At 41.0% G+C, this 138,013-nt stretch overlaps 12 protein-coding genes across 17 annotated transcripts; 10 read left to right on the forward strand and 2 right to left on the reverse strand.

Annotated features, from left to right (window-relative positions):
• Positions 1–978: 978 nt before the first annotated feature.
• Positions 979–5,205, reverse strand: gata1a (GATA binding protein 1a). The gene is made up of 6 exons (XM_030052369.1): positions 5,077–5,205; positions 2,985–3,219; positions 2,318–2,827; positions 2,059–2,204; positions 1,788–1,913; positions 979–1,659 (listed from the first exon to the last, which is right to left on the reverse strand). The coding sequence occupies exons 2-6, from the start codon at positions 3,196–3,198 to the stop codon at positions 1,372–1,374; spliced, it is 1,284 nt and encodes a 427-aa protein (XP_029908229.1). The 5' UTR covers positions 3,199–3,219; positions 5,077–5,205; the 3' UTR covers positions 979–1,371.
• Positions 5,206–9,680: 4,475 nt separating this feature from the next.
• On the forward strand, positions 9,681–13,283 carry LOC115358977 (ras-related protein rab7). The gene is made up of 5 exons (XM_030051163.1): positions 9,681–9,736; positions 10,203–10,329; positions 11,169–11,387; positions 12,968–13,093; positions 13,197–13,283. The coding sequence occupies exons 1-5, from the start codon at positions 9,681–9,683 to the stop codon at positions 13,281–13,283; spliced, it is 615 nt and encodes a 204-aa protein (XP_029907023.1).
• Positions 13,143–29,152, reverse strand: hcfc1a (host cell factor C1a). Of its 3 annotated transcripts, none has more exons than XM_030051160.1 (28): positions 29,013–29,152; positions 27,661–27,861; positions 26,790–26,938; positions 25,802–25,962; positions 25,452–25,660; positions 25,211–25,295; positions 24,977–25,083; positions 24,678–24,857; positions 24,291–24,548; positions 23,604–23,752; positions 23,306–23,488; positions 22,992–23,216; positions 22,472–22,576; positions 22,143–22,359; positions 20,991–21,127; positions 20,725–20,872; positions 20,379–20,599; positions 19,316–20,057; positions 18,735–18,880; positions 18,348–18,482; positions 18,022–18,229; positions 17,383–17,658; positions 17,183–17,289; positions 16,947–17,081; positions 16,671–16,856; positions 15,952–16,249; positions 15,794–15,857; positions 13,143–15,690 (listed from the first exon to the last, which is right to left on the reverse strand). In XM_030051160.1, the coding sequence occupies exons 2-28, from the start codon at positions 27,854–27,856 to the stop codon at positions 15,651–15,653; spliced, it is 5,067 nt and encodes a 1,688-aa protein (XP_029907020.1). In that variant the 5' UTR covers positions 27,857–27,861; positions 29,013–29,152; the 3' UTR covers positions 13,143–15,650. The 3 variants fall into 3 exon arrangements, with proteins under 3 accessions (XP_029907020.1, XP_029907021.1, XP_029907022.1); XM_030051161.1 differs by lacking the exon at positions 29,013–29,152 and adding an exon at positions 28,793–28,944; XM_030051162.1 differs by lacking the exon at positions 22,472–22,576.
• An 8,673-nt stretch (positions 29,153–37,825) lies between these two features.
• On the forward strand, positions 37,826–41,955 carry LOC115359917 (blue-sensitive opsin-like). Its single transcript, XM_030052611.1, has 5 exons — positions 37,826–38,359; positions 38,547–38,715; positions 39,808–39,973; positions 40,336–40,575; positions 41,688–41,955. Exons 1-5 carry the CDS (start codon positions 37,981–37,983, stop codon positions 41,787–41,789), a joined length of 1,056 nt encoding a protein of 351 aa, XP_029908471.1. The 5' UTR covers positions 37,826–37,980; the 3' UTR covers positions 41,790–41,955.
• A 1,291-nt stretch (positions 41,956–43,246) lies between these two features.
• Positions 43,247–47,707, forward strand: LOC115359954 (blue-sensitive opsin). The gene is made up of 5 exons (XM_030052662.1): positions 43,247–43,732; positions 45,137–45,305; positions 45,885–46,050; positions 46,765–47,004; positions 47,558–47,707. The coding sequence occupies exons 1-5, from the start codon at positions 43,354–43,356 to the stop codon at positions 47,660–47,662; spliced, it is 1,059 nt and encodes a 352-aa protein (XP_029908522.1). The 5' UTR covers positions 43,247–43,353; the 3' UTR covers positions 47,663–47,707.
• Positions 47,708–53,665: 5,958 nt separating this feature from the next.
• Positions 53,666–55,817, forward strand: LOC115359784 (red-sensitive opsin-1). The gene is made up of 6 exons (XM_030052411.1): positions 53,666–53,768; positions 54,322–54,618; positions 54,740–54,908; positions 55,001–55,166; positions 55,277–55,516; positions 55,612–55,817. The coding sequence occupies exons 1-6, from the start codon at positions 53,666–53,668 to the stop codon at positions 55,708–55,710; spliced, it is 1,074 nt and encodes a 357-aa protein (XP_029908271.1). The 3' UTR covers positions 55,711–55,817.
• Positions 55,818–57,717: 1,900 nt separating this feature from the next.
• Positions 57,718–67,085, forward strand: gnl3l (G protein nucleolar 3 like). Its single transcript, XM_030052409.1, has 15 exons — positions 57,718–57,730; positions 57,844–57,887; positions 59,398–59,508; positions 59,600–59,716; positions 59,821–59,904; positions 61,092–61,227; positions 61,363–61,466; positions 61,594–61,738; positions 62,945–63,032; positions 63,117–63,294; positions 63,385–63,527; positions 63,621–63,757; positions 64,862–65,028; positions 65,175–65,349; positions 66,984–67,085. Exons 1-15 carry the CDS (start codon positions 57,718–57,720, stop codon positions 67,049–67,051), a joined length of 1,710 nt encoding a protein of 569 aa, XP_029908269.1. The 3' UTR covers positions 67,052–67,085.
• Positions 67,086–69,171: 2,086 nt separating this feature from the next.
• Positions 69,172–79,655, forward strand: tfe3b (transcription factor binding to IGHM enhancer 3b). The gene is made up of 9 exons (XM_030052410.1): positions 69,172–69,323; positions 72,306–72,531; positions 73,115–73,339; positions 73,851–73,946; positions 74,870–74,981; positions 75,079–75,135; positions 75,392–75,467; positions 75,648–75,795; positions 77,101–79,655. The coding sequence occupies exons 2-9, from the start codon at positions 72,340–72,342 to the stop codon at positions 77,557–77,559; spliced, it is 1,365 nt and encodes a 454-aa protein (XP_029908270.1). The 5' UTR covers positions 69,172–69,323; positions 72,306–72,339; the 3' UTR covers positions 77,560–79,655.
• Positions 79,656–83,500: 3,845 nt separating this feature from the next.
• On the forward strand, positions 83,501–93,238 carry cxxc1b (CXXC finger protein 1b). The gene is made up of 14 exons (XM_030052434.1): positions 83,501–83,696; positions 86,375–86,487; positions 86,576–86,676; positions 86,799–86,935; positions 87,339–87,494; positions 88,214–88,360; positions 88,487–88,594; positions 88,746–88,924; positions 90,044–90,251; positions 91,060–91,170; positions 91,297–91,346; positions 91,433–91,529; positions 91,721–91,873; positions 92,829–93,238. Exons 1-14 carry the CDS (start codon positions 83,694–83,696, stop codon positions 92,973–92,975), a joined length of 1,710 nt encoding a protein of 569 aa, XP_029908294.1. The 5' UTR covers positions 83,501–83,693; the 3' UTR covers positions 92,976–93,238.
• Positions 93,239–94,551: 1,313 nt separating this feature from the next.
• On the forward strand, positions 94,552–107,260 carry mbd1b (methyl-CpG binding domain protein 1b). 3 transcript variants are annotated; one of them, XM_030051788.1, is made up of 17 exons: positions 94,552–94,817; positions 95,513–96,129; positions 96,748–96,888; positions 97,077–97,221; positions 97,312–97,589; positions 97,767–97,849; positions 98,033–98,073; positions 99,140–99,280; positions 99,379–99,459; positions 101,941–101,961; positions 102,071–102,163; positions 103,130–103,291; positions 103,480–103,638; positions 103,816–103,890; positions 103,990–104,070; positions 105,960–106,058; positions 106,172–107,260. In XM_030051788.1, the coding sequence occupies exons 2-17, from the start codon at positions 95,717–95,719 to the stop codon at positions 106,643–106,645; spliced, it is 2,487 nt and encodes an 828-aa protein (XP_029907648.1). In that variant the 5' UTR covers positions 94,552–94,817; positions 95,513–95,716; the 3' UTR covers positions 106,646–107,260. The 3 variants fall into 3 exon arrangements, with proteins under 3 accessions (XP_029907648.1, XP_029907646.1, XP_029907647.1); XM_030051786.1 differs by having other exon boundaries at positions 94,553–94,817; positions 103,459–103,638; XM_030051787.1 differs by having other exon boundaries at positions 94,556–94,817; positions 103,459–103,638; positions 105,966–106,058.
• A 2,954-nt stretch (positions 107,261–110,214) lies between these two features.
• On the forward strand, positions 110,215–125,515 carry ccdc120b (coiled-coil domain containing 120b). Of its 2 annotated transcripts, none has more exons than XM_030052567.1 (11): positions 110,215–110,471; positions 117,267–117,425; positions 117,510–117,609; positions 118,088–118,218; positions 118,954–119,055; positions 119,147–119,267; positions 119,477–119,536; positions 120,223–120,379; positions 120,535–120,636; positions 120,941–121,978; positions 122,948–125,515. In XM_030052567.1, exons 3-11 carry the CDS (start codon positions 117,561–117,563, stop codon positions 123,042–123,044), a joined length of 1,857 nt encoding a protein of 618 aa, XP_029908427.1. In that variant the 5' UTR covers positions 110,215–110,471; positions 117,267–117,425; positions 117,510–117,560; the 3' UTR covers positions 123,045–125,515. The 2 variants fall into 2 exon arrangements, with proteins under 2 accessions (XP_029908427.1, XP_029908428.1); XM_030052568.1 differs by having other exon boundaries at positions 120,226–120,379.
• A 2,861-nt stretch (positions 125,516–128,376) lies between these two features.
• Positions 128,377–137,013, forward strand: LOC115359497 (SRSF protein kinase 2-like). Its single transcript, XM_030052012.1, has 14 exons — positions 128,377–128,590; positions 128,671–128,779; positions 128,879–128,966; positions 130,275–130,362; positions 131,700–131,806; positions 131,959–132,124; positions 132,334–132,359; positions 132,528–132,584; positions 133,149–133,515; positions 133,632–133,729; positions 135,613–135,720; positions 135,854–135,923; positions 136,028–136,120; positions 136,708–137,013. The coding sequence occupies exons 1-14, from the start codon at positions 128,377–128,379 to the stop codon at positions 136,890–136,892; spliced, it is 1,776 nt and encodes a 591-aa protein (XP_029907872.1). The 3' UTR covers positions 136,893–137,013.
• The last annotated feature ends 1,000 nt before the right edge of the window (positions 137,014–138,013 follow it).

Below are 138,013 nucleotides of genomic sequence, written 5' to 3' on the forward strand. Positions count from 1 at the left end.
CAATGTAGTTATATCTAGCAGCAGCCGTGTGGGATCACCTGCATATAAACAATCACAATAGCCCCGTTTGCGCTGATCACAAATATCTAAATGACAAAGACGTTTTGATACATCGATCATACAGCTCCAATATTCTCAGGAGAAGATTTCCCTGTAAATATCAAATAAATATTAAATATAGCTCTCATTAAGGTGTTTAGGTCTCTGTAACAATCTCTCCAGCTTCCCACCACTACTTACTGAGTCCTCGGCTCTCTTGGATCTTTATTTTGCCACACTGAGAGGGAATAAAAAGGCCTTGATCTCCTTTTGAAACATCATTCATCATTACTAAGCAAGTTTGGTGAAGCCTCTGACCTTTCTAGCCAAGCATGCCATGAAAGTGGGTGATGTTATGCATGAAAAATCCCCTTTATGAGCATACGCCTCGTGATGACTAATAACGTTGTGTTTGTTGTCCCGATACAGCGATACAAAGAACTTAAATACAAACATTGCCTTGTGTGTGTGTGTGTGTGTGTGTGTGTGTGTCTGTGTGTGTGTGTGCGTGCATACTTCAAGCCAACTTTTTTCATCAACTGACAATGTCGCTCTAAATATGGAACCAAGCACAAGTGCTGCACTTTAGTTGAATGTTTAGTCACCTCTGTGAAATGGAGAATTTGCATACCCGGTGAGACCAATACCATTCCACTGTCAAGTTGAGTGCTGTCTTTACAAAGAGAGCATTATACCTGAGCAAGGGAGTACAATGCCACAACAGAGGAGCCTCCACACCGGCAGCTTCAAATGAGCTGAGAATTCAAATATCATGTGCACATTAAAAAAAAAAAAAAACAGCTCCCGTGACTCTAACTGAATGCCACACATTTTATTATTTTTCTCTGTATAGTCTCAGGGTATATACTAAATAGCAATTTGGCAAATATAAAAACAGATCTTGTATGAAGCCAAAACACATTTTCACATTTTGAAAAGAAGATTTTTTTTTTTTTTTTTTTGAGGGATTGCCATTGCAAAAAACACAATGTCGTTTGTATTTACAGCTGAAACATCTCCCTTAGTGTGTTACACGTGCAACAGTTTCAGCAGAGCGCTTGCATTATTTCAAACAAGTATATCATGATGATAATATCTACAAAATTAGCCTTCCAGCCCCCAAATACAGTGAAAAAAAGAATCGGAAATCCAGCACTTTTGTAAAAACGCGTCTCAACCATGTTACATACAATGCAGAGATATGGACAAATTCACAGAAATAAGTGGCAAGCAAGCAAGTATGGATTCCTACATGTACAAAGCGTTCATTAGACAAGGTTTGTGTCCCTGCGGTCTGATGTAGCCAGGCTCTGCTGAGTCAAAGTACTCATTTCACACAAGTGTGGGCACCATGCCGCTGTTGGGGTGGTGTGTGAAGGGCAAGGTGGCGGAGGGGTGCAGGGGTGGCGGGGCCGGGATCAGGTGTGGCGTGTGGCTGTAGGTCAGAAGAGACCCGTGGCCGAGGGAAAAGGGCCCACCGTTCTCGTCGAGGGGGGGCACCTGGGCTACGTCAGCGTACGGCTCCAACATGGCGTTCTTCTTGCTCTTCTTGTTCTTGCTGGACACTTTCCTGTTCCGCGTCTGAATTCCGTCCTTCTTCATGGTGAGGGGCCTGTTCACCTGTGAAAAAACCAAAACAAAACAGGTAGTTAACCCTCTATGTTTATATTCTCCCGCTGCTTTTGGCTGAGAAACTTTTCACAGGTCAGAACAAGCTGTCAAAGCCGTCATGGTTGCTGTTGACTCACATTGTGCAGCTTGAAGTAGAGTCCACAGGCGTTACACACAGGCTCTCCACTGGCGTTGCGCCTCCACAGTGTCGTCGTGCTTGTGTGACAGTTGGCACATAGTGTACCTGCCCGCTTGCTGACAATCTGAAACAACAAAAAAGCAAATTCAACTGTTTATGGCAATGAGTATTATTAAAATTAATTATTGAATAGCTGTAAAGCCATTATCTTTGGACTCCTAGGTCATAAGCCTGACACACCAACAAAGGGGCATCTCACTGTGCCATACCAGTCTTTTCTTGGGCCGGATTAGGGGTCTGTTTTGGCCGTTCATCTTGTGGTACAGTCCACAGGCGTTACACAGGTAGTGGCCCGTACCATCCCGACGCCACAGAGGGGTAGCTGTGGCTCCACAGTTAACACACTCTCTGGCCTCTGTCCAAGATCAGAAATCGGGACGTTAGTACATTTTGATAATTACCAGCCATCGTCTACCATATGGAAATCATAAAATACAAAATGTGGCTACAGGATAAGTGTGTTTTCACCTGGTGGGGAGAGCCTCATCTTGTTGCGAAGTTTCGGGGAGTAGGATGAGGGGCTTATCCACGCCCCCGGGGTGGAGTAGAGGCTGGCTGCACTGTAATCCTGTGGAGACGCCATGTACGAGCTGTAGGGGCTCAGCATGTGTGACTGGGAGTGGGGAGACGGTGTGTACATACCCCCGGCAGCCGAGGTGAGATTCAGAAAACTGCCCCCACCTACTGAGCCCCCCAGCGGGCTCAAACGCTCGGCCTTCAGGGCCTCCTGAAGCCGCGGGCTTGTCTTGCCCTCCCTGTCTGGGGAGCAATATCCGTCTCTGGAGGTGGTGAAGGAAGACGTGCTGCTGGAGGTGAAAAGGGATGTGGGAGTGTGTGAGTGCTGGGGAGGCTTGGTGAGAGGGCTGCTGCTCCAGGTGCAGGCTGGCGAGTTGTAGGGCGAGCTCAAGGAGTGGGTCCCCGGCCCGTCCAGCCACTGGAGGTTGGTTAGGAGGGATGGTGAGGTGTAAACCTGACGAACTTTAGGAGAAAGAGACAGAATATTGTTTCAAATGCCAGAAACTCACATAATAATGGAGGCTTTCTGAATTCTGGATCATCCATCAGCTTCCTCCTGTCCGCTTGTGGGCAGATTGATAGGCAAAGCTGATGGGAGATAGTGGGTGGTGTTGCTGACCTGAGCTGTGTCGGTAGGCAGACGGGGCCCGGCTGTGGCTGGGGCTGGAGAAGAAGGACGGCAGGCTGGTGTAGTCCGTGTCTGGGTTGGTGAAGAAGGCCTCTCCCTCTTCGCCTGGAGGTAGGAGGCCAGGCTCAGAGGGGAAGCTGCCCAGCGGATCAGAGCTGATCAGAGCTGGGGACACCCAGTGGGACTGCTCTGAGGAATCCTCCATGACGACAGGAAAAACCAAAACCTGTGGGAAGACAGCAAAACAGATGTGGAGAAATCTAACTTCCATTTGAGGCTCATTTCAAATAGATCATGTGAAGGATTTTTAGAGACTGCGATGAGATTTAAAAAGTGCTGCAGCAAGATGACTACATATCATTTTGTGCAGTATCTTTTTACAGCACTAGCCAATGCCATGCAGTGCTGAGTTGTTCTAAGCGATATTGTGCCAGCACCTGAGCAGTGTGATTTACTTTAACTTTGATTGAGTCAGTTGTAATGTTATCACGCCATGCACTTCACAACAACCCCTGTAACTTGAAGTTATCAGGGACAAGATCTCTCGACAGCAGCTTCTTTAAACTTCCTTTTCTAGGATCCTCATTTGACTGTGGCTGAAAGTAAAGGCTAAAAATAAATGGGCCTATAAATGTAAAGGTGCAACCAGTGACCAAACGGTTACCAGTGACCTTTATTCAGAGGTGTGGCAGTGAAGAGAATGCAAAGAGATGCCCTCAGGGGCGCTCGGGGAGGCTGGACACACACACCACAACACTCAGTTTAATAAATACTGAGTCATTTGCAGACAAAGTTTCTCAACCGGTGAGAAAAATACTGGTGATACTGCTGAGGAAATTAGTCTTCGAAATTTGTGTGTGATAAGTTCATCATCTTAAATCTTTTTGTAAAGATTTTCCATCCTAAATTTTTTGACATTCATCCGTGGAAGTGCTAAGGTATTTTTTTTTGAGCTGATGGACAAAAGCAGAAAGGGCTTTGTAACGCTTTCCCCCTTTTTAAAATAACAATCGCAGTCAAGAATATTTATTTTTCTGCAAGAAAAAAAAAACAAGAATTAACTGGAACAATAATGATACCATAAAGCATGTTAAGGCAATGCACTGAGTTGTAAGAGCAGATAACCTCGCTCCATATCTTTAGAGGAAAGAGAAGAGGAAAGACAAGAGCCTGATAGCGTCTGATAAAGTCTGAGAAAATCAGATAGACAACATTATTATAATGCTAAATATATCCAGCTCCACTGATACAACATAACCCTAATCTCATCTGATTAATAGAAATCTGTTAGACTAGAAACATAAATAAAAACACCACCGACTGACACACATTATGTTATAGAGAACTACTAAAATGACATAGCTTTGTAAAAATGAGAAATGAAAATAGTCAGCAGCACTCACATTGCCTTCAGTAATTTCAAATTAAATTGCTTCTCACATAAATTTCAAACAAAAAACATGTTTTAGTGTTTTTTTTAAACAAAGTTTAGTATATTTTTTACAGTTTTAACTCAAAGCTTCATAGATTAGACATTTTCCGAAATTATTTGATACCTCATGTTTACTTGAGCATTCACAGATACACACAGAGCGACATGTGTATATTGTATTGTAAAATTTCCATGACGCATAATCGGATGCAAACAAATTTAATCATAATTTATCTAAAAGCAAAATGGACAAAGATAACCAGCAATAACTAACCCAAACCTGGTCACTTGTTTACAGAGTTGCTGTTACACCGATACACACACACACACACACACACACACACACACCAAAAGTTTCGAACATAATGCAGGTTCAAAAATAAATGAATAAATAAGAAGAAGTTGAATCAAGACAAAATGCCTATTTGATTCAGGAAAAAAAAAAAAAACAGAACCTCAGTCGTATTAAAGCCGGTCCTCACCACTCATATCTTTGTAAGTCACAGTCAATCAAGCAATAAATGGCCTGAGGTGATATTACCCCCCTCACCAGTGCAGGTTTCAAATTTACTCTCATTACACTTTTGCCTTAACAATCCTCTGATCCTTTAGCAGATTACCACTGGTGTGAGACAAAGAGTGGGCACCTACCTGAGGACTTGTCAGAGATCAGTGAGGTGTGACCCGGGGAAAATGGTAGGCAGCCAGGTGGAAGGTGGCACAGCTTCAATAAACTATATCAGCACGGGCCAATGGCTAGATGAATAACTTCTGCCTGGTACCCCTGCAACAAGCAGCAAAGTTTAGGGCTGGGGTGAAGTCCGTGGGAGGGGTTGGGGACAACATTTTGAAAGACACACCTCTTTGGTCCAGACAGAGAGAATTTGTGTCAGGGCAGAGGCAGCGCGCCTGCCACACACACACTAAACACAAGAGCGTGCAACTTTGAGGTACCTGCAGATGCTCAGAAAAAAAAAAGAGAAAAAATTGAATGTTCCTCTTATTTGAGGGTTTTTCCCATTTGAAGCAAAGGTGGAGCAAAGGTGGTCTACCAAACCATTGTTCCACTGCCCTTCCTTTATGTGTGCTGTTTGTGCAGTGATGAATACAATGACATCTGTGGTGATTTCGATAGAGGAAGCACTGCATATTAAAAATATATCTGCATCAAACCAACACCATGATCAATAACAAATAGATATATAGGTGATAGATAGAGATAAACACAATTATGTGCCATGCAAGATAAATTAATTGATATTTAAGGTTTCCGAAGATATGCATATTATTAAGTACTTTATAACTGATTCCACTTGCAGGGCAGTTAGCCTGTGGGATAGATGCTTTTTGTCTGTTGATGAATGTGCATACAGCCTCTGATAAGACCAGGCCCACATGGAAAAGAGTTAGACAGACATTTGAACAAAGCAAATATAAAATGCAAACTCTCAATTTCTTTGTGGTCCCTGCAAAGCTTAGAGTGGAGGACAGTAATGCAAATTGGGAGCGATGCTGCAATCATGGAGAGAGATATGGTCTGGACACGGCCGGGCTCGGCACAAGCCCGACTCTGTGCCAGTCATTTGATAGTCAAAGCAGCTCCCCAACTTTCCTCCCTCTTTGTTCATTTACAGTTTTCAGGGAAATCAGGAAAGAAAAACAGTAGGGAGAAGTGAGGCCTTTTATTTTCAACAGAGGCCATTTTTTCCTCCCACCATTCAACACCTGCAATAGTTAATTCAGAACAATATCTCTTTCAAGTGAGAGATAAACAGAACCAGTTAGGCCAGATGCAATGCATACAAATTTAAGTTTGTAATTTAGTTTCGGCTCAAACACCTAATCTCATCATGTATCTCCCCTGATTGAGGCAGTTGTCACCTTTTCAACAAATATTTAGTAAAAAAAAAAAAAAAAAAAAATCTGTCCTCTGCCAACAGAAACAGACTGTGGAATAGAGTAGAGATGGCTGGCGAGATGAAAGGCGGTTGTCATCCTCGCTGCCAGGTAGCTGCTATCAGGGAAGCCAACATGGACTTTCCTCTTCATCCCCTGTATGGGGAATTTGAGTTTTTTCCCTCAGGCAGAAAGTTTACTCTGCTGTCAGACATGTGTAAGAGAGTGAGAAACTCTTTTTATTGACTGATTGAATTATTTATGAAGTCATTATTTACTATAACGGTCAATAATGGTGTTTATTTTAATGCTTTTCTATGGATTATGATGATTTTAATTGGTTTATGTGGTGCCGGATTCACTTTTTTCATGTTTGTTTTTATGCCTCTTGCAACAGGGAGGTTTTGCCCGCAATAATGAGTTGAGCTCAGCTGAATCAAACGGGATCTTATTGAACTTTACTGGACGTGCCGTGAGCTGTCCATTGGAAAGTGTGTTGACAGCAGCCGTGCAGAAAGTCCGGTGTGTGTGAATGAGAGCAGCGCCATCAGACAGACGGAGACATGGCAGCTGAGCGGGGATGTGGCTGCTGGCGCTGTGCGAGCGAGCTGCTCTGCTCTGATAAGAGGTTATCAAGATGAAAGGAGGAGGCCAGGAATTACAGGCCCGCCTCTGACTGTCATACAGCACCACACACACACACACACACACAGAGAGAGAGAGAGAGAGCCAGGACACTGTAGTACGGCCATGGTTGTGTGTGTGTGTCTACTCAGGGATAGTGTCATACAACTTACACACCCAGTGACACACATGCATGGACTTTCTCCCTCATACACACACACACACACACACACCTACAAGATGCCTGCCCGCTGTGTTAGCTGTGTCTTAACAGGGGCAGTGAGACGTCGTGCTGCACAGCTGGGACGCTGCGTGAGCTGGCTGGCGGACGGTGTGGTGTGTCACGAGTGGACTTTGGGGACGGCTCTCTAATTCCCAAGAAACTGGCTTCTGTGTAGGCGTGTAGTCTTATCTCTGCCATGCAGGGCCTGCAGAGACAGTAGTATACACCCGGGAGTACAAGCACACACACACACACACACACACACACACACACACACACACACACACACACACACACACACACTCTTTCTCTCTACCTTTCCCTTTGTTGCCCTCTGTCCTTCACATCTCTCTCCTGTTCTCTCCCTCTTTCTTGTATCTTAGTATGAATATCTTCAGTCAACTAGTCTGTGCACTTGGGGTTTTGTTATGCACATGACTGTAAACTACAGTGTTACGGTGTGTGTGTGTGTGTGTGTGTGTGTGTGTTATGACTGTGTTTTGGCACAGTGACTCATAACGTTAGGTGACAGAGTGGCCAAGGCCAGGTGTCATCGAGATGTCATGACACTTTATTTTGAAGATTTGTGTGAAGCACCCCCTCTCACTCTGTTTAATTCTCATTTATTTGACTTTAATGCTTGGTTTGATTTATTGATTTTATTTGGTCAGTTAATTGTTGGTCCGACTTTGATGATCAGTCATGGCACTATGTTCTACTACTACTACTACTACTACTACTACAACTACGACTACTATGACTACTATGACTACTATGACTAATAATAATAATAATAATAATAATAATAATATAGCACTTAGCAAAATATTTGTATTAGTGTAATATTTCTGTGATATTCTTACAAGGACTCTTGGTGTCTGTGTGGTACTGTAGTGAGTTTATAGTGATCTAATCCTTTTTTCTTTCCTTTTTTTTTCAATTGTAAATCTCCTTTAGTTATTGCCACAGGATTTTTTTGATATAATAATTATTTGACGCACAGTAGCTGTGATATTTGTGTCATGTTGTTCTGAATACTGGCATTGGCCTTTTTAATGAGGGCAGATGAATTGTTCATTCATTATAAGTTACTATGACCTGCTTTAGACCTGCATTTGAAAATGAGAGAGCATGGCAGTATTTAAACTTTTGATGCTGTGCTTTTAGTTAATATATATATGACTATATATATATGACTCTCTCTCTCTCTCTCTCTCTCTCTCTCTCTCTCTCTCTCTCTCTCTCTATATATATATATATATATAGTCATATATATATATATATATATATAGTCATATATATATATATATATATATATAGTCATATATATATATGTATATATATATATATAGTCTTATATATATATATATATATATACAGTATATATTTTAGCATTGTTTTTGTTTGTTTGTTTTGCTTTGTAACTATGTGGCCTCACATTAAGTCGAGCAGATGAACTGACATGACTCCAGCTGTACTGTGCTTACTGGATGTTTGTGATGTAAACCGACTAGGGCCTGAATAAAGACGAAGCACTCTGACCTGCTGCCCTCTAGTGGCAAAAGAAGAAATTGAAGAAAAAATGGGGAAATTTATTTTTAGAGATTTTTTCTGGGATTCCAATAAATTATCCTCAGTACAACAAAGACATTATCATTCTTTCGAGAGAGAGTGTGAGTTTACAAACCTTTCCTAAAAAGGCGCTTTAGTTATCATACCTCAGAATATGAAGTATATATCTCATATTAATACGTGAGTTAGGAGCCTAGGAATGCTAAAAACGTATTTAGCAAGTATTTTTTTACATGTTTAATATTTATTTAAAATCTATTTGAGATTTTGTTTTCTTCCTAAGTCTTCTTGATCTATTGTATCCTGTCAAAGATATTTTTGCACCATGAGGCTGTTTAATTATTATTATTATTATTAGAATTATTATTATTATTTTTTTTTTTTTACCGTGGGATACATTCATGTTATTTTCTCATACCGACTTAACCTTTAATTAGCAAATCAGTTCCGTTTGTGGATTTGTTATTCATACAAGGCAAATTAGGCAGCGCAGCTCTCCGTCCTCAACAGGCTGTGATGCTGCCTTCAAACGCTGTAATAATAATGTCGTAATATTGTGCTGGCCGCACAACTCAGAGCGTGGTAGCCCATGATGTATTATACATGGTGTTTCTATGTTCACGTTTCATTCAATTTTTGTCACTTATTCTGTTTTTAATAAATTCATTAAGATATCAAGTTACATACATGATTTTATTTCCTCATTCTGCTGCTAGACAAGGATTGTGCAGCTCCATTTCTAAAAAAAAAAAAAAAAAAAAACAGCTAACAAGAGAATAATCTTCTTACAGGGTCTTCTGAGTTTTATTTGCTTACTTGCTTACTTATAACTATTACTGAGAAGAACCATGTGAATGTGTTCCTCCTAAGCTCGGAGGCGGACTCTCCGAGTGGCCCATGAAGGCAGCAGCAGTCCCCTGTGCAGGCTGCAGACTTCATGATGAGCGAGTGGAAAAGCCCAATCTGCCTGAAAGTCATCCTCATTGGAAACGCAGGGTAAGGAACACTGACGTTTCTTTTCTCGAGAAAGCTATATTTAAACATAAACTTTAAAAAAAAAAAAAAAAAAACAACTTTTAAAATAAAAAATGATAGTTTCTCTTTAGGCTGCGGTTTAATTGACAGTTGTTTCACTGTGATTTGCAGGGTTATCTCTGGATTTGACAGGTGACATGTTGTAAACTCAGCAAAGCCTGATTCTTTTCTTAATCGATGAATAGAAAACTTTGGCATGTCACCGTGTCTTGTTCTTTACTTTACTTTACTGATGATAATGATGGATCAAAAGACATTTCCTTAATGTTTAATGTTTTCAGAATGGACCACATTTAAAACTTTTTTTTTTTATTATTATTTATGAATAAATAAGGTGATACAGAGACAGACAGAGAGAGAGAGGCAGAGAAAGAGGGAGAGATTTGGGTGTGTTGTCCCTTTAACACGGTGTGTGGTGTTTACACAGGGTGGGAAAGTCCTCCTTCATGAACAGATATGTCAACTACCGCTTCACCAGCTCCTACCGGGCCACCATCGGGGCTGACTTTCTCTCCAAAGAAGTAAACATCAGCGAGAGGCCGGTCATCCTGCAGGTGACTGAGAAAAACAACAGGAATATTACAGCGGATCAAACTCCACAAGGCCCTGATGACACTCGAGTTCAGTAGTTGTTATAAACTTTATGATTAAGTTTCCAACAACTCCCTATTCAGTCTGACAGGCACACTTCAAGCCCTTCTAGGAATAAGATTTCAGATTTTTCCTCTTAGTGAGCGAGCAAGAGGATCCACTGTGACTCCTCACAGCAGACGGCCCAGTGTCGCCACAGTGTCCCTCAGGGGTTTGGCCACCACAGTTAGCTCCATATGTATTTTGATTAGTGACACAATATTCATAATTTTTCCCTTTTACACCGCCACAGAGGATTTCAAATGGCCTCTGTGGTCCTCCAGGCCTTCTGGTGTTGCTGAGTTTACTACTAGTGCATTCCCTCTTTTTCAGGATTTACCAAACTGTTGACTTGGCTGCTGAAGTTGTTGCTCTCTGTCTGATAGATTTTATTTTGCTTTTGGAGCCTGATGATGGCCTCCTTCACCTGCATAGACACCACTTTGGATCGCATGTTGAGGGTTCTGATAAACAGCCACCAAATGCAAATGCAAACACCGTTGTCTTAATTTGTCATGTAATAATGAGGGAAACTGATTTTGTAAAGTGTCCAGTTTTGAGCCTCTGAAAATGGGATGACAGTGTATAAAACTGGCTGTAAATCCTAAAAGGTTCATGCTGTATTTTTGTTCAGACTCTTAAATAAAGCTAGAAGTCTGCAGGGCAAAATTATGAATATGGTGTCACTGTCCAAGTGCTTATGGACCTAACTGTGTATGGGACTGGCCCCCCTGTCTGTCTGCTGTCTCTCCCTCCCTGTCAGATCTGGGATACGGCGGGCACCGAGCGGTTCCAGTCCCTGGGCACGCCGCTGTACCGAGGCTCCCACTGCTGCATGCTGGTGTTCGACGTCACATCCAAGGCCAGTTTCTCTGCCCTGGAGGTCTGGAGGGAGGAGTTCCTGATCCAGGGAGAGCCTCTGGACTCGTCCAACTTCCCCTTCATCGTAGTGGGGAACAAAACGGACCTGAGCAACCGAGAGGTCAGTGGGAGTCTGCTGTCTGAAGACACTGGGCGTAGGACTGGATGACAGGGACACAACCAAATATTGTAAAATCTTTGAGCAAATACCTCAATATCATGTAGTGGTGATGTTGTAGAGGTGACTGTTTGTGCTTTTATAGGACATTTACACACAGGAGGTTCAGGAAAACAACAAAACAGCTGGAGCACACCAGTAAATTCATTTGCAGTCATTTACTGTGATCAGAATCAGAATCAGAAATACTTTATTGATCCCCGAGGGGAAACTGCGTCATTTGCAGCTGCTCAAATCCACAATAGGAGAATTAAATTACAAGAAATGGAAAGAAATCCAGAATATAAAAATATGTGCATTACAAATTGTAAAAAAGTATGTGAATAATGTATAAGTTTAAAGGCTGCAAATGATGCAGCCTTTAAAACCAGAAGAAGACAGCGCATATGTCACATTATTACAGTATCCAAACATGATCCCAGATGATATCCAGGCTCATATCCTGGTATCAATAAAATATCAATATACGGGTCAGTTTGGCATTTAGCAGATATTTTAGTGCAGCGATATTTGATAATAGTTATGCAAAAACAGCACAAGGATTCAGTGTTTTGTTTTGTTTTTTCAAAACACTGTGAAACATTTAAATACATAAAAAATGTTGGGAAATGTCACTGGAGGATTTGCAGACTTTTTGTTGACATGATCATGGAGTAATCTGCAACATGTCGGCTGTTTGATCTATCTATCTATCTATCTATCTATCTATCTATCTATCTATCTATCTATCTATCTATCTATCTATCTGTCTGTGTGTCTGTCAGTCACAGATCTCAGGTATATGCATAGATATTTGCATTTGTGTGTGTAGATTTTAGTGATGAACAGATGCATTAATCTGACTATGAATTAGATTAACTTTAATATTAATTTTGACACGTGTGTGCCCTTTTATCAGCAAGGCAAGGGAAAATGTCAAGATTACACACAGAAGTAAGATCATTGATCAAAAATGATTGATTTGGAAGAGATCTGATGTTAAGAAGAGGTAGCTTTGCTGTGCTCATAGTGGGTATTACAGGTTTAGTTTAGTATTTAACATAAATTATACAAATTAACAGCTTTGTGTAAACCTTAGTGATTCTAGTTGTACCTCCTATCTAATTAAACTAATTTACATTAATGTTACCTGATCTGCACACCAACCCCTTAAGCCATCCTGCCAAAACTCCACCACCCTAATAAATAAGGATTTGTGAAGCTGAAACTAAGATCAATGATTGTTGGATGTATACAGGGCACATTGCTTGCTCTGCAACTGCTCTCACCTTGATAAACCCTCTGCTAATTTATGTGCATTATAGTGTTACAATAAAAATAGAGTGACAGCACCAGTACTTTATACAGGTGAGCACAAAATAAACTTTATGCACTTGAACCTCCGACCACTGAGCTCACACACCTTGACTTTTTCCAACTTGTGACTGCCGGTGTTGATGTAACCTCACCCTCCACCTGTTGTAATCCCATTAACATAATCTAGCGCTCTACTGCAACAGCAACAGTGTCGGCTTTCTTTGCAGGTGTCTCGGAGGCAGGCGTTGCATTGGTGCGAGCGGATAGGTGCACAGTACTTTGAAGGAAGTGCCAAAGAGGATGTGGATGTTGACAAGGCTTTCCTGAGCGCGGCTCAGGCTGCTTTACAACAGGTGACTCCGTCAAAGTTAACTCTCACAAAGTTAAGAAAGACAACATCCATTTATGTTTAACATGTTTATTTTTTGATGATAAAAGATACATTACTCCCTACAGTACAAAAAACACACATTGGAAAATACAGGACATTTCCAGATAACCTGCAAACAGCCGAGAGAAACTCGCAACAACTGTCAGTGCTGAGACCAGCACCTGTCCCAGTGTGGGAGGAAAAGTTCAGAGAGACCTCGGCACTGCTGATGATGACCTATCTAACAAGGGTGCAAAAATAGTGACCCAGCAAAGGTACTGTGGAAGGAAAGGACACAATTGTATACCACATGGAGAGAGGAACAAACTCATTAAATGTATTTTTTTTTCTTTTGAGAACCTTCAGCTTATGGTCTAACTTAAGGCATCACTACTAAAATACACTGCTTTTGCATGCATGTCTAGTTTTGTTCAACAGACACACTGACACGCACAAAATTATGAATGCATATGAAGAGAAAGTTCATTATAGAAATAAATCAGGAGAAACCACAAACGGAAACCAAGGCGCCAGACTTGCGAGCCGGAGAGAGGCGGCAAGCTGAGCCCTGGCTCTTTTCTCCCTGGCCATTACTACCACAACTTAATCTGCCCTTACAAAATACTGATATACACTCATGTCCAATCAGAAACCTCCTCCTCCTCCCTATACAAGTTTTGTATTGTAATGAACCTAGCAGTGATTCAGACTCCTACAGTGAATCAGCTTGACAGAAGCAAATTAGAACAATCAGGGAGACTGTATATATTTATATATATATTTCTGTTTCTTTTATAAGTAAAGACACAAAAGGCAATCAAGAGATGACCAACATGTAAAAACAGTTTGTTACAGGTAATTATATAAAAGGCCAAGATGTTCTTTTTTTTGTTGTTGTTTTATTCTTGCTATATGAACGAACTAATTTACAAGTGAGTACACTCTGGCTATGTAAGCTTTCTTCCCAAGACATCCCCATTCAAAACATACGGGTATACACGTCACAGTTAGCTTGCACACCATCTGTAATCTGAAATACAGAGCCGTGGAAGGAAAAAAAAATTAAAATTTATTAAATGGATTCACATACATCAATAGGATAGGGCAAATAAAGTCTACTAATATAATTTGCCATTCTAAAAATTAAAGAAAAGGTGGGACAACATTCATGAGCATAAAAAGCATAGGACAGTTGATTGGGATATATGGGGAAGGGTATGAAAAGAACTGATCTTATTTTCCTCACTATACTCCTTGAAATTCCATGTTTGGCAAACACAAAGCAACACAAGCACTGAGTAAGTTGTAGTAAACAAAGTAAAAGCTCTCCTCTCCCTGGGTCCATTTCAAAGTTCCCTTCAGTCCTATAACCTCTGCGATTCTACTTGGAACAAATACAAAAGTCGTTCTCTCTGTCATTACCTTCCGTTACAACAAGAACATACAACCAACTGAATGAACATTTAAAAATATAGTGGCTACCTCAACACAGCCACCCCTCTTCCCACAAACACAAATTATGGGGATGAACAACAGTTAAAAAAAGTGATGTTTTAAAAATGCACACTTGACATACACATACACACAGGAAAAAAAAAGCTTAAAAAATACAAAAATAAACTACACAAAAGATCTTCTGCATCGTTGCTTGCTAATTTTTTGGGAATATTTTGCAAGATTTTTTTTTGTGTGCTGCAAGTCTCAGTCCTAGCAAAGTCTATGTCGTTCATTCTCTACAAATCTCTTCCTTCGCCATTCTTTTTGTCCACTTCATTGTGTCAGCCACCAGTCCTCATCTTGGGGTAAAAAGCGCACAGTGATGACAATACCAGGAAACTGGAGTCCAGTACGATGTCTGTACAGACTTGGTTCTCGATGAAGCAAATTTGTTTTTGAGCAAAAAAAGAAAAAAAAAGGAAAAATAAAAACCAAAAAGATGTCCCCTCTCTTCGAGGACAAGTGCTTTGTTTTCCATACTGATTTTTCCTCTCATCTAAACTAATGCCTCCACTGCTTTTTCAGCACTGTACATCATCTCATGTAGTCTCTCTCTACATCCCCAAGAATCACAAAAGAGAAAAAAAAAAAAAAAAAAAAAAAAAAAAAAAGGTAACAAAACAAAACAAAACATAAAAAAAGGTAACAACACGCTCAGGCTGGCTCCCAGTTTGTGAAAGTTGTAAATGCTTCTCTATACTGCCCAACTACTGAAACAAGCCAAAAATAGATATTAAAGGATGGGAGGGGATGTGACTGAAAAAGGTATAATGTGCTTCTAAGTTTGTGTTGCTCTAAAAAAAACGTACGATCAACAGAACAAGGAAGGAGGAGGGTTTTATATAAAGAAAACATCTCAGATTGACTTTCGTCTTGGCTTCATACTGTTGTTCTGCCTCCATTGCTGGCATGATCTGAGTCAAACTTGAGGATGAAGGATGAGATTAGGATGAGGATGAAGAGGTGGAGGGGTCAGTCTTCCTGGTAAAAGGACAGCGAGTGGAAAGGGGACAAGAAACTGGGAGGGGGGGCTCTGGGCAACCTCACTGGTCCGTCCTTGCTTTCTTTGGACCAGTAGCCTTACTGCAGAGAGCAGACAGAAACCACAACAAGTTTTGCATTGATTATTCATTATTGCTAATCTCTGCCATATTCATGTTTGGCATTTCACGCAAAGGCTACTTACGTATCAGGGGAGGTGCCTGGTCTTTTGGGGGCAGGTTTTGCAGATGTGGCGTCTTTGCCAGATTCTACACATGTATAAGAACATTAACACAAATGAGTGCACAAACTGAAATGTATTGAACTGCCCATTATTTTAAGGATGTTAAAAGGTGTGCTCACCTTGCAGCCATCGGACTTGGGTGGCGGGACCGTAGCCTTTCTCATTGCGGGCAGCAATGCGGAAGATGATGGCCGGCTTGGTGGTGTAGTCAATGTGGGCATTGGAGAGGCTGGACGACTGCACCAGGCAGGAGGGGTTGGGCCCGCAGTACACACGCATGAAGGCTAACTGGGCTGGTGTGGAGGCCTTGGCTTCAGCCGTCTGGTTGCTCTGGATGGCCAAGTACACCGAGTATTCAATTATCTTCCCTGACGTCACGGAAGGCGGCTCCCAGGTCAGGTGGGCTCCATCTGGGCTCTGTGTGGGGACAGTAAAGAAATGTCAAAAACCAAGGACAGCAGCTCTTGTTAAGTTTCCACACTTAAAGAACACATCAAAGCTGAAAACAAGTCAACTATTTCATCTCCCCAAGACTAGGGGGTGGGGGGTGGGGGTTAATTTGGCCATGTGATGCACTCTATCTGAGACATTGCTGCTTGAAGCTTGAGGACCCTTTGGCCTGTTGGGGACACTGTGGTGGTCAAGTCACTTTCACTTTGTAATACTAGATATAAATGTAAAAACACATAATTTGCCTAAAGGTTCATCAAATATGACCTAACACTGTCTGAGATATTAAGTGTGAAACTTAGCGCCGTGCTGCGCCCCACCCCTGGATCTTTGATCGATGTGACAAAAAAAAAAAAAAAAAAAAAAAAAGATTTCAAATTTTGCCAACCTTGCTGATTTTAATGGCACAAGGTGCCCCTGGGAAGCCTGGTAGGCAAGTCTTGAAAGCAGAGATCTCAGAGAAAGCCCCACGACCACAAGCGTTGATTCCAGCAACACGGAACTTGTAAGCCGTGCCAGGCTGTAGTTCCATTTTCTTCATCTGGCTGTAGTCTGGCATGATACCAGAGTCATCCTGTTGTACAAAAGATCAGAGTGTTAGAGACACACTGAGCTCACCAAATTTCATTCACCAAAATGTGAAAGAGCAACAAATGACACTCACATCTCCTTGCGAGTCATCTGCTGGCACATAGAAGTGGGTGACCACCATATTTGTCACTTTAACAATTCCAACATCAAACCACTGGTTCTCTTTCTTTGCAACAGGCTTCACTGGTGTTGGCTGAGGGGTTTGTTTCTAAAGAAATGGAAAGAAAAGTCCATTAAAACTTTACAAATGCCAACTAATTTCTTTTTATCTGAATGAAACTGTGTGTCAGTAAAACTGGTATGACTCACCCCTCCCTCAATGCCATTGGCCACCTCTGCTAGAGCAGCTGCAGCCTGCAGCTTGGCTGGACTGGCGACCGATACGGAGGGAGCAAATGTGCTCGATGGTGCTAAAGCTGTGGTATTCAAAAGGCAAGACAAAATGATTATTATAGCAGATGCACGAACCAAAATCCACTATATCTCTGAGAAATGGAAAAAAGTCTTACTCTCTGCGGTGGTACGTGGCAGCAGTGAAGCCACAGCGCTAGTGACTGCAGCAGCCATCTCATTGTGCCCATTGCTCTCTACAGAGGGATCATTGAGGCTGTCGGCAGGGGCAAGGCCTTCAGTTGGCAAACTTGCATCAACGGTGCCCTGCTGGGCAGCAGCATGAGCTTCCTGGAGCTGCTGCTGCTGCTGGACCAGTGCTGCCAGCTCCTGCTGGGTCAGCATGATGGGGATGTTGGCTGGCTGCTGGCTCTCTCCACTGGAATCACCCTCATCTGTAGTAGACAATGTACAACCTCTTAAGACCGATACAAACCACCAAGGACTTAATTGGAAATGGCAAATACCTTGTTAAAGTGTTTGTAGTCTGATTCAGTGAATGTGGAGACCGTGTCTAATAATTCCCACCACAGCTAGCACACAAAAGTTCTTCTACTAGCCTGTCTGAGTTCAGTGTCTTATGTAAGAGCAACAGAAAGCACTTGCACACAAGCTATCACCCTGCCCAGTTTTCAGTCATAACCTTTCTCCATATGACACACAACCTCAGCAAGATGTTGCTCCTATGCGGACACTGTTCTAAATCAAAGTAAAACAAAAACCAAGTGTAGAGAACATATGGTGACGCAACAACTCACTCATGACAGCTTGCTGCGCTGCCTGGAGGACAGCCTGGATAGCCAAGGCCTGGGCTTCCTCTGTAGCTGCCGCCTGAGCTGCTGCCTCTGCTGCTGCAGTCACAGCCAGCTCCTCGTCAGACAGCCCAGTCACCATGAGGGTGGCTCCCTGGCCCTCAGACATCAGCTCTGAGGGCAGGTTCAAGGCAGTTGCTGCTGCTGCTTCTCCCTGGGGAAACAAACAAACAAACAAGACAGCAATCAGCAAAACTGCATTTTTTGGAGAAAGGCAAAAAAATCTTATTCAGTGTAGAGTTGAAACAGTCTGCCTGAGATATTCTGTTTACCTCTGCTTGTGTCTCCATGGCGGTGCCCCCCTCATCTGCGGCTGCAGCCTCTGCTGATGTCGTCTCATCAGTCTGCATGGGCTCCTCTGTGGAGCTGGCTGCAGCACTTGCTCCTTCTGTGATTGATGAGATAGACTGGGGAGAAAGATGAAACATAAGAATGGGCTTCAGACTGAAAAGAAATGCTCTCAAATCTACACTGAAGGATGCTTCTCTTGCATTATGCCACCATTTACTAACATCAAGCCTCAAGAAAGGAGCCTTGTGAAGATCATTTTTACTTTTGTGATGAGTGGAGATTCTGCCCAAAATAATCATGTTTTGTAAAATTGATAATGGTGTTAAGGCTGTGTGTTTCTGCCATCAGTAAATGAAAGCTGTTCTTACGGGTACAGAGGGTCCTGGGGCTGGTGTAGACTGAGTGACAGTAGTGATGGCCCTGCCCTGGGTGGTGGTAGCTAGGCCTGTTCCTGCGGTGGTGGAAGCGACTTCTGCACTGCTGGTAGCTTCTGTTCCCTCCTCAGTCTGCTGGGCTGCAGATGGATCCAAAAACATACTTAGGTTTCACTTTTAACTAATGAAATCATCTTAGGAACAGAACGCAACATAAGCATCTAATGTGTGAAAAATCAGCACAGAGTGCAAAAAGACCTTATGCCTTCATGGCCAAATGCATGAAATGACAGACAGATATATTAACATAAAAAATGAAGAAACAAGAGCTTGTTGAATGTTGCAAACAAAGTCTTGAGAAATAGTCCAAGATTTTTTCAAGTTTTGCCATATCCTTTTAATGGACCTCTATGGAGGCTGAGCATTTAGACCAGCAGAAACATCAGTGCTAAATCAGCTATAAATAATAAAATAAGCTATCAGAAATAAAAGATTAGAAACCATTTAAAAATCACTTTCAAAGACACTAGTCAAAAATGAGCTGTCAGGAGTAGTGGCTCGCAAAGTTGCATTACCTGCGCCCTCGCCAGTCTCCATGCTGCAGGTGGCAGTGGTGGCCGTATTGGTGGTCCCAGTCTCATGTGTTTCACAGGGCGGGTTGGAGCAAACCCTCTGGACCATTCCTGTCTCTGTGCTGGTCTGGTTGGCTCCCATGCTGGAAGTGGCTGTGGACGGGGTGTTGGTTGTCCCCGTCTCATGGGTTTCGCAGGGTGGGTTAGAGCAGACCCTCTGTACGGTGTTCGTCTGGCCCGCACTCATGTTGGATGATGCTTGGGTGGAGGTGTTGGTGGTACCCGTCACGTGGGTCTCACATGGTGGGTTAGAGCACACCTGCTGCATCCCCCCTCCTATGTTAGCTGAAGCTGTGGTAGCTGTGTTGGTTGTCCCAGTTTCGTGGGTCTCGCAGGGTGGGTTGGAACACACGCGCAGCGCAGACATGTTTGCTGATGCAGTTGTAGCAGTGTTGGTAGTGCCCGTTTCGTGAGTTTCACAAGGGGGGTTGGAGCAGACCTGCCCTGCTCCAATGGTGGCTGAGGAGGTTGTGGCTGTGTTGGTGGTTCCTGTTTCGTGGGTCTCGCAGGGCGGGTTAGAACAGACCAGGGTAACGGTACCGGAGCCCTCTCCAGCTCCTCCGGCCTCAGTTGAGCTGGGTTGCTCAGAGGTTGGAGAGGCCAGGATGGAGACTGGAAGATCTTGCACTGGCTGGGCCTCCACCCCACTGGGGGTCGTGATCAGAGTCACCTGGGTGGGCTGGTTCTGGTGGAAGGGAAGGCAGGAAAACAGTCATTAAAAATGTCATAGTTTTTCACAGCTCACACTGAAAAGGGGAAAAATAAACACCTTTCATTTATTTCACTAGCTTTTGTTCCCATTTCTTTCTATTATCAGAGGAATACTGAGAAGGCAACAAGGCTCTGAACTTTTTTGTTCTTGATGTAGGCTGCTTATTCTTTTGACGATATAGGAATGAACACTTCTTGTACCATATATACTATTCTAAATCTCTCTGGAGTGCCACCTAATTTATTAAAAAGACATAAGTTTGACGGAGGGAGGATCAGGGTTGCTCGCTCTTACCTGCACGGTGATGGTGGAGGAGGGCAGTGTGGAGGCAGAAGTCAGGCTGGTCTGGGCTGCTGACACCGTGATGGCAGTAGGGCTGATGACCTGGCTGGACAGGGTGGCGATTGTGCCCAGCGTGGTGACAGGTGTAGCCAAAGAGGCGTTGGCACTGGCCACACTGCCCCCAGCAAGGCTAGTGGAAACCGTGCCAGTGACCGTCCCCAGAGTGGTGACACCTACACAAGATAAAAATAGTGTTATCGACTGATGATCAAAATTACAGAGAACATATGTGGGACACAATCTGATATTACACCTAAAAATGAATCATCTATTTTTTTTTTGTTGTTGTTGTTCTTACCAGTGGTTCCCTTGACAACCAGGGTGGTGACAGTGGGCTTGACAGCAGACACAGTCACTGGTGTAACAAGTCGGACACCACCCACTGTGCTCATGGGCACAGTGCGCAAAATGGTGCCTGGTTGCCCAGGAGCACCCTTCAATACCACCTAGAGAGACACATCCACAGATAAGTCAGCAGCTAGATACATGAGCAGGGTGGTATCTAATCTACAAAGTCTGGTGCACCACTGGAGTTGTGTTTTCCAGCTCTAAAGGGGTTGGTACCTGGGTCAGTCCCTGCTGGCCAGCTGCAGTGCCAAGTTTTGGCACAGCAGTGATGATTTTTCCAGGAGTGCCAGTGGTCATCATCTTTGTGGTAAGGATTGTGATTGGTGTCTTCATGCCTGCACTGCTTGTAACACCTGCACGGAAATCAGAAGTCAGTATGTATTAAGGCTGTCAAATCTACGTTAAATATTCTAATATTCTTTCACTATGAAAAAAATAATTAACATTCAAACTGCTAAATTAAATTTAATTAACTTTTGACTGTGTAGTATAAATGTGCTGAAAATCTTGACTTGTGCTCTGCTTTCTGCTGTACGCTGGTCTTTTTTCTGCATTCGTGCATAGCCACTACAAGCCAACTGACCACAATAACAACACTGACACATCGGAGCAGCATCACAGTGCTAAAAAATGTCTGAAAAGTCGGAAGAACATGCGGAGAAAACAGCTGTCACTTCAGAATTACAAAAAAGTGCCGTCTGCTGATACTTTGGTGTCTGTTCACTTGAAAGAGAAACACAGTCAAAGTAGAATGTGGTATGAAAAATTTGCAATTCAGAATCAGTGGATCACTCCTACTGCTAGTAATCTGAAATAACATCTGCAAACTACACACCCAACAGAGTTCGCACAGATATGTGACGATTCACCAACTTCAAAACAGCCACACCTGCCTTTTTTCCACAACAACAGAAAGCATGGCATTACTGCTATTCTTTTTTTAAAAAAACAAATATTCAAATATGTTGAATTCTTTTCTTTTTTGAAAAACAATATTTGAATTTGATTTTTTTGGTCCAGCTGACAGCCCAAGCATGTATGACTGACACTGACTTTGTTCTCAACTGCGTCGACATCAATATCAGCCATTAGACACTCAGCTACAGGTCCTGATACAAGACATTTTGTTGAACCTACTGCTAAAATGTTCAGAATATCACAGGGAACTATATTTAAGTCATTCTCTAAGCATGTTAAAACAATTTTACTCAAAGCAAAAAACTGTAAATACCATATAGCTAAGGTCTTATTAATAGTGACAGACCTGTACAGATCAAGTGGTAATGTTGTCAAAATAGAAGTGAAATGTTAGGACAGCTCAGTGATGTGTATTTGTTTTAATGGTTAACTCAGAGAGTGTGTTCAGACCTGTAGCTCCAGGCTGGGTCATGATGGCTGACATGGGGATGGTCTTTATGATGGTGGTGCCTTGCTTAGTGGTGGTAGGAGACATGCCACTGATGTTGAGGATAGTGGGCTTGTTGCCTGTGCCTCCTGCCTGCGAAGTCGTGATGATGGTGGTGGGTTTGCCATCTGTGGAGGTCACCAGCTTCAGGATGGTGCCAGCTGGGAGAGGACCCTTGGTCTGGGGAGAGAAGCACAGGTTATGGGAAAGATCTGGTAAAAGGCATCTGGTGCCTGTCTCAGGAGTTTTAAGCTACCTCCTGTTTTTTCCTGCACTCATGCAGATAGCTGACCTGTATGATCTGTGTGAGAGGGTTAGTGGAAGCCTGGCCTGTGACAGCTGATGTCTGCACTGGCTTGGTTTGTACCACAGACATCATCTTGCCAAGGTTGGAGATCTGCCGACATAGGAGAGAGACTCAAGTTCATGAGTCACCAGAGAACATCGGACAGCATAGGGATTTCAGTGGGGCAGGTGGACCACTGAACTGGTGGGTCTATGCATCAATCCAGCCCTAACTGACTGACAGTCATGCAGACCAATGAACTCATGCTGCTTGTTTTCTTAGTTGAGCTCTCCAACAGTCACTGTAGGCCAACTTTAACTCCCCCACCCCCAATGGTTCAAGGATAAGTATGTTGTCACTGTCCTGTGACAAGATAGATCAACAGAATCACACACTTAAGTGTGCAAAAGCAATTTTACAGACCCCCGATTAACAGCATGCGTGTGAGAGCATCAAAGACTGCTCTCTGTTTGATGTTCCAGTACTGCTAAATGCCACAGCATTCCCTAGAGTCCTGTTCTCTTACCAGAGTGCCGCTGCTGCCCATGGTTAGGGGACTCTTGACCAGGGTGATGGTCTTGGTGACTCCGCCCACCACAGTGGTGACCACCTGGGCCTGCTGGGCCACTGTGACTGTACCAGACTTGTGTACAGTGATGATGGGTCTGGTGGGAGTGGTGGGAGAGGACGCAGTGGCTGTGCCCACCTGGGCTGCAGCAGTCTTCAACATCCGGGTGGCAGGGTTACTCACCTGGAAGCACATTATTTTAAATTACTGACTTGTGTTAAGACAGCACAGCACACAACATTCAAAATGTGAACATTTAATGACATTTGTACCATGACTGGAGAGGCCACTTTGACTGTAGTTGTGCCAGGAGAAACGGCTACTGTTTTGAGAATGGTGGCACCCGCAGGAACATTGAGCACAGTGCCAGCAGAGGAAGGTGGGATCTTTTGTGTTGCTGCTGCTGCTGCAGCTAAAGCTGCCATGCCACTCATCTGAGGGCTACTGCCGATTGGCTGCACAAAGAAAACATGAACAATTATTGAGCAATATTGTTTAAAAACAACAACAACAAAACAGACATCACATCACTTCCTTATCTAATTCATAGATGTATTGTATTGCTCATACCGATCCTTGGGTAGTCTGGGCTGGCACTACCATACGAACACCTGGAGGAAGTGATGTCACGGTGACAGGGGATTTCCCAGCCTGGTTGGGGCGGACAGTGACAATAGAGGTACCAGTGGCAGACTGGGGAGCTGCAACCTTCAAAATAGCTGCAAAAATGACAGAAAATAAGGTCATCTGATTTTTCATACAGAATATCTTGGACCTATCTTTGCCCTAAGTATCTTTATTGCTTCACAGTAAGAAACATTATGTGTATATACATTTCCATTTTCATATTTTTTGTTACCCAGTGCCACTGAACCATAACATACTTCTGTTCAGTACCTGCTGAACAACTGACTGTGCCGGGCCTCTTATTTTTTTTTCTTACCAGAGGCAGGGCATGGTTTCCTGGGGTTGAGGGCGATCGTTTAAAGGATACGGCAACATCAGAAAAGTCACAATCAAACTAGTCTGAATGAGCAACATGGAGAGCATGAACAATAAGCATGATTAGCATCATTTACACTAAATCAATGACCTATTCCTTTGCATCGGTGTCTCTAACTACTGTTGACTTTTCTCTGGTGGAATAAAATATCCCTAATTATTTCTCTTTTTTCCCTTGCGCACTGAAGGATAACCTTTGGCAGCTGCCAGGGCTGGAGGAAGTGAAGGGGGAGGGTGACACCACCAGAGTAATACCTGTCTGTGGGAGGTTCTGAGCAGCAGGTGCTGCTGCGGCAGGTGCTGCAGCAGCAGGTGCAGGACTCTTAGGCGAGTTCCCAGGCAGTGAGGGCGTGGCGCTCAGGACTGGTGAGGTTGCAGCTGTAGCTGCTGGGATGTCATATTTCTGCAGCTGCAGCAGGTAGGTGTCAGCGGTGGACACAGCACCCCAGCTCACCTCCAGTGAGTTGGTGTTGGCACGGACTAACTGCACCCTGGCAGGAGCATGTGGCCGCTCTGAATGGGAGGAAGGAGGAATAGGAGGTGCGGATAAGAAATTTAACATTAACTGTATGAAACAATTTGACAGCCTGAGCTACAGGAGCCACTCCCAATGGCTGAGCAATTGTGTTACGGCACACCTACCAGTTTCCAGGTACCAGAGGTCTTTACAGCAGACTTGGTTGTTCCAAGCTTTACGATAACCATCACGGCCACTCCAGACATAGAGTCTGGAGTTGATGGCCACAGAGCAATGGCCTGCACGGGCCCTGGGGATGTTATCCTCAAGAGTATCCATCAACACTGTCTCCCAACACATGGAGTCTACAGACCAAGAAACAGAGCATACGAAACAAAAATTAAAATCAGTGAATGAAACCTGCTATTACTGTAACTCCATTAAAAAGTATTCCTGAGCAATGAATACAGAGCTGAACACGAACCAAGATTTAAACAGGCAAGAGTGTTTGTACACTTCCACTCCTTCTCGTGCGTGGCCACCTTCACATCATCCATTACCAGAGGAACCCATCCTCCAAAAACATACATCCTGTAAGAGATATTTTGGTTACATTACGGTACTAATATAGCAGACAACATTTTATTACAGCAAAAGCATCAGTATATGAGCACAACATTTAATGCAATAGTTGCTCAAGTGGCAGCGGCTCACTCACTTGTTTGTGATGGTGGTGGCAGAGTGAAGACTTCTGGGAAGTGGCGCTGTGCCGCTTACTGATGGTTTGTTCCAGGTCAGAGTGTCTACAGAAAAGAGACAAAGTGTAAGAAATACATCATCCAAAAGCACCAGTGCATTTTTATGTGTTACAGAATAAATTAAATCCTAAAAAGTAGATGCACATGCACACACCACTGACAACTTTCAGATTTTTATTCAAGGACACTTCAGAAACGTACCAATGTCAAGTGTCCACAGATCTCCAAGACGACAGCCACTCATCCCTCCATAGATAATCAGGCGAGATTTCCGGCTCGTCTTCTCTGTGTACACCACAGCAGTGTGGCTCTCACGGGGAGGAGGCAGAACTCCATATGTGATTGGTATATCCCATCCAACCACACTGGACCCCGCACGAAGCTCAAGAGTGTACAGATCATTCAGGTATCTGGGGACAGTAATGACTCAGATGTCAGCCACACTCATTTTGCAGTTTTCATCACACTAAGCCTATTAGAAGTAACAGAGTCTCCAGCAGTGATGCAACTGAACGCCCCATAAACCCCCGCTGGAAAAAAAACATCTGTACCTGGGAATGTTGTTTTTGGGGTCTTCACTGTCATTGGCTAATCCACCAAACAGATAGCATTTGTTGCCCACCAGAGAAAAGCTGTGGCCAAGGCGAGGACAAGGAGGAGGCCCATTCTTTGGGTTCTTTGCTTTCAATTTTTTCCATTCCCATCTGCTGGCCTGAAACAGACAACAAATTCAAGAACAAGACATATCAACACAGTTAGTCACAGCATATGGCGCAATACAAGTCCACAAAATTTTACCACATTTCTTATTCTTTAACATCCTTAAAATTGATTCTTGGCTAAAACAGTGTGTAAATATAGACTAAGAAAAATACAATTTTTTTTCTACCACATTTACTCCTTTGTCATATGTTTGTGTACTTATATTCAACTTTTCTGCTGAATGCATTACTTTTGCTGATGAAACAAAATTTCTCCTTGGGGGCTAATAATGTGAGTCATAACATGCAACACAGCATGGGTTTCCAAGTCTACAAACCAGTAGTGATGATGGATAAAAGTTGCTATGGTTACAGTTATGCACATATATAGCAAGTTGAAGGTCATAAAGATGAGCTTATTAGTTATATATGACACTTATTGCACTCAGGGCAGACAAAGTTGGCCAAGTCTACCTACTTCCGCCATCTGTTTCCCCCACAGCAACAAGCTCTGATGTAGACATGGCAGTCATGTGATAAGCACAGACAGTAGCCACTTACAACCACACACATCTTGAAATATGTAAACGACACCAGCGTACAAACTATACAGAGCAGCAGAGACAAATAAAACAAAACAAAACAAACAAAACACTTACATTCTGAAAAGTCTTCCTGGTCTAATATTTGTACTTGCATCAACTTTAAAAAGTTACTGAAGGCCAAGCCACACACAACCGCCTACCGGAGTGAACTACTTTTTTGTGACCTGATTATGACTAAAACATGCAACTTCAAAAATACTTTTTAATGGCAACGGAGAGGGGCAGGGTATTACCTGTAGTTCATAGAGATCATTGCTGTATTTTCCATACTCCACCATTCCACCGAACACCAACAGCCTTGTGCCATCACAAACAAAACCGTATGCAGCACAACCAGGGGGAATATCACCACGGACCGCTGGGATAAACCACTGGTTTGTTGCTAGAAATGAAAACACAATGACAATGGTGAATGTTTCAGGATTAATGCACATATTTATACATAATGCACTTTTTAAATAACTGATTTAACAAACACATTTCTATATTTCTAACTTATTTTTCTATTACTTATAATTTCACTTACGCTTATAATTGATTATACTCCTGAGAATGAGAGCAACTGCCCCAATTTCCCCTCAGGGATTAATTATGTTAATTAATCAGTTCATAATAGAGGTGTGTGTTAGGAACCAAGCAGGAAAGGAATAAATTTCTGATTTGTAGACTCTGTGCTTGGGGGACACAGCTGGCGTGCAAAAACTCAAGCCTGTCTTTGAGTATAATTTGTGTTTCCATACTGACGCTTTTGAATGACACCGGGACATACAGCATGTTTAAACCACAGATATCATCCATTTTATTTTAGCGCGCCATTTTTTTGCTTGCATTGAACCCATGCGTCCAGCAGAGGGAGCCAAATATAATCAGGCTGTATCATTGATATGGCCTGCTAAGGCCCGTTGAGTCCTTAAGTTTCTACACAATGCAAATCAGTCAATCAAAATAAAATCAGCAATATTTTGACTCAGTGTCTGCAGCATGAAAAAATTAACAAAAACGCATGTGCAAACAACTTCACCGTTGCTGAAATCTCACGTGCACTTAAAATGATAACGATCCAAGAAGGCGATCCGCAAAGTTGTGCATGCAAAGTAATCTTACCTGTGTTGTATACGTGTAATTCGTCGACGATCCCTTCATTTCCACCGCCAAAGACAACCATGAGCTCTTTTATGGCCACGGCTCTGTGCCCATGTCTGGGCCGAGGGACGGGACCGGACCATCCGAGGACCCGCTTCCATCGCGGCTGCAGAACCGACCCTGTGGTCCCAGAAACCGCGGAACCGGGAGTAGACATGTCCTCTACGGGGTGGAAATAATGGGCATTTGTCTTAAACAAAATGATGACAGTCAACTTTATGACGCCGGTGTCAAAACCACCAGCATCCAGACGTGTTAGTGCAACTTTTCAAACAGTTTGTGTGAGCATAGCTGCCGAAAAGCTTAGCAACTGGGCTCAATCTTTTTTAAAAAACAGGACAAATATCACAATTATTCCTCGCCACCTCCTTGTTTATCATTTACAGCATAAACCGGCAATGGAAATGAGAGCAACAGAATGAAATCAACCCGGCACACAAGTTTTGTTTTGTACCCCTTTAGTTGCCTCCAACCATTGAATTCAATCCATGGAAGCAGCCATCTTGCAACCAAACAAACCCCCGCTACTGCCACTCTGAAAAATGGCGGAAGCGAATGAAAAAGACAAATACATATTATCAACAGTAACTTAAAAAATGGGATACGACAAGAGCGAGTCAAAACTACACAATGTATTGTCTGTGCCACCCAAAACTGAGCGCCATTAGTCCAAACTAGCTGAATGCATATATGATTAGAGCCGTTTGTAGGAGGCAGCTATTTTCATGCTTCTCTGGGAGTCGCCATATTGTAGCTAGCAAGCTTAGCATTCTGTGCACCCCATTTTAACAATTAAAAGCCACAGAAAAACTATTTCGGGCTTACTTTTATGAGTTACGCACTTTGGAAAAACCACGTTTCGAAATTGCTGTCGAACATACTGGCGATAACCGGAAAAATGTGGGTGCAATTTCACAATTTCAAATCGGCTTTCTAGCTACGCTTCGTTAGTGCTAGCGGCTAACGTTAGTCGGTCAACCCAATTTGCCCATGCTAACAATGTTAGCCGAGTAGCTAGCATCTGTCAAAGCGTCGCCAAATTTTACAATTAAATGCAAAATAATTCCCCCGTATTTTGACATGCACTGCATACCTGGTACAATTACAGCTGCAACAATGATCTCACAACACAGCTAAACGGAACTGAACTGCATAAACAGAGTGTTATTATGTTTCATGCCGTCTCTGGAAGCAGCCATCTTTTCGACAATCGGCCTACTTCTAAAGCTCCCACAAGAAAAATGGCCGAGCGGTTTGCCACAACAAAACATAACACTTGCGAAAACGCGCCATCACTCAGGCGTTATACTTACTTATTTCGATACAGTAATTGCAAAAATACGAGTAGGTGGTCTAATCTCGAGGCAATAATCCAAATTCATTCGATTTTTGAAGAAGTATTTCCTCTCATGCCTGCCTGGAAGCTGCCATCTTCTTGACAACCAGAGGCGGAGGAAAATGGAAGGGACTTGGCGTCACCAGGAGTAAACATGGCGACAGCGGCAGACTCCAAAAAAAAAAAAAAAAAAAAAGAAAAGAAAAGAAAAAAAAGAAATAGTTAGGACTTTATCGTGTTTAATGTTCTTCCTCTTTATTTATCGGCATAGCTTGTGCGATGTGGTGAAATTATTCAAGGATCTCTTTAAGTGTGCAGAAGGTGAAAATATTACAAATTGTAAGCACATTACAACAAGTTATCTTATAACACTACATTGTCCCTTACTAAAGATGGCGACATCCGCCTGAGAAATCCTACATTTCATTTTTAAGTGGAACCGAGTTTGTTCCGAATCAAACTGGCTTAAATATATCCCGAAATGTGTCTTAATATCGTTTGTAAGGAGTAACTTAGATTTAGCGCTCACACGTATTGAAGTTGCCACGCCCACCCCCCCGGTGAGTGCGCCCCCTAGCGTGCAATTGAATTAGTAGGTCGAATCAAGCGGCAAGGCGGTCATAATAAACCAAGAGCGATGCAAAACACGGCCGATTTTTTCTGTGTTGTCAATGACTTGGGGGTTCAGGTTTTCAAGTGCTTTGGCTGCAACACAAATCATCAAAACTACCATGTAGGATTTGCAAAATGTGACAAAAGGAGACTAAACTAATCAAATAGTCACAGTCCATTACCTGACAGTGCCTATTTAGCCTATAGCTATTCAATTTGGGGATACATTCCCTTCAGTAGGCAATGTGAGGGAATTGCATCACTTTTCACTAATGCAGGCTTCACTGCCTCTGAAATAGCAAAGGAAAATATAACATGTTCTTTCCATTCTGCATCATACCTGTTTCCACTAGAATTTGCCTTTAGTCATCTTCAAGAGGTTATTTAGTGTAATAAGTGCAACCCTCTTGGTTAAGCTCTACTAACACCACAAGTGGGTTAGAGCATGTCTTCTTCCTTTTAAGATGAAACAAACAAACAAACAAACAAACAAACAAACAAAAAACAACCTCCATGGTCATTCAGAATTCAAAAACTTTACTTGTCTTAGAATGAACTTAAACTGGCCCATGCATGTTATTCAATGGTGTGGCTGTGCAACCCCATCAAAGTGTTTTCATATAAATAACTCTACGAAATTATGTCCATAGTCGCCTGTGCAAGAGCACAAAGGCAACTTTTCATTGAGATATTAAATCAAAGAGCCATTGAAACTGCACTTCATGAAGCAACCATCCATCCACAACACTGAGCTCTGTAAATTCATCTGTATTCTTAAAGGAACATGTTCCAAAGTAAAGCTAATCATCTTGAAGTTTTCTGACATTTGTTGAGTGGATGTGCATTAACTCAATAATTCTATGTAAAGATATTTGGCTTTGTTAATTGTGTAATGTGTATGCATCCCACCTGGTTACCACAGTGTAAATACCTCATTACAGTGTCATTAGATAGATAGATAGATAGATAGATAGATAGATAGATAGATAGATAAATAGATAGATAGATAGATAGATAGATAGATAGATGTACTTTATTGATCCATAATTGGGAAATTCTTGTGTTACAGCAGCAGGTTGTCCAGACATTGCACAGGAATAATAGTAGACTACACAAATACACCTCTCAACACCGGGAGAAATACATCTTTAGAAAAACTGAACACAACATAGGCTACTCATAATTTTAACTCATATATAAGATATAATAATATCTATGTTGTAATTATTGATTATCCTGTGCATTTAGGAAATTGAGGGAATCTGCATGTTTTTGGTGCAGCAGGGTCCCATAGGGAATAATATGAGCGGATGATCTGAGCTCAAGCCCTTTGTTGGCAAAATAAAAGCTGCTACAGTGTCGCTGAGCAAGACTCTTAATTCCTGCAAACCTCTGACCTCACTGTGATTTATAAACCTATAAATTATTATTTATTTTATTTATTTAAATTTATTCTTGTTTAAAGTTATTTAAGCGGGCAAAAGAAAAATTCTGCTATTTATATAGTGGTCTATTATTAATTATTGACTCAGTGATAAACTATTTCCCTCATAAGTATTTGATTTGGCAGTTATCAGTAGTTTGTCAGTTGTTTTGCAGTACATTTTTTGACCATTAGATGGCAGAAGTGCTCTTACTATAAACTAAAAGTGTCACTGTGTAAATATAAAGGAGCACTTTTTCAGAGTTTTAAAATCCATAAGAAAAAAAATTGAGTTCTTAATCATTTTAAAACAACTTCTGATTAAATGTTTAATATGCACTGGTCAGATTTCATTCAGGTGGGAGAAGAGAATAAGCTGTTTAATTGTTGCATTGCTGCATATCGGACTCCCCCTTTTCAGCCAAAAATCACCAAATTTGCCATCACTGTTGCCTCAGTCAAGCTCAAGATTCAACTGTTCTGTGAGCCGGGGAAGAGATCACAATTTGCTACTCCCTCTTGTGGTTTATGAATGTAATCATAATGCAATAAATCATAGAAGTTAGTATGGATTTTATTCTCAGTTCTGGCCAAACCATTCGTGTTTGAATGATTTGAATTGATTACCACAAAAATCCAGGTGAGGGTTAGGCGTATGGTGTCTTTGACTCAAAACTTGATTTAAAATGAGCAAACACTTGTCAACTTGGCATCCATTTAGCCCTGGCTGGCTTGGAGGGGGCTTAAGTCTCTCTGTGGTCCTTCCCAAGATTTCCTCCTTTTTTGGTCTCTGGAGTTTTTTCATGCCTGCTATGAGGGTTTAGGTCAGGGGGTGTCATTGTGTTTTCTAAAAGCTGTGGCTCTGTAAAGCCCTTTGAGACTGTAACTGTGATTAAGGGCTCAAAATAAAGTGGAACTTGAGCTTGAAAAGTAACAACTGGATAAACAGTCCTCTTGCCTTGTTTGACAAGCGCTGACAAATAATGACACACAGGGCAGAGAGCATCCAAAGTAGTCTGTAGTTCATGTGTCATGGTTTTAATCTGCATGTACCTTAGAATAAGAATGCATATGTTAAAATGTTGACATCGATTTGTCTGTATATCGCTGAATTTGTGTTAATTCCTTGCATTGTTGCCTTGTTTGGCATCTTAAACTTAAGCACCAAATACAGATTGGGGTCTTGTTGAATACAGCTGATGAAGTGTTTGGAGTGTAAACAGGAATGGACTGCTTTGTTCATTTAAGTTCAGAGCAGCAGGCCAAGTAAGTCATTAGAAAACAAATGGCTGCATCCTGTCAACAAACTTCTCATGCACGGAAACAGAGGGATTTAATGGGATGTGTTGGATTACTGAATCAAACAGATTAGGGATTTCAATTAGGCCAATAATTGAGATAAGGCACAAAGGTAGCTTTTGGTACGTAAATAGATTGGTTTGATTCAGGTTAGAGACAAAAAAAAGAGCAATTTTATACTAGTTTACGTGCAAAAAGAATAGGATTATTTGCATCTTAATCCCATTCTTCTATCATATCTTGTATATTGCACCTGAGCTGTCCTCATAACAGTTTACACATACACAGATTATTCACTTTATATGCAAATCTTATGAACCGTCCCTCCAACTTCTTGGGATTGGAATGACAAATATACTGTTTTTTCTTTGTCTCATCTGGGGATAATGTCATGCCTTTTCATTCATCAGCCATTATCAGCAATAATGTAATAATGTAGAGCATTAAATAGTTGAGGACTGTCTTAGTTTTCAAGACATAAGAGGGGTGAAGGAGCAGCTCAGTGTAACATTGGAGCAGCTGGTGAACAGTCTACCCCAATTAAGAAACTTAGGAAATGCCTAGAGATGCAATCTGAGAGCCTAAAGAGATCATGATGCGAGGCCACGCGACTGGCACAGATCTGGGACTGTAGGAGGTTTTTCACCCACCATCAGTCAACACAGCAGCTCTGCATGCCGACCCATATGCTGTGATGTTAGAGAGCGTTTCCATACTGGTCATGTATCGCTCTCACATCAACCGGTTTGTTTGGATTCAAGAACATACTAGCAAAGCTTCATTAACTTCCTCATATTTCAACACAAATTTCAAGTTTTGCAATAACTGGCTCATGGTGCCGGTCCATTTGTTTTGATTTGTGTCTTTCTATATGTCCATTGTTATTTTGATTTTGATATTAGGCTAGTTTTTCTTCATCATAGGCCACAACACATGCTTAGGTTTAAGATTTAAGGTATCTGCCATAATATTAACATGAAATCCAATTTTTGTGCTTGGCTCCTGTACCTCTTTGCTCTTCTGTTGAGGATAAACTTTAGACCTACCATTAAATAAATCTAATTTTGGTCAGAAGTAATATTCTAGGCCACAGTGGCAAACTAATTTCCATTAAATATAGCCATGTACCTTTTTTTTTTTCTTAGTAAGTGGGTCAAAATTTGAAAGTGACACTTCTAGGTTGATTGTGTCAGATAAAACACATAAACATGTTATCCTCAGCTTTGGTGCTACTACCTCCTTAGGTCATGACCAACCTTCTCACTAAATTTGGTAGAAATCAGAGCATTTTTTTTTTTTTTAAAGTTAAGAGACAAAGAACATCTGACTGGACACAGACATCAACTATTGATTTAACTTTTTTTTTTCAGCAAATGTGTCAAAACTATGAACACCTAATATCCATGTTCATTTCCCTTTTTAAGCTCATCCACCTGAACATTATGGGAGATGTCTCCAAGAAACTGAATATAGGCAAGAAGCCAAATGTTTTTGAGCTGAGAAAAGTCGCCTCTTATATGTTATGCAAATGCTATGCAAAAAAGAAAGCTTGATAAACCTTCACATTTTGGGGTTTGACCCATAACCAGTGAAGTACCCACAAGTCAGTAATTTATAAATCTTTTTTCAGCCAGTAATTGGTGCGATAGGAGAAAGGTTTTCCAAGTTCTCATTGCTAAATGCCAGTAGCTGTTCAGCTGCTGAAAGTTTCAGATTGATGTGGCGAGATTCATGTCTACTGAAAAATGAAGATTACTGTTACTACATTGAAAATGTAATTGAATTAAAATGTAATTGAAAAATAATTTTAGTCAGATTAATTTTCAGGTTTTCTAGTATACTGTGGAAATGATCTAAGTTGTTTTTCCCTTTTCCTGGCTTTCAGTTTCGTTCATGCCTGATGAAGGTGTCGGGGGTGGTGGATGTGAGGAAGAAGAGTCATCATCACGATCAGTGACTATAGTGACTGTCTTTAAATTTGAATCTGCTTGGGCTGCATATTCATATTTCATTTTTTTCATATTTGCTGCTACTTGTGCGGCTTTCTTCATTTGTGTACTGTCAAGCTGTACACAGGATGATGTTTTATGCAATTAAATTTCATCGATTATAGGGAGTCATAAAAATATTTTTTGCAAACTAAATATCAGGGAAAAAAATGCCCAGGGATACAACATTATTAGTGTCATTTTGTTATATGAGTGCATGTTGCATGTGATGTACTTCCTTATTTCTACATACTATTTCAAAATCATTTTGATGTAAATCTGTTGAAATTTGGTAATATGCGTTCATCATTACTGTGTTACGCATCTCAAACTTCCTCTCAACTTCTAATGCGCCAGTGATGCACAGGAAAGGGGACAAAATGCCAAGACGTGTAACACAAAGCCTGAGTTAAACCATTAGAGTGGATTACAAAGGGCTGCAATGCCTGGGATTAGCAGACTTAATGACATTGGAAACCAGATTAGCACGGAAAGAACTGCTGTGCTCTTATTAAGAAATTGGGATTAACCTTTTGTATCTGGGTTTTGATGTAAAGAACAGCTGCTGTAGGAATGCATATTGTGCACCTGGTTTACATACGCATACAGTGTATATACCTCTGTGTGTGAGCAACATTTCTACAGCGGTCCATGTGCCTTAAATTTCTGACATTTTTAAAGATTTTTTGCGGGGCATTTCTGCTTTCAAAGGGCCTGGGTTAGGATTCAAACCCAGGCCCTTCGGTCATGACCCAGCCCTTACAAGTGGTATGCTCTCTACCAGTGGGCATCCCTAAAATTCTGACTTTTAGCCAAATAGAATGACTCATTCATTCATACATTCATGTTTAACTCTTGGAGGACACTGAGTTACCCTCGTTTACAGTGAGTCAAGATTACAGTTAAAGGGTCGGGTTATAAGGAAGTGAAAAGATAATACACCTGCATTTAAAAATTACATGTACAATATGCAGAGTTATCATTATCATTACATGCACAAATATATGTACATTTATCCTGGATGGAAATCTCTGGCTGCTTCCTAAAGGTTTAAGAGATTTTTTTTATCCTGTCCCTCTCTCTTTGGACTGTTCTCAACTTTTTAAAAATCTAAAACCATTATCTCTATCCCCAAACAACAAAACCTAACCAATCTCAATGACTGACGCCCCATAGCCAGCAAGTGTTTTGAGAGGCTGGTGAAATCCCTCATTTGTCCCGTGTTGCAACCCAACCATTGACCCCTTGCATTTTGCATACCACCCAAATGGAGCCACAGAGGACGCCATCGCCCATCTTGAAGAGAGGGAAACCTATGTGAGACTGCTGCTCATGGACTACAGCTCAGCGTTCAACACCATAGTGCCCTCCAGGCTCATCAGGAAGCTCAGAGATCTGGGTCTGAAGTATTGTGCGACCGGATACTGGATTTTTTGACGGACCGCCCCCAGGTGGTGAAATCAGACAACTGCACCTCTTCACCACTGAGGAGTGCCACAGGGCTTTGTCCTCGGCTCCCTCCTGTATTCCCTTTACTCTTAACATGACTGTGTGGTGGCACAAACTTCAAACACCATAGTGAAGTTTGTGGACAACACAGCTACTGTGGAGCTGAACTCCTGTGGTGAGAAGACGACCTACACAATAGAGGTGACCGCTTTGCAACAGTGGTGCCAGGACGGCCACCTCTCCCTGAATGTCTCCAAGACCAAGGAGGTCATTGGCTTACAGGAAGTGGGGTACAAAGCGTTGTATAAAACGTATTGCACAGGTTTGTATTAGTACAGCTAGAGTGGCAAATAAAACATCTTGAATTTTGAATCATACACACACAGGTTTGGAGGTTTGTACAACTGAAACTAGATTATTGAGTTTGAGAGACCTATGTAGGGAGTCACTGGGGTCTGGAGCACAGTGACTTAAGCCACTTTTACCCAACTCGGTTCTCACAAATGGGACTTGCAAGGACAGCCAATCATTAGAATAGGCTGAGTGTGTACCAGAAAGGGCAGAGATGACCATCACCACAAGACTTTTGATATCAATAGACGGTAAAACATCAGCTACGGCAGCAGAGGAGATGGGACTCAAAGAAAATGAGGTCAAATGAGGGTAGGATTAGTTAAATGCAGATGGGTAATACTCTATCAGTGGGAGGGGCCATGGGAAAATGTTAAAATAGATGCCCAGCATTGACAAAATGTTTCTTGAGGGCTGTTTATTTGTTTTATAGTTTGCTATCTTCTCCAAATTTTGCTGTGTTGCAGTGAGAACAGTGTGTTGCTGTGTTGCAGTGAGAGGTTTGAATAATAAGCCTCTCTTACAGAGTGTGTACATAAGTTCTTGAGTCTTCTGAAAGTTGTTCACTGAAGTGGATCTCCTGAACATCTGGCTTTGGACCATGCCTTGTTTCATTCCTTAAAGAGATGTGAGTTCTGAGGTTATGCATGGGCCATGTCTGTCTTTGATTCTATGATTTTTGAAGGTGATGAATTAAAATCATTCAAAGTTAGGCTAGTGTCATTATTTGTATTACATATGTAGTGTATACCACTATTAGCTAGATCTTTAAGGAAAGATATCTCATGAAATAAAATAAATTAAAAAAAAAAAAACTCGCTTAACAGCACTTTAGGTTAGGATTTGTGTAGCTGAGAGCAGTTGGACAAAGATAAGTAAGACGTAAGTCAAAAACTCCTGAAGTGATCATTTTGTGTTCTCTCTTAGATAAAATGAATCAATAAGTGTAGATGTAGCTCAGAGTGAAGCTCCACTTGTACAAGCTCTCCTTAACTGTCCAGGTCAGGATAAAAACCTGAAAATCATTATCTAATTACTCACCATCAGAAACCTCTTTCCTAATATTTGTTAAGAATGGCAAAATTAGAGTTACATGCACAGGCTTCCCTTAATTTCCAAATGTTGAACCTGTAGCAACAATAAATAAGATGGTATTTGGTGGTTGACTTGCTAACCAGTGACAGAGCAAAGGCATCAATTTGGAAGGACAAAATGAAGGACTGAAAAGGATTTTGGCAAGTTCGTCATATGGAAAATCCCTTTACCATCAGGTCAGAGCTACTTCTTGGCCCAAACACACCAAGCAATTCTGATCAGTGCATGGCAAAAACACAAATACTAATACATGCTTCCCATTTCTTTGGTTGTTTCAGAGTACATCGTATCTCCTATTACAGTTAAAGTGTATAGTTAGTTTACTAGCTGCTGCCTCAGAGCAATTTACCGCACATTGTGAAAACATGACTTGAGGCCAACAGATTTGGCTTCAAGTCAGAGTGCTGGAATACGGGGCAGATGAGGAACTTACAAAATCAGTTAAACCAATTATGTAATAAACAAATTAATCAACCAATCAAACAATTAATTACATTGGTTAATGAGGATAAGAAGGATTCTGGAGCCCTATATAACTGTGGCCTCTCCATGAGAGCTCAAGGAACACTGCAGGTTGATTTTCTGTCATTTGAAACAGCATTGTGTGATATATGTGAGACTTTAGATTGAACAAGGAGCAACAGCAAATGCAAGAAAAATTCAGCAGAGTTAACACCTTTGTGTGAAGTATTTGAATTTTGACCGACGCAAAAAAGACAAACAACAAGATGAGGTCAAATCGTGATGAGGAACTGCCAGAGGACTTCTGGATTCCTGTCCCTCTGGACACCAACAACCTCACGTCACTTAGCCCTTTCTTGGTTCCTCAGGACCACTTGGGGAACACGGGCACCTTTTACGCCATGGCAGCATTCATGTTTTTCTTATTTGTGGTGGGCACAAGCATCAATTTCCTGACCATTGTGTGCACTGCCCAGTATAAGAAACTCCGGTCGCACCTCAACTACATCCTGGTGAATCTGGCCGTGGCCAACCTTCTTGTCTCCTGTGTGGGTTCCTTTACAGCCTTCTGCTCATTCTCCTCCAGATATTTTCTCTTTGGGCCACTAGCATGCAAGATTGAAGGATTTCTGGCTACTCTTGGTGGTAAGGCATAAACTGTTGTTTCAAAATTGTGCATGGATTCAGTTTTACTGGACACCATACATGTAGGCTATAAGTGAAACTGTGTATCTATTCATGGGAGTATCAAGTGTTTTTATTATCATTTGATCATGGTAATACAATGTCAAATATGCTTGCATGATGTTTTTGTCATGCTTTGTCATTCCAGGTATGGTGAGCCTATGGTCTCTTGCAGTAATAGCTTTTGAAAGATGGTTGGTCATCTGCAAACCACTTGGAAACTTTGCCTTCAAGCCTGACCATGCTTTAGCCTGCTGTGCATTCACTTGGGTCTTTAGTTTGATTGCCTCTGTTCCACCACTGGTTGGATGGAGTAGGTCAGTATTACACACCAAACTACATGAGCACACAGTTCTTCACACAACAAATCCACTTCGGTTTGACTTTACTGGTGAGAACATTGTGACGTTCTACTGTCTGAAGTGGTAATTTTATGCTGTAAAACACTTATATTTTTGTCTTACTGGAATTACGCAGTGAAGCCATCCCTACTCTTGGCCCTATCAGAGAGAGCGATCAAAGTCTCACAATTGGTTGTCTGACCAAAGACATCAGCAATGTGTTGGCCACCACCGGCTGGCCATGTCTTGGATTTTTCCTACTAGCTATTGCTGCTTCAGAGGGATTTGGCACACTGGAGCTAATTCCACTTTTGTCAAACCTACAGCAGACAGGGAGAGAGAGACACACACACACACAAAGATACAGAGAGAGAGCAAGAGAGAAATGATAACTGGTGCTGAGAAGCCAAGCTCCTGCACAGCCATGATTCTACGCTTTGTGGTGTGTCTGCAACAAAACCAACTCAAAATAGTTGCTTCACATGAGCAATATTGGTGTTACTAATAGAGTCACTGAAAAAATAATCTTTGACATCATTTCATTGTCAGCTACAACACAGCTTTCACAAGTCTCACCTTCCCATTTCCCAGAGAAAATCCGCAATGATCCTCCTAAATCCAACACTGAGCATGACAGTACCTCGTACCTTTTAGTCACTGTAAGACAGAAAGACACTGGGGCAAGACTAGATGAAGATATTAGGCAAAAATGTAATCGTCAGAACAAGGAAGACGGGAAAACACCATAGCAGCATAACTGTATCATCAAAACAGTGTTTTTCAATTTTCAATTTCAAACAATTTCACAAATGCGTGAAAATGATTAGAATATTTCTGTTCTAATCACTCAAGCCCAGCAAAGAGTGTGTCTTTGACAAATTACATGCCAAAACACATCTGTTCTTCTCTTCCCAATTGTCAGTTTTCATACCAATTTAAGCATTTAAGTAGTTTCAACTTCAGCGTTTTCACTGATGTAATTTTTCAGTTAAAAATGACATTTGACATATTCATCTTTAAGGTGTGTAAAGGCGCTCGGTGAACGTTGTGGTTTTCTGTCCTCTTCAGGTATATCCCAGAAGGCCTGCAGTGCTCCTGTGGACCGGACTGGTACACCACTGACAACAAATACAACAATGAGTCCTACGTGATGTTCCTCTTCTGCTTCTGCTTTGCTGTTCCCTTTGCCACTATACTCTTCTGCTACGGCCAGCTGCTCATTACACTCAAAATGGTGAGTAAAATTCACAAAGTAACACCACATAATCATATAACGAGTATAGTCTAAATCATATATATATAAATATAGGCTTTAATCAATGGCACAACAGAGTGGACGAAATGGACCAAATTGGGCTTAATTTTCAGAGGACTATGGAGTCTTTCAAAAAACAAAAAGCCAAAAATTGTTGCCACCTCTGAGTGACAAAACTGACATTCTAGACGATATGAAATGTTTGAATGGACACACTTAATGATTATAATCACGGCTCATGACATCTCAGGAGAGTTTAGTAAAACCTATTTTAATTGAATGTGAGAGAATAACCTGCACTCTAGACATTATGAGACCCAACTGTTTTCCTTCCTTCACAGGCAGCAAAGGCCCAGGCTGACTCTGCCTCCACCCAGAAGGCAGAGAGGGAGGTGACCAGGATGGTGGTGGTCATGGTGATGGGCTTCCTGGTGTGCTGGATGCCGTACACCTCCTTCGCTCTTTGGGTTGTGAACAACCGCGGACAGACCTTCGATCTGAGAATGGCCACCATACCCTCGTGCTTTTCAAAGGCGTCCACAGTCTACAACCCAGTTATCTACGTGCTCCTCAATAAACAGGTTTGCTCACTGTAGTTCTGAACAATTATTTTGTGGTTGTATGTTTTCCTAAGTTTTTTTTTTTTTTTTTTTTTTTTTTGTAAAGCATTTAGATGAACAATTAACAAAGGCTTGGCTAAATTCCCATGTTATGGTTGGAAAAACATTCAAATATTTGCCCACCTTATCCATTATCTGACAAGAGGATAGACACTAAAATAATCTCTCCTCCCAGTAGCTCAGTCTAATGTGCATCCTAGCACTTAAACATAAAATATGCTTTGCCAAAAACAGAGTAACACAAAGATTGCCTTGTTTTGCTGAAGCATGATCTCAGTTCAACCCTGGGTCTTTGGCATGTACAACTCCACCTGCATCTGTTTGGGGGGCATTCTGGGGAACTGGATTGTAATCAGCCATGACAAACATCACTTTGCAAGGCAACTTGTGACCATGAATCCAGCTGTGGCTTAAGCCAGGAGCCAGTTTTAGCTGAGGAAAACATCGCAGCACACTTGCCTTTTCGAACCCATAAAGCATTCCCATGGAATAATCCTCACTAAAACCTTGACCTTAGCAGATAATGAGCCATTTAGAGCATGCTCAAGGCTGTCAAAATGATATATTTTTTTTAATATGCAGAAAAGCACAGCAGTATTATGCTGATGGTGTGGCAGTATGCATATTTAAGGTTCTGCTGCAGCATGGGGAGCACCACATCAGTACAGACCAGGGCTTATTATGGCAAGGCAGAGTCAGTGTGGTCAGCATTAAACTGGAAGGACAACCTAACCAACACCTCAGCTTAAACATCAGCTGCTTGAAACAGCCACTACAATATATCAGTGAATGCATCCATGCAGAGACATAACAAGAATTACAGACATCACATCTCAAGGCATGTTCATTGGCTTCAGTCTCCCTTCAAAATACAGTGATACACGTTAAAACTTTCATTTGAAACCCAGGAGCATTATTCATTTCAGATGTTTGGGTAAAACCCTACAGTAAATTCTTTGTATCAGAGTGAAAAACAACCACCATCTGAAGATAAAAAGAGTTTATCCATTTCTTCATCCTCTCTGCGAGCACTGTGATGTAAATTAATGGTGTGATGTGTGTCTTTGTTTCAGTTCCGCTCCTGCATGCTGAAGATGTTGGGAATGGGTGGAGGAGACGACGAGGAGTCATCAGCCAGTCAAGTAACTGAAGTCTCCAAAGTCGGACCTGCTTAGATTGGACTAATTCTTTTTCAATTGTAAATACCATTTAATGCACATGAGAGCCGTTTGTCATATTGTAAAATATATATGGAATGATGTAATTCTAATGAGAAAAACATAACCAGTGTGCAAGATGAAAAATAACAAAAAAAAATCAAATACATTGTTGGCAAAACTGGGATGTGACTCATTCATTGACTTGGATATTTTCTGTTCCTTATATAATGATTTCATTTGGCACATACATTTAGTTGTGCAGCAATCATAAGGCAGTTGCATGGGATCTGTTGTGGGCTCTGAATTTAACTATTAAGAGCAGTTGGCAGCCACTGTGCGACTCCAGCTCCAAACTGGTGCCTTGGTGAAAGGCACTGACAGGAGCTTTAATCTAGCTTACTTGTTTCTGATGGTGAAGGAACCCACAGGAATCCCAAACAAACATTGGTGGTGAACATGCAAACTCCATACAGTTTCATTCAGAGGAAACAAAAGACGATGGCCCTCCTGAGATTTTGCAACCATTAGTTTTAAAATTTGCTTTTCAGTTTCACCAAGATACGATTTACTTTGCAAATGTATTATTAACATTTTAGACAAATTATTTTGAACTTCCTTCTTGTAACTTTGATGTTGCATGAGGAGCATGAAAATCCAAATCTGCCTGTAGTCCAGTTCAAATCTGCATCTGCGGTCATTATACAGTCAAATCTTCACTTTGTAGTAATTCCATGATTACGATAAAAGTATATTTACTAGCAGACTGGCACGCTCATATGCATTTCCTGTGGAAAACCATACTTTTCTTTTTTTTTTATCAAAGCTTTCTTGTAATTGAGGTAGGCATGATGGTAAGTATTTTAAGGCAATGGAAATAGGTTCTAAAGACTATCCTTTAAGCTGCCAGGGCAGGTTTCTCACCATACATCCGTCACCTATAGCTCCCCTAATACAATGCCTCTCAAGGAACAAGCTGAGAGGAAACACCCAAAGAAGCATGGCAAAGTGCCAAGAGGCATGCCATAAAGCTTGACTTAAACTGGCACAGAGAGGATTACTAATTTGCTTACGGCCAAAACCATGTGATTAGCTGCCCCAACAGCCCTGGTGAGCAGATTAAGTTTTTCAAAAACACACAGCTCCTCTCTTAGCAGATTAGATCATTCCCTCTGCAGCTCTGGCACTAAGATACTTATCTTTTTATTAGCTCAAGATGACACATTGAGGAATTGTATGACGTGTGTGTGTGTGTGTGTGTGGGTGGGTGGGTAGGTGTGTGTGCCTGTGCGCATATACTGTATGTGTGTGTACCTGTTTGTGTGATGCCACTGCCTTAAAATATCTTCTTTGAGCCAATTAAGTTAAAGCTCAGTGATAATCAAAGCTCCTATAAATGTGCATTCACTTCTCTGCCAGGAGGGGAGAAAGGTTAGATCTGTGTAAGCATCGCCTCTGTTAAAATTTCAGAGGATTCTCTAGCTAGTGGTAGATGTAAATTTTTTGCCACCAAGGAAGCATAATATATATGTGATCTTTTTGGAAGTTGGTTAAATTTTGACACAGATACAAACAGAGCAAAATGAGGGGAAATCGTCCCGTGGAGCTCCCAGAAGACTTCTGGATTCCCATCCCTCTTGACACTAACAACATCACCTCTCTCAGCCCTTTCTTGGTTCCCCAGGACCATCTAGGGACCACAGGCATCTTTTATGGCATGTCAGCGTTTATGTTTTTCTTATTTGTGGCAGGCACCGCCATCAATACCCTCACTATTGCATGTACTGTCCAATATAAGAAGCTCCGCTCCCACCTCAACTACATCCTGGTGAACTTGGCCGTGGCAAACCTGCTTGTCTCCTCTGTGGGTTCCTTCACTTGCTTCTACTGCTTTGCCTTCAGATACATGATCTTTGGTCCACTGGGATGCAAGATTGAAGGATTTACAGCTACTCTTGGTGGTAAGGAGCACACAGAAAGGCACACATTCTCGAAAAAGAACTTGTGCATGTGTTGTATGTGTATCTGGATGCTGAAATGTTGGAATGAGTAAATAAAGGCATTATTATCACAGTGACAGCCTGAGTATGAAAGTATGAATCTGTAATGTTTACAATAAGTCAAACTGGGGCCTAAAACAGGGACTTATTTTTCCCATATTTATGCTTATATATCCCTCGATGTGATGATGATAAAACATCTTCACCCAGGTTAGGTTCTTTTTTGTGCTTTATTTAAATGACAGCTTGTTGAATATTTAAAAATAAATAAATAAAAAATAACTAAATTCAATGGTGCTTCTTGCAATATCACATTACCTCTGTTGTCCAATCTACATATCTTAGGGTCCGAGTGGGTAGCAGTCTTTGATAACCATTAATTAATAAATTAAATAAACACGTTAAATTGAAAGTGGAAATAGTGGAAATTACTGACTGGAAATAACTAAGGGAATAACTTCATCATCTTCACCACCTCAAAGTAGATCAACCCATCAACGGGGAAGCTGCTGGAAGTCAGGCCTCAGTGCTCTGATGCTGTAAATTACCCAGTTTGAAGTGAATGCCGTAAGCACTAACTAGGTTTCAGTGGCTCTGCTCTGGACTGGTTTATCTCTTGCTGTTCCACTCAGACCTTCTCCATCACCAACCGTAGCTAACGTCAAGCTGTGGGGTGCCTCAAGGCTCAATTCTTGGTCCAGCACTCTTTTCATTGTACAGGCTGCAACTCTGTAAATAATCCCTGAGTGCTTTTTATTCTTTTATTGTATACTTAAACTTTAACTTTAATGACGCCCAGCTATATCTCACATCCCCTTTCTTCTTTCTCCTTTTTTTTTTTTTTTTTTTTTTTTTTTTTTTTAGCATTTTTACAGTCAGGTCTAGCACAGTCTGGCCCTTAACTAGGTTGCTGGCCTGTTGACCCTTTACAAACCCGTAACCTGAGATCCTTTGACAGAGTGCAAGGACCACTTGGCACTGTTCCTCGGTCTGGACTAAAGATCAAAGGCAACAGGTGTTTGCCATTAGACCCTCTAGTTTAGAACAACTCAGGTTAACCAAATAACCTGATAGTAATCATCTTTTAAATTCTCCTCTTGCGACTAAATACTTTTAATCAATCCCCTATTGTTTTTAACTCATTGTCTTTTCCATGTAAATTATTTTTTAAAGCCTCGGAATTCCTCCTTTTTATTTTTTATTCCTTTTATTCCAGTCAAAAAAAATGCTTTCAGATAAGTGCATCTTGTATTGTCATGATAAATATTATTATATGACTAAGAAAACCATCTGTATCATGTTGTTGGTTATAATACAAATCTCAGTCTTACAGGATGCACTCTGGATCCCTCTGTCTCGTTGCAGGTATGGTGAGCCTATGGTCTCTTGCAGTGGTAGCTTTTGAGAGATGGCTGGTCATTTGCAAGCCACTTGGTAACTTTGCATTCAAGCCCCACCATGCTTTAGCCTGCTGTGCAATCACTTGGGTCTTTGCTCTGGCTGCTGCACTTCCGCCACTGTTTGGGTGGAGTAGGTGAGTATTTTACACTGATCGCCTCTACCACTTACTCCACACACATTCTATCATTGTATGTCGTTGCATATTATCTATATTTATATATAGCATTGGTGCAGGTTTTATATTTGTATTGTCAGTTAATTTACGTGGAGGTAACATGTCTACAGAAACACTTGTTCTCCTGATAAATGCTGTTTACTCACCTCATACAGTTGACTGTAACTTGTAGAGTAAGCATGTTATCTTTTGCAGTACAAGATTATTTGTTTCTGCTGAGTTCATTTCAAGCTTGATTCAAGTATAATCAACACACCCATGGCTCATTCATATGGCTTTTTTTTTTTTTTTTTAATTAGCTAGTTCAAAACTCCTTGTACCCAGCTCACTCTTCTGACCTTGTGGGGATAATAAACATTATTTTCTTATAAGCTGCAAAAACAGGAAAAGATTATTTGTACCTCATGCAACACAAATCAGAACTTTCATATGTTTTTATTTTCTTTTTCTTTTACTCTCCCCACCTCAAACACACAGATGTGCATTAATGATGCATACACACAGTACAGATTCAGTGTGGCTGTCTGTCCTCCCCAGGTACATCCCGGAGGGCATGCAGTGCTCCTGTGGACCAGACTGGTACACCACAGACAACAAGTTCAACAACGAGTCCTACGTGATGTTCCTCTTCTGTTTCTGCTTTGCTGTTCCCTTCTCTACCATCGTCTTCTGCTACTCCCAGCTGCTTTTCACACTGAAATCGGTGGGTAAAAAAATCATAGAACAGAATCAGTCCAATGATAGGTTTGAAACTTGAGTTGATTGCACATACCTTTGAATGCATATTTTAAAGGAGTAGGAAATTATAAGCATGGACATGAGTTGGTGAAGGGACTGGAATTGTAGAAGAAATCTGAGGCACTCAAGAGGAGATGGATTTAAAAAGACTTTAATATGCGTATCAAGGCCTCAGTGGCTGAAACATGATATTAAAGGCTTTTTAAATTCATCTCCCTTTTGAGTGCCTCAGATTTCTTCCACAACTGTAAACTAACAGGATCCCCTAACTGAGAAGCACCAGAAGGACATTTTTTCACTCCACGCATATCAGTTTCTGGCGAAGAGACTGTTCTACACAATTCAGATGATCCCTGTAGTTCATAGAAATGTTAAGCCACAGAAATAGAATTAAACATTTTTCTTTGAATTCTTCTTGAATGGAAAAAAAGATTAACTGGGTTACTGTGAAGGAGGTGCAACACATTAGTCTGGCAAGAAATAAAGCATTACATATGAAAGTGCGGGAAAGAGAAAACTCAATTCTATTTTGCAGTCTTTTCCGTGCCAATTCTGATTTCCAACTTGACAGTGTGACTCATATTCAAAGCATAATCACATTCAGTCATTTTATATTAAAGTGTTACATTTCATTCAGACTACCTGCTGGACCCACTGCCTCTCTTCTCTCTCTCCACAGGCAGCAAAGGCCCAGGCCGACTCCGTCTCCACCCAGAAGGCAGAGAGGGAGGTGACCCGGATGGTGGTGGTCATGGTGCTGGGCTTCCTGGTGTGCTGGATGCCCTACGCCTCCTTCGCTCTCTGGGTCGTGAACAACCGCGGGCAGACCTTTGATCTGAGACTGGCCACCATACCCTCCTGCCTGTCCAAGGCGTCCACAGTCTACAACCCGGTTATCTACATCCTCCTCAACAAACAGGTTCGCTCACTGTGGGTTAAAATCACTGATTAGAAACCTGTTGCCTGGCATTATTTTTTCCTCTTCAGGATCTGGACATGAGTTTGAACATTTGGGCAGAAAGTGAATGCCAGTATAAATGCATTTTCATTTCCATCACTGGCATGGAGAACATTGCCCTCTATGGGTTGACTTGGGAACTTTCACAAAGCTTATAACAGTTTATATGAATTTTTTTTAAAAAATCTCTTAATTTGCTTCATCATGCACTCACAGATAAAAGGTCATGATGACTTTATCTAAATAATAATCTTGTTCCAGTTCAATTTCCTCTTAATTTATTTGGATTATCTGGGCTGCCAAAAAAATCATTAATCTAGATCTGTGACATGTTTGTTTGTTTTATTAAATAAACTAGGTCATAATTCATAGATAACTAACAATGTTTTTTTTTTTTCCTAAAAGAAATTTTTCTGCAGAGCTCATGCCATTATTAATTCACATGTACACAAAGATAATAATAATAATAACAATTAATAAGTAAATCAATGTGTTTTCCAATTTTCCCCATCAGTTCCGTTCATGTATGAGGATGATGCTGGGGATGAGTAGCGGCGAGGAAGAGGAATCATCAACAACTCAGTCGGTCACTGAAGTCTCCAAAGTTGGACCTGCTTGAGCTGCAACACCCAGATTTTGTCATTGCTGCCACACCGCTGACTTGGATGACTTGTGTATTGTAAATAACTTTGAGTGTGCTGTTTAAATGTCATGACAAATGCAATTACATTATTCTTATTATGACACATATGAAGATACATGCAAAGTAAAAAAAAGGCAAAAAATAAATAAATGCTACTGAGACTGAGGGATGGGACTATTGCTGGCTTGTGTTTAGGTTACATCCTCTACCAGCTGCAGAGCTACACTGCAAATATGCTCATCCTGACAAGTCTTTCAGTTATATTTAGTTATAAAATATTATTTTTACCAAAAGAAGGGGAAATTCTGCCAATGAGGTGAGATAATTAGCTCGTTTGCATTGCAATTTCACTTATCTGAGGAATTTTCTACAAGCAGGTGTCAAAGGCTTGAAACAGACCAGCAGGCAGTTCAAGAAAATGTCACTGATTTAACACAGAAATATCCTTTAATCAAGTCAATTTACAGTGGAAACAAGTGACCCCTTTGTAGATTTATTTATATCTGTTTTGCCCTTAAGGTTTGAGATTTTTTTTTTTTTAATAGATTTAAGATTTTTCTGAAGATTTTATGAGTTAACCAATACACCAATAGACTTTAAGACTGATGTTTGTACAGTGTGTACAGCTCAGCTCCCAGGTCACTCCAAACCCATATTAGTTCTAACTCTGAACTTTTTCAGAAATGAGCCTGTAGTGTGGTGAAAATCTTTGTGCTGTCCAGGAAGAGCAGCTGAGCGAAATGTGTTGAGGGATGTATTGATTGTACCTGGCTCAATTAAACAGAGATTGTGTGTATACAAAAACTGCAGTGTAATTATTGTAGAATGAATAAAACAGCTTGGCTCACAGATCTAAAGCTCATAAACTCTGCTTGACCAGAATGTCATCTAACTCATGGGCAGCTCAGACTGAACATGTGTGAAAACAGGAGTGTTAAAAAAAAAAAAATCAGCTGGACCATCCACCATCAGTCTGTGATCAAAACACAAGATAGTCTGACTTGTGAGGTTATGAACATGCAGGTTTTAATACTTTGCAGATGTACTGAAGTGCAAAAACACAATTCAGTTCAGTTCACAATTGAAGCCACAAATTATTTTCAAATAACATTTGCAGAACCATCAATATTGCAAACAGTGCAGTATTTATAGATTCAGAACAGCTAAAAATCCCTGCAGCAGATATAATTCTGTCTTGGTGTCAAAAATATACCTGACTGAATCAGCCATTAACACTGAGAAACTGGAGCCCAAGAAACTGAATGTTGCTTTTGGCTCTTTTCAGAGTTCGACCATGATCAATTTAGCTCATGACAGCCTTTTGATAATCCAGTCCATTCAGGTTTTTTATGAGCTGTGGATAAAACAGGTCTGCTGGTTAAAGCGCTATTTATGACTGAGGCACTATTTGTACAGACACACACTGAGAGGCTGTCAGAGCTGCTGGCTGGAAAATGCACCAAAGCAAAACAAAAGTAATACCTTGCTTTAAATGATGGGTTATGTCTTATGATTAACCAGAATGCAACAGGTTTGTATTTCTTGTAGCGTCACACTGCGGGATTCCTTGATCAGAGGAAATTACAGGCAGTTTGGAGTGGAAGTTGAAATGGACCAGAATATGAGCTTGTTACTTTCAACAATGGTGAGACAATGGGGAGAAAATTATCATTTATTTTCTAACCATTCTGACAAAGAAGCTCATGTCATATCCACATGCTGCCTCAAAACAAAACAAAACAAAAAACAGTAGTGCTCAAGTGAAGCATTTTGAGGATTATTAGCAGGCCTTGGCATCTGACTTAATCCTGAAATTATCTCTGTCTGATGGACATGTGTATGCCTACAGCATGTCGACCAAATGAGATTAACTTTGACTTTTCCTGTAAAAAAAAAAAAAAAAAAAATACAATTTTTACATTTAGATTTCACACTTTTTCATTATACTTTTACTAAAAAACAGAAATGGTTCCTTACCTGCCCTAAAGCAAACACACTAATCCAGCTCTTAAGATGAGCTCGACTCCACGGCATTGCAGGCACACAGTATGTGCCCTGGTTCACTCACCCAGAAGGAGGGAATATTTTGGTGGATGGACACACATATTAAAATGATACATTCCAGCCTCGAGACAAATAAAAAGATATGACATAGAACATGTAAATAATAACAGGAACATCCTGTTGCATGTGAGAATACCCTGACTTTATTTATTTCACCTTTATTTAAGTCTCACTGAGATGATCTGTTTTGCAGGAAGAAGCAGCCATTCAGTATGAAATGGAATTACAGATAACACACTCAAACACTCAAAATATACCCACAGAGGGAGGGAGGGAAGGAGGGAGGGAGAGAGAGAGAGAGAGAGAGAGAGAGAGAGAGAGAGAGAGAGAGAGAGAGAGAGGGAGATAAAGGGAGGGAGGGAGGGGGTGCATGATGTCTAATATGACTTTTTAGAAAATGATCAGTAAAACTGTAATATAGGGGTAGTGCACAGTCTCACACAGATTTCTAGTACTGACAAAATGATAATACCCACAGATAATTTTCATCATGCAAAAGACATACAGGCATGCATACGGTGGACACAAAACTAAACCGATGAACCCTGCCACATTATAGAAACACACACTGTTTTGAAGCCGCTGAAGGGTAAAATGAAGACAGTTAAGTCGTTCCACTCTGAATATTCAAATACAGCCACATGTCATTACATGTTGGATACTTGTCATAAGGTGCAAAATTATGTTTGCTTAAACGAATGACACAAACCACAGAATAAAGAACTTTCAGTTACTCAAACTAATTATATAACTACTTGCACATACCTCATGTAGTATTATTTCTGTACTTGTGGTCATTGTTGGGTATCTCTCTCTCAGGGGAAATCAGCTTAACATTGAAAACCATGTGATTAATTTACTAAACACTCCTAATAAAAAAGGTGAATTTCTGTCAAACACTTGGTAAATCAAATGTTTTACACTTTACCAACACAGATGCACCATTCTCCCTCTGAAGTTTGAGGACAAGAATATTCTGGCCAAGCAAACACACATAACAACCTGTGATTATGACTGAATCATTACCAGTTGCATACTTTTTCCCCGCAGCACGGTGACAGAAGATTGAGTTGACTTTCCCTGATCTTAACCGTGGCGCTAACCCTAATCTTAACCAGAGAGACAAAATGACCACTCAAAATGTGAAAAACTGGGAGAAAAAAAATGTTTTACCTGGTGTGAAGAGAACATAAGACCAGAGAAGTAAAGGTGGACTCTGTTCACTTCACACCAGTGTAATCACCTCAGGTCCTTCTGTCCGTCCTCATGCGGACCATCTGCTGATCGAACAGTCAGAATGAGGCCGGATTTTTGCATCTACACAGAGCGGTCTTTAACTTTCCCGTCGGCAGTCGGGGGCAAATCCGAGTTCTGCTAGTAGTGAACTTTTACCAAGCATGAATAGTTCAGAACTAGCGGAATTCCAGACATACCCCCGAAACATCACAGCATCTCACGGCAATGGGAGTCAAGATGGCCCTAGGAGTCAAAATCTATCATCACCGCTTCTCTTTGATGACACGGAGTACCTTTCAAGTATAGGAAGTGAAATCAAAACATCATAATTCATTTTAATCTATAGCCAGTTAAAAAAAAACATAAGCATTGAGGCTGTTTGATTTAAGAGTGCATTGCAGTGTCTAATCCAGAAATGATGCTATTCTAGTAGAAAATATAAGAAATGTTTACAGACTTCTTTTGTTTTGGGGTCCATCCTCTTCTTCATATGGAGTCCTACTTACACATGAAGTCCTGGACAAATCTGTGAGCCTGCTATCTTTACAAGAACTGCATTTTTGGAAGGGGTGGTGATGGTGGTTGTGGTTGTGGTGGTGGCGGTTTGGGGGGGAAGGGTCAGTCGGAAACAGATTAAGCCCAACCAGTATGGCAGCTTTAGTTAAACTGTGCTTACTCTCAAGGTGAACCATCAATCCGGAGAGCTTAAACTGTTACGGAGAGAGTAATGTCAGGAGTAATTACTCTGTGTTAATCAGTTTTGCGGCGGAACCTCAGTTGTCCGTATAATCTGCTTTAGACAAGTGGGACATGAGAAATCTTCACCCACAAAGAGGCACCAGCTGCTTGTAATAACAACTTACCCCTCCCTCACATGCCTCACACACATATTCTGATGAAACTGTGACAAGTCATGGAACAAGTTGAATATAGCATTAAATAAAAAATACATAGGCAACATGAAAAGTGGTGGTGCGTGACAGAAAAACGATAAGGTGAAAATAACAAAAAGGTATCTTAAACATGACTGTTCAAACTGCCTCAAACTGAATCTAGGGTCCCAACAAAAACACTTTAAGTACAACTTTTTTGACTATTAAGACCCTGCCATAATCCACTGAAGCCTGTGTTTTAGAGTGAGAAATCAAAATTTTGAATGGCAGTAAGCTGAAACAGGTCACCCTGTTTCAGCTTTATGGACACTAGCACTCCAAATCAGACAGCATTAAAAAACGGTGACAAAATAAATCACGTTTCTTCTTAGGTTGTCCTTAACCACTCCAAGTTTTCAATTTTCATGACTGGATGTGCCTGATGGGAGAACAATAAGATAAGCTTAAGATTAAGCACATCTCCCTCACTAACAGCTGAACTAGCAGAGATTAATAGTCGTATTCTCAAGTAACTTTCACTTTAGTGTCTTGTATTGTGTTAAAATGACAACTTCAAACTGTTTAGTTTTTTAATTTGATGTAAGATCATTTCTCCAGTCCTAAGGCTGCTCAAAAGTGATCACTCCAACATACCAATCATGCTTATTGGCTACATCTTTCTTTTGAAGTAATATTTTCTTTTGGGTCATTCCTATATAGGTCAGGATGTTTCGCTCTCCAATTTGCTCAAAGCTTGAAGGTTAAAACGTGTCTGGAAGGATCAAGACACTGACGTAAAACGCTGCTCACTCGTGAGTGAGATAACCTGATAGACTTTAGGCCGGAGCATCCTCCAACTTTGGCTTTCCCCCGGGTGACCCCTCAACCTGGAGGGATTACGGATTTGTTACTTCCGTAAGATCTCAATTAGACTGTCACAGTGACAGTTCTGTGGAAGCCCACTTGTCAAAATAAGCTGCTTTAAGAACTGACTGCCATCTCGTGCCTATCAGAGTTCATTTTCTTATTCAACAATACCTCAACAACACAAAACTAAAGTGGAATCATATCGATGCAGGTCCATAGTTCTTCAGCAGTGAGTCTGCATTTCCAAGAACACACTTCATATCATGCATGCATTGCACACAGCAGTGATGTGCTGCACTATTCATGCACAATGACAAATAAATGTTTCAAGAATTAAATGTTTACTTTTTGCTTTTTTTTTTTTTTTTTTTTTTTTTTTTTCAACAATTGCGGTAAGAAGTTCTGTGTTGCTGTCCCATTTGTACATGAACCCAGCTGAAGAGCAGCCAGTGACACTTGTTACTGCAGTACTATTAGAGTGTAAATGAGTGTATAAAATGAGTGGACCTCTCTTGTCAAAAATATTAACCTGTTTTGTTTTGCTTTGTGTCACATTTTGTCGAGCCTGTGAAATAAACAACCTAGCTTTAACATTTTGTTCCACCACCAGTAGCGATTAGGTCCGCATCAAAGGTCTGATAAATAATCCCCATTTAAAGCATTAGCTGGCAGAAATCCTCTCTCAAACAAGATTATTCTGGTGTTTTGTGTCTTAATCTAATTGGCTGGTGGTTTTAATTACCGTTGGAAAAAAAAAAAAGAAGTCTCTTGCTTTGACACTTGGAATATTGTCATGTGGTACATCTTGGCTCTAATTGGACGGATGCTCTAATCCTATCAAAGCATCTAAAGTATGCGTATAAAAAGCTAATGTCAGATGCATCGTCGGAGGTTGCAAGTGACAAGCAAGGCCGTCTGATTAGGTCCTTATACACTCAAGATGGCAGAGGACTGGGGAAAGGCAGTATTTGCTGCCAGGCGGTATAACGAAGACACAACAAGGGGATCATCCTTCACTTATACAAACAGCAATCATACCAAAGGTACAGTATTATCATGTTTCTTATCACATTTCTTTTTTTTTTTTTTTTTTTTTTTTTTTACCAGTGATGTGTGGATAATTTGTTGAGCACATAAACTGGTCTCAGTAGTAGGGATCATTATGGAATAACAAAGTATGTCAAGACCATGAAAGGAAAAGCAGCAAAATTTTTGAATCATAACTCACTAAACTCACAAAGTGTTGTGTGTTTATAAGTGCAATTGTATAGCATCTTACATTCAAGTGTAACAGATTTTTTTGTATTTAGAGAATTGCTTTTAAAAATGTTGTGCAGCATCATGTAACTTAAATTAAGTATCGGACAGTTCTTTGTCTCGTTTTAGTACAGAGAACAGCCTTGCGTGTTCATACATCGCAAAATGAACTGACATCAATAATATTTAGTATTGTTTTTGGTTTTTTACCAATGGATTTTTCCTTTTTGTAATTCTAAAATTAAAAATAAAGATATTTCTTTCACACCTTCACAGATCAAAGCTATCTGTGCTTGAAAGTTACAGGATTTCATGTGAGATTCTGCTTCTTTCTTTCAGATCCCTTCGAGGGTCCCAACTACCACATTGCTCCCCGATGGGTTTACAACATCTCAACACTGTGGATGATCTTTGTGGTCATTGCATCAGTCTTCACCAATGGTCTCGTCCTGGTGGCCACAGCAAAGTTCAAGAAACTCCGTCACCCTCTCAACTGGATCTTGGTCAATCTTGCAATTGCTGATCTTGGAGAGACACTTTTTGCCAGCACCATCAGCGTTTGCAACCAGATGTTTGGCTACTTCATCCTGGGGCACCCCATGTGCATCTTTGAGGGCTATACCGTCTCTGTTTGTGGTAAGAAACCTCAAAATATTATTTTCCTTTGTTGGACAGTTGTCTTGTCTCTGTTCATGCATTCACATGTATTAATTTGTGATTTCATTTCCTTTGTTGACTGTTTTCTTCCTTTATGCAGGTATTGCTGCTCTGTGGTCCCTGGCTATCATCTCCTGGGAGAGATGGGTGGTTGTGTGCAAGCCTTTTGGAAATGTCAAGTTTGATGGCAAATGGGCCACAGCTGGAATCGTCTTCTCCTGGGTTTGGTCAGCAGCTTGGTGTGCTCCCCCCATATTTGGATGGAGCAGGTACAGTATCCAAGTGTTTTATCGTATTTATTACAGAAGAACTTGAGTGTTTGAATTTATTGGCTGAAACTAATTTTTTTTTCTTCCATCAGATACTGGCCTCATGGACTGAAGACCTCCTGCGGACCTGATGTGTTCAGTGGAAGTGAAGACCCTGGAGTCCAGTCCTACATGATTGTTCTTATGATTACATGTTGCTTCATCCCCCTGGGCATCATCATCCTCTGCTACATTGCAGTCTACATGGCTATCCGTGCTGTAAGTTATCTTACCCGTAGTTTTACTGGCCAATCTATTTATTTTTCATAGACATTTTTTTAATTTCTCTTTTGGCAGAACCTTACTATTTACTTATGCCACTATCACAGGTTGCAAAGCAGCAGAAGGACTCTGAGTCAACCCAGAAGGCTGAGAAAGAAGTGTCCAGAATGGTTGTTGTGATGATCCTGGCCTACTGTTTCTGCTGGGGACCTTACACGTTCTTTGCCTGCTTTGCTGCGGCCAACCCTGGATATGCCTTCCACCCTCTAGCTGCTGCTATGCCTGCCTACTTTGCCAAGAGCGCCACCATCTATAACCCAATTATCTATGTCTTCATGAACAGACAGGTTGGTGCAAAAATCTCATTGCTACACTGTCCAGATATATGTGTCTAAGTCTAATATGTTTAACATGCTCTATTTTTTTTTTTATTCCCCATCAGTTCCGTGTATGCATCATGCAGCTCTTTGGCAAAACAGTGGATGAAGGCTCTGAAGTGTCCACATCAAAGACAGAGGTCTCCTCAGTGGCTCCTGCATAAACCCTCACATCTTACCTTTGTGGGGGAAAAAACTGAGAACCAATGTGACTTGTACAGTAACTCTTCTTTGTTTCTTAATTTTTACATTCCCAACACCTGTTTTGAATATTTCTGCGCTGTTCTACACATTTTTACAAATGCAAAAAAAAAAATTAAGAAAACCGGCAGAAATTCATTATGAAGCACTCACACGCTATAGCTGGGAATGTGGAAAATGAGAGCGGTCATGTTTGTATGTATCTAATGTAAAGACAGTTTCAGTTGCTTGACCATGGCTCATGCAGCCTTTGCTAAAGAAAATGAGAGTCATCAGAAAATGATTCTGCTGTCAGTGACACGGGCTATTGTCAATTCTGTGAATGCATCATTTTGCCCTTGTCTTCTTCTTCTTTTTTTTTTTTTTTAGCACATCTAGATTTGTCGCAAATAAAAAAAAGAGAAAAAATATAGAACAAATAAAGCATCATACACACTGTTATATCACTGTTCCTTTTTTTTTTAGATGTAAATAAAATGCGAAGCAATCTGAAAATGTTGCTAAGTCTTCCATTCAGTTCTTTTTAATTCTACAAATCACTGACTGCCTGGAGAAAAAAAAATGTACAGCTTTGCAATGCTGATGAGCTATTAACTCTTAGGTAATTCCCTTTCCTTGCGGTTTGCTTGTCATTGTTAATGTCATTTTCGTTAATCACATCAGAGGTCACCTTGCATACCGTCAGGGTCAAACCAGATCAAAGATCAAGTCACTTCACCCAAAGCTCAGAAACACTACAAACATTGCCTATTTCATCATTCAAACTACAGTGTGGAATTGCTTTCGGGTTTCACTGGTTGTATCTCTTTGTTGGGCTGTTTGAATGAAAAGACCTTGCTTTTGCTGGTGTGAACGTACCATGAACAAATTTAAAAATATAACCTTCCAGGCAGGGGTAATAAGAAAGGCACAGATGGATTGGTGGCAGCATGAATATGTGTGCTTGCATAATGTGTTTAAGCTTGTTGTGGCTTGTTAGTGCAGTGAAAATGGCATGTCCTTCTTTACATGGTTCATAATGGTGGTGCAAAACACTAAATACTGGCAGGTGGGTCTATTTGTAGCCCGAGAACTCGTGCAAAACACGCCCACATCAGTACAAGAAACACCCACGCAAGTACAAGACACGTCCACTTATGTGATTACAGGACAAGCTCACACCACTGGATGGGGGATGCAGTGGGAGGAGACATATAATCCGTTTTCTTCACTGTGGCACTGGTCAGGAGTAAACAGAAGACATCTGACAGAAGACCAAACACAAGTTTATATGGCATGAGCTTGATTGACGTATTATGATTTTGTTTGCAAAATTGTTGAGAAAAGCCTCCCACTAAGATGGAAATAAGATGATTTTAGCATTGGAGACAATGGAATTAATCTCTCATTGGTAGATTCCCCCCCCCCCCCCACAAAGTTTTTCTACAATTCCCTGCTTTCTGAAGAAGTAGCTATGGCTGCTTCATCAGGGGTGGAAAACTCTCCGATGTACTCAGATCCAGCTGCGTGTTCCTCTTGTGAAACTGTGATACCAACAATAATTCAGCTCCAAGGGCCATTTTTAGATATATAGAGAATATTAGTCCTTATTTAATCCCATAGTAAGCTTTACAGGTTGTAAGGTAACAAAAATGGATAAGTGTCTCCTTTAAAAATTTAACTGCAAAAACAATGGCATCCAGTCTCATGCATTTGCCAATTAAGTCTGTCTGTCTGTCTGTCTGTCTGTCTGTCTGTTTGTCTGTCTGTTTGTCTGTCTGTTTGTCTGTCTGGCTGGCTTTATTTATTTATTTCGTGTACTCAAGCAGACACGCCAAACCTCTTGGTCGCTTGGATCGCCTCTGGCTTTGGCCAGTCTTTTATTTTGAAGCACAGCCGGATGTTGTGTGTATCTGTGACGTCATCTTCTCGCCACTCTTCCATGCTCGCCACACGCCTGAAGTCGGAGATCCGGACGTGAGGCTGAAGTCATGTCGAAGTCCAGTATGTAGCTAAATACAGATAAACACAGTTTTTTTAAAGGCTGACTAAATACACTCAGTTAACTCAACTGTTTTTATTCCATAATGGACGCTGTTGTCTCTTTCGTTTCACAGAGCAAAAACGAGCGAAGCGCCTCCGCCTGCTTGGAAATTTTAAGGTGAGTGTCGATGCGGCTGTTATATAATATTTAACATTAGCTCTGTTAGTGAAGTGTTGGGGTTTCAAGCTGCCATGTGAGCTGGCACCTCTATGTCGTTGGACTAATGGACTAATCCCAGACAGTGTTAGTCTGTAACTGTGCCACTGTGGCCAAAACAACGCCTGCCAGCCACGTTGTCAGCAAAGAGCCTCTGATATAAACAGGCATGGAGATGTATGTTACTATTTAAAATACCTCTGCTGGACTTCTAGCCTTCTTAATTCATGATATCCCTCACGCTGCTCTCCTGGCTGGCCTTGCATTGGAGCTGCGTGATCCAGGAGCACATGATCAAGCTGTTACTAAATATTTCCAACACCTTAAAGGTTATCCTATTTAATTGAAATTAATTAAAAGCAGTTGTTTCTTCACTAATAGTCAGTAGGAATGGATGCAGGGGAGGGTTAGGATACTGCAGCATGGCATCTCTGTATGTCCTGACTCAGTATCACTCCTCCCTCCTCCCTGCTGATGCACAATACACAACAGGGGTACATGGGTGTGACATTAAATTTAGTCTGCCAACTGAAAATTATGGCTTTTTGATGGCTAATGATGGAGCAGTGTTGTCATAATTAACACATTTGCCAGTGTTTTAACAAGTGTGTTAGGATAGCATAGGGAGCAACACTCATCAAACACTTTTTATTAACGAAAGTAAGACTAAGGAGCTGGTGATTAAGAGTCACCACAGTGCCTGCCATTACCTTCCACCTGTTTTGACTAATGATCAGCCTGTTGGAGCAGTAGAGGACTTTAAACATTTAGGAAGCTTTTTAACACAGAGTACATCTTTATAAAAGCAATGCAGTGCTTGTACCTAATCGGGACATTGGATTCATGCGATATAAGCAAGGAAATTTTAGAGATTGTTTACAGAGGTCGGAAGTGTTTTAACTTTTAATATGTGGATATGGTATGGGCACCTGGGGTCTAAGAGCAAAAATAGACTTATACCAGAATTATAAAAATGGCCAGTAAAATTATTGGGAAAGAGCAGAGACAGTTAGGATGCATATTTGAAATGCAGGTGAAACCAAAAGCCGGACAAATTTTGTCTGATCCTGCTCATCCCCTCTTTAAAGAATCATAAAACTGCCCTCGGGAAGACGCTATAGAGCCGCTGCAGCAACCAACAAGATTCACAAAAAGTCCTTCATACTAAATGCAATAACCAAAATCTTATAAACCATTCACACTGGAACCATGTCTGTTATCGCTGCCTTTTCTCTGGATGTTGTTTTTTTAATATTGTATGTAATGTGGTTTACTGCGATGTGTTTTAACCAACTTGTGGACACTAAAGATTATCTCTCTATCTACTGAAGCTGTCTTAGGAAGGGCCTTCTGTGGTCAATGCTCGCCTGCTATTTATTTACTGGGTCATGTTATGCAGATTTTTAGTGCTTTTAAGTCTTTTCTTGCCATTTGGACAGAGTTTTCATGTTGCTTGCTCTCCTCTCTGAAGGCTAAAGCTGGACAAAAGAGCGATGCCTCGGGACGGACAAAAAACACAGAGCAGTCATCTGTGCAAAGCGTCAAGGCCCACAGAAAGCCGGAGGAAATAAGGAAGCAAAGGGTAATTCATTGAAATTATTGAACGTCACAGTGTAGAATATTGTTTTTTGTCTAAGTAATCCACCTTTTCAATCCAAAATGTTCACAATCAGCTTCAGGACCTCCAAGAGAAGCAGCGGCTGTCAAGAGAACGAGAGCTGATGAAGAGGAGGAATCTGCTCAGCTTTCAGAATGACATCCTGCAGCGGCAGAGAGAGTTTGAACTGAGGGTAAGTAAGAGCCCGGTAAATGGAAATGGACCGAAAATGAATCGGCGTAAACTATCCACTGTGCCGATATGGTGACCTCTGTGTTTTCTTGTCTTTGTTCACAGGAGGCAGAGATGCAGAGTTTAGAGAAGCACGTCAATTTTGAAAATGAGAACTCAAGAAAAGCGTATTACAGGGAATTCAAAAAGGTGGGCAATAACTGCGTGTACCTCTTTTTTTCCATGTAGGAGACACAAAGCACTGGCCTAGAAATATATGTAGGCGTGTTTACAGTCTCTGTTAACATAATAGATGACATGATGCTTCAGATCTTGGTGAGTTAAGCACTGAACACCATGTGGAGGCCCGTGTTGGTCCTGAAATACTGCAAACACTGGCTCAGACAAAAAGGTGGATACACACACTGTAGGGCCCAGATTGTCCCAGTAGTTTTGGTGAGGGGCCACATTTGGGAAGTGTTTGCATATATTTTAATTGCAAATGCATGTAATTTAAATTATCATTTAATTATTCCAATACTAATTATACCGGATGGGGATTTATATACCGACTTCTGAAGTGTCACTTGAGTTAGAAAAAGTGACAGTCATTCTCAAAAAGTGTACTGTCATTAAATTATGCATAGTTTATATATCACAGCTTCTTTTACGAAACAAGTGTCATGCGTCACCTCTGAACAAGGAAAATATTGTCAGTGCTGTTACACAGTGTGCACACACAGAACAAACATTACATGAAGCATTCTTAAAGAAATACACTACTGTTTTTCCATTTTTTTCCAGCTTACCCAGACTAAGGCAGGACGTTTGATACCAATTTCACCTCTGTGTTCACTGGTTCGGTTCCTATGAGTAGCATTTTGTGTTAGCTTAGCATAATGACTTGAAGTCTATAGGAGTCATTAGCCTTGCTCTGCCAGAGTGAAAAAATGAACTTTACAGCAACTCTGAAGCTGTCATATTTATACAATGTATTGTGTGTATTTGAAATACAAAATTGAAATACAGACTGAAATCATGTAATAGTTAAATTGTTATGTACAGCAGCAGAAAAGTATGGAAGCTGTCAGAGGACATTCCATGTTTTACCATCTGTCTCATAAGCGTGACAACTAATTGCTTTCTGGATATTTGTTTTTCCAAGACATTATTGTACTCATGATCGCATCTTGAAAACAGTTGTTATATTGGCATAACAATTATTGCATCACCCTGAGTATTTTTTCAGAGGACAGTTTGTTTTGTCGATATAACAAATGTTTTGTTGAAAGAACAAAAGTGAGAAGGGTTATGGCTGCATAGCCATGACCAGCTGCATCATGGATGAACAAACCTCAATTTGGGAATTATCTAACAAGAGTAAAAATCTCTTCCAGGTTGTTGAGGCCTCAGATGTGATTCTGGAGGTTTTGGACGCACGCGACCCTCTCGGCTGCAGATGTCCTCAGGTGGAGCAGGCGGTCATCCAGAGTGGAACCAACAAGAAGATCATTTTAGTGCTCAACAAAATTGGTAGGTTGAAGAAATTCAAAATCAGATGTGTGCGTTTGTGAATTCTAAGTCTTCAGTCTGAATTTGCACAACAAAGATGTTATATGTGAAAGTTTGATTCATCACTTCAAATGATTGATTTCCGCCTCTTTATAGATCTGGTGTCAAAGGAGATTGTGGAGAAATGGATCAAGTATCTGCGCAACGAGTTTCCTACTGTGGCTTTTAAAGCTTCGACTCAGCAACAGAACAAAAATTTGGTATGCAGTTAATCATAATTTACATCATCTGACCCTGAGATTAAAGCTGTGGAACAGTATCAATACTGTAAAGGTGCATGCCACACAAACTGTAACGAACATGATGTGTGTCCCCCGCTGTGAGCAGAAACGCAGTAACGTCCCGGTGACCCAGGCCACTGCAGAGCTCCTCAGCAGCAGCGCTTGTGTGGGAGCAGATTGTCTGATGAAGCTGCTCGGCAACTACTGTCGCAACCTGGACATAAAGACCGCCATCACTGTAGGAGTTGTGGGTAAGCACCCCGTCCAGTCATGTAATCACATTATTGCTCTGTATCAGTGGTTCTCAACTGGTGAGCTTTGGTCCAAAAGCAGACCGCAGGTTGATTTTGAGTGGGCTGCGAGTGTGCAGGTTCACATTGTCAAAAATGAAGAAGAGAAAAACAGTGCTTTTGAAGTACAGCTATCTGGTCTGGTGCTTTTATTTTGAACTATAGTTTCCTAGTGCAGATTCTTGTCTAAAAAAAGAGAAGAAAAGTTAAGAACATGATAGATTGAGAAATATAAGAAAAAATAAAAGTATATGAAATAAAATTATAGAAATATGAAAAACATAAAAGCTTTAAATATATATGAAAATACACTGAGTGGGCACTTTATTAGGTCCACCTGCTCAATCTAACACAATCCAATCCAACTGTTCTGCCATAACGTTTCCTTTTCTGCTGCCTGTAATGCTCAGATTTTCTTTTTGTCACAGTAATAGAGGTGTTCATGCAATTATATATTTGGCATTGAACTCATAGTTAGTGGTGCTGTTGGACGGGACTGTATTTTACTGAGAGCTGTTTCCACTATTATGTCCCGCTCATGGATATATAAATAGGGAGGACAAAAAATTAGAAACACCTCTCAATATAATGTAGTCCAGTACAAGACCTCTGCAATCTACAACCTCAATAATAAACACAGAATTAAATTTACACATTCTCCACAACATCAACAAAAACAAATTATAAACTTTATTAAAAGGTAGAATTTATGGCAGAGCTGTTGCACTGGACCGCATTAGACTGTACAGGTGGAAATAATTAAGTGGTCACTGAGTGTATTTAAAACTGTAAGGGACTGTAGCTACTTTGCCTTTTTTTCTGTAGTGAAGAAAGTGTTTGAATGCATATACTTGTTTAGACAGGAGTCTCTACTTTCCAACACACCCACAACCAAAAAGCATCTTCATTGGCCAAAAAAAACAAAATCAATTTTTGAAATCTTTTTGAACAATAACAGGAAAATATTGAAGCTTTCTGATGGTTAACAGTGCATGAAAGCTTTGTGGATTACTGCACGTCTCATTTTGTAACATCAAATCGATCGGCTCTTCGGTTTGTCTCTGTGTTGGACCGTGACTTGACGACTAAGGACAAATGTGAAACCTGAGGCTCGACTGTAAGCCAGGGCGATCCACAGTGTAATCACAGGCTGCTCTTGTTTTGTAGGTTTCCCCAATGTAGGAAAGAGCAGTTTGATCAACAGTCTGAAACGGGCACGAGCATGCAACGTAGGAGCCACTCCAGGTGTTACAAAGCAAGTATAAATTGTTGGCACTGTACAGTTGTGAATGCCTGCTTAATTGGCCCCTGCACTGCTAATGTGTCTGCTGGGTTTCAGGTGCCTTCAGGAGGTGCAGCTAGACAAACACATAAAGCTTCTCGACTGCCCCGGCATCGTTATGGCAACTTCAACGACCGATGCAGCCATGATCCTTCGTAACTGTGTGAAAATCGAGCAGCTTGTGGATCCTCTGCCTCCTGTTGAAGCCATTCTCCGACGCTGCAATAAAGCACAGGTACGTTAACGCCTTCTTTCTGATTTTTAGGCGCATGGCCCGATCCGGTGATGTGACATTTTCAAGATCCCGTTTTCGCTCCTCATGCAGATCATGGAGCACTACGGAGTTGCAGATTTCCACACAGCTCTGGAGTTCCTGGCGTTGCTTGCTCGTCGCCAAGGCAAACTACGTAAAGGAGGATTACCTGATACTGACAAAGCAGCAAAGAGTGTCTTAATGGACTGGACGGGGTTCGTGAAATGCAGGAATTTGTAAAGTTTGGAAATGACAATTCATCGTGGACGTCCTTCGCAATCTAATTCCATGCATGTTTGATCATCTAGGGGACGGATCAGCTACTTCACACACCCTCCAGAGACACACACACTGCCCACTCATGTCAGTGCTGAGATTGTCACGGAGATGGGCAAAGCTTTTGACTGGGATGAGCTGGAGAAGGGAAATCAGGAGGTTCTTGCAGGTAGGTTGGCACTTGTTTTTTTTTTCTGTTGAGGTTTCGATTTGAGCTCATCAGGCTGTGAATGTTGTGTGTATTAATCTTTTAAGCCTGATGATTTTGTGATTTCCACTACACTGCAAAAAAAAAAATCCATCTTGGCAAATGATTTAGTCTCATATTTAGTGTTAAAAATCTTGTTTGTCTTAAAACAAGTGAAAGTATCTGCTAGTGGGAGGAGATAATCCTGTTTGTTTTCCAGTGCTAATCATTTCGCTTCCAGAATTTTCTTGAACCGAGTGTCAATTTCCTGATACTACAGGGCTGATCTGCCTTATTTTGCCGTGTCCCAATATATTTGTGTGTATATATTTAGCTTGTTTTAACAAAACAGTGAAAATTAGACTAAAATTACTTGTTAAGGTGGAGATTTTTTTTTGCAGTGTATAATTAAATTATTTAGCCACCCCTCTCTGATTTGAGGCATATTTCACTCCTTTCTACGGAAGCCCTAAAGGGCCATACATACAGAAAACGGAGGAAAATATCTCGTTATCACGAGAAAACGGATGAAAATTATCTCGTTATCACGAGAAAACGGATGGAAATTATCTCGTTATCACGGGAAAACGGAGGAAAATTATCTCGTTATCACGAGAAAACGGAGGAAATTTATCTCGTTATCACGGGAAAACGGAGGAAAATTATCTCGTTATCACGAGAAAACAGAGGAATTATCTCGTTATCACGAGAAAACGGAGGAAATAAAATATATTTATGTATGGCCCTTTAGGGCTTCCGTACCTTTCAACTTTGAAGGGTTATCTTTAAATTTCTTTGTATTAGTGCCGTCAGTAAACTCAAAAGTCAATCTCTATTAATTGTAATGTTGATTGCTTTGCTGACGTGCCCATAGTATTTATCAAAGCACCACTGGCAGGTATAAATGCAATAAAAGAAGTAAATATGACTGCATTTGGCCGGGGAAGATGTTTCCGCTGTACATTGCTTCAGATCCTACAAGAACTTGATTAATTTGCGGTCTACGCTGGTGTTCAAGACACACAAAAAAGTTGTTGTAGCAAGAGAATTGGGTTCAGTAGATTCTTATGGCCGTGTCTGTTTCAGAGTCATCGTGTCCTGATGTCCAAATGGGATTTTGCATGGAAACCACTGGGATGACACAAGGGGGGCAGAGTGAACCCCCTTGTGGCTTGGAAATGGAAGGAGGTTTCCTAGAAGAGCCAGAGCTGAAAGATGAAACTGAGTCTATGGAGGATGAGCAGGACCAGGAGGTATGAGAGAACACAGTCCCTGCAACTTCAGTGATCATGAAAAAAAACCTGTGCTCTTAACTTTTCTTCCTTGCATTTACTTTTGTAAGACTCTCTGCATACAACTGTGTTCATTTATGTCTGATTTTCTGTCCTGCACAAAAAAGTTTGGACCAATGACAGTGGAGATAAAGTCTCAGAAGTCCAAGACTAACGCGTCTGCAGATGTTGCCGCGCCCGTGACTCCAGACTTGAAGGATATCCTGAGTGTAGACCCCCTGCAGCAGGGACAGGCTCTCCTGGCAGCCAACAAGAAAAGGAAAAAGCAACAGAAAAGAGCAGGTTTGTTCACAAATCTGTGCCTCAGTCTAACCATAATACATGGTCTGTGACTTTCTTTTCAGTTTTGTTATTTCACATTCTGAATGCAGTGTTTCATTAATTTCATAATGCAGATAAGACAGATGTGGCCTGACATGAAAGAAACACATTAACACACAAATTCAACCATTGCTTTTACTGTGGAATATAGGACATATACACTACTCACAAAAAGTTAGGGATATTTGGCTTTTGGGAGAAATATAAAATGTAAAATGTTCATGCTACAGTGATATTATATCATGAAAGTAGGGCATTTAAGTAGAAGCATGCACTGGTGATTTCCTCATCTCAAACAATTTCTTGAAACAAAAGCCAACAACAGTGGTGGATATACCACAACAAAAAATGTCAGTGTCAATAACTTGTCATGTGCCCTTGAGCATCAATTACAGCTTGAAAACGACGTCTCTTGCTGTTCACAAGTCGAGTTATTGTCTGCTGAGGCATGGCATCCCACTCTTCTTGAAGGGCGGCCCTCAGGACATTGAGGTTCTGGGGTACAGAGCTCCGAGCCTCTACACGGCCCTCAGCTGATCCCACAGGTTTTCTATGGGATTCAGGTCTGAGAAAGTGCAGGTCACTCCATTTGAGGTACCCCAGTCTCCAGCAGCCGTTCCCTAATGATACGACCTCGATGAGCTGGAGCATCAAACACCTGATGTGAATTTTGCCGTTAAACTCCTTGTTAGAGAACAGCAACTTGTGCAAAAAGTACTGAAACACTGAACAGTTGGACATGTGCATTCAAAAGTTTACAGAAGGTCACATTAAGTTCACCTGTAAAGGTTATAATGCATTTTAGGTTCATCCTGAAAATTCACCCGAAAGCCGAATATCCCTAACTTTTTGTGAGTAGTATATGGAATGTTAAGGCCATTGTAGGGAAAAATATGGAGCCAGGAGTGTGGGTGAAATATTTTATGAGAAAAATATCTGAATTTCCAAGATTTAAAGTGCAAATTTACAAGAAAAAAAAAACTCTGATATTCTCTGAGATTGAAGAGGATTTTTTTTCTCTCCCTACAATGGCCCCAACCCCATTGATAAAGGAAGAAATTCCACTAATTAACCCTGATAAGGCACACCTGTGAAGTGAAAACCATTTCAGATGACTATCTCTTGAAGCTCATTGAGAGAATGCCAAGAGTGTGCAAAGCAGTAATCAGAGCAAAGGGTGGTTATTTTGAAGAAACTAGAATATAAAACATGATTTCAGTTATTTCACCTTTTTTTGTTAAGTACATAACTCCACGTGTTCATTCATAGTTTTGATTCCTTCAGTTAGAATCTACAATGTAAATAGTCATGAAAATAAAGAAAACGCATTTAATGAGAAGGTGTGTCCAAACTTTTGGCCTGTACTGTATATATACTGTAGCTTTTGCAGCAATATGTAGCTAATGATCAAAAGTTTGTGTAATCTCACCCACCCATGAAACACACACACATACACATACACAGACACACACACACACGCAGTGCCCACGTCCATTTTCAGTGATGTCTGAATAGTTGTATTAGTTGTTTGAACATCTTATATGTATGTAATTAAAACTGAAAAGGTTTTTTTTTTCTTGTTCTTTCTTTTGCAGATAAAATTGCCACCAAGCTCTCGGACACCTTGACGTCTGCGATGAACTTCACTTTTTCAGACAGCTGATGAACATTAAAGACGTACACAGAACTTTTTTGTACTTTGTCTTTGTTTGATTTATGTTGTATCCTCACAAACAGCTCATTTGGTGCTCTGCATTAATCCCACTTTTTCCTGTGGCCCAAAACAGAGTTACCCACAGTGTCACCTATATCGGCTTGAATAGGAAATAATTTTTATTTTTAATTTAAAAAAAAAAAAAAAAAAATATATATATATATATATATATATATATATATATATATATATATATATATATATATATATATATATATATAAATATAGCTGCAAGTGGCTACTGGGGGTTAAAGCCAACATAGATTGTTAGAGGATGAGATCTTCAACACCTTAAAGATATCCACCACATTTGGTGATGTTTTTGATTTTGTAGCGCCCCCCAGTGGTCGGTTTTGATGACAAGTTTCAGCCACTTGATGAGGACATATCCTGCAAATTTACTGATCGCTGGTCCAGCAGTTGTTGACTTTGGTCTATTTATGTGGTGAGCCGTGCCCTTATGAAGTGCAGTTTTCAATATCTTGAAAATTACATCAACATCAACGAGCTTTATACAACTTTTGATAAGCTTGGTCCAGTAATAATCCATAGAAATCAGACCCACAGATGGCAGCAGATATTACTTGGTCCTATAAATATCCAGATGCAGTATAAATACACCACAGCAGCAACTGTTACTATGTACAATAACATGTTATTGTACATAGTAACAGTTACAGTAACTGTTTGCAACAAAAGTGTGCATGATTTGTCAACATTTGTACATTAGCAGTATAGAGAAATTAGGACTTAGACAAAATGCAAATTCAGGTATTTTTATAGGGTAATTTGAAGTCAAATTTTATTTTTCCATGCAGCACTGCACTTCAGTTTAGGATTTACATTCGGCTGTTTTCTCATGCTCTATGACAGGTTTTCAAAGTTTCTGGTGTACCAAAAGTACACCAGAAACAAGGTTGCAAAAACTGAATCACTGCTAGACCATGGAGCATGTCTGCAAAAAATGCTCCTACATACATCTTCTTGATGCACAGTTCTTCCAAGTGGAAACACCACAGTCTATTATTGTGTGTCACAAAATAGTAAAATCCCAAACCTGAAACTAACCTGCTATTTACAGAATTGAACTTTACTCACTGTATCTACTGGTGACTGTTTTTAAAAAATATGTTTTAGTTTTCTGGGATTAGATGGAGCTTGGGCCACATTATCATCATCTTATATATCATATATCATCATTATCAGGCTTATTCACACAACTATTTTGCCCCTTTATAGCCAAATCTCTGGAGTAAAGTGATTAGTACCAGGGAAAAATGTAATGGTGTAAAAAATAAATAAATAAATAAATAAAATTAAATTAAAAAAAATATATATATATATATACATAGGCGGAGTTTGCGGGGGGGGGGGGGGGGGGGGGGGGGGGGCAGGGGGGGCATTGCCCCCCCCCTAGCGTCTCAAATGTGTCACTACATTGAGTCAAAAATAGGTCCAATATTTTTTTTTTCCTGTATACATATCTATAAACATTTAAGCAATGCAATAAAATAAGATTATTTTCAGAAATAAATCTGAATTACATTATGTTTGGTATTGTAATAAATAAAATAATAATAAAAAAAAAAGTCCCCCCCCCCCCCCCAGCGCAAATTTCAAACTCCGCCTATGAATATATATATACACACACACACACACACATATATATATATATATATATATATATATATGTGTGTGTGTGTGTGTGTATATACATATATACATATATATATACATACATATACATATATATATATACATATATATATATATATATATATACGTATACACACACACACACACACACACACACACACACACACACATATATATATATATATATATATATATATACATATACATATGTATATACATATATATGTATATACATATGTATATGTATATATATATATATATATATGGGAGTTTCTTAACATCTTCCTGAGAATTTGCAGGACACCACTCCGGTTGGTGTTGTTATTAAAAGTCAATCAAGAGTGAGCTTTTATTTTGAAGGGAGGATAACCTCGCAGCTGTGAACAATTTCCGGGTGACAGACGTCAAATGACCTCAGCCTGAAGTAAACAACACTTTGAGAGCGGCAGCTAGCGATGGTTGGACAGTCCCACTTCCCTGAGTAAAAAAAAGACGAAATGGCAAAGAAAATGGACTTCTTCAGAGATTTATGGCTGTGATTAAGTTACACAAAGTCATCGCTACAGTACGTTTCTATCGTTATGTTTTTTTCAACACGGTTAACGTTACTCCACAGCTAGCCAGCTAACTGTAGCGGATGCTAGTTATCTAAACAGCAACTTCCTATTTTCACTTCTCTTAAGCCAGTTAAACAGTGATAACCAGGGGCTAAACACAAGTATTTCGATAACGCATGAGTAGGCTATTCTAACTATAATCGCCGCAGATAAGAAGTAAGTATACTGTTAATGCTAAAGTAGTTTGGTGTGGCTGCTGTGCCGGGCTAGCTGGCTGGGTTAGCATGGCTGCAGGCCCGTTAGCATTATTAACTTGTCATGTCAACGCCGCTAACGCAACATGCTGGCAAAGATTAGGGCTCGCCTGAAATAGCGGTTACGAAAACCACTAAGTAGATAGAGAGAGGGTGGGAAGCCTTTGTCATTATACAAGTACAGCGAAATTAGCAGCGCAACCCCTGACTAGTGCAGTTAATATGGCAATTAAAGCCAGGCGATAAGCGCATACCTATGAAACTAATATAAATGCTATGCAAAATGATTGTGTATTGCACTTCAAATGTTGTCACTGTTTGTACAGCTGGTCAAACTGCAATGAAGTGGTAAGCCCCTTATTAAAATGAACCAAAGTGTTTGTCACTATGAATTACTAGGGGTGGGAGTCACCAGAGGCCCCATGATACGACTGTACTGCGATTTTAAATAGTATTGTGATAACATGCATTGCGATTTATTACATTTTATTTCACCTGCAAGTTATGTTTTCATGGGGCAGCTCTGTCAACATCCGTGTTATCTAATGGGGTAAAGTTTTCATCCTGTTCATCTCACCTCAGTTGTTTTTATTGCAGCGAAATCAAGCGGACAGGCTGACCAACTCTGTCATTGTTTCGTGGTGATACAGTATTGATACTTGGCATCTATGTATTGATACAGTATTGCCACACAAAATTTGGCGATCCCTTCCCCCGATCCCTATAAAGTATTGTCCCTCAGAGATATTTCTTGTAAACCCAAAATCACTGAAATTGTTCAGTTCAGCAGATGCACTGGAAGTATTTTTCTTGCTTTCAGACACATTGACAACTTATTTTCACTAGGGCTAGGCGGTATATCAATATCTCAATATGGTGATATGACACTAGATATCGTGTTGGATTTCAGATGCTGTAATATCATGATATGGCATCTTCCTGGTTTTAAATGCGCCATCACAGCAGAGAAATGCAATTTTCTGAACTTGTTAGACTGTTCTAGCTGTTTTATTATTTGTCTTTACTTGCTTGGTCATCATATCGACATTACTGATGATCTCTTGTGTGTAAATATCTCACATAATCACCAACAATCACTGTACAATGTTGTCAAAATATCGTTATCGAGGTATTTGGTTAAAGATATTGTGATATTTGGTTTTGTCCAGATGGCCCAGCCCTATTTTTCACAGAATTAATTGGCACACACAGATGTTGGAAGACATATATTGGACAACGGGAAATGCATATGTGTACACTTAACGTGTATTACTATAGTTGTCTGCATTTAAGTAGTGTGGTTGCAGCTACTGAGGGAAAACCGGGTGGACTTGTGCCTACTTCTAGCATGAGAAAGTTTTTCTACTGTTCTGAAAATGGGACAAATGGTAATAATTAGTGATTAACACAGCAAAGTTTTACAAACAATTGGATTAGCAGGAAGAATCCACAGATTGAAAGTGGATGCAGGTGTGAGACTTCAGGCTGTGTGAATAAGGAAGTAGCTGTTGAGGTGTCAGGAAGTGTTAATGGACCTGTACCATTTCCCAAAGGCACATTTTGGATCAGGAGGAGCTGCACCAGGTTGTAATAAAAGATGTGAGGATACATATTTCTTAGAATGGACTGAGAATCCTTAAAGATCTTCCTCTAGTAGACCCTCTGGCAGGAGAGGGTCTCATCTCATTTGAGTGCATTTGTGATGGTAACGGTGAAGTGAAGCTGGTTTGAGAATGAGCTACTGATCGGCAGCTGTAGATGAGCAGACAGTTTAAAAGTATTTCAAGTATTAGCCTAGTACTTAAAAAAAACACCAGTGTTTTTGGCATTTATGCTGTTTTAGCCCATCTCATCTGCATCCTGACCCTACTGCTGACCTTTTTCAGCAGTACGGTCAGGCTTTTTTAGATGTGAAATATTTCCTTGTTTAATTCAATTATTCAGGTAATAAACATACCTTATTATATTCCGCTGCTCTGGCTAACATTTGGCCCAGGTTTAGATGTCAGGGATGTATGTCTTAAGCTGTTGAAGCAATGTTTGCTTCAGGGACGATTTTCTTGTGGAGATTTGTAGGTGGGTTGTCTTTTGGCTTTAAATATGTTTGACCAAATTGCATCTGAATGCAGTGCTGGTTGACAGCTGACTTTGAAATCCTAGATGTGGGAGCTTCCCACTGGCATGTGAATGTACTAAAGGACATGCAGATTTTTCAAATCAATGTTGGTATTGAACGGGATTCATGGTCAGTACAGGCAGTGGTGCACAGTGAGTAGAGGAGGTGTGACAGGGCACATTTTTTTGGTGTAGCTTTGCTTACAGAGACAGGGTTTGGCTGGTAAGATTCCAGCTGCACAAAACGTCATTTAGTGTGAGATCCACCTACAGATGGAGGGGGATACGTAAAGTTAAAACACTTTGATGAGTCACATTTCCTGTAAAACGGTATTGAGGATGGAACTAAAGTCAGCAGGATCTTGTCCCCTAGGACAAATGCCCATGCTGCAGAGGGCTGAGGAGCGCATCTGTGAGTTATTTAATGTATCGAGCTCTCAGGTCTCAAAAGTCTGGTAACCTTATCCCTCCTGGAAACAGGAACAATAGTGGATGATTTTAAAGGGCAGATGAGTTTAGGGATGTTTGGTTTGGAGTGATCTGGTCTCACAGTAAATAACATGGTACAGTATAAAATACTTGTATTCGCTATTCACAACAATCATTTATTTTGTTTTCTAGCTCCATCCTTAGATCGGGATCTCTATCTTCAGTCATGTCGTCACGTGTGTTGCTGCGGCAGCAGCTGATGCGAGAACAGGCCCAGGAGCAGGAGAGACGTGAGGCCCAGCAGCAGGCCTCTGCCTCTCAGCTCAGGGCCTCTGACTCCACTCCAGCTATCTCTGTCACATTGCCCCCAAATGCTGCCCGTCCACCTCCAGCACAGGTGCCTGTGGAAGTGCTCAAGGTAAGAAGAACCTCACTTAAAAGCAGCTATCCACAGGAAAACAACACTGTTATTTTACCTTACTACCATTAAAGGTAATTTGTTATGTTACAGTGTTAACTATTGAGAAAAATAATGTCAAAATACCTCAGACTTAATAACAGTAGAGGCTGTTTGCATTGCTTTGTGCATAGTGACCATTCTTAAAAATGTAGTCAATATATTGAATAGCTGGCCTGTAATTAACTCTGCAGGGTAACAACATGAGTGACCAACAGACTTGTGCTTTTCACCTACAAATACAGTGTTAAAGCTGTTTTCCTCTCATTAGTGTTTGCTGGCACCTACGTAGCCGATGCTCAGAGTCAACGGGCAGAGATTTTATTTGATGTATTTATTTATTTTTGTACCGACAAAATGATCAGGGTCATTAATAATGTAAAGAAACAGCTTGTGTATTTGAAAAAGTCACTAACTAAAAACTAAAAGTTATGCCAATTAGTTACCCAGAAAAGTAACTTGAGCACTCTCTAACATGTTTGTAAGTTGTTATCCCCAACACTGGTGGGACATATACCATAAACGACTCTTTTTAAATGATCAGGTGCAGACCCACCTGGAAAACCCCACCAAGTACCACATCCAGCAGGCACAGAGGCAGCAGGTGAAGCAGTACCTGTCCACCACTCTGGGCAACAAGGTGGTTACCCAGACCCTTGGAGTGTCCCCGGTGCCACAGTCCAGCTCTGCCCCTGAGGTCGCCCCTACAGCCAGCAGTGCTCCCAACAGCCCCATGGCTCTGCTTAACATCGGATCCAACAAGGAGGAAGTATGGGAAATCCCTGATTATTTGAAGCAGCGGTTTAAGACTTCAGTTTGCTTATTAAGCAGATTATACTGGTAGCCACTGGTAGCCTCTGCCTTTTTGGAGAAGTTAAATTTCTAACCCTCTGTTCATTTCTTGCTTAATTACTTTTTGTTTGTTCTGTAATGATGTGCCAAAAGGTCCCACTGTGACGATGCATGCCTTCTTTTGTTATCTTACCCTTGTTGGCCTGGTGTCACAATATGATGTTAAATACTGCACCCACATCTTAATGATACCAGCACGTCTCTTGCACACAATCCTCTGCTTTTGAAATCATGCTGCTCCAGAGCAGTGTGCTTAAATGTTTAGTTAGTCATTCTATAAACTGCTGTTTTATTTGTAAGGCTGTGTAATTTAGAAAGCACAATATGTACATATGTGCACACAATCACATTTAAATATTTAATTCAACACAGAGTGCTTTACTTATCCTATATCACGCCTATGTCTCTTATCTGTTTTCTCTTCCCAGATTGACGATGTGATCGACGACATCATTAGTCTTGAATCAAGTTTTAATGACGACATTATGACTTTGATTGACTCAGGCCTTCAGTTACCTAGCACGGTACAGAGATCACCTTTTTTTTTTTTTTTTTTTTAACCAAAAGTACCCCGTTTTGAAAGTTGGTTCTAGATTTTATGTGTTCTTATTTGAATGTACATCCCCACAATAACATGTGGTATTTTAGGATCTTTAATCCTACAAAATTTAAAAACTGATTGTGTGCCTCTTTGAGCGGACTATCTATTCTGTGCGAAATTCTGAAATGGGGATTCAGCGTTGTTGTAGGAGTAAATATGTACTTTTGGCACTTGGTTACTATTCACCATGAAAGTGCTGCCTGGGCGGGGTCGGCTATCAGAGGATACAAGATGGGGAGAAGCATTTGGGTGTTACAACAGGGGACAAAGCAGGCTCTGCTCATAAACCATCATTGTAAAATTGTCTGGTAAACCACTAATCTGTCAGAGAGAAAGGGCTTGCAGAAATTTGACACTAAACAGAAAATGAGGATTATGGTGCTGCTGTTGGATGAAAAGAAAAAGAAGCAAAGTGAGGTAAAAGGAATTTGTGGCTTTTTTTTTATGACATCGGTCATTGTGGTTCAGGTTGCTGGTAAATGTATGACACTGTAATATAAATGGTTTGACTTTGGGAGGATGTGCCTTTTCTTTAAAAGACTTGTAACTGATATGAAGGAATGTCAGACATAGGGGTATAGCAGTATATTATGTGTTGAAGGGTTTCTTTATTTACTCAAAAGATTTTCTTTGAGTAAAAATTTGCAGCAAAATTTGCAGTAAAAATCTGCTGTGACAGAAATCAGCTAAATTCAAAACTTTAAACTGTTTGCTCTAATGGCCAACTTTATGAACAGAAGTTTAGAATTTAGAGAACATCCTTTTTGCAGATTTGATGTTTTCTGCAATTGTTGCAAAGAGTGCCCATATATTACATGTGCTGCACCATATTTTGTTTTGTTGTAGCTCCCAGGAAATCTCTTGGATGTATACCATAGCCCAGCAATGGCAGCACCGACTCTTACTGTCAGCAACTCCTGTCCTGCTGATCTTCCAAACATTAAAAGGGAAATCACTGGTATGGTAAAATATGTACTGATTAATTTATGTTTTTTCTTACTGTATAACATCGTTTTATGCATCAAACAAAATCCAATGAGAGTTTGTCTTTTCAGATGCAGATGCCAAAGCTATTATGAAAGAAAGACAGAAGAAAGACAACCATAACCTCAGTAAGTCAAGCTTTATTTTGGACATTTTTAAGCACTTCTGAAGCCAGATTCACATTCATAAAATTGCAACTACATGGTTTATGCAAGGCAGCTCATCATCCTCCTTATCTGTGGTGTCATTTTGTTGTTCACCAAACATCTGTTGATTGGCTGTTCTGTTCTGCTGTTGTCATCTTGGTGTGGAAGTAAGATTAAATGTCAATTAAATGTCATTTATTTCCCTTTCTGCATTGTTATTTCCACCACCTGTCCACAGTTGAGAGGAGGCGGAGATTCAACATCAACGACCGTATAAAGGAGCTGGGGGCTCTTATACCCAAGTCAAATGACCCGTAGGTGTTTTAACGCCGTTTTTTCCTGAGTAATCACTTTGGTTTGCTGAATCACTCAGTGGATTTTCAGAATACTTTAACTGTAGAATCAAACCTATGTAGTAAATGGTGACTCTGTTTTCTGTTTGTTTTCCTCTCCTCACGTCTCCACAATATTCCCTGTCATCACAACGGCAACAGGGAGATGCGTTGGAATAAAGGGACCATTCTGAAAGCCTCTGTTGACTACATTAGGAAGTTACAGAAGGAGCAACAGAGAACCAAGGAGATAGAGATGCGTCAGAAGAAGCTGGAGCATGCAAACCACAGTCTCATGCTACGCATCCAGGTCAGTATCTGGTCATCAGCTTTGTTAGAGGATTGTCTACCCAATTAAAAAGAAAAAAACATACTGTAGTAACTGAAATTAGTTTGAAATTCACCAACATACAAAAGATTAATGTTCTTTTGTGCTCTTTGCTTAAATAGTTCTTTGAAGATTAAAGATGCATTAGGCAAGGCTTTTTATGTAAACTAACAGCCGTCTGATGAGTCTAAAAACTTGGGTTTGCATAGAGAAGAGCATCCCGTCCCCGGTAATTGAGACACATTTAAGTTGTTAGATACTGACATCGGCTGGGAATCCCCTCTGTGCAGAGGATGTGACAAATTTAAACTAAAGAGCGAATTACAAACTGTTCCTTAAGGTGACAGTGAACAAGCGCTCTGACCAGAGAAACCTGGACTCAGCAGCGGTGGTTGAAGCTCTTCGCTCCTTCCATGTCCCCAGCCTCTCAGAAGAAGATATTTTGGTCAGAGGATTGTGCAGTTTGCCGGCATCATGTTACAAGTCAGGGGTCCCTCAGACTTTCCAGTGGATATCCCTCACTCCCACTGCCATCGTGCAAAGTTTCTTAGTCCAGCTTTAAATCAGTCTTGATTTGGTGAAAAGCTAAATTTATTTTAAGATACTGTTCATCAGAGAGAAATAATTTTGAGTGGCAAACTCACCCAGAACCACTTCATTCTGGAGAACCATGATCCACCCACTGATCTATAACAACTAAATATTTTATAGATCAGTGGTTCTAGGTAGAGATATACTGATTAATCAGTCATGTGAGTAATTGGGCTGTAATCTGGATTTTTTAAGATAGTCGACATTAGCCAATATCTTTGTTCACAAGGCCGATAAACAAAAAGACATGTCTGATATTAGTGCTCCCCCTAATCTGCTGATAAATGCTTAGTACACTACAATTTCAATTAGTTTTCATTCATGTGGTTTTTTTTTCTTGTTTGTTTTTTACAAAGTTTAGTTTTTGGGTTACCTGTGGACATTTATTGAGTTGATACCTTTTTTTTTTTTTAATTTAAAATAAGTGCACTGCAGAGAGTGCAGATCTCCTTAAGCAAACAGAGACAAAGCAGACAATGATAATGGTGTTAAATAAATATGTTTGGCAATATTGTGTTTCATTTCCTCTTACTATTAAATTATCGTGTCAGATCAGATTTTTTTAAAATTATGTCAGCATAATAGATTGGCCATTGGCCAACCTGCTCTCTCAATATCAACTACTGAAAAACCCATATTAGTCGACCACTACTTCTAGGATATGAGGTAATCCACAGCTGCTGCCGTTGTTTTCAGGAGCTGGAGATGCAGGCGCGGCTCCACGGCATCTCCACACCCACCACCATGTCATCTGGCCTGAGCTCAGATCCCTCCCTGCTCCAGCAGCATCCCGCCCCTCAGAGTGGCCAGCCTCTGCCTCCAAGCGCAGCAGGAGCCTCCTCCCAGAACCTCCTCAACATGGGGGCCACAGCCATGGGACAGTCCGTCCCCGCCTCCTTCCTCTCCCCGCCCTCCTCAGACTCCCCGGCAGGCGTCACCATCAGCAGCCCTCTGGACCTGGGCAGCCTGAGCTTCGCCGAGCTGGACGATGCCTCGGCGCTCTACCCAGACGTGGGACTGGGCGACATTCTCATGGACGAGGGATGCACCCTATCTCCAGAGAGGGTGGCTGAGCCCCTGTTTTCTCCTTTGTCACCAGGTGCCTCTAAAAACAGCAGTCGCAGGAGCAGCCTTGATATGGATGAGGACTTGTGACAAGCTCAGTGTGGCGGTCAAACAACCAGAGAGAGACTCGGGGGTTCACCCCTTAGGGACAAGAATGTCAGGGAGAATCCAGGCTGTCCTCACAGAAGCAAGAGCCTCTTCAGAGGACTGTAGAATTTAACTTAGACAACAAGTAGCCAGCAATAGGATCAAACTAACATGAACGCTGCATCAGGAGAAAGCAAATTCCTCTTTTTTTTTTTCCTTGTCATACATAGGCCTAATTGTTATTGTTCCTATTTGGAGCTGCTCAGATGAGTATTGTCTGGGCTAAATGCAATCTTTTTTAAATGGAATGTTGTACAAAAGGGGCATGGGCTTAGCAATAAGAAATTAATAAGTACTTACTAAATCCTTTTCACGTTTTCCAGTAGAGGTTTAAGAGGGATATAAAGTTGGCTTGAATTATTATGACCTTACTTTTAGGGAAGAAAGCTGTGAGCGTTCTTTTTGACAACAACGTTGGCATGACAAACTGGTTCATGGATGCCAAGATTACAGTTTGACGTTTTCTTTTTGTTTTTGTTTGTTTGTTTTTTTTATTATTATTATTTTCAACTGACTGGAATCAGGGTTTTATTAGAACAAGCGCATGCTCATTCTCATAGGGTTTGTCTCACCAGCAGCTACCAAAGGGATATCTATAAAGTGAATTGGCAAATTGTGAAATATTTACTGCATTTTGTACATAAGAATATTTTACTTTGAGCAGTTTTATTGCACCTTATTTTATGGCAGTCTATGCATTTTTATGAAAGCTTTTGTCCATTTTGTTACCATTACAACACAGTCAGCAGCTGACACCCAGGTTGCATGTATATTTAATAAATCTAAAAAAAGATGAAAATCACTTGCTGCTGCAGCTAGGTAGCCAAAGCAGGACTTCTTCCAGAGTAGCCAGAAATATACAAATCAGCGTTTTATTTTTTAATATATTCACCGAGTTAATAAAAATGCAGGAAGATATGACAAATGCAGATTAATGACACCCTTTCATAATAGTACTGTAGTTCATTAGATTTCTTTTTTTTCTTTTTTTTTTTTTTTTTGATACCACAATAATAGTTACCCCTAACTAACCTGTATTGTCAGTGACCGTGTCTGTATATTAACCATGTTGATTGCTGGGTGATTTTCCTGGTTAGCATGTTCTACCAAGATTGTGACTTTTTCTTTTTTTTAAATCTTTGATCAACAGTGATATATATATGAATGGATTATTGCTCATTGTAGTAAGAATTCAGAGGGCTTTGACCTTCTTTTAAAGCAACCACTATCCTCACCTCTTTAATATTAAAGTATAACTGTTTGTTTCGTGAAACCTTATACAATGCAAATATTCTCTACGACAGCCACAAACTTTTAGAATGGCATTGAATTTGTTTGGATGTGCAACTCAACTTTTATGTACAGTTGATTTAATGAATGTGTGTTTCAAAAAGTACTTGCATATTTGTGTGTGTGTGTGTGTGCGTGTGTGTGTGCGTGTGTGTGTGCGCGTGTGTGTTGTTGTTTTAAGCACAGACATACTGTATTTGTATACCAATTAGATTTTATTTCTGCCAACAAGAAAAAAAATCGTTCTGAAGTTGTGGCACGCTTGAAAGTGGATTCTGAGCTGTGGGAAAAAAACAACTGAATCAAGGCAGCCGAGTTTGCTTGTTTTGATGCAGCAACAATGTGCATTAGATGTGAGTTTTGACAGATATTGACCGGGCACTCAAGAAAATCCAACCATTTCAAAGTGTCCCCTTCTATTTATCATCAACTTTGATGCACTTTGCTGATTGCAGTTCTATGCCAGTCGATGCTGCAAGGTATTCCCTACTTTCAACCAACTGTAAAATGGGTTTGTCCCGCTAATTGTTTTTCCTTGTCCCATAAAATTGAGTACCTATGGTCAGCTTTTTCCACTCGCACTGAATTGCACTCCACAATATTAACCATCTCGTATTCTGACATATTTATTGAGTGCTAATGTGGACTGTTCATCATAGGCATCCTTAGGCTTCTTCAGGTAACAGTTTTGTCTTGTCCCTTCAAGTTGGCTTTTAGCAATTTTTAAGAAATAAATGATTAGCTATCTACTCATGTCTGAATATGATTACTTGCTTGTGAGCAGAATTAGTGGTAGAGCATCTGAGAGATCTCCATGGCCAGGTCCAGGCACTCGGTAGCCGGCAGGCAGATGTCGCAGGCGGGACAGTCGCACAGGCAGCAGTGCACGCCCAGACACTCGCAGCGGTCGCAGTGCTGGGTGACTCCCAGCAGAGGCTGAGTGGTGGTGAGCTCGCAGCCACACAGGGAGGTGCACAGCGATGACACACACATGTTACACCCGGTCATCATGGCTGCTAAACAGTCCAGTGGGTGACAGAACAGGCAGGCCAAGAGGATGGAGGCACAGGGGTCTCAGAGAAAGAAAAAGAAATGAATTAATTAATAGTGTAAACGTTAAGCCACTAAGGTTATGAGCACCATAGAGACCTCGGTGTCCTTACCACCTCCGTCTGATGGCTGCAGCTGGACGGTGCTCGTTTTGAGGCTTTGCTGGCTCCTGCTGATGGATGCGCACGACTGGCTCATTTCGTGGACGGTACACTGCCCCGTAGAAGATGGCAGCAACGCAGACAGAGGCTGTGGCTGCTCTTTCTCCACAAGCCATGGGCCAGAGATGGGCAGCACTCCATTCACTCCACCCTTTGGGTTGTTTTGCAAGTCAGCATCAACAGGGGCTTCTGCATGAGACAGACACAGCTAAAGAGAGCCAAACAGTAGGCCTAAATCTTTGCGAAAATTGCTTTGTGGAAAAACAGCCGTTAATGGAGGTGGCCTGTGCTCAAACAGAGAGGATGCACTCAACGAGATGCTTTGAAATATATTATTTCATGAAGCTAGGGACACACTAGAAGGCTTTTCCTAAGATGTTGAGTCTTTGCCTTCATGTGCATAACACTTAAGGAGTTTCCTGAGAAACTTGAGGAACTCACAAGAGAATCTGTCCTCTAGTGCAGTGATTCTCAAACATTTTTCAACGATGTACCCCTTTGGAAATATTTTTTTCAGCCAAGTACCCCCTGATCAGCCTATATGTAAATCAACACAGCGCCATCAGTGTCTGAAACAACAGCCTGATACCGATAATATTGTGCTGTCTCTGTTTTTGCTTCTTTTTCACTTCTTTCACCTTATTGTCGGCTGTATCACTGCTATGCTTCAACCACAAATCCAATTTCTTGCAATTAGGAACCAGAAACACATATCTGACACCATCAGGAAACTTAGAGTAATATAAAATATGATTTATCAAACTTACACTTACATTTTTTGTTGTACTTATTATAGCATAGGCTAAAAAAAAAATTGGGATTATGCATGACTGATGCTTTTCAAATGAACTTCTGTTTTGTTTTTTTTTTAAATCTCATATACCCCCTGCAGTGCTCCTTAATACCCTCATTTGAGAACCACTGTCCTGGTGTGACACCCTGCTGACACAGTTTAGTGTTGCTAGGACTCACAACAACTCTTAAGGGGCAGGGTGAGGACTCATACAAGAAGAAGGAGAAGCGGACAAATCTGTTGCAAGCAGAGTTGTGTAAATTTCCAATAACTGAAACCCTAATCGTCATGTGACAGCCCTCTTTAGGACAGAAACCACAGTGAGATTCTGCAACCTGCAGCTGCTGAGAGTGACACATTCTCTATGAATGCGGGAAAGCTGCCTGGTAGTGTCCATTCACAGATAAGCCATTTAAAAATAACTCACTGTCCTCTTTGGGAATCTGCTCTGATATGATGGTGATTACACTCAGATGCTGTAAAACAGTTCAAAGTGCAGCTTTCAGTTTCATCATGTTTTCTGTGAACGTACGTGCGTGATCCTCTGTGGAGCTGCTGGGTGTCATCACCGGATTCAAGCCCTCAGTGATCGAGTTTTTGAATTTTGTCCCGTCATCACTCCCACCATCATCTACACGGTTCAGCTTGACATCCATGGTGACATGCCCTGATGTATGTGGCCTGCTGGAATCTCTTTAAAAGGGGAGGAAAACCAACTAAGAATGGGAAAGAGGAAAAAAAAGGCACCTATTTGTCTTTTTCTTTGTCAAAATGGGAAAGTAGGATAGCATCACTTCTATTTGCACAAACTGTGAAATACCCCCCCCCCACCCCCTCCTTTTTCTTTAATTATAAAGCAGATGAACATGAACAAGTCACTCCCTGCTTATATATCATACTTTATAGCGGTAACCAAAGACCAAGAGTCATATCTTTAGCTGGGGTTTCTTAGCTGTCAGTGATGAGTGGACCTCTTGGAAAATGCAGAGAAGTTAATCTATTATTAATCTCCATTTTGAAACAGTGTGGATGGGAGCTGATACACAGAAATACTGACTGTATAAGCATGTGAAATATCAGGATTTTGCAATAGTACGATATAAATAGAGACCCACTCATCCTTAATAATCAGTGCCATTGGCCAACACTTTACAGAGGTGCAGCATTGATAGGATGCATGTAAAGATAAGAACAAGGAAAATGCATTTAGTCCAGGCATCCAAATCTGACGTATCAAATGTTATGTTTGGTGGTAATTATTTGGAAGTTTTACAATTACACACACAGATTCAGAAAAATGTAATCAACAGCTCTTGAGATGGTTATTTGAATGTAATACGCTCTTGTTCGATGAGGTTACTGTGATTTGCAGAGATCCAAAAGCCCTCTAACTCGACTTATTGCTCTCTATTTGTGAAGAATTTGTATAAATAAATAAATAAATAAAATAAATTGTACTTACTTTTCATGGCCCAGACTGAGGTAATCTGTGCAGCCTAATCGCACAAGCCAGACGCATTCTCCTCCATTAATATATTCTTCACTATAGCTGCCAGCTGTAACCGCATCAGCCAAGCTCTCTCTCCTTCTTTCTCTGGGTGTGTGTGTGTGTGTGTGTGTGTGTGTGTGTGTGTGTGTGTGTGTGTCAGAAAAGCCCACAGGTTACATTTAACTAGTTATGCCAAATCAATTACTGATATTCTTTGTATGCATTTTTTTTGTATGCAAGTTTTTGCAAAGAGAAGAAGCACCATTAAAAGGTTACTTGTACACATTAATACCATTGGTATCATCATCATCATCATCATCATCATCATCATCATCATTATTCATTGAGTTGGTGATGCTGTGAAAGTGGAGTACCTTAAATTTGCAAGTCTGAGGACTGTGCTGTATGAGATGCTGAGAACTGGTTTTCATCATTTCAGACCTTTACATTAGATTGCATTACATTATATTTACATTAAATTAAATTATGCCATTTAGCAGACACTTTGGTCCAAAGCGACTTACATTTTGTATTAATGGTAAGTCAAACCAACTGTACATCACTGTCCTCATCACCCAATAAGTAGTACTCACCGATGAATAAGTGGTGTGTGTGTGTGTGTGTCATCTTCATTAAGGAAGGGATTCAGTACACAGTGTCAGGTGAAGATAGAGGAGGGCGAGCATGTGATAGTGTAAGTGTTTTTGGTAGGAAGGGAGATGTTGATAATAAACCTCTATCATTTTTGCAATAGACTTTGTGAATAAATTGGGTAGAGAGGTAAAAGAGACCTAACGTGGTTGTGGGGGAGTCATCTCTCTCCCAATTTAAACAGCACTCTGAACATTATAGGCAAGCATCCAACAACGTGAGACAGTAGAGCATGTACTTGAGACAGGTGGCAGAGAGACAGGAGGTGCTAACAGGAAATTAGGATTAGTAAATATAGAGATTAAAGACATCCTACAGTGTGGGCGGGTAGGGGAAAACACACGGATGGCTGAATTTCTGAGGAGAACGGGGAGGCTACAGCGGACATATAACACCAGAAGATGGCAGTAATGTGACAATAAGGATGCCAAGAACCGGAAGAAGAAGAAGAAAAAGACGAAGAATAAGCGGAAGACGAAGAAGAAGTGAGACGACGTTGTATCAACTCAGGAACACAGATCAAGCTAACAAGATGAGAAACACACTTGGTTTATAGTCCCGCCGCTTTTGGTTATGTTTGTTTAATTCGTGTCATATTTGCAGTGCGAACACAAGGACCTTACACACACACGGATCTCACAAAATGGTAATTGCAACCACAACAACAACAACAAAAAACCCGATCATTTTCAGTGTGTCGAAGTTTGATTTGCTAAGGTAAACTATGTTAGCTAAGTTGCTCAGACCAAAGTAAGGTTAACTGGCCACGGCCGTCAGGACCAGCTCTCAGTCGGAAATGATATTTATCAAGTAATAATCGGTTTTGTTAACCCTGAATGATATAGTCTTAAATATTAAAGTCGATTTAGGAAGTTATTAGCGTTAACTGTTGGCCTTTAAAACTAACCAGCCTTGTGTTTTTGTTTGCTAACTGGTGACGTTGTTACGGCAGCTAATGCTAACTGAGTAACCAAGTAACAGAGGCTAGCCGGCTAGCTCAGCTACGTTAGGACATAACAGCTACCAATTTGAATATAAGTTATAAGTTTTATAATAAGTTTTATTACGTTGTAACGTTTAAGTTTGTAGACCAAGTACGTTAGTTGGCATAACATATAGTAGTCAGATTTTTCCCCCCTAATTGCTAACATATAAGCCTGTAATTGGACCAACTGCCAAAAAGTGAACTAGCATTAGGTCGGTACAATTCAGCGGACATTAATGAAGATAAGATAATGAAAGTGCTAGTACAAACAGAGTCAAGTGGGTGTAACAAAAAGGAGAAATGTGAATATGTGTTTTCTCACTGTCAGTGTGGTGTAGTGGGATATTATCACCAAAGTTAGTGCCATCTGTTTTCATTTTCCGAGGTGATATGCGGTGAGTTAGCATGAGGCTGAGGGCTTGTGGAAAGAAAGAGGTAGCCAGTGTACTGATTGTGTCTTATTTGGCTGGTATGGTGCTGTTTGTTTGTTTGTTTGTATTTCCAAGAGGGGAAATGGGCTATATAATGACCAGAGTACGAGCAGTGTCCACTGGATCTGTCTGCATGTTTCCTTTCTTTGTCACAATGCGACCCTGAGAGTCCCATTGTGTCTTAGCCATGATTTACAGTATTTGTACACTAATATGTTAACAACCTCAGTAGCTCAGTAGCCAGTTATGTTATAATCTTTGTATAGAGATGAGCATCTAATGCAGGGGTGTCAAACTGGTGCCATGGAGGGCCGAGAGGTTGCAGGTTTTCATTCCAACCAAAAACTCCACCAGGTGATTTCACTGATTACCTCACCTCCAAGCAGAGAGAAGGAACTAATCAGTGAGTACGTTTACATGCACACCATATTCCGGTTCGGCTCAATATTCCGGCTAAGGTAACTGCGCCGCGGCAACTGGAATATTCCGTTTACATGTTACTTGGCATGCCCCCGTGTTTCGGCGTATTCCACTCTCTGACGTCATGCGACACTCAGCCGCGGGGGGCAGCAGCACGCCTATAGGCGTCTGGTCTGCCGGAAAAACAGACGAAGAAGTCTTCTTCCTCGTCTTATTCTTCTTTTTCTTCTTCTTCTGTCGCTAGTTCTATGTTTTCTCCCATCGATATACTCCGTGATATTTAAGTCTTTCATTAGCTGAAGGTGGACTGCAGTCTCCTGGCTCTTGCTGCTGTTCGCCCTGCCGTTTTCCCCGCTTGCAGGTAACCATAGCAACGAAGACGCCACAGAAGTCCTTGTGAGTCGAGCATGCGCAGTCGTGACTGAATATTCCGGTTCGGGGAGTTTTCCGACTAAGGTGGTTACATGCCCCAATATTCCGGTTGGAACAGGAATATTCCAGGGGGCTTATTCGGAATTCTCTCCAACCGGAATATGACCTTAATCGGGTTCGGTGCGTGTTTACATGACACGTGCGCAACCGGAATATTGCGAATATTCCGGTTAATACAGGAATAAGGTCTGCATGTAAACGTGCTCAGTGAAATCACCTGGTGGAGTTTTCGGTTGGAATGAAAACCTGCAGCCTCTCGGCCCTCCATGGCACCAGTTTGACACCCCTGATCTAATGGCATACACAAAACCATATGGCTCTGTCACAACTAGGGCTGAAGGACATGGCAAAAAAAAAAAAAAAAAAAAAAAAAAATGCAGTTAATTTGACAGATACTGTATTTACATAATGATTCAAGATTTTAATGAGAGTGATCATTTTTGCATAATTTCCACTAGGGAGAGAAAACAAAATATAAAGCAATTACAGTGCTAATCATGTTATTTTGCTGAAGTATGTACCAAACACATTTTTTTTTATGTCTGGAGAATATATTTTGTTGGCCAGGGCATCTTTGTATCACCACAGTACTTGTTATTTTGTCACACATTTCACCTTCATTTAGATTTAGATTGAGATTTTTCTGTGTTGATCCCTCGATGGGGAAATTCAAAGAGACACAGCAGCAGCAGGAGCAGTAATTTAACATGAAAGACAGAAATACAATAAAAAGGTAGACACAGTAAATGAAATAGGAATAGGACACAGTAGATCCATATACATGTGCAGTGTCCGTGTGCATAATATAATATATAATGTGTACATACAAGGGTTGTGTGTATGTGCTGTATGTATAAGCCCAAGAAGCAATGACCCAGCCACAGCAGGTTATTTAACTAGTCGCTGCTCCTGGGTATTGCGCATGGCAATTTTGATAATAGTTCTGTAGATTATTATTGTGACTTGTTAAAACAAGAACCAGCAAGTCAACAACAACACAACAATAAAAGTGAATCAGTTTGTTAAGTGAGAGGTGTCTGTGCGTGTATTTTTCAGGACAGTGAGGTGTCTGACATCGACCCTGTGCCTGGGCTTGAAAACAGCAGCATGGAGGAGAACGCACCGCTGTACTGTATCTGCAGGAAACCAGACATCAACTGCTTCATGATGTGAGTTGACAACACCAGAGCTGTAGTGTGAATCAGTGAGCTCTAATGAATGCTGCGGTGCTCATACGTTTGCTTCTCTCATTGGTAGTGGCTGCGATAACTGCAATGAGTGGTTCCACGGCCACTGCATTGACGTCACCGAGAAGATGGCCAAGGCGATCCGGGAGTGGTACTGCATGAGATGCAGAAGTAATGGCGAAATTTATCAATACCTTATCAAAGTGTTTCAGGGTGGCATGCTTATCCTTGTATGAATTCACAAATCCTTTAAACAAGCCAAATAATGCACCTTAATGTTACCCTATCCCCAGGTAAAAATCCCTCACTGGAAATAAAGTATCGCTCAAAGAAAAGCCGGGACAAGGAATCTGAACCTGACAGAGCTGAAAAGCAGTACAGTGCCCCGAGCACCCCAGATTATAAGAGTGAAAGGCGGCGTGGATCAAAAGTAAGTAGCATTTCATTACATTATTTCAGTAGCATTTTTTTTTTTAATCATTATTAATAAGAGCTTATCTTTGTTGCATCTACATGATGCCTTGTGCTTGTGCCATAGTTGAATGTTTTTGTGAGAAAACATAAAATTACAAAGGTACTTTGTTCATCCTGCCATTGTATTACAGTGGGAGTGTTTTGATTTACTCTTAGTGGTAAATTTTGATTTGTTGCTGTAAAAGAGAAGCTGAAGCTTAGTGGTAATGTGTTCCTGTGCACAAAGCAGCTTTGCTATCATCGCAGCCACAGCCACATTTTATTCCTTGATGTTACTGTATGAACAGGCAGGACGTTAAAGTTTGCAGGCTCAGCAGGAAGTGACAGCTGTCAGTGTCTTGTGTGCAACTTACCTACAGGTAAAGCGCTCAGTCCGTATGTGTGGGGAGTGTGAGCCGTGCAGAAGGACTGAGGACTGCGCTCAGTGCGACTTCTGTAAGGACATGAAGAAGTTTGGGGGTCCCAACAAGATAAGACAGAAGTGCCGATTCAGGCAGTGTGAGGTTCGAGCGAGGGTGAGTCTTCCTCTGACACAATAACTATCTCCGCATTCTCCCTCTCAGATTACACCACCAAGCTCGAGATGAATACCAAAAAATCTGCCTGTTTGCAGGTCACCTTAATGTTTAAAATATAAACATTTAATTTAAGGACATAATAATCCTTTAAATACCATTAAATACACCCCAAATCTTGAAGTCAGCTTTAGAAGATTATCTAGAAATCTTATAATTGGGGAATTGCATATCAGCTTTTGGGTGCAATGTAACGTATTACATTATTATCTCAAATTTTGTCATCTGATTCTGATTGTTTAACAAAATGGTTCCCTCGCAACATCCTCTATTGTTTCTCTCCCTGTTGCTGATATTCCCCTAAAACCCAGAGGATTCTTGGTGCAGTGTTTCTTTAGTAAGAAATAAGCTCAGTTGCACTGATAAATATACAACTCTCACCTTCCTGACCATATTTAATTCTGATGGCATTAAAAAATCTAAAAAATTTGCAGACACTCTGTAATGACCCTTTGATGAAAAATGTTACTTCTGTAATAGTGAGATAAGTGTCATACAGCCTATAATATACCATTTCAGTAGCATAACTAAAGTGTTTTCAGTCAGAAGATTGTCCATCTCTCTTCAATAAATGTATTACTTGGTGATCGCTGATGTACCTGCTCAGTGTTTGAGGTTTCTTGGGAAACATCTGACCTGCTGTTTCTTGTTTTGTTCAGAAAATGCTGCGTGTGAAGGATGAGGAGTTCTCTTTGCGAGAAAGGAGGGATAATTCCTACCACCGCCGGAGATGCTACTCTGATGACTACGACAGCGAGGCTGAGCTCTACCAGCAGTACAAGGCAGCAGGATATGATGACAACATGGTAGGAGAATCATTGACATGATTTTGACTCATTTTAAGTGTGATCAAAGTCTGTCTGTCCACAGGCAGCAGTAACATTTCACAAGTACTGTATGTTGAGCAATTGTCCTTTTCTCCTATTACCCAGCCATGGCTCAGTGATGAGGATGATGAGCCGCCCTTCAGCCCTGTCATGCGCAAGAAAGCTGTGAAGGTGAAACATGTCAAGAGACGAGAGAAAAAGTTTGACAAAAAAGTAAGAAAATGTCATGTTTTTGCTTTGGATATTGTCATTTATTAAGCATGTAATACATTGAATACCAAAAATATGTACTATTTACCATGGTAACACTTGGTACACTACACTGTTTTTTTATTTCTTTTTTTTTTTTAAATCCATCCATCAGAAGGAGTCACGGCGCCACAAACAGAAGCAGAAGCACAAGGACAAAGCCAGACACAGCGAGAGGAATGATGGTCGGGATGTTGGAGGGCTGCGCCAGTGTCTGGGGCCAAGCTGTGTGGAGGCAGCAAGACCCAACTCCAAATACTGCTCTGAGGACTGTGGTATGAAGTTAGCTGCCAAGTAAGCGCTCTCACACTCTCCTCTGTATGAACATGCATTAGTTGTCAGCAAGGCTGGGCAGATACTGTGCCACTGTTGGACTTGAATTAAATATTGGATGTTGGCCAGTCGCCGTCATCGTCTTACACTGTGATGGATATGATGCAGTTTGTTTGATCACATTTTTACTGTATAATTAATAGGGCTTGACCCAACTGCCAGGTAATTCAGTTCAGATATTACACCATTATGTTGAAGACTCGATTCTGAGTGATCAATTAAGGCATTCTGTAGTCTATTTCTAAACAGAGGACTGTTGTCAAACTACGACTGATCACCGACCGTACTGCGTGTCATGAGCTCTTACTGAAGGCTAATGTTAGCAAAACCTAAATATACAGGAATAAACCTGTTCAGTAGCTGACACCTACTGTCAAAAAGAAGTTATGACTTGTTGTAAAGAGCAAAACTTCTGATGTGAAGGAAAGAATACAGCCAAGACAAAGTAAGAGTGACTGATTTATTTTATTTCGTTTTTTTTTTTTTTTTTTTTTTTACTTATTTTGTAAGGTAAAACTGTGTAATAAGCAGGATCTTCTTCTGTCAAAAAAATAATGATCTTTGCCTCCGCATCAGCCAGTATTTTTCAGTTGTCAGTTATCCCTTGCATCTTCATTTTTTTAGGTTAACATTCAAACCAAAATTTGGATTTTGCTTTCTTATCCTTAGCATTACTGTCCTGGGTTTCAGAGAATCTCAAAAAGTTAAGCCATACTCGTCAGTGGATTAGAATTCTCTCTGCATAGTGAGGGGAGGGGATTTTCTTGTCCTTTTTTTCTGGCAGCCTGCATTTTTCCCTCTTGGAGGTGAAATTAGTACTGATGCAGATTTAAAGCTTTGAGCTGTCAAGGCAACAAGACAAAGTACTCATCAGTTCTTATTGTGCTATGAAATACTTTGGTTTGGCCTAATCTTTTTTTTATATTTAATTTCATTGTCATTGTGCAGAATACAAAACCAATGAAATGCAGTTAGTGTCTAACCAGAAATGCAGATAGCTTATTTAAGTTGTTATTGCGCAATAATAGTGTGCAAAATGTTGTAGTGCAAATATGAAAACATGTGCATGTTTGTCACCAGCCGGATCTATGAGATCCTCCCGCAGCGTATCCAGCAGTGGCAGCAGAGTCCCTGCATCGCTGAGGAACACGGCAAGAAGCAGCTGGAGCGAATCCGCCGGGATCAGCAGAACGCCCGGCTGCGCCTCACCGAAATGGAGCGACGCTTCCACGAGTTGGAGGGCATCATCGCCAAGGCCAAGCAGCAGGCTGTTCAGCAGGACGAGGAGGTGAGATGGCAGCGCTGACGTGCATTCACTCACACTGCCTCCCTGTATGAAGTGCTTATCCATCATAATGCTGTGGTTCATCTCCAGACGAGGGCAAAGGTCTTGTACATGCACCAGTATACTGGCAAATTGTCCCAATGGTAATTTATATCAGTGCTTGTCAACTGGTAAGTTGTGATCCAAAAGTGGACAGTAGGTTGATTTTTGCGAGGGCCATGGGCATGTGGCTACCATTTCCCAGCACAGTCATTCATTTACACTCATTTAAAAATTGTTTACCTTTTGATGTATCAATATTGTATGAAATGGCTCTCAAAAACACACAGTGAGTGTGTTGTGTAAGTAAACTTTACACATCACACTCCAACAACAAGGAGACAGAAGACATGGCATTTTCACTCACTACTTTTTGAGGACAGTTTTTATTTCACTTTTTAGCTTTGATTCGTGACTTGCTGTAAGTGAATAAATGACCAGCATTTAATTTGGGTAAATAGGGCCAATCTGTGATGTCTTATGTAAAAGCTTGTCTCATGCAACTTTAATAAAATAACCCAGCTTACTGATCATTTCTATGAGCAGCAAGTCTACTTCTTTATCATCTTTTTATACTTTTTTTCCTTTCATCATCATCTTTGCTAAAAGTGTCTGGAGCTCCTAAACCATCAGTCCTACCAATTTACAACCAATTTATTGCAGTCTTCTTTGGCCCTGTAATGAAAGTGCGGCTGCTCAATCCCGCCCTTAAGTGAAATCACCTTGATTTCTTTTTTCCTTAAAATTAAATTGCTTTTGTCTCTGTTTGCAGGTGAATGAAGGTGACAGCGAGGACACAGACCTGCAGATTTTCTGTGTGTCTTGTAGTCATCCCATCAACCCAAAGGTGGCGCTCAGACATATGGAGCGATGCTACGCAAAGGTGACTTTTAAATTTCTGTTAACTTGTAAGGACGAACAGCATATATGCACAAATAAAAGCATATACTTACAGCATTTCTGTCCCTGATTGATAATTCTTACAAACCTCTCTGTTTTGCATCGACAGTACGAGAGTCAGACCTCTTTTGGCTCCATGTACCCGACAAGAATTGAAGGGTAAGAGAAACAAAATCAACAGTCATATTCTGTGGTTATAATATTTTCCTATGATGATTTTTAAAATTTCTTTATTTCTTTTCCAGAGCAACCAGACTGTTCTGCGATGTATACAATCCCCAGAGCAAGACTTACTGCAAAAGGCTTCAGGTTTTGTGTCCAGAACATTCCAGAGACCCAAAGGTCAGTGGAAACATGCAGGCCTGTCCATTTAATCTACAGTATGATTTCCACGATCCTCCACAAACTGTCCACTTGGTGTAAATCCTTGAAATGTGCTTACTAACAGGCTTACTAAGCATGTTGAGCGTGATGTTTGTGATGAGTGGGCCATTATTTATTTTGTGGTTTTCTCTCTCTGGCCCGGTGACTAGGTCCCAGTGGATGAGGTGTGCGGGTGTCCTCTTGTACGGAATGTGTTTGAGCTGACTGGAGAATACTGCCGGGTCTCCAAACGGAAATGCAACAAACATTACAACTGGGAGAAGCTCAGGAGAGCCGAGGTGGACCTAGAGCGAGTCAGGGTGGTAAGTCCAAACCCGAGTCTGGGGCTTTTTGGTCTTGGGATAGAATTAATGGATGTTAATCTATTTGACATTCTGTAGCATTTCAAGCAAAAGTTGTTCTTTTTAACCTTTCACATGATGATCCTGGGGACGGGCGTTGACTATCACCAGAGACACTGTGATTATGAAAAGAGACTGGCCCGCATCTTCGCCCCTAGCCAGTAGAATTGCAACCCAACAAGTTCAGACCCCTCACACTTGAATGAGGAGTTTCCAATATTTAATGTTTTGTCAAACTGTATGTTGGGTTGCAGCATTGTTTGTTGAGCTCTTTCCACTTTCTTGTTAAATCTGTTTATGCAGCTACACATAATCTTAAAAGTGTAATTGGCTGATAGTGGGTCTTATGTTGATGTGCTGCCATTTTTGTGTTCCTGTTGTAAACTGGTTCACATTGTCACTACTGTAGCCCAGACTGGATTTGTCTGACAGTCCAATGTGACATCAGAAACAATAAGTTAATTAGTTGATAAGTCAGTGGACAGAAAATTAATATCTGTAACCGATTAATCATTGCAGTAATCAATCAAGTAGAAATCCAAATATTTGTGGATCCCAGCTTCAACAAGATCACTAAGATTTGAAGACATCAAAAAGATAATTGACAGATTCATCAGCAATGAAAATGATGATTAGTTTCAGCCCTACTCCCAGCTTTGACATCATTTGGAGGGATAATGTAGTTTGGCAGCATTACAACAATGACTGGGCTGAAGGGGGCGCTGTAATTAAAGGTAAAAATTTGAACTTTGAAAGGACATGACTGCTATATCACAGTTTGATTTTGATGAGAACCGGAGGGATCGCGGTTCTTACTGTTGGCTGATGACGCGTTTGCTTATTTTGAGGTTCCTCCAGTTGGTTAATAAACTGAGCTGGCTGTCCGTGAGTGTTAACCTCCTGTGTTTTCTCACAGTGGTACAAGCTGGACGAGCTGTTCGAGCAAGAGCGTAACGTCAGGACGGCCATGACCAACAGGGCCGGGCTGCTTGCTCTCATGTTGCACCAAACTATTCAGCATGACCCCTTGACCACCGATCTCCGTAGCAACAAGGATAGATAGTCTGCATCTGTTCTGTAAAATGTTCATATTTGTAAATAAGAGAGAATACGAGATTTGAGTGGTTTAAGATTTAAGATTGTTGCCGACAGCCACCATTTTTTTCCTAACTGGATATATATTATTTTAAAAACTTTGTACCATAATGAACTGTCTGAATGGTAAATGGATATATTTTTTCTTGAGTGTGGTAGATGACTTGTTGCTGAATCAACACTGCTGTTTTTCTTATGATTGCTAAAAAATAAATTCAATATGCAAAGTTGTTATAGGTCCTTATTTCTCTCTCTCTCTCTCTCTCTCTCTCTCTCTCTCTCTCTCTCTCTCTCTCTCTCTCTCTCTCTCTCTCTCTCTCTCTCTCTCTCTCTCTCTCTCTCTCTCTCTCTCTCTCTCTCTCTCTCTCTCTCTCTCTCTCTCTCTCTCTCTCTCTCTCTCTCTGTGTGTGTGTGTGTGTGTGTGTGTGTGTGTGTGTGATGAATCTGATACACTTCTTGTTCCATCATTTTGTTGGCTGTTTAGTATGTGATCAATTACCCTGTACATTATGTGATTACTGCAGACTGACCAAATGATCATTTTAATAATTTGGCTCTTACCTCTTAAATGAGGCAGTATTTACAATATTGTGTAATAAAATCTTAATTAGAGATGACTAAAATATTGATCTGAAGCTAACATACACACAAAACAATACATGGGTAAAGTCTGACTGCATTAAACTACCCAAATAACAACATCCCCATCATGACAGTAGGACTCATTTGCCTACCCAAATTTGCAAAACAAATAATTTGTATCTGATCAGGACAATTTTTTTCGAGTGTGTCCTTTAAGAAAAAAAAAAACGAATATGAAGATTAACATCAAGATGAAATTATAAATATCCCTTTAAATGATCTTGGAAAGTGAATTATAGTAGTAAATTCTCTCATTATTTATTTCCCACAGCACGTGAAGTCGGCGGGCACCAAAGATGAAATAAGATATCAAAGAGAAAGAAGGGAAACAGAGGATACACCGCCTCTTGTGTTTCAGGCTGTATTGTTGTAGCAGTCAAACGGAAATGTCCCCTTCTATTTTCCATTATTTCTATTTTATTTATATCCAGTTTCCGAATTTGAGACAAACTGCATCAAACACAAATTAACAAGCGCGTTTTGTTAAAAGATGTGCTCGTAAACATGAGCGTCGTGGAAGTCCAGCGTTATTTATTTCCCCACCCGCATTCCGAATTTCCCAGCTTCCCAACCTTCCAATTGGCGGAATGCCGGTGGAGGGAGAAAAAGGCGGAAATCCATGTTGACCTCTGTTGTTGCATTCAAAGGAAGGCTTTACATTTTAATAAGAAAATATATAGTTTCTGTACGAAAGTACTCTGTATTAATCGGGACATAGATTCCGCTTTCGCTACAATGGCATGTGACTTTTTTATTTTCTGCCACCAACAATACATTATTACACCGAAATGTACTATAGCTGCATTACAACTAATACTTAGATCTATTAAAACCAAATGCTCTGGTCAATTTTACGCCGGAAATGATACTATTGTATTTGTTAGTGGGAAATGAATGTGTGCAGTCCATGAGTGCGCTTGTTGGCACTTTTAAAAATTTGCATACTAACTAGCAGTGGGAGCGGGAGTCGCTTCTTTTGAATTATATTCTCTTCGCTGTCAGATGCGTGCTAGGGGTTAACGCTAGCTGGACTTAGCTGGGTTAGCGTTGCCTTGCTAACTCAAGTGATGTGTGTGTGTATGTGTGTGTGTGAAAGAGGGAGTGTGTGTCTGTGTGTTTTGAGTCAAGTGGCAATCAGTCAAGGAAATATCCCTTAACTGTTAACAAGGTAATTGGTTTTTGTTGATGCACTTCACTGCATACACGGATAGGCTGATAACACATTTCCTCACTCACTGGTGTTTCTAACAGCAGATTGCTACCGAGACGCGTCCACTTCAATGTTAGCTGGCTTTTAAATGGTGCTAACGTTAGCTAGCACGGATGACGGATTCAATTTCGACTGCAGCCCGCTACGCAATATTATTTTACACTGTCGACAACATATTACGTTACCGTGTAAACCACATCATCAGGACTTCAGACAATTCGTGTACTTACTTTGAGCAGAAAGATAGGTTAGCGAGGAGGTTGGCTGCTGTGGTAGCATTAGCCTGCTAACCTGCGCTGCGTCCAACTGACTGCTAATTTTTCCCAGTAAAAAAAGCCACACATCCATATGGAAGCTAACTAGTTAGGTGGCTAATTGTTGATATTCCGCTAGCTAGCACTGTTGGTAGTTTCTAGTTTTCATATTTTGTTATATTATATAGTACTAAGCTCGCCTGCTAAGCCATGACAACATTCATAGTAAATAAATGACCTAATGATAAGCCAAAATAGCATCAGTTTGCCGTTGCGAGCTAACGTCACAGTAAAGTGCTTACTGCCTAGCTAGCCGACCAGCTACTCATGTAGGCTAATGTAGTTTGATGCTCATTACTGAGCTGCGTGATGGGCATTTCATCTCTCCTTTCCTGCTAGGTTCCCTCATGAAAAACTGAGCAGCATCTTGATGGTTCATCTGCCCCAGCCCAGAGACCGATGTCAAGTGTTTTAATGGCCCTCTCACTGTAAAAAACAAAATAAAACACCATCTTCAATGGAACAGCAGAACCATCTCAGAACATAGCCTTCTTTGCACCAAGAGAACATTTTGAGGCGCTTCTGATTGACACAGGTGGAACAATGAATGAGGAACCACCTAAAAGCCCATCATCGGGCGTAGAGCCAAAGGAAGGAGATGCGGAACAAAGCACAGAGAAGAGGAACAGCGAGGCAGAAAGCACCTCCGAGGTTGCATCAACACAGGAGGCCATGGCACCCTCACTGGAACCTGATAAAAAGGAAGATGCCTTCACGGATTCTGTGGAATTGGCCTCAGGAGAGGCAAGTGAGGGAGCTAAGGCACTTGCCGGTGAGCCTCCCATGGACTGGTTCGAGCCCCTCGAGGATGATGATGAGGCAGAAAGCTGGGATTTAGCTGACGCTGACCAGCACTTCAATGGTAAAAAGGACCCGGAGGAAGAGAGCCTGGCTGGAGAGAGTGAAAAGAGTGGGAGTGTGGCGAGCGGCGAGAGAACCTTCAAAAAAATTTACCAGTATGTTTAATCATGGTCATTTATGCCATTCTGTTGTCACCCAATAGTGATATTACCATGCAGTGTCAAATATGCTGTCAGTCAGAGCCCTTTCTCCAGCAGATGTTAAAATAGTCTGCAGAGGCCCGTATTCTCTTGTAAGGGGTTTTCATCCTCTTTGAAATAGATTTTTGTTATTCTCAGGCCATGTGCAAGCAAATTACCCCAAAATAAGTATCCTTATGTCACCATACCATCTAAGAAATATGTAGCATAAATAGAAACATTGAAGCTTTTTTGTCATATTACATCGTCTTTTATTTGTATTAGAGGTTTGACGGTATTTCACTCACTGGTAGTAATCAGGAAAGCATTTAACGTCTTGGTCCAGAATACTTTGTGAGAACATGTTGGTTGATGGACTTATTGAATGTTGCAGGGATCAAAACTATGACTTTTTTTATGCCATATCTCAAACATCAGGGTGCAATTGTGCCATCATCTCTCGAGTTAAAATATGCCCAAAACAGATTAATGTGACTATGTATATTATTTGCTGACATCAAAAAGCTTTATGCCAAAGTTTGTTGTATGCATTTCTAAAACATAGCTTAACCAATATTCTCCCAATATTATCAGGCTGAATGTTCACAGGCGTAAGCGATCACATCCTGATGAAGGTTGGGTTGACTGGCCTGCGCTTGGAGAGGGCTGGAGGCGCAAAGAGGTTGTCCGTCGCTCAGGTTCCAGTGTTGGCCAGAAGGATGTTTATTACCTAAGGTAAATATTATCTATGAGACATACTCTGCCATCTGCCAGACTACATTCTCTTTCTCGTGTTCAGCTGTTCTCAGATCAGGGGCTGGTACATTTTATCATGAACTTATCTGCTGCTTCATTAATGCTAATTTGAATGTTTAACTTTAGGTGGAAGTGTCCATTGTAGCAATTGTACTGGTGTTCTGCAGTCCACAGGGTGACCGAGTGAGAAGCAGAGTTGAATTAGCATCAGTGCTGGAGGGCATTTTAGACTTGTCATTCTTCGAGTACAAGACAGGAAAGTTCTACAATGGTGACGCACCGCTCCCAAGAGGAGTCAGAAACAGAGGGAAGGTATGGACTCGTCTCATCACTGTAGGGACTCCACATTTTTAATGGGTACATCTTATGATTTTTTTAAAATCTCACTTTATGTTCCATTAGAGGAAGATGCGGGAACGTTCCTCCTCAGAGTCCAGCATGATGGAGAGAGGAGAGGGGGCAGACACTCCTGACTCACACCACAGGCTCACCCCGAGTCTGAGCTCCAAAGTCAGTAACACCAACCAGACGCTCATTCCACAAAACTTTCCAGGCACTCCAAACTACGGCCCTCAGGATGAAGATGCGATAAAGGAGGACAAAATAAAACTTCCCCACATTGCATCATCGAGACCGCTACCCTCTATCAATGGAGAAATTGGGTCAGAAGACACCTGTCTGTGAGTCAGTTTTCTCAAGTTACATTTCGCTCATCAGAATTCATTCAGAAATTGACACCAGGGGTCATAGTTCAGAAACGCAGTAGCTGCTATTAGTGTTTGATCAGAGAGGGTTTATTTGCGGTGTTGTTGCTGCAGATGGCTTGCAATCTTATCACATGTTCTCTTTCTCTGCAGCATCTGTGCCAAGTGTGGTATTTCGTTTACAGGGACATGGTATGACAAACAGAGGAAGAAGCCCTGCTGTCCTAGTTGCTGGGGTATGTCAATACATAAGTGTGAAACATAATGATACTGAGGAACCCTGGCTTAAGAAATAGAAACAGAGAATGAAATGGAAGTAAACATGACAGGATGAAAAATACCAGCTTCTTAAGTTGACATTGCTGTTACTCATCCTACATTGTTTGTGTATTTATTTATTTATGTTTAAATTTCAACAGCCACAAAGACGAAGGAACATCCGATGGTTCGTTTCAGAAAGGTAAATCAGTGTCTCTCAATAGGATGTGTGCATGACACTGTCATTTTTTTATACATAGCTATTATTATTAGCTTGCCAAAGCCTGAGCATGTTTATATGTGACTGTGACCTGTAAGCATGATCCAGATTTGCTACAAGATTTCAGTGTTTTGCTAACATATGAGAAAGTTAGATTTTCAGAATTTTGGCTGAACTTGGGCCATGTTCACACCACAGTTTAAGTGACTCAAATCTGATTTTTTTCCCTCTCACCACAGCAGTTTGAACATCAAAAACAAGGAATCAGGATCTAAAAAGTTATCTTTATTATCAGACAGTCACATTTGACTTCAACTGCAAATACTCCTTACAATAAACACTTGTACTGCAATTTTGCTTTCATCATCTTCCATGATTTACTGTCTTGAATGTATGAGTATGGCCTCAAGGTAGAAGTCACATGTCAGATATGGGTCACCGACAATTTAGAGGAAAAAAAAATACATTGGATCAGAATGAACAATCAGAATTGAATATTAAAGGCCTGTAGTGTGAACAATGAAGGAATGAAGTGAATGATATTGAAAGCTGTTTCCTGAGTCTGTTGTAGTTTGGGCTACCGCTCAACACCTTAAAAAACTAAATGGCAGTGAATGCAGTGCCACTTTGAGCTCTTGTTATGCTTGTAATGTAGTGACGAAGCATTGCTGCCGTGATGGGAGGAGTCACCTCCAGGATGTTCATGGTCTTATTGCTGTTTATATGTTAGCATAACACATTGACTTTGCACTTTGGTCAGGTGCAAGAATGCATGGAAATCCAGTTGACTAGACTCAGCTCAAAAGGGCTGAGACAGATGGATGAGGATGTCACAGTGTGCCATCCTCATTGATCACTTCTCTTCCTTTTCTCAATAAATTAGACTAAATACAGTCGTTGATTGTCTGATCTCCTGGCTGTTTGCTCGATGTGCATTTACTTCCCCGGCTTGTGCGTCTGAAATTAGGATGCTGATCGTGGATATTGATGTGCAAACAAACCGTCTTGGCCTTTGTTTATTTTTTTGGTTTGTCTTGGTTTGCTGTAGTGGATTCCTTGTGGGCAGTGTGTAGCTTGCCATAACACAGTGAACTGTGGGCAGTGTGCCAACTGCAAACATGGACTGCAGAGTCCCGAGTCCCGAAAACGCATTTGCAGGAAACGCAAATGTATATGTCCCATCCGCAAGGTAGGTTGAGTTGCATTGTTCATCACTCAGGTATACATATATATTCATAAATGGTTATTGATGCGTTTCTTACCTCTTTGTTCTGTATTTTAAAATAGGGCCCTGGAACTAGAAACTTCATTCAGCAGAGGCCTCTTAATGACGCTCCTGATCTTTTTGAGGACACTATGAGTTTCCAGGTAATTAAGCTTATATCATTCCTTAAACTGTTCTTGTTATTTTGCTTACTAAAAGAGCCAAGTCTTATTATGTCCTGAGACTGTATATTTTCCTGAGGTTCTTGTTCAAAGGTTCATTTTGTAATAATTTACTTGCTTAAATGTTGAAATGCTCATAGCTTAGCAGTGGGGGTTGACAAGTGCTGTTTATCAACACCAGTCAACCCACTGTTACGGTGATGGCTGCAGAAATTTCAGAATAGCCAAGCCAGGCTGGCCATAGTGTTCTGTTCTGGGAAAAATCCCCCTCACTTCACACGTGCAGTGTTAGCCAGGTAGATGCTGACTTTAGCACTAGTCTCTAATGTTTTGAGTTAGTCGCATTAACACACATGCGTTTCAAGCTCTGGAATGCCCATGTTTATACAGTCTAGATTTGGGACTGGTATCGGGCCGATATCGGGTACTGATATTGATATAATTCGCAGATTGGATATTTAACTGACATTACCAATCCATGTACTGATCCAGATTCTATAGTATTTAGATTCTATAGTTTTTTTTTTTATTATTAATTATTAATATATAATAATGCAATTTTAAGCCCATGACCAAAATGTTGTAGCACATAATTAGTAATTAAACAGTTATACAAAGATATCCAGTCTTTCCCATATTTTTTTTTTCTTTTTTTTAAGACTCAGAATTCTTTGAGTTGGATGTACAGGTGGTGCTCACACTTGACCATTAGTCTGCAACTGATTGAGCTAGTAAAGAGTTTTTTATGTTGGTGACGAAAATCGCCTGGTTATCATTCACTTTCAGTGAGAGGTGAGCAGAGGAGCGACATGGGGTGAGTGATGTAGGTGGAGTGGGATGTGAGCTCCGTGTAAATAAATAAATAAATAAATAAATAAATAAATAAATAAATAGGTGGCTCCTCCTGTGCACGTTTGGGAATAGGTAGTACATACTGTCATGAACTTTACTACCACAAATCTCAAATTAGGTGGGCATCTTTAGATCACTTTTGGAAGATCTTTTGGATGTTCTCGAACTCTTCTCCCAGAGCAGAATATTGTGTGATATGATCTGAAGTCTTTTGGCTTTTAAGACTCTCATCCTGGATGAAATTGGTGTATCTTTCTCTAGCTGCCCCTGTCAGTTAGTCTGGGTAATCTGTTTGAAAAACAAGCCAAAGATTTAGAATAGAAATTCCGTCAAAGTCACATTGGTTTGTGTAAATTCTCTAGATCCGACTAAATTGAAATCTGACACTGAGATCTGTAATACGAACAACCATGACAACCATTTGATTGTCACATACTGAACACCGCAATCCTTAACCAGTCATTGACATTGTGAAGTTACAGAAAGGGTTAATTCGGCACCAGTGTGACCCAAACAAAACGTCAGGTGTTTGCTACAGCGCTGGATATTGAAATTAGCGATACATGCTCAATCAACAAATCAAATGAATAAGACCAACTGTGTGTGAGTTATTTTGTGCTTTAAAAAAAAAAAGGCAATTTGGGTCAAACACTGACGTCAACCCCCCCTCTTTTTCTATTATTACAAACTAGTCTTAAATGTATTTTATAGTGGCATTAAAAAGTATTTCAATGTTTTAAATTGACCTTACATGAACTCTGTACTGAGTCTGGGATTATCTCAAATAGCACCAGCTCCAGTCCCACAGTAGAGACAAGCGTGACCTGATTTTCGGTTTGTCTGAGTTTATGAAGTATTTGCCAGTCATATCTGCTGTATTTGCCATCCCAGCAAATGAAAGAAATTTGTGTAAAATGATTTCAACAACATATGGTGACACAGTGGATTTGACAGGCTGAACTGCATTGCACTACTACTACTATTAGTACTACTACTACTTTACAACAAAAATCTGCATTGTTAGCCAACTTGTTACTTTGACACGAAACCCCCGTGAGATCGGGGCGATCTTAGACAAACAAAGTCATTAGAGTTATCGGAAATGATTGATGAAATGGAGCGGGCACTGCCAAGCTTAAGGGGAGAGCATCCTGTTATGATCTGGATGGGACATGGGGGATTTTTGGCAGAACATGATTTGGCAAAGGTTAAGGTGGGTTAAATGCGCCTGTTGGATGATGGTTCAAGGTCCGTCAAGATACCAAACCAGAGGGAGAGATTTTATTGGTGACCGAGCAACCAGACAGATGTGATGTTTGTGCGAAGATGTGTGTAACTTTGGTCTAAAATCCTGTGTAAGCGCTTTTAATTTTTGGTCTTGTCGCTATTACCTCCTCCTCCTGTATTTTATTCCGCTGCAGCTTTTACACAAAATGCAATCAACCAAACATATTCTGAAATGCGAAGAGTGCAGTTCATTCCAGTGGATACACACTTTATTACCGTTAATGGTCACCTTGTCAAGATGTAACACTTAATGATCTGTGTAGATTTAACATTGTGTTGTTCAGTCATAACACAGTCTTTTAACAAGTTCATTTTAATTTACAGAATGAAGTTATCGACTCAGAGGTAAACCATTTTAATCTGAAACCTAACCACACCTTTTGTTTTTAATTATGTTGACATCTTATTTCTCTTTGTTTCCAATTCACTTCTGATTGCTCTTTTATTCCCATAGGCACCAAGTTATAAAAACAGCGACACAGAAGACTTCTCGGTGAACGTGGATGTTGACGACGAAGATGACTTGTCGACTGATGATGACGATGATGTGAGTTTTTCCACTGCATTTCTATACCCTTGAGTGAGATCCTCTGCAACGTTTGATAAGAAAATAACAATATAAATTAAATATACCATACCGTGTGAGTCTGGGTCTGTCTGTGACCCTGTGTGCATGCATGAATCCCCTGTTTGCACTTTTGAAACTGGCCTTTCAGTGGCATTCAGGTTGTTTTGGGCTGATTCCATTTGGTGTGGGTTCAGCCAGCCATGAGCCGGGTTGTGGCTACTGGGCACATATATCAAGTTAATGTAGTGACAACAACAATGGCTGAAAGTTGTGAGGGAAAAAAAAACAGAAAGGGTAAATGTGTAGCAGACAAAAGCCTTTAAAAGAAAATGGGTGGACATTTTTCATTTTTTTCCCCATCCAATTTCCTGTGTCGGTGTGATGCTGGTTACCTCAGCTTCAGGCTGGATGCCATTTCAAGACACAGATCATCAGTGAGAGACAAGTGTAGTGGGGTGAGCATGACCAAGTGAGGGGGAGGAGGGTGGGACTAACAATATACGTCCTGCCCTGAGGAAACATATATTTTAGCTTTACAGAAATGCTGTGTCATGATTGTTCTGCCTCGTCACTGATGAACTCAAAGAAGTGAAGTGGAACTCAGGCTTGGTCATGGTGTTTTTCTATTAAAATTTCAACTTGCAAACAAATATTTATTGATATTTTAACAAAACCATTTCAAACAAATATTTATTGATATTTTAACAAAACCATTTCAAACAAATATTTATTGATATTTTAACAAAACCATTTCAAACTAAACCTTTGAATTAGCTGGCTCAAATCCAACTACACAACAGGCATGAGTTGGATTTCAACCACAACATGATAACGTCATGATGCCCCTTCCTCATCATATGATAAGACAGAACTATCTAGCCCAAACCTTTTTTTTGTTGATTGTTGCATAAGGTCATTCATTGGTGTGTTTACCCTGTCTTTCAGTGGCACAAGAAACGGAAGCGACGCTCTTGTGGGAAATGCAAAGCGTGTCTCTGCAGGAAGGACTGCGGCACATGTGATTTCTGTATAGACAAGCCCAAGTTCGGTGGCAGCAATAAGAAGAGGCAAAAGTGTCGTCTGCGTCAATGTCAGAGGCAGGCGATGGTATGATCTTACAAATAGTATTTTTAAATCAAATACACATTTTTAGAGCACATTGTTGTCTGTTAGTTGTTCCTTTGCATCCGTCCAACGATGCATTAACAGTAGCCTAAATAGCATCCTTGCTACGCCTCCAGTACTACTTAGATTTACATGTTTGTACTTGGCAGAGACACTTGTTGCCCTTTCAGTTGGGCCAGGCAGAGTATGGGACCCCAGATGGCATGATGCCAGTGGGCAGGCCTCGACCTCACTACACATACAGCCGGAAGACATTCTCGAAGAAAAGCAGAGCGCCACCCCTCGGCTTGGAGTTTTCTGATGAGGAAGATGACAGCAGCTTGAACGCAGTGAGTTTCCTGACAAAAAAAATGTCTTTTCAAAGTTTTTATATGACTTTTTTGCCATTGTGATATTTTGTTTTTTGGATGAATTTGAATGAGTTTTTTGAATCTCTCATGCAAATAAAAATTAATCATATGATTGCTTGAAAAAGGATTTGTGTTTTTATGTTCTTGCTGTTCTAGATGAATTGGACCTCTGAGCCTACCAGCAAACTCACTTATGAGCTGAATTACAGACATCAGCAGTCATCCATACAGGTTTGATTTAAAAAACATCTTATCTCTCATCTCTTACTGCTTAAAGCTTTAAAATCAGGTGACCAAAGAGAATCTCAAATAAATTTTGTCTTTCAATAGATGAATAATTTGGATGTTGGACTGCGGAATGGGCTGCCCGACAGAATCCCCAACACCAGTAACCACAACAGCTCCCAATTAGTGAGTTAAATTTTTCATTCAGTACTCTGTATTGCAGGAACAGTCAAAGTCTGCTCAGATTCACTAACAACTCCAGCAACTCCTGTGTTTCAAGCATACCTCATTTTGTGGTTGGCGGTAGTGGGTCTGTCAATATGTTGCATTGAACTAGCTCCTTTTCCCTGTCAGTGATAATATAGATGCTCTGGATTATAGCTCTAACTGTCCACCTTTTTCATGGTTTGGTGTGTACCTTGGTGTTCAGGTCATGGTCCATTTTGTATCATGTTGTGACTTGAGAAAAAAAACTCACTCAGAATAACATTGCAAACATGTTTGGTGTAGGTGTGTACCTTGCTAAACAAAACAAAATGTGCAGACACTGTTCATGAAAAAAAAATGTGTTCATCATACATGTATGGCTCAGTGAATGGAGTATGCAGTCACAGCTATTGTACAAAAATGTTACACTGCTACTCTAAATGTTCTGGTTGACCTCTTCTTTAAAACAAGTCAGTACAACTCCACCAGGTGATTTCACTGATTAGTCCCGCCTCTCTGTTTGGAGGTAGGGTGATCAGTGAAATCACCTGGTGGAGTTTTTGGTTGGAATGAAAACCTGCAGCCTCTTGGCCCTCCATGGCACGAGTTTGACACCCCTGCCCTAGATGCCCTGCAGCTCTGCCAGAAGAGCTTGTCTCTGTATGGACCACCCTATGGACCATAGACATTTGCTGTTTCTTGAAGAGCTTCAGTTTTTGCCTGATTTGTGGATTGTTGCATCTCTCCAGCCTATGTTGTACAGAGCTTTCAGAGCTTTCCCGGGCTCAACTGCACCAGATTTTTCTTCTGACATTGTGACCATCAGTTTCTTGGCCAGATCCTCTTGCAGTTCCCTCTGGCATCTTGTCCATTTCAGCATTAAAGTCCTGCCAGCCTCTTTCTGTTGGAACGTGTGACACTTGTCAGTCGGGATTGATTAATCTGTCAGGCGCTTTTGCAAATCTTTTCATTGACACAATCCATGGTCAGCTGTCCATTTCTTTTGGTTATTATTCTTACGTTTGTCATGTTGGGGATGTTTCCATCAGATCATCCATGCCTTAATTTTGTCTCCTCATAAAAGCATGTTGTTTGCTGCCCCTCTGTGCCTGGTTAGCCATCTTTATAACCTATCCACAGTCTCTCAAGTTGTTCAGACTCTGGTTATGGTTGTCCTTAATTTCATTCATTGTCAACACTGGTTTGGCCAGCTAAGTGATGGCTTATTCTGAGTGAGTCTCTGGAATACATCAGCAGTACTATAATGTGGGCTCAGTGGGTGGGGTCAGACATCTGCATCCAGGTGACCAAGCCTCAAGTTCAACAGGCTCCAACTTGTACTCAAGGTGCATTGTGTTTTCCCCATGGGTTTGATGGGTTTGTTCAATCTCCTCATCCTGAGATGTTTTAATCTGTGCTCAGCAGTCTGTCCTCACTGCTGTCCCTGTTTTTGGGTGCCTCAAGGGTCACTTGAATCCCTGTACTGAGTCAAGTCCCCTCACTGAGTCACCTTCAGTTCCTCTTAAAGAGACTTTAGGGGCTGCATCATGTATAAGTTAGTGTTAATAGTGAATAGTTTTTGAATGTTGCTCTGCAACTTCTCTGCACTGCTCTTATGGCAGTTAGACTACAAAATGTACCACAAAAATTGTGAAATTATGGGTAAAAAAGGAAATTTGTCTATATTTGTCTTGAACTGGTTGATTTCATAGTCCCCAAACACTATCAACCCCTGCCCCCCTGCGAAATAATGTAATAACAAGTAAATGTATGTGTGCTAAGAGTAGCCTGAATATTTATTGCTTTTGATTGTCCTGTAACATAACAATACATAACAATAACAATAACACACATGTTCACCTTTATTGATCCAGGACCAGATAGGCAGGTGGGACGGCGAAAAATCAAGCACAGGCAAAGATGGTGAAAATCACACTGGAGAAGAGGTGGAAGAGGAGTTGCCCATGGTAAGTGCTCTGCTGAGGTGGAGAGAGTTTCCATGATAGTTCTCCGGTCACCACAAATCACAGATAATGTAAATGTTTGCGCTGTTAATTTTTTCTTCATTTGTCCTCTGTAGATTACACGAATCTTCAGTTTGGCTGACAATCCAGTCGGGACTGGGGTGGACACAGAAAACCAGCTGCTCAAGCTGCTGGAGGCTCTGCGTTCTTCTGCACTGCCCATCCTCTGGTATGCCATCGTGGTGGAGGGCCCGCAGCTGCAGCTCATCCAGTGTGCTAAACAGTCCAGCATGACTGACACCATGGTGCTGATAGACCCCGGCTTCTGCTATCAGGTGACTGTCCAAAAGCAGCCACTGCTCCTCACCCACCCGTTGTACGACGACCATCCGACACACCTAACCTCTGTGACTGAAGTGGTCAATCTGCTTTTGGACTTGGAGAGGTACATGGTGTGCCAGGGACTGCCCCCACAAGACTTGTCAGCTAACAAAGGGCCAATCATCCTGGAGCGGGCGTCGACATGTGACTTTTTGGTTAAGAAAAATGTCAGCATCTGTATTAACTGCAGAGCCCTGTGTGGGCAGTAAGTAGCTCCAGCAGAACTGCGGAGACAGGAAGAATCTGTGACCACATTGGAGTCTGTTAATCTTTGGGTGCCACTTAAGACTCTTATTGGTTTGTTTTTCCTATTTTTTTAACAGGGATGCAAAAGATGGACTACTTTTTACACATTTACCTCTGAACTGTAATAATATAATTTGATTAAAGATTCACCAAAGGCTTTCCCCAAGCAATTACATTGTAATCACCTAGAGTGGTGAGGCCTCTTAGATTTTTTTTTTTCTGCTAGATTGTTTTAGGATGTTTACTCATAATAGACTGTATGTCATCGGTTTTTGATGTAGAGCTCCCTGGGCTGACTGGTCAACTATTTGGTTGGTATGGTGTTTTTTGATTCAAAGGTTTTGCTTGAGGAATTGGTTTATTTCTCTCTCCCTCTCTTTTGAAACAAATGCGCAACAAAAAGTCCCAGCATTTACCCAGCAAGTTGTCTGTCTCAGCCCAAAAATCAAAACCTTTTCAGATCACCAATATGAATCACTGATCTTTTTGCTGCTCCAGTTTCAATTTCTGAAGTCTGGTAGCTGCACAAAAAAAAAAAAAAAAAAAAAAAAGGAAAGAAAAAAGCTTAATTCTGTTAAATCATATCTTGTGATGTGTGGTGGTTCTCTTGGTTACATTCTAACCACATTCATTTGGCAGCTGGTTAGGAGCTTTAATTGAAGTTCAGTTATTTTTTCCCCCACTGAGTAATACTGACAAACTCTAAATGTGAAAAAATGAATTAATAAGTTTATAAAAATAAAATTAATCATTGCGGACATGCAGTTGTAAAGACTTTTGCAAATTGAGGACCAGTGCCGCCTGGTCCTATACTATAGTGTTTTTATTTTGACATTTAAAAACAAGTTACTTTTGGCTTTTGAATGAGAAAAATTGACATTTTAAAATGATCTATTGAAGGTCAGCCTGTGCCATCTGACACTAGAAATTAAAGGCAGTTATACAGACTTTTTAAAGGGGAATCTACACTAAATTAAGCACTTTGCAATGGGATGTGGTAGATAAGGAGCTTGCAACTTATTTAGCAACATTATTTTAACACTGAATCTTGAAATTAGTCATAGTGACTAGTAAAAATCAGCTAAGATTTCCCTCGTTATCTTTACTGTCCTGAGAATGCTGCATCATACAATGTCTTGTGTTGCCGTTGTTCCTTTGTAAATGAGGAACACAGGTAGAGAAAAAACGAAAACACAAGGCTGGGGGGTAGAGAGAAAAAGCAGTTGCACAGTGTTGAAACAACCAAACTGTTGATAGTTTCTAACAGATTGCACCTATCATTGTCCTCTGACAGCTTTAAACGTTATTCTGCACAATGCATACTGGGGGTACATAAAATTTCGAATGATATCTTTTTACCTTTGCATTGCAAGGTGCCACCAACAGAGACTGAGATGTGGGGTTGTGCTCAATTTTTAATGCGCTACATGACACTTATTAATGGGTCTAGTAAAGTGTTTGATGGAAATGATTAATAGATGAGATTTTGGAAACACACCCAAGAGATCATCTTTACCACATTTATCATTTTTGGGCTAAGGCCAATATACACGGTATGCCGTCGCACTTAACAAGACTCAAGTCACCATTGGTTAGCAGATTAAACATCTGGTTTATGCTGGAATATCAGATAAAATTTTTAAAAATGATTTTTTTTAGTATTTGCAAACTACTGTTTTTGAAAACCTTTTTTTCCTCAAGCAAAACCAGGTTGTAGCCAAAATTCCTCCAGAGTTTTTACCGTACAGATGTCAAAAACTGTCCTCACAACCCTCAACCCATTTGTGATCCTGACAGTGAGTTATTTTCACGGATACTTTGGGGAGACATTGTGGCAAATATTAGAGCAAAGTTTTAAAATATGAAACTGTTAACTTGCTCTTAACCATGCTTCCCTCTGCTGGGAGGTTCAGGGGGTTGCTAAATAATTTTAAGAATGTGAAAAGATATTTGTCCTGAAAATGGAAAATAATTATTGTTTGAGGTCAGTTTGTTACTTTTATTGTTCTTTAAAATAAATAAATAAATACATAAAAAATAGGTTTTGACAATTGTAAAGAATTTGAAGCAGAGGACCATTTGATTCCTGTGTCTTTGTCTTGAAGGAATCATACAAATAAACATTGCTTGCCGTCACCAGGCCTTTTAAATTGAGAGGAAATATTTATTACAAGAACTTGGATTGTACTGAGTGCATTGTAAAATAAGGCCTCCTGGGGAAACGTTATTAGTTTTCACATTTTATTTTCAGTGGTGGACCATACCTAAGATCACCCAACCTGAGATATTACTTTGTTGAAAATTTTATTTTGTTATATAATAACATATTTAGGGTGATTAAGCTATTTGATCCTTGTCTGAGCCAGTGAGATGATATAACTGTACATTGAGCCCAGAGAGGAGAAAGATATCCTGCTGACTGCCAGTTTGAAAAGCTTCCTAAGGCTGCTGTCAATCATTGTTTCAGTGAGAGACATAAACAACTGCCTTTATTTGAATTTTACAGCTTCCGAGCCTATATTTGATAGCGCTTTAAAGTCCTCTGTATTCCATCACTGCTTGTTTTTTGAGCGTCTGTCATGCTCTCGGTTGTATTGCAAGGTTGTGGTTGATGTACAATTTAGTTTTTAAAATGCAAACATAAAAATATATACATATATATAAATATAATCGAATTTTCATTCATAGGAAACAAAGTTATTGAATCTTTCATGTAAAGGCAACTACATTTTGTCATAGAATGGAAATTCTCGTAGGAAAATGGATTGACGTTAAAAGTCGTTGAGTCTGTGTTCATGTTGAAGTGTCGGTGACCTGACATTGTGTGAGCTGTTGTATGAAAGTAATTGTTTTTTTTTGTTTGTTTGTTTGTTTTTGTAAGCTAGATTTATGTTTACTGTGTGTATGCCAAGGTGCGTGGTTTGAGGGAACAGAAAGAGCTGTAAAGTCTTGTTTTTGTATTTCAGTGTTTTTTTTTTTTTTTTTTTTTTAAATAGAATTTTTGATATTGTTGAGAATTAAGCATTTTCTAAACAACCAGTGTGATTTAATAAATCTATTCTTCATAAGCCTGGATTTGATTTTATCTGCGGCAGATTTAATTTGTCAGAAATCCAAATGAACTACAGAGTATGAATAATTCAAATTGTCATCAGACATACAGGAGGGCTTGCAGCTTGGATAGAGCGGAATGGACATCTTGCTAAAGAGATGGGCAAAATAAATGTCCTCCACATTCTGAAAATAGTAGAAACTATTTTTGAAGTATCTTTGGAGAATAATTGGATAGCCTCGGGAGGCGGGCCGTGTGCGCGAGGCTGATGTATTTTTAATAGTGCAGCCTCACACTGAAGCCTCCGCGTTACAACTGCATGTGATTTAACTGTATTGTACCTGTAGTGGATGGAAGTGCCGCACATCCAGGCATGTAGCATGTACGAGGGGTGGGGCGGTGTTGTTGTGACATTGTTGCACGGCTGTATGGGGGTTTTCATCCGGTGCAGAAGGGAAACCTTTCTTCTTTTGGGAGGCAGGTTTACCGAGATGCGCAGGGCTTCGACGCGACGGAGGTCGGGAGGCTGCTGGTGAATTACAAATCGGGACGCGAAGCCACCATGAACCACTTGCCTTATTTGTGCGTTATGAATTACGGTGCGTTTTAGTGAGAAAAACTGTCTTCTTGGAGGGAGAAGCTCGCCAAGCAGCCGCACGCTGAAATTCATTTTTCCTCGGCTAAGCATTTCCACAGACGACCATGGAGACCTCCGTAGGCATCGGTCATGCTCTCTGGTAAGAGGGGATTCTGCTCCAAGATGTCCTTCTCACCGTAAATAGGCGCATAAATGCATAGCAGTCAACACAGCCTATATTCTCCAGAAAAACAGTGCCCGGCTGGCCTACATAGTGCAGTATAATACAGGTCATTATTGGGTATTTGTGTATATGTGGGCACGCAGGTTCTGCCTTTTCGGACATGAACTACATGATAAAACACGTCTTCATACAGTCAGCCCGTGACACACCTGCGGTGTTGCATGCCGTCCATTAATTAGTACAGTGTGTTTCATTATCAGGCAGCGCTGCCGTCTGCAGCGGCTATGCAGATGTAGGATGGCTTGTGTTGCAAGACCCAGAAGCCGGGCTTGATCAGGGAGCACATGTTTAACGCTTTGCCCCGTTGAGCTAAAATATAAGGCAATGAAATTTAATGTCAGCGTTTTATGATATGCCACTCAGTTTGTGTTTTGCATTTATGCCTCACCTTTGGCCACCGCAGGAGAATATATATTGCTTTTGTGTTACATGGTCATTATTCATGGAAGGGGGAAAAACAGGAGAGCAGCTGCATCTGCATGAATTCACATGAGCTACTTTAAATAAGTAAAAATCTGTGTCATGGTTCCTGGGAATACACAACTTCCCCCCTGTTGCTGCATTGTTATGGAGCAAAACAGACTCCCTCAAAGTAGCATGCTGCTATTGCTCCTCATAGGCCCCATATTGATTACAATGCCCTTGTTTCTAAACACCACTGGTTGTCATTGCAATGTGGCGCTTGCAGCCTGGTTTTGCTTGAAGTATTCCCACGGAGACATGCACTGGTGTGACCACCATTATGAACACATTCTTGAACAGGGATGTCCAGAGCTGCCAGGATCTAAGCGACTTCTCCAAAACGTGTTGTCCCAGCGTTGTCCCAGACAGCGCCTCTGGGTGATTCACTGCTAGTGCCGCTTTGGTCGATCTGGGAAACACCTCACTGTTTTCAGAGGAGGATTTTCCACTTTGTTGTCAAGCGTTTGTCTTCTTTGAAAGTGCTGATCACTGTAGTTTGGGGTTTCTCTATTTGCACGGTGTTTAAATTCACGGGCCATTTGGCCATTAAGAGCCTGTTCTCACTTGCATTCATTTCCAAGACAGGCTTGAGAGAGCTGTTTTTTGGCAAATAAAGCTTTGTAAGGATTGAGGAGATCGCTCATGCCTGACTTCATTTTGGTCAGTTGGATCGCAACCCATTTAAATATTTTGTCCTCTCTCTTTCTCCTCTGTTCACTGTTGTGTCTTCAAACAGGCTGCATGGCACTCTACCTTTTTATAGCCTCTTTCACACATAGTTATTTTCACTATTTACACTTGCAGCTACATTCAGGAGCCTTTCTTTCTTGCACCTTTTCACACATGCCATGGCAATGCTGGACTGGATGGATGGGTCAAGGGACTTGGCTCTTCTGCCTAATATGCCGCGCTCACATAGAATATCTTTTTATTTTCTCTACAGCATCTCTAACGGTTCCAAACAGCTGCCTGTCAATTTCATCCTAATAAGGAGCTTCCTTATTTCTGAATTTGTCCAGTTTCCAGCCATTCTTGGAAAAAAGAAGAACTTGTATTGAAGTTATTAAATCACTTACAAGGCAAGGCAACTGTAAACAAAGTCACAGATTCACCGGTATTTTACCTGAAATGTTAGTCAGGCTTGAGGTGGGAAATGGGCAGTGCCGATTTCCCTGAATATCGATCCCTGCTCCCGTTCACACATGACCGCATGCAGGGACTGTTTCAGGGAAATACTGCATGTGCGAAAGGGGCCTACAAAGTACTCAGTGTTGTTTTCATGTGACTATGAGCATTACCTTTCACTTCAAATGCTGTGGAATTGGATCTTGAACCAGATGTGTGCAAACACAATAGTATTCTGTCACTTGTTTTGCTGGATCAAAGTGACACCATTCCCATTGTCATGCCCTTAAGAGATGGACTGACATGATTTGAGCAGCAGGCTCAGTGGCAGCTGACCAACACATGCCACTTCACCAGGGGTTGTGCTGATTCATACACTCTGCCCTAATCCCCCATCCAGGATCTTTCAACAAACATAACTCTAACCACAGATTTAAAATTAGAATATTCTGTTGGTTTTGTCCATAATGCCTTAGATTACCCTGTGTGCAGAGTGTGTGACTTCAGTGAAACGGGTCTCAAATGTTCACAAGCGTTGAGTGGAGACCAGAGCAATGTTGCCATGGATAAGACAGGGGATTCACCACATTTGCTCAATCAAAACACGTAGGTGGACAGAGAGTGTTTGAAAAGACTAAAGATTGAGAAGGTACTGTGTGTGCATGTATCGTGATGCATGGCTGTGCGTTATGTGCAGTTTTGAACTCCCTCCAGAATCAACAGAGCGGATTACAACCACGGCGCAAAGGCTGGGACATCGAAAAGTCTTTGGAATACATACAGGAATCCCCCCAGGTGTTACAGAGCAAGGGGAAACAGTATAGGAATAATCCCTTTGGACATTAGAGCCACATTCCATTCTTTATTACCCCCCCAACACCCACCGCCCTCCCAGCTTAGCAGAATCCAGGTGGATAGCAATCATCAAGATTGCCTTGTTTCAGTAGTTTTGTCAACCCTGCAAAGGTGAGAGTCAAGGGCAGGGAGGGCTTGGAAATTCAGAATGGAAATTCCAGCCATGTGATTGGCCAGTTTGGGCTAAGCTGCCCTGCTGTGTGCTGATAAGCATGTTATAAATCAGTATTTCATGGATGCAGAGAGAGCGAGAGGAGATCATATTAGTGTGTGTGGGTCACCTGACCTCCATAAGCCCTCCACAGTTCTTTGCTGGTGGTTGGTCAGGTAGAGCTAGTTCAGCAAGTGACAGTGTAGTAAATCCTCTCCACTGTATCAGCTTTATATGCCCCACTGACCCCGACTGATCTCAGCCTCGTAGACCTGAAATGCAGCTCTCCCTTCCCCTCTGCCCCCTTTTTCCTTTTTAGTTAGAAATCTTTGGGCACTGACATTTCCATTGTGGGTCTTCCTCACCACAAAACAACCGTGGGTGCATAACCCCCTGGAGTTTGCAGCCTAACGTCAGGGAGGTCACGCAGAGAAACGGCACACCCTCATACTGTAACCGTCTCTTATGGGCTGCCGTGCTCTTCTCATGTCAGCGAGCAAACCAAGGTTCAGAGGTGGAAGCGTCTTTGGAAAAACATGCTGGATGTTTTGTCTCAGCAGAAGTCTTAGCATGCCGTTGAAGGTGCTGCGAGAAGTGAGCTCTTGCAACGTGGTGTGGAATAAGCAATGGTGTGCCGACTGCATCAGCGCTGGCCTAGTTTTTACTCCTCCGATTTGGGATGGCTGTTGAATCCTCACGCTTCTCCAAAATAATCTGTGTACTTGTAGCCCTGGTTTGGTTACCATGTGTAAGTTCATAACAGCAGCAGCTGTGTCAACACCAACAGTCAACATGAGGGCTGCAGCCTCACCTGTCCACAGAGCGCTGGAGGTGATATTTCAGCTGCTCCTTTGCATGTCAGCTGCTCTATACTGCCTGCTCAGTTCAGACGGTCTTCCTGCCTGTTGAAAGTGACTAGCACATAATATTGTAACACATATGAGGATATTCAGTAACAGAGAGGAGGGCATTCCCAAAACAATCTACTAGGCTATAACATAAAGACAAAACATACTGTATATCATGGAAATATTTGTCGTATACCAATCTTAGCAACAGTAACATATTTCTGGGAGGCTTGGGCCAGATAAAACCTGCAGCAGAGAGGCTGGGAGGCATATTGTTTATCAAGGGATGAGCGTGATTCTCTTCCTTTGAAAACTGGATACAGAGCTGTTGCCTGTAGCTATGAATGTTGTAACACAGTACAATATCTGCGTCTTCGGAGCCGGCAGAGAGAGGGCTTCAGTTCCTCGTGTGGACACGGTAGCAGAGGGCCTACCTTATAGGCTGTAGTGTTTAACCCAGCGGACTTGAATATTAAACTCCTCGCTGATTTGCATTCGTGTGATGCAAGCTGCCCCTGTGCAGCTCGCTCTCATTGCACAGCTCATGTTTTAATCAACATGTCTCCCAACAGTGCTATCTTCATCACCGTCCACAGCCGGTCCCTCATTCTCGTATACACGCTAAGTCAACACATGTTTGATTATGTTGCCTTCAGATCTCCTTTCCTCCTTCCACGGTTCGTCCCTTTGATGCCACCCTCGTTTATCTGGTTCTTCATTGTCCTGCCGTCTTTCCCGCGGCTTCTCCCTGGAATGCGATCCCGCTCTGTGTTGTACCTGTATCTCAGCACACATCTGCACACCAGATGTTTAAGCAGTCACCTTTTGACTTCAACTGGTGAGACCAGTTATCTCCACAGGTGTGGTATTTGTCAGGCTCTTTAAGAACCCATAAAGAGGATGACCTGTTGCAGCGATTATTCTCACAGTTTGCGCTTCCCACACAAACACAGCTGTCATTTATGAAAGCCACAAGTTCCTAGTTTCGTTTTCGTTTTGGCAGCAATTTGGTGCAGCACAGTAATGCTGTGGTGTTTATGGGTCTCACTACACTTTTTTTTTTTTTTTTTTTTTTGATGGAGTATGAGTTACCCTAGGTGTTACTTTTTCTGTCCATTCAGCCATGCTGGCTACTTAGCTCATGTTAAAAATGTTCTTTTTATTCCAAGCAAACAGCTTTTGCTGGCGGTGTAATGTAATATGCATAACTTACTGTGCACTGGGAGACTGTTTCTGGGGAGAAAAACCTACCTGACACCAGGAATTTAGAACAGAAAATGTTGAAGCTTGCATGAACTGGCTGTAGGTTGAATCACTGTTGTGTTACAGCAATTGGAGACAGATATCAGCAAAACTGTTTGCTTATTTGGAAAAGTTGCGAAGTATCCCTTTTTCAAAGTAATTAAGACCAGGTTGAGCTCAGAGAGTGAAAAAGTCAGCACTCAAGTGTCATGTAAATGAGCTAGTTTGGTTCCTCAGTGGCAAAAGGCATGGCTGCCTTTTGGCTCCAACACTCAGCTGCCCAGCTCTCATCCAGCAGACTACCAAATGCCTGTGTCTGTCTTCGCATTACTGCTTCTCTGAGTGACCAGTCTCACTGCTCAGAGGCCTTGTTTTGTGCTGTTGAATAGGACATTGTTGAGACGCTGTTTTGTGCATTCCCTTGTGAAAGTCCCTTTCAGTGTATTAGATTATCTTAAATCAAGAATCTGATGATTTACTTGGACTCGTGTAACAGGATTCATGTGACGGGCTTTTGTCTGGCCGGCAGTCGTTGCTCTGCCAGTTGTTTGCTTGCAAGGCTCCAACTTGTCTGTCAATGAGAGGTCATGCATGCTGGGGGTTTTCACACTCACAAGAGCAAGCAACAGTTACTGGTGCCGTTCCAAGAGAAGAGCCAAAGCAAACTGAAGTGCAAGTATTTCAACTATGCTTTGACATGAGGAGAGCTTCACACTGCCAGCTGCATTCTTTATGTTGTGTTGTTTGAGGCAGGAAAACGGAGCATCCCCTTTCTCTGACCTGTATCAGAAAAGACGGCCAGTCGTGCTGCTGTTTTAGTTTCTCAGTTATATTTCAAGAGAGTAAGTGGTGCATCAATGTTTTATTTGGAACGATGTGATGCTGCCAGAAAGTGATCTTTTGTAAGGCTAATTTGGATTTAGCCCTTGAGACATTGCATCTGGATTTGTGATTTGAATAGTGCTAGTTTTATTATTTGCTTGACAGGCAAGAACACAGTGAGATGGTCGCTTATGGCAGCGATTTGTGTGTAGGGCTGAGTCAAAGGCTCTCTGGCAGACAACATCACTTCTATTTTTGGATCTCAAGTCTCTGAAGGGTGTTAGGAAAAAGGTTTAATCTGAAATTAACCTCCGTCATATGGGAAATGTGTACATTAACAACAGTGCAGTACAGTGCAGAAGATTTAAGGCGAATTTCCTCTTGTTTAAGGTTTGTCAGAAAGTCAGTCCATTTTTGTTTTGTTTTGTTTTGTTTTTTAAATTCCTTTTTTTTTTTTCAGTGAATCTTGGACGCTAATTTGATTTGCCTGCTCAGTGGAATTATCCCTGATGGTTTGATATGTAGAAGTTACATAATTTAGTTAAAAAGAATTTTTGTAGGACACAGACATTTGGGGAATCACACTGTTTTTCACTGCTGTGTTGCCATAAGCTGGATATTTAAGACAGCTGAAAAGAGGAGGCTCCACTAAACATTTTATTTATCCCTTGCTTCGGTTATTTATTCCTTCTTTTTGCTGCTGGCGCTGTTTCTTTGGCTCCGTCGCTTTTTTGTGCAGGTACCTTTGAGCTATTGAGACGTGAAACACGGGGTTTAGGTTTCTCTCTGTTTCTCTCTATACATTATTAATGCTGCCTCTCGCTTCCTTGTATTTCCTGCTCTTTGCAAATTAATTGGTTGATAATTGCAATTGAATACTAATTTTAGAGTATTTCACACTTTAAAAATGCCGACATTAGAATGCAGTGTTATGATGAGAGTGTTAGTTAAACCATTATTTTGTAATGTAAGTAAAACTGGCAGACCACTTTGACATTGGCTTTAGACAGAATGAGACTTGGTTCATAATTATAGTAGTAATTGCAATAATTGACAATGTTTTAATTATAGCCTTACCTTTTCCACTCCTGACAGACTGACTTGCTTTTTGATTTGTGTATGTTTTGCAGTTACAGAGGCAAAGCATATTGTTTTTCTGTCCTTTTCTGATTTAGTGACATGAGTAATATCTTTTCTCTGTTCAAGGATTGGGCCATAAAAAGCTGAAAAGAGGCACAGTGGCGCCCCCTACTGGTGCCTGGGATCATCTGAGCTAAGAGACACCCGTGCATATCTGCTGCTGACTGGCTGGAAATGAAACTATTGAGTCTACACCTCAACACAACGCATGGCTGATAGTGCAATGTAAGGGAAATAGAGCTCTGTGCCTAAAATGTGCTTTGCTGATGCGTCCCGGCTGCAGTTCAACCTCAGTTTCTGCCTCCTCAGGTGGGGGTTTGCAGGGAGCGGTGAGTTGTAAAGTCCCCAGTATTACAGCACATGGAGGTCAAAGGACATCTGATCACATCTATGGGTTTGGGGGCTCCAGGTGAGTGCTGACTTCTGGCACAGTTGTTTGTACTTGGCTTGCTAAACTATAAAACCCCTTGTGTAAAGACACTGTTTTTGTGCCTGGACAAGCCTGAAATGGCCTGGCACCAAACCAGTGGGATTTTTTTTCCTTTGGCAGTTCATCTGATGAGGAAACAAATGTGTTCCTCTCTTGGGGACTGCCAACTGAAAGAAATGCCGTATGTGTGAATGGCTTTTGTTCATACGCTGTAGCCATAGCTGACAGATAATCTTATCAGACCACTGAGTGTCTGTTAACAGGCATCATGTTTTTAAATACAGAAACACATTCATGGAAAGGCAGCCATTAGGGAAGCAGAGATAAATATTACAATTTTTAAGGGTTTTTTTTTTTTTTTTTTTAGCATAACACACAATTCTGGCTAAAATATCCAGCCCCACATTTTTATGTCACGTTTTCTGGAAATGCTTTGTGTGTGTGCTCTGCCATGTAGATGTTCAAGGCTGCCAGGACAGCAAGCTGCAGGCGGAGCGTGTTGCAGCTCTGCAGGAGAGGAAGCAGGCCCTGGAGGCTCTCCTCAACAGTCGAGTTGGAGAGCTCAAACAAATCTGTTTGCAGGAGGCGGTCAGTAGCTTTCACATTCCTGTTGAAACCCATATGGCTCAGAGAGAAGGAGGCTGTCTCAAACCTATAAATAAAGAGATTTTTCTTTGTTAATTTGCACATTTGACTTTATTTATTTATTTTTTTACCAAAGTGATCAATCTAATGTCCTGCAAGAAATACAAATCAGTAAACTCTCTTTCTTTCTTCCGAGCTTGGATGCTCAGGAGAAAGAAAAATATCTGGCAACTTGTTGAAAAGCAAAGTTGTTTTGTCAGAGCCACATCAGTCAAACTAAAATGGGCTGCATATTAATGCTTGCTTGATTGCTCCAGAGAATGTGGCAGCAGTTCTTAATGAAACTGCAGCTGCCTCAGCTTTTCACCGACAGCTGTTTAACACATCTCTCTGTTTTCATCTGGATGCAACTCAACTCTCATTCTGTGTCTGCATGCGCTGTTCTCGCCTTCAGAAGCTCTGCGTTCAGCACAATGTTGCTAATTTGGAAGTTTTGATGCACCACCCGCCGGCAAAGTCATTCTGTGCGAGTACAGTTTGTGCCTTAGCAGTGATGATACTGACTTTGGATCTCTCACATCTGTCTCAGTGCAATTAAACATAAAGGAGGGTTGTGAAACTTGATGCTTACAGTACATTTTAATGGTATAGTCATTTTATGTAACATTTTTGACCTCGCAGGCCAGTCAAAAGATGAAGGATTTTTAGTCATTGGAGGCTAATAAATGTCCTCTGCAGGAGCTGACTGGGAAGCTGCCACGTGCTTTCCCCCTGGAAACAGGAGAGAAACCCCCACTGGTGCAGCGCAGGGCTGGCCTGGCGCCCAACACCAAGGCGGAGGTAAGTCAACACCTTGAATAACAATAGTGTTTACACAGCAGCTGTGTTTCTGTGTGTACTGTAGTATAACAAGAGTGGCTGTCCCATGCAGGATGAGGCTGCCCAGAGAAAGCAGATGAAAGCCCTCTTCACTGGTGCTTTATACAGACACTCAGAAACAGACCGAAATGTCCCAAATAGCAAGAGGACAGTTCATCGGGGCTGCCACACTGGTAAAACTGCACAGAGCCTGCAGCCGCACACACACAGCATTTGTCACAAGTTGGCAGATCTAGAGTAAACGCTTGAAATTGTATGTAATTAATACGAAAACTGCTGCTGTTCAAAAAATATGTATACTGAGCTGAGTAAATACATTAAGCAAACATTAAAAGGTCACCCTGTGCTGTCTGTGACCTAAATGTTGTTTGTTTTCTTCCAGAGGACACTGTCATGTCAGAAAGCACGAGCTCCATGTCCGATTCAACATCCCATGACAATGGTGAGTCAACACGACACAAGTAAAAAGAATATTCAGCACTTCAATATTTATTTATTTATTTATGGTTTATTTGATAGAGACCGATACAATGTACATAGACAAACTGAAAACAGTTGTCCATTGCAGGTATCATAGTGTTTGCAGCACGTTCTAATTTGCAATATCTGTCCCTAGAAGGGTTTTGTAAAAATTCACACAAAAAGAGATTAAAATGAAAAAGAATAGAAACCTGTACTCAGGTTTAGAAAATGAGACATGAGCACAGGTTTGTTGCTGAATTAAGCAGGATTTATCTGGATGTTTAATTTATATGAAAAGGGTCCTCTCTGCAAATTGTTTTGTTTTCTTCTTGTTGGTTATATCTTTCTTATATTTTTATCTTGTGTTTTTTCTACTTGATTTTTATGCTGTAAATAGCCGATTGAAATGGCTGCACTTTTTTTTTTTTTAACAATTTGCTTTTTACAACCATAATGCATCATTCACACTTATGGCTGGCCGACTCCATTTGCAGTCATATAAGATATAAGGATACAGAGCAATTACAAGGAGTCACATTTCTGTTAAAAGCACGAAATTCTACGGTTGCCTTGTAATGCTTTAAAATGTAAGCGACTGGTTAATTTGCTGTACCATCCACGAGCAAGCTGCATTAAAAGATTATTCCTTTGTTGTCCCTGTCCCAGTAGAGTCTTCTCCCAGTGTGGCTGCTGACCAGCGCTCTCTATCCCAGCCCCGCCTCACTGTGGGCAGCCCCGACCACAGGATCAGCAGGAAACTGTCTCCAGTCGAGATTTACTACGAGATGCGGACGCGCCGCAACTCTGTCACCAGCTCTGTTAGGTACTGTCCCAGGAGCGGCCCTGTCCTGCCCGCAGTGCCCCCATTTAGACTGATTTGTGTGTTTATACGTGCACATGTGTATTTATGATTGTGTCTGCAGGCATGGGTGGTAAATTTCAAGTACAGCTGTGTCCTCTCGTGTCATTTATTAACAGCCCGAGTCACTCTCTACCGAGGAGTGCGTCAAATGTTGAGGGTAGAAGTGTTCCAGCGACTCCTATGCTGGCCCGAACTGCCCCCATCAGCGTTCATGTCAGGTAATCTCCACTCTGCTGCCGCCGCCTAATGCAGCACATCTGCAGCCCCAGCTCCCACCCGCTGTGATGACTGCGAGGTTGCAAGAATGGCGAAAGGATTTAGTTGTATGCAGGCAGAGAGTCAGGGTTGTAGCAAAGATTAGTGTCATATTATCCAGCAGCTAGTGCTTTGGTTCATCATGTCGGTTTTTAAGCATAAAAACGGTGTCCTCGCTAAGTGATTTTTCTTTGAAATGCAGTTAACGCATTTTGATGAAAATTGCACTTTCCCTAATTTCCCTAAAGTGCTCTGTCTTTGCCTCAGATCGGATGCTTCAGGTGGCAGTGCGCTGAAGCAGTGGTCAGGCAGCCTGGATGTGCCACATATGATCCCGTTGGCGCAGGAGGGCTCATCCTCTGACCGCCGAGGCTGCCCTTACAGCTCCCGTGCCAGGCGCAGCAACAGCTCCGAGGCTCTGTTGGACCGATCCAGCCTGCCTGATGATCCAGCACCCAGAAACGGGATGCCCCCTAGAGGAGGGCCTTACAAGAGCTCGGAGACGTTGACTGACGGAAAGCTGCGGCACATTCACCTGGGGAGCCCTGAGAGACACATAGATGGCTCAGTGGACCAGGCCAAAATGCGTCTGTCCATGGGTGGCAGAGCGGCGGGGGGAGGCTACAACGAGCTGTTGATGGACTATATCTGGGGAAAACAGCAGAGGATGCAAGTGCAGCATCACCTGTACCAGTCCACAGGCAGGATCTGGCAGGACGTCTCCTCTCCTCGCTCCTCCACTGCAGCGGTGCCCCCTCATGCCAACGGCTTCTCCCATTCCCAGGTGCACCTCCCCAGTGCTGCACCTCCATACAGCCCCATGGTGATGAGAGGGTCCCAGGCTGAGCCACGGAGGGTCAAAGTCACCAGAACCAAATCTTGCGGGCCCTTCATTCCCTTGCAGCAGCACCCGCAGGACGCCATCCTGTTGTCGGCGTACGAGTCTCCCCACCCTGCCTCCGGCACCACCACGTCCTCAATCCCCAATTTGCTCCCCTACCAGACCGAGCTGTCGGGCCCGTCCTTCAGCCGCAGGCCTCCGCAGTTCTCTCTCCCCACCCCAGAGGACTCAACGAGAAGCCTGCACAAAGCCCTGGCACTAGAGGGTCTGAGAGACTGGTACCTGAGGAACGCCCTGGGTTACCCTCCGGCTGCCTCAAAGGGCCACGAGGCAGGGATCTCTCGCCTCTCTCACCCCCACCCGCTCGTGCACCAAGCCCAGTCTGTTCAAGGTGAAGCAGTCAACCTCCACAGGGCTCAGATACCCCAGTCAGCCAGCTTCCACGGTCACCCACTGCATGGAAGGTCAGTGGTTGTCTAATGCAGTTATTATGTGTCTTTTACACGTTGTCCTCCAATGTCACGGTATATAAATAGTTGAACTCCTGTTTGGGGTCATCATGAGCTGAAGAGCTGAAAAGAGGAGGCTCCGCTACACATTTTAATTATCCCTTGCTTTGGCTGTTTATTCCCTCTTTTTGCTGCTGGCTCTGTTTCTTTGGCTCCCTCGCTTTTTTGTGCAGATGAACAATTACCAGTGGAAGCAAACCAAAAAAGCAGCACAGTCTGTCAAGATGTAACTTATGTCAGTCTGCTGCTTACTGTAATTCACACTCCAGCACTTTTTCAGATGACATTTTTTGCTTCAATTATCTAATTTTTTTAGAATCAATTCAGTGACAGTTTCATTGAACAGCGTCTTCGTTTGCCAATATGCAATACCTCAAAGGAGCCTCATGTTACCAATGAGCCCATTTTCTACCTCTTTTCTTTTCTTTTCTTTTTTTTTGGTTATTTTAGGCAGTGATTTGTCTAATGTCTAGTGTGTGGTGTTTTTCCTCTGCTTCTGTGCAGTGCCAAAATCTTCTACTCCTTTAGTCTGCCTTCTTTGTTCTTCTCTGATTAAAAGCTGCTCCACTTTATCCTCCAGGATGCTCTACTAAGCCTCATCAGGTCACAGGCTTTTTCATGAATCGCTTATGGTGGCTCACAGTAGTCTGAAGTGTAAAATTATGACAACTCAACAAATAAAATGTGTGCAGGGTGCAATGCAATAAAAGGTACCTCTAATTGTTTTCCCCCCTCATTTTTAATTTCACGGGTATTTCATGAACTTTAAAGCACATTTCAATGCCAAGCGCACATTAATTTCTCTGACATGTACTATTTATTTATATCCTCAAGATTTTTTTTTTTAACTACCCTGGTTTTAATTTCCTCTATGTTTCCGTTGAGTGCACAGTGCTGTATTGATTGATGTCGTCTCCTCAACAGGTCAATGGAGTTCTCTCTCTATCAGGAGCCTGCTCATTCACAGATGCAAGAGGCGACGCCAAAGGAGCCCAGTGCAGACCCAGGCACCCTGGTCTGAAGCAGCAGAACACACACACACACACACACACATAAACACACACATAAACACGTTCACTCACACCAACACACAGCCTCACATTCACATACAAACTGACGTAACGTGACCTCAAAAGCTAAGCAAAACATGGCAACCTCAGCAGAAAAAGACTGAAATAAACGACAAACTGTAGCTGTACAGTCTGAAAAAGCCTTGGCGAAATCCCCCCGTTTCAATTGAGCCCAACAGTGTATGAGCAGCGTAGGAGCCCAGTGTTTTAAAGTGGATGTGCACTGGAACTGACTTACTTCCTCTCAGAGCATCTAACAATAATATGGTCATGCCGTACTTCATATACCGTATCGTAATCCTGGTCCAACACGAGCAGTAATATCCTTCCTGTCGTCCCTGAAAAATCTCCCAAGGTATACTTTTTTACAGAATATATAAAACTCTAAATTACTATTTTGTATCTTCTGAAATATAAAGAATAGTTATATTAAAGAGGTAATTTATTGCTCATTAGTCTTGTGATATACAAAGATGTTATATGAACTCGCGTCATTTGACAAGTATTTAGACATGCCGGTGAATGTGTGTTTGTAATCAAAACTATATACACAGCAAATACATGTTCCAGTCTTCATCTGCCATTAATTTTGCAGTCGTTTGTATTTTTCCATGTTTTGATGAATGAACGGGGGCCACGTACTGTAGCTTAACGGAGTAGCGGACGGGAGTGCCTACATGTTTTAATAAAACAAGAAGTAAAAACCTTTGTTAAGAACATTAAAGTGCTTTCTATTAATCTGTAATGCTAGCATTAAGCCCTCCTGAGCTTACTCTCTCAATCAAAAAATGAAAGCAGGTCACGATGTCACAAAATTAGGGTACTTGGAATGATGTCATTTAATGTAAATTTCTTTTTTTTTTTTTTTTTTTTGTTGGGTTGGGACTCAGCTCAGTGCTGGGTGACAGATGTAGCTTTCTCTGCGCTGACGTGAAAGAATAATTCGAGGAGTTGTATGAAAACCTGAGGGCTGTTTTGAGACCTACCGTGCGGCGGCGGCACATTACTGTATGACAGTAATTCACGTGGTTCAAATCAATTTCTCTGCACCGAGTTGCGGAGGAATCTGAGTGTCATACGGAGCACTTTATGAACATCTTAAGCCTTAATTCCCTTGGAAATTGTCACAGAGAAAGAGGCGAGGAACCGGTGAGGTTTAGACAGGGTTTCATGACGGGAAAAAAAATAATAATAACAATGAAAAAGTGGAGTTTTTGTCATCGTCTGCTGATGATTGCCGGTCTGTATATAGATTGTTTTGATGAGTTTCAAGCTGATATTGTACTCCAGTACTAACAATGTAATATTTAAACTAACCACATAGGACATATTTAGTCACAATAACCCCCCACCTACCCCCGAAATAAAGTGTGAGCACTATTGAATCGGTTGGAAAAAGCGAACGTGTGAACAGAATAGGGCTGCTGCAGTGTTAAATGACGGTGTGAGCAGGTCTCACGCCAGACTACTGAAGAACATAATGTTTATTAGAGTTCATGCTGATTTTCCGATTTTGTAATTGTAATAATTTTGCATTTAAGTGGTTTTACAAGCTCAGCTGTTGTGTCTCTCTCTCTGTATTAACATGCTTTTTTTTTATTGTTCTCAGAATAGCCATGTGTCATAATATATTTCCAGTGTTGATACCACTTCTGAAATGTACACATCATTAAGGAAACACTGAAAATAACTGTTGTGGTGTAAACAGAAGTTGATTTTTTTTTTTTTTTTTTAAATGCTTTTTAATATCTCAGTTTTCCATTGGATGTATTTGATCTCTGGCCATCTTGGACTCATTTGAATGTAATTTTTTAGGTGTGTTTTAAAAAAGAAAAAAAAAAAAGTCTCTTTACTGTATGCCGTTTTCTACTCTAGTACGAGCTGTAGCACACCGTGGAATGTTCCCTGGTTTCTTCTGCTGTCTGATGTGTTCACCTTCATTCAGTATCCCAGCTTCTTCTAGCTTCTTCCAGCTGGTAAAACCTGAAATCAAAGACCAAACTGCTGTGCACTGGGGGTCATAAATGTATTTTTCATATATTGTACTCAATAAGTTGAAAATAAATGATATAAATTTAGCTCTAAAGCAAATCTATTCAAACTATATTGTATATTTATTAACCTATAACATTTTGTAGCTATTTAGCTCTATCTCGCCAGTGAGAGAATTGGTAACGTGTTAAAAGCATTTCACTCAACAGTATGAATTGTATTAATATTTGTTTTTGTGTTGTTTTTTTAATTATAATTTTTTTTCTTTTTTAAAGATAGGCCTACTGAAGTGTAGCTGTTTTCTCATTCTCTCCTTTCTTCATGACCAGGCCTGTGAAATAAGGCTAAGTAGGCTCTAACAGGCCTGTCCTATACTGTATGTATGAGATGGTGCATTCATTCTACTAAATAAAGTGTCATGTTGAAATCAGCACATGGTGTAATGATTTGAACCGCAGGACCAGGCGTTATCGATGGTTTTTTGAAATAATCAGAGGTAGGGCGGTGGAGTAGTCAAGTGAAAGCAGAGGAGTGTGTCCTTGCTATTCATTTGATATTAATAAAGCTCATATCAGTGTCCTTCAGCAAAGTCCTGAATGAATTTTATTATAGATAACAGATTATTATAGTCACTACTAAAATTGAGTGCATTCTGGTTAAGGAGTAAATCTTCTTCCTCTTCTTCTTATGTCAATGTCTATAGGTCCTTAATTCAAATCTCACAATGAATAATATTCCTATAAGGGCACTTGTGTGAGGAGCTTGGTAGTGACCTTACAATAATCTTATTTTTCAGCATTTGCATTGTAGTGATCATTATTAGTAGCAGTAGTAGTTTAATCTCATACAGGCAGGTCACCATTTCTAAGGAATCTATTAAGTTTAGTTTTGGTGTTTTTTCTTTTTTTCTTTCTTCCTTTCTCTCTCTCTTTTTTTTTTTTTTTTTTTTTTTTACCTTGTACTATCATTAACAAGTATCTTTAGTCCCCTATAATATTCATATTAAGTGTCCGGAACCACATTACAATAAGACTACCCTTATAAATGGTTGATAATTAAGTTATTAATTAGGTTGTAAACACTTTTTAAATCAAAGATAAGTTTTATTACATCGATGTAGAAACCAAGGATGTCTGACTGATGACAGGAAAAGATAAAGTAGCTCAGCCAGCAGCAGGATCTGAGATTTAACAGAACAGATGCAGTGAAGCAGTAACTTGATCTTGCCAAATACTGAGCCTGCATCAGTGTATAATACTGTCATAACTTGTTTATAATTCTTTATTAATGATTCATAAAGTGTGTACAGCCTAATTAATTATCTACTTATAAAGCATTCATGCAGCCAATATAAGGGTAGTGTTATTGTAAAGTGGTACCAAATGAGCATCTTTCTAAAATGTGTCACTGAATGAGGGTCCAGGAGTTTAGCCCACTACTCTAAATATACAGTAGATCCTCATTAAAGAAAATCCCTTCATGCACACAAACGAGGCAAGTCGCAATTAGGAAGTTTCCACCTCTTTGTGAAAATGCTACCAGGGTTTGTGTGAATGTGACATTGCTATTCCTGGACTGCTGCTGCTGCCCTGCTGCCATTAGCGGCCGGCCAGCAGACGCAGAGCAGGCGGGGGAGCCGCGGAGCGACACCGGCGCTGCCCCACTGAGCGGCCTCGCTGCCTTCCTGAGGTGAGTGACCTGGTTCATCTGTAGCGCCGAGAAGAGTTCATCTGAGTGGAAGTGGTCACCGTGTTATTGTGGCGCGGACAGGTGCCAGACTCGGGGTTAAGTCCCGCAACAACTAATGAGGATTAACAGGGAAATCCAGGGTCAAAGCAGCCAGAGTAAACAGGGAGACTTCCGCTCACGGCTTTCAAAATAATTTTAGTTTTTTTGTTTATTTATTTATTTATTTATTTATTTTTAGGTACTTGGAGCAAAGAAATCAAAATCCAGTAGAGAAATGGACCCTGTTGTGCTATTTTTCTTTAATATATAATGTATACCTTATATGTTAACAATGAACATAGTGTGTTCTTGCAGCCGGGTGTATTTACAGTGGTGTGACGTGCAGACTACAAGTGGCCTCAAGAAACTAATCCCTAAATAAATAAACTGCAGTGTCACACATGTTGTTTTCTCTATAATGTGTGTGCACAGTGTCGTGTTGTTGTGTGCACCCAAGAGCCACTCCTTAAAGTGTCACGCACTGTATTCATTTCGCAATGATACATTTGATATGTCACAACACACTGAATCATCTTGTTTCCCTCTGTATTCATTTTGAAGTGGTGCACCACCACAGCAAGAGGAAATGTGAAACTCAAATAAACTAATGTAATGCATCTTACTGTTGCCTAAAATAAAAAAGTCTGAGATTTAAGAAGTAATGATTACATATGATTAAAAACATTCAAACCTCAAATTGAATCTTAAGGACAAATGTAGAATTGTTGCTCAGAAGCACCACAGTTGCACTAAAATTACCGAGAATAGATTGTATCAGCTGGTCAGTAAGAAGGTCCCACCTGTATTTTGCTTTATTTCATTTTGCCGTCTGTATTTTACTTATTTTATTTTTAGTCTGAGTTTTACGCTTTTATTTTGAAGGGAACGTATCTATTTTCCGGTTTTGTTCAGCTTATGTCAGGGAGCTTGCCGCTGCCGCTGGCTCCATGTGTCAGATAATTAGGCCTACCTGTTAACACCAAACACAATCCAACATAAACCGAGTTAGCCTGGCCTCTAATCACCCGAAGTTATTCATTATTAGATAAAATGGAAATTAAAAATAAGTTGCTTGTTGTTTAGTTAATTATCTGTTCACCAAATCACTTTTTCCAGCTCCATGTCAGGTAAAAACATGGTTTGCTCTTGAGCTGCCAGCCGTGTGTTTTTACAAGCATGGTGCCTATACTGCAGCAGGGCTGTCCATGTAATAACAAGGAGAGTTCAGTTGCAGCTGGGCCAGTTTCAGGAGCTATTTACGTTGACATGCCATTCATCCAGCTAAAAATAAACATACACATCCACTGGTCCCTGTGAAATGTCATAGCAAACAGCCCATTGGAACTATTTACCAAATGGAGGGACTGTGGCGGCCAGAGACCTGCAGCTGGTGCACTCCTCTTTCACAGATAATAGTGTTGCAACATATGTGGGGGCTCAGGCCGCCTTAATCGCAGCACCTATTTCTGAAACCAGCTGAATGCTTTTTTGTTGCAGCTCTCTCGCTGAGCACCTTGGGATCCGTCTTCAGCTGTGCTCTCACTCCTCAGGGTCCATTTGAACATGTCATCATCGTACGCTGCTGCGATATCAGCCCTTTCCCTCAGTTCATCCAGCACCGCCACTTCACCCGTGGAGCCCAGCCCTCCCTCTGAAAGTCCCAAACCCCCCGACACACCCACTCACGTCCCTCCAGCTGGGGATTTACACCTCCACTCACCTGAGTCTCTGGGATCTGATGAGGAGCAACAGGAGAGCCCTGCTGATTACTGCATAGGTGAGCGGCACCTCAACACCAAACGCCAGCACACTGGTTAGAGATCTTCACCTTGGTGTTGACAACACATTGCCTTGCAGGTGGCTACTGCCCCGTGGAGGTGGGAGAGGTTTTTGTCGACCGCTACCAAGTGGTCAAAAAGTTGGGATGGGGCCACTTCTCTACCGTGTGGCTCGGCTGGGATATGCTGTAAGCACAAGATTAATGTTTTTTCATCACTCAGCCACCTTCACAATTCAATATAGCCTACAATTTCAGTAGCCTGCTTCAATAACCATCTGTGTGCAGGAAGAGGCGTTTCATCGCCCTGAAGGTGGTGAAGAGTGCTCCAACCTTCACAGAGACGGCACTGGATGAGATCAAACTTCTGAAATGTGTCAGTGGGCCCCTCTCCTTGTCTTGTCAGATTCCTGCTTAGTGGTAACTCTATGATGTTAATATAAAATAAATGTATACTGCACAGGTGATACTTGGCTGTAGTGTTGTTAAGGTTTTGCAGTGTCTTCCTAAGGCCCTCCCACAGTGACGGTGGTGGCTCTGTAACAGAACAGGATGATTTTTATCCACATATTTACCAGCGGGCAAATCCAGTAATCACTAATAACTCAGAGTGATAATTATGATGAGAAATGCTATTTCTGATGCCATCTCAAAGCCTCTCATTTATCCCTATATGAGATGATATTGGATTTTGAAATTAATGTATTATGGGAAGACGATGATGAGGAATTGTGATGGTTAGTTTAGAGATGAGTGAAAAAAATAACACGCAGAGCGGGTGTACTAAAAATAAAAGCGCCTGCCCTTTTCATGACAGAGACTGAGCACTTGAGTGTGATGGAGCGGGGGGAGATGAAAAGGAAGAGACAGGTTAAAGCCTTGAGACAGCGGAGACATTAAATGTGCAATCAGGGAGATAATGCAGTACAAGCAAGGTGTTCCTCGTGTTTTGTACTTTCACCTGGTAACGTTTTACTACACCGGTGCCAAATGTCTAGCATTTTCCTTGCATCGAGGCTGTTAATAAGACACCATTATGATCTATCCAATGATATTCTTGAAAAAAGAGAAAAGATGTTGAAGAAAGAGTGCAAATCCTGAAGCATTGATTTCCATGTAGTTGCTTTATAATCAAATTTAAATGATTTTGCCCATAGTTACAATATTTCAGGCATCCATTGCAGTGATGTCAAAAACAAGCAGAATAGCATATCATAATTAATCAGATCTTTGATTGCAGTGATTAATGTTCTCCACAATACTTTGAATGTCAACATTAAGTATTTTGATAATATTGCATCAGGCACTGTACATTTTTTGTTATATGATCACTAATTAACAAATGTGCTTGGCTTCATGGCAGTAATTTAATTAATTTCATGATTTTCACATCAATACAAAACCACCAGAATCCCTCACTGTGGCTGGATCTTATACAGATGCTTATACAGATGTCATTTTGATTTTTTGATTTATTTATTGTTTGTTATTTTTGATCTCTGGTATGTGAAAAGTATCACTAGTCGTCAAAGCAGCTGCCAGATTATAGCAGATACAGTTTTGATGTGATGAGATAATTTCTTGCCAGTATAATTACCTTACACATTTGCTATTTATATGTTGTTTTTTGCTCGATGTTGTGACATTTTTCAGTGCTTTTCACTGTCCATTATCTTGTCTTCAGGTAAGGGACACTGACCCTAAAGATCCTAAACGTGAGCAAGTTGTGCAGCTCATTGATGACTTTAGGATTTCGGGAGTGAATGGAGAGCGTATCCTTTGCAAAACGAACAGCCTCATGTCCTGCTGTCACCACCATGACATGATGAACACAACCAGATAATGAAGTCAGAAACCTACCCAATTAATGTGTTAATTGGCAAATATTTCTGTGTCAGCATACATCACATAACAGACAGGAGCTATTAATATGAACTCTATCTTAAAACATGAATGATCCACAGTAGTTTCAAGAAAATCAGCTTTTCCTCTTTATTACTCCAGATTTCTGAGGCAACTTCTTCCAAAACCTAACATCATCCCAGGGTTTCTCAGCCAGTTGGCCTTGAGCGCCCCCTAGTTGTCCACAAACTCAATATCATGAAAATGTTTGTGGTCCTCAGTGGTGTGTGGCAAAAAGTAATTTACAGTTTAGTTATTTATGTATTTATTTAACTAAATGTAAGTGGGTGTTACAGACACAAACTTTTTCAATATATGTGGGTAAAAGTGCAATTTTAATGTTTCTATCAGCACATCTGACTTGGCATGTCATGGGTGTGTCAGTCAAATGTCATGACCCGCCTCATGGCTATAAGGCAAGTTTCAAATTTAGTCTGACGAATAGCGAGATGAAATTGACAGCGTGATATAGAGCCTTTTCTCTGACGAAAAATGCTTGCTGGCCTCAGCCTTTTTACTTTTATACAGACATATTCATTGTATAGTTACTTTTTTTTTTTAACATGTTTCATTAATCTTTAAGTACAAATTCTTATATTCAACAACACTTTTTCATTAAAGAGAAAATATTTAATCTAAAAAAAGACACCGTGGGCCTTGACTAATTTCTGAGATAGAAAAATGTGCCTGTGGTGCAAAGTTTCTGTCATGGAAATGTCTGTATACAGCCAGGCAGGCAGGCAGGCAGGCAGACAGACAGGCAGACACACAGACAGACAGGAGCACCATAATGACACAGTGACCCACAAACCATTTAGCTTTTAGGTTAAACTTTCACATCATCTCAGTGTTTTCACCACATACAGTTTTATAATGGCTTAGCCCTCCTGTTTATATGTATTAAATGGGGACAAGTGGGTAAACATAAAATTAACATCATGATATGTTTTCAATGTCCTGTGCACATTTTGTGGTCAGTTTAATTCCAGGCTTTTTTAGCTGTAGAAAGTATGTAAGAAATATCAAAATTTTACACACATTTTGTTTGACACCGAGAAACTGTAACATGTCATTTATAATAGTCAAAAAACTTCCCTCTGCTTTAGGGTCCTCGCCTAACATAATCACACCTGGGTTGTTAGTGTGAGAGCCACTGATAGTTAAATTTGGAGGAAAAAACATAATCCTTGAATCGGTGGTTCACCAGATGTGTGCATGGTTCTGGAGGTGCTGGGCCACCAGCTGCTGAAGTGGATCATCAAATCCAACTACACTGGCCTTCCGCTGCCCTGCGTCAAGAGCATCCTCAGACAGGTGCCGTGTCCCCTTCATCCCATCTTAAATCCTCTCTCCCTGCATTTTGTCATTGAAAAAGCAGCTTTTTGTGAACAGATTATCCTCCATTTGTGCTCCCCCGGTGACATGCAGTGGAGTGACAGTAACTCCATTTTTATTCCATATCACAGGTTCTCCAGGGCTTAGATTACTTGCACACTAAATGCAAGATTATCCACACGGACATCAAGCCTGAGAACATCCTTTTAAGAGTGGATGATGTTTACATTCAGGAACTGGCAGCCAACACCAAGCTGTGGCAGCTGCCAGTGTGCCCTGCTTTCACCAGCTCCTCAGGTTAGTGATGCCATGTTAACAATCCCATGGGTTTACAGTGGATTTCTGTTTGTCAGTTTTTAACCACCAAATAATAAGCTGATGGGAGAACAGTGCTGCTGATTAAATGGCAATGACAATGACAATTAAAGAAATGTTTTTCTTTGTTCTGTACACATTTGGTGCCCCTTCCGTCCCCTGCTCACATTTTCATCCTCCACTGATGTCAGTGAACAGCAGGCCAAGAGAAAAACAGGTGTGGAACTTTTAACATGTTCCCCTTTGACTTTATAAAACACGATTTCTTGCAGCTTAAACATAATTTACAGGTTTCTCCTATTTATTATCATCAAAATATTAGTATTTCTTTTTTGATTTCCTCATGAGTTGTGCTTGTTTGCGTCTCCTCCCATGACTCCCTTAGACTTTGTCCAACATACTGGGGAAGTTGACCGGGGTTTTCCAAACTCTTGGGGAGTGGGTAAGTCGGCTGTGTTGTACCTTCTCACTGCATCTTGATTGATAAGCTTAAACCTGTTTTAAAGTGCAACTCTCCACCCATTGGTATTTAACCCCCCTGACACTGCACAACTCAGCTGCAAGGGCTTAAAAGTCAAGCCAAAATAGCACATGACAAAAGAGTGTTATTATCAGTGTATTTACCATGGTGATGTATTAACTCTGACTTCCCGAGACATTTCTCTTTGGTCTCTGCTCCAATTATCAAGCCGGCTCATCTTTATCATGACAATGTGACTTTACTGTTAATCAAAGGCCACTGTATCTCAAGAGCACAGGAGGGGTGTGCAGGGTCTAAGGGCTGTACCCCAGACTTGTGGAAGAGGAGATAAGCTCAGTGATGTTGTCATAGCACATTGCTTACTGCCTGTTTAATATCTGAATGCTGGAATAACAGTGGGGACAGTTTTTAAGGATGGAAATTGGCTTAAAATTATATGACTTTCATTTGTGACTTGTGTTTTAGCTTCTTTATTGTGATACATATTCACCTACTGCTTTTTTCCCACTAAACTGTCCCCTGTAGTCCGGCAAGGTGTCCAGGAGCCCGATAAAGCGTCTGACGAGGAAAGAGAGGAGTCGACGAGGACAGGAGAGTGTTTCTGACCACAATCACAAGGACAGACCTCATGTTTCCTTTTCTGATGTCACCGCTCCCTCCAGTCCCTCTTGTCCCTCTAAGCTCCCAGGTCCTGGCCACACCTCAAGCAGAAAGGCCCTGTTACAGGAGGACGAACTGGGCTCGGTTCCACAAATTCAACACAGCCACCGCGACTCAGTCCGCTCAAGGCCAGCATTAACCACAGAGCCTCCTGTCTCTGGCTCCAGATCAGTTTTCCGACATCAAACCACAGACAGAGGCTGCCAGCCTCCGTCACCATCCTCTCCACATGGTCAGTCTCATGCCACTCAGGGTCATGTTGGCAGTTTTGGCCCGCCCTAAATGTGCAAAAAGTTAATGACATCAGTGCATGACTCTGTAACTCTTCAGTGTTGTATGTTTCTCCAGGAATTAGTGACTCAGATTTACTGCTGGACCTACTGGAGCCGCAGAACGCTGATAAAATCTCTATTAAGATCGCTGACCTGGGAAATGCCTGCTGGGTGGTGAGTGACTATTCAGCAAACAAACTGAGAGCTGAGAAAAGAAAAGAAAAAAAAAAACTCAGGACATGAGAATGGCAGTTTGACAGTTTAGTCATTCTGCAAGTGGAGAGCCAAGAAACTCTGAATTCAAAGTGAACACACAGAGCTTTATAATGATGGAAATTCATGAGTATGATAATATAGGTTGAATATGCTATTGCACCTGGTCAGAGGTTACATGGCCAGTGAACAACCAAGAATAATTACAGTGTGAAAATGGAAATGCGATGATAGGTGAGCAAAAAACGAATTCATTTTTCAAGGTCAGCGGGTCATCTAGACGAAAGAGCATCTGCTCAGCCAAGCCCCCAGTTCTCAGGAAGGCTGCACAAAATAATAACTGTGCTGCTCGTAAATATGAAGCTGTTATAAACATGATCCTATAAAGGTGGTACAATGGTATAGAAAAGGCTATAATTCTAAAGCTGGGCACTTTTTATGTCATGTCAAAGGTTTGAATAGAGCTATCATGATATCAGATTTTCACTACATGATTATCGTGGCCAAAATAATATCAATAATATAGTGATATCAATAGAAAATAAAATTAAAAAAAAAATCATTTTTTATTCTGTTTATTGTGCATTTTGTCTCTTTTTTGGCAAGTGAAATACACTACACAATAATTGGGGAGGGCAGACAAAGTGAAAGAAACAGGAACAATTTAACAGGCGCTGGATTATTTACACAATATCATCATGTGCAAATTATTAACATGATAATTATATTTCATTTTTTATATTACACCCTTACGTTAGAACATATATTGTCATTATAGAGCATAGTGGTTATGCAATAGCATAATAGGTGGCTTTTATTCCAAAATAAAATATGATAATAATATAATATGATGATGATAATGATGATAATGATAATATTTTTGAATCAAGCCTTACTTTTACTATGCAACCAAGGAAATTAGATTAAATATCATGCCTCGTTTATTACGCCATTGTTTAAACCAGCAAAAAATTCACACACTGTGATATTTGTACATAAGAAACTGATTTATAAAGCCTTCCTTACCCATCAGAAAAACAAGACCTAATGTGACAGGCGCATTCTGGAGAGCGCAGTATCATGCTCACATGTGTGTTGCCCTCCAGTGAAAAACACAGGCTGCATGTGTGTTTCCAGTGCAGCGGAGCCGTGTGGGCTGCAGTGAGACAGATCACCCACCTGCTGTCTGTAAATCTCAGCGCCACCTAATAATCAGCTGTCGTGCTTCTCATTTGTCACAACAAAGCCACGAGAAACACAATTACTGTTTTCTGCTCCCCAGATGAAAACAAAGCGACAGCAACAGTCGGTCAGTATACAGCTGTATTGAGCTTATAGTAACTGCATTAAATGTCCCATGATTGTACCGCACACCATGTTTATTTGACCATTTGTTTTCATTCCTTATCATGCAGGTATGATAAAGTTTGGACTTATATCAGTATTTATGGTAGAAGAAAATTGGCTCACCCATATTTGAACATCTGGGGTCTGTGTCTTGATAGTGAGCAATCTTGAAATTCATGTTTACTGTGGTAAAGAATGCAGACCATACATCACCTTATGTTGTCCCACCATTGATCTTCACAGATTTTTTTAGGGAGCTGTGCATACCGATCTAGATCAAGGGGATGATATTTTCCCATGTGCCATAATTTCCTATATTCCTTACTTGTGTCCTATTTGGAAACACTTCAAGTGATTTACTCATGTCTAATTAGGTCACTCCCTCTGCTTGATGAATAAACTTTGATTAAATCTCGTTGTTGCTCTCTAGAATTCCATTTCTGAGGGGTTATGTTGATGTTAAAATTATCTTATATCTTGTGTCTTTTGTCTTTCAGCATAAACATTTCACTGAAGACATTCAGACGTGTCAGTACCGCTCCTTGGAGGTCCTGATCGGTGCTGATTACGGCACACCGGCTGACATCTGGAGCACGGCCTGCATGGTGAGGAAGGCTGCAGTTGCATGGGGAAAATGTTGAGCTCCATGCCTTTTTTTTTGGATCTTCCGATCTGAGATTATATCGCTGTCTCCAGGTGTTTCACAACACTGTTTTTGTCCTGCTGTGTGTACCGTAGGCTTTTGAGCTGGCCACAGGAGAGTATCTGTTTGAGCCCCATTCAGGAGACACTTTCTCCAGAGAAGAAGGTTTGTTTTCATCCGCTCCTCTCCAGTACCCTCCCTTTTCCCCCCGTTTCCTCTTGACTGAACTAAATGTGCTTAACACGCAACATCTGCCTGTGTCCCACCAGATCACATTGCCCACATCATTGAGCTGCTGGGAGCAATTCCATCCCAGTTTGCACTCTCAGGGAAAAACTCCAAACGATTATTCAACCATAAAGGTAAAATGAACAGCATTCTTTTAAAAGTATTTGAAAGTACTGTTCAAAATACAGTCATAGCTCAGTGATTTGAGTGTACTTGGTCTAAAAGAGGTAGGAAGAGTGCTGATAGGCAACTATTCTGTGCCAATATTCAAAGTAAGTGGTCAGTAACGATCGATTACTTTTCATGCCATAAAAACTGAAAGTCTTCCATGTTTCCCTCATATTTTTTTGCGCAGAAGAGCCTATGAAAAAGCATTTACACCATCATGTGGCACTAAATCCTTACAGTGACACGTAGAACAATAAATCTTCTTTTGGGTGTTAGCCGACATCCAAACACACACCCAGATACAAACACTTCTTCATTGTAAGGGGAAACTCTGGGATGTGTTACTGCCTCTAAATGAGGAATTAATTCACAACAAGCATTATTAAACAACCAAATGAATAAAATAAAGTGTGCAGCAGATTGTTTTTATGTAGTGGTGCTCAATAAGGAAGCTCTATTGTAGCGGCAGTGAACGACACCAACTGGCTGATATCTGATTTTTGACCAAAGCCAAGTAATATCCTGCTCTAACACGACCCCTGACCTCGTCCAGGACATCTGCGGCACATCACAAAGCTGAAGCCATGGAGTTTGTGTGAAATCCTGCTGGATAAATATGAATGGCCACGCGAGGAAGCGCTCCAGTTCAGCTCCTTCCTCCTCACCATGTTGGAGCTGCTTCCAGAGAAAAGAGCCACCGCTGCCCAGTGTCTGAAACACCCCTGGATCAACTCCTAGGCAAAGCTGGCAGGCTCGGACATATCCCCGGGTGTAATAACAGCTCTGGATTTGACATTGGACTTGTCAGCTGAGGGATATATTGTAGTAGTCTGGTGCTGGCATCATGAGCATGGCTTTAAAAAAAAAAAAAGTAGCTTATTGTTTACATAGTAGCCCAGTGTAGGGTCTCTCTCTTTCAGTTTAGTCTTAAGGCTTTTAAATGGCAGTCATATCAAATTGAGGCACACCAATGACCAAATAGGAATAAGACTTACTGGAAAAGTGTCTGCTGATGTGATCTTTAATGATTAGTTTCAATAAATCGACATGTGATTTCTGCATTGCGTGCTTTTATTCCTCATTAGTTATCTATGAGAGCGGTAAGTATAGTGTTTTATAATTAATGCGCTCACCCACAGACAAACTTCCTCTATTTCAATCCAGTCCTGGATCACTCCATAGCAAAAAGCCTCCATTAAAGTTCAATATGACCCACACTCTGGAATATGCATCATATTTTTCCTGAGTGCATATCATCTTGAACTTTAACCGTAACTGGTTATTTTACCTTAATGAAAGGTAAACAATTGTTGAACTGCTCTTTAAAAGGCTGAGAATTATTGATTTACTCAGATGTGAGACTAGACTGTCCTGATGTGACTCACCTAACTCAAGTAAAACCTTTTTGGAAGCACACACACTCTGAGAAAAGCTGGTTAGAAAGGAGATTACACAATGCTGAAAGGTTACTGTTTGCATGCGCACTAATGGGAGTATAGGGACAGGATTAGACAATAAAAAGTAACTGTAATCCCAGACAGTAATCACTTTACAGGTAGACTACCTCAGGGGACGAAAAAAATTGACAGTTAGTTTACTTAGAAACTCATCACAATGGAGTGTTTGGGTTGAGGGATTATCTGAAAAATAATGAATATCATTATACTCAGCCCAAGGTAACACTCGCCTCTGATTGGCCAGTTAACTAATTCTGAGGTCTGTGTTTTTCTAAAAAGACCACTGTTTTGTAATTAATGTAATCACTTTATCCTGCTTTATCCTATTATCAGAAACTGTTCATTTTTGTTGCCCTGAAAAATCACTGTGGAAAACTAAAATAATGTATTTTCAGCAGTACT

This window comes from Myripristis murdjan, chromosome 5 (assembly GCF_902150065.1).
Source record: "Myripristis murdjan chromosome 5, fMyrMur1.1, whole genome shotgun sequence".
Taxonomy (NCBI): Eukaryota; Metazoa; Chordata; class Actinopteri; order Holocentriformes; family Holocentridae; genus Myripristis; species Myripristis murdjan.

Coding starts and splice junctions, on each gene's coding strand:
- gata1a (XM_030052369.1), bottom strand. CDS start 3,198: ATGGAGGATTCCTCAGAGCAGTCCCACTGGGTGTCCCCAGCTCTGATC. Junction 2,205..2,317: donor GATGAGGCTCTCCCCACCAG/GTGAAAACACAC, acceptor GATCTTGGACAG/AGGCCAGAGAGTGTGTTAAC. Junction 1,914..2,058: donor TCCGGCCCAAGAAAAGACTG/GTATGGCACAGT, acceptor TTGTTGTTTCAG/ATTGTCAGCAAGCGGGCAGG.
- cxxc1b (XM_030052434.1), top strand. Junction 86,677..86,798: donor GTACTGCATGAGATGCAGAA/GTAATGGCGAAA, acceptor CCCTATCCCCAG/GTAAAAATCCCTCACTGGAA. Junction 91,530..91,720: donor AACATTCCAGAGACCCAAAG/GTCAGTGGAAAC, acceptor CCCGGTGACTAG/GTCCCAGTGGATGAGGTGTG.
- LOC115358977 (XM_030051163.1), top strand. CDS start 9,681: ATGAGCGAGTGGAAAAGCCCAATCTGCCTGAAAGTCATCCTCATTGGA. Junction 10,330..11,168: donor AGAGGCCGGTCATCCTGCAG/GTGACTGAGAAA, acceptor CCTCCCTGTCAG/ATCTGGGATACGGCGGGCAC. Junction 13,094..13,196: donor CTCAGGCTGCTTTACAACAG/GTGACTCCGTCA, acceptor TACTCCCTACAG/TACAAAAAACACACATTGGA.
- LOC115359954 (XM_030052662.1), top strand. CDS start 43,354: ATGAGGGGAAATCGTCCCGTGGAGCTCCCAGAAGACTTCTGGATTCCC. Junction 43,733..45,136: donor ATTTACAGCTACTCTTGGTG/GTAAGGAGCACA, acceptor GTCTCGTTGCAG/GTATGGTGAGCCTATGGTCT. Junction 45,306..45,884: donor CCACTGTTTGGGTGGAGTAG/GTGAGTATTTTA, acceptor TGTCCTCCCCAG/GTACATCCCGGAGGGCATGC.
- tfe3b (XM_030052410.1), top strand. CDS start 72,340: ATGTCGTCACGTGTGTTGCTGCGGCAGCAGCTGATGCGAGAACAGGCC. Junction 73,947..74,869: donor GCCTTCAGTTACCTAGCACG/GTACAGAGATCA, acceptor GTTTTGTTGTAG/CTCCCAGGAAATCTCTTGGA. Junction 75,796..77,100: donor GTCTCATGCTACGCATCCAG/GTCAGTATCTGG, acceptor CGTTGTTTTCAG/GAGCTGGAGATGCAGGCGCG.
- gnl3l (XM_030052409.1), top strand. Junction 59,509..59,599: donor AGGAAATAAGGAAGCAAAGG/GTAATTCATTGA, acceptor GTTCACAATCAG/CTTCAGGACCTCCAAGAGAA. Junction 63,295..63,384: donor GACGCTGCAATAAAGCACAG/GTACGTTAACGC, acceptor CTCCTCATGCAG/ATCATGGAGCACTACGGAGT.
- mbd1b (XM_030051786.1), top strand. CDS start 95,717: ATGAATGAGGAACCACCTAAAAGCCCATCATCGGGCGTAGAGCCAAAG. Junction 101,962..102,070: donor ATGAAGTTATCGACTCAGAG/GTAAACCATTTT, acceptor TTATTCCCATAG/GCACCAAGTTATAAAAACAG. Junction 103,639..103,815: donor ATGACAGCAGCTTGAACGCA/GTGAGTTTCCTG, acceptor TTGCTGTTCTAG/ATGAATTGGACCTCTGAGCC.
- LOC115359917 (XM_030052611.1), top strand. CDS start 37,981: ATGAGGTCAAATCGTGATGAGGAACTGCCAGAGGACTTCTGGATTCCT. Junction 38,716..39,807: donor CCACTGGTTGGATGGAGTAG/GTCAGTATTACA, acceptor TGTCCTCTTCAG/GTATATCCCAGAAGGCCTGC. Junction 40,576..41,687: donor ACGTGCTCCTCAATAAACAG/GTTTGCTCACTG, acceptor TCTTTGTTTCAG/TTCCGCTCCTGCATGCTGAA.
- LOC115359784 (XM_030052411.1), top strand. CDS start 53,666: ATGGCAGAGGACTGGGGAAAGGCAGTATTTGCTGCCAGGCGGTATAAC. Junction 54,619..54,739: donor CTATACCGTCTCTGTTTGTG/GTAAGAAACCTC, acceptor TCCTTTATGCAG/GTATTGCTGCTCTGTGGTCC. Junction 54,909..55,000: donor CCCATATTTGGATGGAGCAG/GTACAGTATCCA, acceptor TTCTTCCATCAG/ATACTGGCCTCATGGACTGA.
- hcfc1a (XM_030051160.1), bottom strand. CDS start 27,856: ATGTCTACTCCCGGTTCCGCGGTTTCTGGGACCACAGGGTCGGTTCTG. Junction 20,058..20,378: donor CCTCCACCATCACCGTGCAG/GTAAGAGCGAGC, acceptor CCCTTCCACCAG/AACCAGCCCACCCAGGTGAC. Junction 18,881..19,315: donor GGAGACTGGCGAGGGCGCAG/GTAATGCAACTT, acceptor ATCCATCTGCAG/CCCAGCAGACTGAGGAGGGA.
- ccdc120b (XM_030052567.1), top strand. CDS start 117,561: ATGGAGGTCAAAGGACATCTGATCACATCTATGGGTTTGGGGGCTCCA. Junction 118,219..118,953: donor AAATCTGTTTGCAGGAGGCG/GTCAGTAGCTTT, acceptor TGTCCTCTGCAG/GAGCTGACTGGGAAGCTGCC. Junction 119,537..120,222: donor TTCAACATCCCATGACAATG/GTGAGTCAACAC, acceptor TCCCTGTCCCAG/TAGAGTCTTCTCCCAGTGTG.
- LOC115359497 (XM_030052012.1), top strand. CDS start 128,377: ATGTCATCATCGTACGCTGCTGCGATATCAGCCCTTTCCCTCAGTTCA. Junction 132,360..132,527: donor GCAGGCCAAGAGAAAAACAG/GTGTGGAACTTT, acceptor TGACTCCCTTAG/ACTTTGTCCAACATACTGGG. Junction 135,924..136,027: donor CACTTTCTCCAGAGAAGAAG/GTTTGTTTTCAT, acceptor GTGTCCCACCAG/ATCACATTGCCCACATCATT.